This window comes from Bufo gargarizans, chromosome 11 (genome assembly GCF_014858855.1).
Source record: "Bufo gargarizans isolate SCDJY-AF-19 chromosome 11, ASM1485885v1, whole genome shotgun sequence".
Classification (NCBI taxonomy): domain Eukaryota; kingdom Metazoa; phylum Chordata; class Amphibia; order Anura; family Bufonidae; genus Bufo; species Bufo gargarizans.
In genome coordinates this window covers 87,693,058-87,835,433 of record NC_058090.1, presented here as the reverse complement: position 1 = coordinate 87,835,433, position 142,376 = coordinate 87,693,058, and the positions used below count along the sequence as shown (strand labels likewise).

At 46.1% G+C, this 142,376-nt stretch overlaps 3 protein-coding genes across 3 annotated transcripts; 2 read left to right on the top strand and 1 right to left on the bottom strand.

Moving 5' to 3' along the window:
* Positions 1-28,690: 28,690 nt before the first annotated feature.
* ARG2 (arginase 2) lies at positions 28,691-39,273 on the top strand. The gene is made up of 8 exons (XM_044272264.1): positions 28,691-28,901; positions 31,859-31,931; positions 32,183-32,360; positions 32,575-32,734; positions 34,161-34,255; positions 35,278-35,382; positions 36,989-37,125; positions 38,602-39,273. The coding sequence occupies exons 1-8, from the start codon at positions 28,785-28,787 to the stop codon at positions 38,805-38,807; spliced, it is 1,071 nt and encodes a 356-aa protein (XP_044128199.1). The 5' UTR covers positions 28,691-28,784; the 3' UTR covers positions 38,808-39,273.
* A 4,271-nt stretch (positions 39,274-43,544) lies between these two features.
* Positions 43,545-53,063, bottom strand: VTI1B (vesicle transport through interaction with t-SNAREs 1B). Its single transcript, XM_044272401.1, has 6 exons — positions 52,904-53,063; positions 52,376-52,434; positions 50,344-50,526; positions 48,045-48,218; positions 46,603-46,664; positions 43,545-44,059 (listed from the first exon to the last, which is right to left on the bottom strand). The coding sequence occupies exons 1-6, from the start codon at positions 52,998-53,000 to the stop codon at positions 43,963-43,965; spliced, it is 672 nt and encodes a 223-aa protein (XP_044128336.1). The 5' UTR covers positions 53,001-53,063; the 3' UTR covers positions 43,545-43,962.
* A 22,977-nt stretch (positions 53,064-76,040) lies between these two features.
* CRIP2 (cysteine rich protein 2) lies at positions 76,041-137,929 on the top strand. The gene is made up of 8 exons (XM_044271769.1): positions 76,041-76,170; positions 111,945-112,039; positions 117,434-117,491; positions 118,122-118,253; positions 123,934-124,002; positions 126,727-126,821; positions 134,887-134,944; positions 137,305-137,929. Exons 1-8 carry the CDS (start codon positions 76,128-76,130, stop codon positions 137,370-137,372), a joined length of 618 nt encoding a protein of 205 aa, XP_044127704.1. The 5' UTR covers positions 76,041-76,127; the 3' UTR covers positions 137,373-137,929.
* The last annotated feature ends 4,447 nt before the right edge of the window (positions 137,930-142,376 follow it).

Here is a 142,376-nt window from a genome sequence, read left to right as displayed (position 1 = left end):
TGATACTGTATTAGGCCCCATGCACACGGCCGTGGCCATATTGCGGCCTGCAAACAGCGGGTCTGCAATATGCGGGCACCGGCCGTGTGCTCCCCGGATCACGGATGTGGACCCATTCACTTTAATGGGTCCGCAATCCGGAGCTTCGGTGCGGAACGGAGGCACAGAACCCTACAGGGATTTCTCAAAGTGTCTCAGTAACACCCCAGAGTTGTGTTACTACACGCCTCTACCCCGCTACTATCTGCTAAGAGCCTGTATATTGTCATCTGATATAATTTATATTATGTCTTCACAACTGTGCATCTAAAATCATGTTAAATTCTATTGTTCCTGTCATTTTCCAGGTTCACCAGCAGGTGGCAGCAACACGTTGGCAAGGTACTAGTCCCAGTTTAGTGAATCTAGGCTGGAATGGATTATTCCAGCTTAGCTCCCCCTCTGTGAGCGAAGTGGACTGTTCCAACATCCTGCAGCATGGGTGGAGAAGGAAGTTAGAGTCAGTGTAGCCCAACCCCTGCTAGAGGTAGGGTCTGTGTGTAGGAGATCCCCTGCATAGGGAAGACAGCAAGGATCTTGTCTCGGCTGAGACTTGATCATATTCCCAGTCTGAGCACCTGCAGCTCAGCTGGATAAAAAGAAGCAGAAACTGCAGACAACCTCCAGAATTCCAGGAAGAGAGCATCCCCTGAGAATCTATCTGTGAGTGAAGTCCAGAAACCTAGAAGAAGCCATTCCTCTTCAGCTAGTCTGTCCCCATACAGCAGATGTTATAGAAAAGTGCAGAAGATTAATTCCTGTCACAATTACAGAGCTACTAAGCAGACGACTTATCCTGCAAGCTCCAAATTTAAAGCAGAAGCATTCATTTCCTGCCAATCATTGCTAAACTCTGCTGGGACCAGAGACCAAACCTGTATACTGCTTGGATACAAGGTATCTTCAGTAAAGAAACGTTTGAACTTCATCTAAAGGTCTGGACATCATTTCTGCTGCAAAATTCCTCTATTACTCCTCCTATCACTACACTCAAATTTATTGCAAGTGAGCCAGGAGTCCGGCCGTACCCAGGTACAGTGATGGCCAGTTCGCAGTGTTCGCCGACGAACACATGCGATCTGCCATCTTCACTCACAAGTCCGGCGATGCAGAGGTAAGTCCTTAGCTGTGCCTGCGCCACGAGCCGCTCTGAAACACATGCGGTCACCGGGAGCAGGCAGTTCCGAGAAAAGCCCGTTGACACTATTATCACAATTCTACAGAGACATTATAGGCCATTACACCACTCTGGCACTCCTAATCTGGGACCTGCGTTATAACACCTTGGAATGGCCCTGGGGTAGTACCCTGCGCACGCTGCAATTGGCGTCACGACAAATACAGAACTTTAAACAACCCGTATCCTGGCCCACTGCTCCTCCGCACCGCAAAAAAATAGAATATCTTCTATTTTTTTACTGTGCGGACGGATCACGGAACCATTCAAGTTGAATGGGTCTCGATCCATCAAAGCCGCTGCACAGACGTTGCCCGTGGATTGGGGAATGCAAATTTCGGTCCAGAATGCACGGAACGGCTTTTTTTTCCATTACATTTTTTGCGTTTTGTATACGGTCCATATACGGAACCATTCATTTCAATGGGTCCGCCAAAAAAACGGAATGTACTCCGTATGCATTCAGTTTCCGTATTTCCATTCAAAGATAGAACATGTCCTATTATTGTCCGCATAACGGACAAGGATAGTACTGTTCTATTAGGGGCCAGATGTTCCGTTCTGCAAAAAACAATGCACACGGATGTCATCCGTATTTTTTGCTGATACGTTTTTTGTGGACCACAAAATACTGAAAAAGCCATACGGTCGTGTGCAATAGGCCTTATCCTGAGTTTTTTCTGCAGAAAATCAGCAGAAAAAATGTGTGTAACATTAGGGCACCTGCACATGTGCGGAATACATGCAGTTTTCCTGCGCGGATTCCTGTGCAGAAAAAAACGCTGAATAATACAGTATCAGCAAAGTGTATGACGCGGGGGCCGGGGACCGGGTGAGCATCATCTATAGGAGGGGCCCCAGATTTGTGGGGGTTATTTGTACTATTCGATAACTCCTTTAAACTTCCTTTTACCGATGATCAGGACAATTATAAGGAAGGTTCCTTTAAACCGCTGGTTTGGCAGAGTTTTTGCATTTTTTTTGCATTTTTGATGGCAAAAATACCGAAAACCAAGACATAAACTTGACAACTCTCTTTAGGAATCACTGTTATTATTTGCAAATGGATCTTGTATAGCGATCATGGCCCTTGAACAGAATCCATGACACTGGTGCGAACAGAGTATTAGAATTTACTTGGAATATTTTTTATACTGTTCCAGCCACGGACTGACACTGTGCTGCATCCCCGCTGTTATACTGCACTCTATGGACAAAAATAGGAAACTGAACGGGTGGGAAGTTTTTCATGTCTGACTGCATAGATCATTATAATCCTGTACACCCGCAGCTCTAGTTTTTTTTTTTATTATTATTCTCGCATTGCATGTATTATGGGGCAAAAAGCATTTTCCTAGTAGGCTTTCATTAGAGGAGTACTTAGATACTGATGACATATCCTCAGGATAGGACATCGAGATCAGATTGCAGGGGGGGTGGCTTTGACACTTAGTAACCCTACCAATCTGCTATGCGGAGCAGCCGCCGGTGCCAATAACTATGTAGTGGATGAGGCTGGAGGCAGCAGGTCCAGGCCTCTGTACAGACATGCTGCAGCTCAGCTGCCATTCAAGTGGGGGCCACAGAACGCCAGCGCCAGCTACTTCCCCAAACTATTGTTCGTGCCCCTATTGCGGACCACAGACGGCGGGTCTGCAATATACGGGCACTGGCCGAGTGCACTCCGTGCTGCAGAGGCATTGACTTGAATGGTTCCACGATCTGCAACAGCAAAAGAAAGGGCATGTGTTATCTTTTGCAGAGCGGAGGCACGGATCAGAAGGCCACGGAAAGACTCAGAAGTGCTTCCGTGGACTTTCAAGTCTGCAAAACCTGTTTTTGCCATATCTTGCGGATCACGGACCCATTCATGTCAATGGGTCCACATCCACACGGCCGAGGGCAGTTACAATTCAATACGGGCACGGAGCCCTTAGGTTCGTCTGAATGAGCCGTTACAGAGTCATTCACTAAAGAAACCGGCAGGGTAACAGGCTGAACTGGATGGACAGATGGCTGTTTTCCGTATGTTACTGCACCCAAGGAACGTATTAATAAAATCTACAATTAAAGGGTTATAAAACCCGGTGTTAGGGTATAAAATACAGAGTCCTGTCAATTCCGGAACATCTGCTAAACATAAGATTATGGATCTCCGGGAGCTTCTCCTGGGCACATGTTCGAAGCCCTCTCACCAGCCCCACCACCGGATTCACCTCCGGTGTATTTTATTTTATTTAAATCAGACAACCTCTTTAACCTATTCCCGACCGCCTTACGTATATATATACTGGCGGTCAGGACTTTAAATATGGCGCCTGTTCGCACATGCAGCAGGCATCATAGCCACCAGGTGCCTGCTCTTTTAAACATCATGTGTATTGCCGCATGTGAAAAGACGCGTACTATTAAAATATAAAAATATTTATCCCATGTGGCAAAAGGTGAAACGGAAAAAAAAACGACAAAGTGGCTGATTCACCATTTTTCTTGGTCGCTTCACCTCCCACAATTCTTTTTTTATAAAAATGTATCAAAAAGTCATACACACACCAAAATGGTATCAATGAAAAGTACAGATCATCCCACAAAAAATTAGCCCTCACTAAGGCCTCGTTCCATTTTTTGCGTTCCGTATACAGAGCCAGTCATTTTCAAAAGATCCGCAAAAAAATAAACTCGAAGGTACTCGGTATGCCTTCCGTTTCCGTTTTTCCGTTCAAAGATAGAACATGTCCTATTATTGTCCGCATAACGGACTAGGATAGTCCTGGTCTATCAGGGGCCAGCTGTTCCGTTCCGCAAAATAACGGAATGCACACGGACATCATCCGTCTTTTATGCGGATCCGTTTTTTGCGGCCCGCAAAATACTGAAAAAGCCATACGGTCGTGTGCAAGAGGCCTAAGGGGTAAGAATATGGTGGAAACTATACATATATGATACTGTTGTACTCGTAGTGACCCGGAGAATGAAAGTAACAGGTCAGTTTTACCGCATAGGAAACACTGTGAAAACAAAAGCTATAAAATTGTGGCGAAATTGTGTTTTTTTTGTATAATTGCACCCCATTTGGATTTTTTTTCCAGCTTCCCGCTACATTGTATGCAACCATAAAAGTACAACTTGTCCTGCGAAAAACAAGCCCTCACACGGAAAAAAAAAGTATGGCTTTGGGACGGCTGGGAGTAAAGAACGAAAGAATAAAAAAATTGAAAATTGCCTGGTTATTAAAGGGTTAAGTGGGTCTTCTGGGAACGTAATATTTTGTCTTTTTTCAGTTCTGTAAAGTAAACCTTAAGGGTCCATTCACACGTCCGTTGTTTCTTTCCTGATCTGTTCCGTTTTTTGCTGAACAGATCTGGACCAGATCTGGACCCATTCATTTTCAATGGGTCCTGAAAAAAAACAGACAGCACAATGTCAGATTTTTTTTCAGGACCCATTGAGAATGAATGGGTCCAGATCTGGTCCAGATCTGTTCAGCAAAAAACGGAACAGATCAGGAAAGAAACAACGGACGTGTGAATGGACCCTAAAGGTTCTGTCCTATCCTGATCTTTCATGGTCGAGATGGCAATAAGCCACAGTAAGTGCCCCCCAGGGATGGCTGACCATCCGGCATAGCTTGCAGTGTTTGCGTAGCTCCCATTCAATGCTATCAGCGGCGTGCCGGTTGTTCAGATGTTTCCACCGCTTGCTGTGGGTGATTTCACTTTGGGCCATGAAAGGCTAAAGGGTAACCTCTTCTATAACAAAGGATTACATAGCAGATTTTATGTTGAATTCGATTTTGTAAAAGATTTGTAGAATACTGATAAATGTGACAGAGCTGTGTATGCAAAGTGCATCCTACAGGAAAAAGGCAACGGTAAATAAATGCATAATCTACTACATAAGACGACTCCTACCCCAAGGACAAAGACATAAGCAAGAATATAACACAAGACACACTGGCTCATCCTTATCAGCCCAAGAAACGGCTGGGAACAATCTGTACGTTCAGCCTTCCAGCACATACAGGAACTGTTCACATCCCTCTCTACTTGTGAACTTTCATCATTCGGTGGGTCAACGTGTAACTCTGGCATTCCCGAAGTGGAAATTTACAAAAAAAAAAAACTATGGTTAAATGACGCACAAAAGTCCTGCATGGTGGGTCTCCTATTTGCATCCTAAAGTGAAGAGAGTCGGGGGTCGTCTCTCAAATATTTTACTAATTAATCATGTTAAGCTCAGCTCTGCACTGGTCATCAACCCCCTACTGTTATCTATTCCCAGTCCTTTTATGTTTGCAGTCTCCATATAGGGAAGACTAAAAAATGCACATGCATTCCACAGTAAATGCTAATCAGAAATTGGTGTCTATCTAGACGGGTCAGCCGAATCACCAGTTAAGGAGGTCCTTGAAAACCTCTATAGGTAATCCAGGGGAGCCGTAGCTTCCAAAATGTTCCTATCTTGCTGTGCTCCCAATGTGCCAGTTCCTCCATCCTTGGGTCTGCTCTGTGGGTCCATTCAGTAAGAGAGATGATGTGGTTTGGACGCCAATATTTGGAGATGAGGAGCCTAGCCGCTGACAACAAAAGCCTAGCGAGTGACACGGGGGGCAGAGAGGGAGGAGGACGAGCTGTGACAGCTCACATATGGTATTAACTGTATCCAACACCCCTATCCAAAAAGGCTGTACAATTGAGCATACCCACCACATGTGGAAGTAATCTCCACCTGGGGCTCCACATCTCCAACATGTCCTTGAGTATGAAGGATCATAGTGTCCAATTTTGCGATGCGTGAGGTGCCATCTAGAAAGGGTTTTATATCTGGATACTTGTCACCGCCAGTCATCTGAGAAGCTCTGACAGATGTTCTTCAGAACCTCCTGCTTGAGGTTCTTTTGTTTTGCTCTTGTTTTGTCATCTCGTTTCCCTCTCTCAGCTGTCATCTAGTTGCACTGATTGCATCCCTTTAAATCCCCTCCCATACTGCATCACTTTGCGGTTTATACAACTTCCTGGAGTGTATACATGCTGGATGCTACAAACTGATGCTTCTACAGATAAGTCAGTTCATTTATTTGTGTTTTCCTGTTTGCTTGATCTTAGGTGACCCTGACTCCCTCCGTTTTAAGTGTAGGGAGCAGGTGGTCGTGTCCCCTCACTATTATAGGGTGTTCAGGTGTCATACAGTCGAGGCACGAGGGCATGCAATTTTCTCTCATAGAGATCTTTGCATGGGCTGAGAAGACAGGGAGAGTTTCAGGGCTTAAATAAAATAGGGGTCACCCTTTTGTTCCTTAGTTTCGGATCAAGCCAGTCGGATCCTTATCTGTAACTTCTTGTTTTCTGTTACACCATCCGTGACAATACTATCTTGGGAGATTCGAGTATAGCAGCTATTTGGGTTGGCGTGAAGAAGACCTTTAAGTCCGTCTCCCACCCTTAAAGAAAGGCCACACTGTCAGCTGAATTAGTGGGAGAGGTAATCGTACATATACAAGAGATAAACCCTTCCTAGGTTGTCATTGCTGAGATTATTAGTGTTTCGAACCACGTGAGAGGTCTGTCGTAATTAGGGGAAATTATAATTCCTCGTAAAAACTTCAAAATTCTCTGGGACATTAGGATAGATAGAGAGGGCACCTCGAAGAAGGTACATAGTTCAGCAACCGGTGGCATTTAGAAGAGCAGAGATAGGGCGGTCTTTGGTTAGCAGGCAGTGATTGACCGTAGCATTCCAGGAACCGTCAAGAGAGGTTATAAGAGGTGAAGATGTTACTAAGCCAGCTCTTATCCATATTGAATATGTAGCTTTAGTTAAGGCGTTCATCAACTCCGGGGGTTTATAACTAGGAGAATTTGGGATAATCAGTAATCAAAGGGGGAAGGAGGTCAAATGTTCCTCTATTTCAACCCAAAGTTTGTGCAGGGGATGTCGGATCCAGTCTGTGATTCTATGGACTTGCACAGCACAGTAATAGTTTTCAAAATTCGGAATTCCTATGTCTCCCTGATCTATTTCCAATCCTGACCCCATGTCTCAGCTCATGGTTAGACAGGGGCACCCAGCGATGGTCACTAATTTCAGCCTATATTTGTGGTACAGGCAGCAGTTGCTATAACTGCTGGACTGACACAGACTCGCTAAGGAAATCGCCAGCAGGGTTGTAGTAGCAGTCAGCCTGCTGGGGCTGCTTGGAAGAGGGTCTGCCAACCATGTGGGAGATAGCCCAGGAGTGCCATACTGGTGGTCGGGTCACCCATACTGCTTCCTTTTTTTTTAGACCTGGAGTGAACAGGGAAGAAGTTGCAGATTCTGCCGCAACATGGCGTACAACAGAATCTGCGCCACAAGAGTGGCATATATCTGTTCATAAATGACCCCCTATATCTCGGAACCTATCGCGGGGCCCTCTACTGTTCATAATCCTGCCCGGAGAAACACAAGGTCCCCTACCAAGCACCTCCGCCCCCACCGAATCAGTCAGACAATTTATTCAAGAGAATGTGGCTGTAGTTGGTAGAAGACTAAGATGGTAGGAGACATCGTATGGAGGTACATGATCTAGCAAACATTATGAGAGAATGTCTGCTTAGATTGTATGGAGACATAATTAGGAATAAGGAAGGGCTTCTTGCTGCGATCCGGCGGCTGGAGGGGGCAGGGTGGCCGTATCTACTTACTCCTAATCAGAGTTTCCTCCTAATGCTATCTCCAGGAATGGACCACATGACCCCAAGCAGGGTAATGAGTTCAAGTTGGCACAGATCAGTACATTCTGTAGACACCTGGCCCACTCCCATTCCCAAACCCATAAATAATCCCCTCCCCCTTCATCAACCATTCCCCCATCCCACTCCTATCTCCCATCCAGATCCTGTCCTCCATGAACAGCTTATCCACCTTCCCACTCCTATCTGCCATGAACATCCTATCCCCTATCCCACTCCTATCCAGGGGGCGTAACGATCGCGGTCGCAGAGGGAGTGACCACAACCGGGCCCGGCGGAGGGAGGGGGCCCGCTGCACTCACATGTAACGGGACCGCTCTGACGGGGCCCAGCATGAAGTACAGTGACATCGCCAGGCCCCATCAGAGTGCTCTTCAAAGATGTATAATATGCACCCCGGGGGCGCGGAGGCAAGGAGGGGTGCAGAGGCAGGGGGGCGCAGAGGCAGGGGGGGGTCACACGCACTCACACAGCAGTTCTTGTCACTGCCGAGCTGTTTGTTTCCAGAGTGAAGCAGGGAGTCCTCTCCGCTCCCTGCTTCACTGTTCTTCTGAGCTCCGGCGCCCTCCCTGCTGGCCGCACATCGCGCTGCTGGCTCTGGGGGGAGCGCTGAAAGCTCGGGAATCGGCCTCCAGCACAGCCAGCAGCGCGATCGGAGTGTGGGAGCGCGTCATCAGGGAAGCAGGTGATTTTAGAAAATCAAATACAGTATTTTCATCCTCCAAAGTACAGGTGGAAGACTCGGTTCCGTTGCGTTGACCTGGTGATGGTCTTGGCTGAGAAAAGTCAAAATATACTTCTACATATACTTTGCATCCCTTGAGAATCCTTACTTTTACCATAGGCCCCGATGTCCACACACACAAAGTGATAATGAGCATCTGCAATTGTCATTAATATAACAGAAAAATATTTCTTATAATTAAAAAAACACAAACCAGAACGTGGAGGCTTCAGTATACGGATATGAGTGCCGTCTAGCGCACACCTAGACAGTTAGGGAACGTAGTTATATCTATGAAATCTTCGGAAATATGTACCCACTGATTAGTGGCGTCGCTACTCGGGGGCAATTACCCCCCTATGTTGCTCTCCCCACCGCTGATTCCCTAAAGCCTAAAGGAGCTGCTCTGCCCAATGGCCAGTGAATACTAATGAGCGCTTCCATTATTTTGTTTTTGCCCCCACATTTTTGACTGTGGTATCTTTGTGCCCCCCCCTATATAATGTTCCTAGAGTTGCCACTGATGGATGATGGCTTGTTTTTTTGCAGGGCAAGTTATACTAACAGCATCATTTAATAATCTGTACCATGTAGTGGGAATCTGGGGAAGAAGATGGATCATCTTCAAAACACGTCACATTTTAGGACCCCCCTGTTTTATTGTTTTGTAACCTATGTTGCTTTAATAAATAATTTTTAGTCCCAAATAGCAGCGCCTCATGATTTATTTTTCAGTCAGTTTTACCACTTGGATTCATCTGGCCTTCAGAGCTCTGGGCAGATAAGGACTGCTTGTTTTGGCTATACATGTGAGCGATTCCCTGTCCTCTGGTAAGCAGCTTTTATCATTAGGCCTAATGGGGATTGTGATGATAGATTTACACATTGTTGCGCCTTCCACATCTTCCTTTTGTTCTTAAAGTGTAACTGTCATATTTTTTTTATGTGCTAGTTTATTACAGCTAGGCATGTATACCTGAGATAGTCAATGATTGTCAAACATCTGTAATTACCTTATAATAACAGATTTCATTAATGTCCTCTGTCCCTTTCCACTGCTCCCTTAAAAGACCGTTGCTATGGCTTGTCTGTCTTCCCTTTAGTATAAACAGAAGACGGAGGGGCGGTGCTTCACACTGCATGGCTGCATTAGGCTTCAGAGTGAGGAGGCGTGTCTCTCAGTAATCCAATCTGATTGGCTGCCAGGAAGCTGCTGGCTACAGCAAGTGTGTATGCAAAGTGAGGGAAAGCAGTTTTGGCCTCAGAGAACTGTCAGAGGAGCCATCTTCAGAAGATCCTGACATTGTAGAGGTTAAAACAGCCGTATCTAAGGGAAAAACTCAAGGAAAACAGTCATATGTGAAGAAACTAAAAGATTGCTTTATGTATAATGCTGCAGCAGTAACATATGCTAAAATAGATTTTTTTTTTTTTTTATGAGAACATGACAGTTACACTTTAAGTATTGTAAGAAGGTACCTGGAATCATCGTGGATGGAAGGTATGTGTCACCGAGGTTCCTGGCCTCGGTATTTTATGTGTCAGCAGCAGCTATTGCTAATTGACACCTTGAGATTTAGCATGGCTGTCATAGCTTACTGGGAGTAGTCAAAGTGCTGGGTGGGTGACTACTCCCCATGTTCCAGGCTGGGTTTTGTGAGGCATAAAAACCAGCCAGCACTGCCAGGTGTGGTGGATTTACCTCCCTCTGACAGTGGAGCTCAGGAGTCTGTGTGCTGTGAACTGAGGGTTGTGCTGGGATTTGAGGTTTGAGCCGGGCTGGAGGACTCAGGCCCCTCTAAAGGCGAACAGGCCGCCTATGGACTTGATGAGGCTGAACTGCTAACAGGATGTGAATTAACACCCAGGAGAAAAGGTGACTTTTATTGTTTATGGACTTTCCTAGTGTGTGAACAAACACCAAGCAACCTGCGTTTTGTTATACACCAATGTGTGAATAAACACCGCTGTTTGGTTCAAGAACTGTGTACTTTGCCTCTATACTGCATCCGCTAGTCCTGTCTACCTGAGCGAACCCCCACAGTATCTGTACATAGCGTTGTCAGGTCCCAGGCTGCAATGGCAAGCCCCTGGCACCCTTAGATCATATCCCTCTCTTTAAGCACATTAGGCTACTTTCACACTAGCGTTGTTACTGAATCCGGCAGGGTTACTGATAATACAACTATCTGCATCCGTTATGAACGAATCTGGTTGTATTATCTTTAACATACCCAAGACAGATCCGTCATAAACTCCATTAAAAGTCAATGGGGGACGGATCCGTTTTCTTTTGTGCCAGAGAAAACGGATCCGTCCCCATCAACTTGGATTTGGAGGAATACCGGATCCATCTTGCTCCGCACCCCAGGACGGAAAGAAAAAAACCACAACATGCTGCGCTTTGCTCTCCAGTATGGGAACGGAATGCATTTTGGAGCGATCCGTTCTGTTCAGCTCAGTTTTGTCCCCCATAACAATGAATGGAGACAAAACTAAAGTGTTTTTTTTTCCGGTATTGAGCCCCTATGACGGATCTGAATACCGGAAAACTAAAAACGCTAGTGTGAAAAAGTAGCCTTAGATGAGCACAAGGGGTTATGCTGTGAGAAGATCAGTAATTCCTGTACAGACACTAGTATTACACATCTCTTACATTATCTTCCTCTTGGGGCAGGAGTACAGGACCTTTTCCCCCTGGTGTCCTGGACTCTCACCAAGGAGTGAGGACTTGGAGCTCAGTCCTAATAATTCTATGGAAATATAAAGCTCTTCATCGGGAGCTGAATGCAGCAGAATGGCAGACATTGTAGCGTCAAACAATACAGATTAAGCACAAGAATAAAGTAGAGGAAGGGATCTGTTAAAACCTATATTTACTACTGTACCTGTGCTGGCTCCTTCATCTTCTGGGAACCGGATTTACCACCTCCGGAGGACTCGGTAATCTTGGAAAGATCTTTCTGCTGTTTTGGAAGGTCCTTTTTCTAGGACTGAAGGAATTAGGGGAGAATTTGAAGAACAGTCACAAATCATGAAACCATTTTGTGCTATTATTTGCATGCCTCCCAACCATCAGGAGTTTCGATGGCTGTCCCGCAGTTTCGGCAAGGCTGCAACATGTCCTGATTTCAACTGTATCTGCATCTTGAGGACACAGATACAGTGAATATAATGCTGAAGCTCCCTGGCCCACTACTCACAGGCCGGTGTGACTGATGATGAGTTTAGCCCGAGAGTACAAACTGTAGGCCAAGGGAAGATGCGCTCCATTCATTGGGGGAACGGGGCTAGGTATTACTTTATTATTACTCATTATATTATTTTATTAAAACTATAGCTGATTGGGGGCACTTAGGGGGCAACACTTTTTGTGATTAGCACTGTGGAGGAAACACTATTGAAAGGAGGGCACTGAGGAAATATTCTACATTTCAACAGTGCAGGAAACGTGGAGCTTTCACACCATGAACCACAAGTCACAACTACTGTGTGAGGACATTAAAAGGGGCTTTCTATTTTGAGGTGGGTACTAAGGGGTTATAATTATTGCTAGAGGTGTGGCTTAGTGTAAAATACATTGCTGCAGTGTGCTACACGCATGACTGACTGTCCCTCCTTGGGCTTTTCAGTAGTTGAGAGATATACATTTGTACTGAGAAATGTGTGTGGGTTGATCAGGAGGGGGGCATGGTCCCGTGGTGGTATCTGTAGTCTGTTTCTGACCAATTTACTATTCCTAAAGACAGAAAGTGGCACAAGTTATAGGAGACTTGGCTGTTATAATGCAGTCCAGTACATCTGTGTAATGCTGACAGTCATCCTATTAGCTTCTGCCTCTGGCAGGGCCTAACAGGAGTACAAAGGTGGCAGACCTGGCAGAGTACTGATGGGGTGACAGGTCACTCTCCACCTTTGATGGTGGCACATACAGAGGACCCCCCACTATCCTGTGCCTGCAGCATACCTCTTGGCAGCCTGGTGTTGTGAATATATGTGTCACCACCAGACATCTGAGAAGCTCTGACAGATGTTCTTCAGAACCTCCTGCTTGAGGTTCCTTTTGTTTTCTTTTTCTCATCTCGTTAGCCTCTCTCAGCTGTCATGTAGTTGCACTGATTGCATCCCTTTAAATCCCTTCCCAGACTGCATCACTTTGTGGTTTATACAACTTCCTGGAGTGTGCTGATGCTAGAAGCTGTTTCTGCTGCATCCACAAGATAAGTCTGTTTTCTTTATTTCTGTTTTCCTGTGGGCTTGATCCTAGGTGACCCTGACTCCCTCCGTATCAAGTGTAGGGAGCCGGTGGTCGTGTCCCCTCACTATTATAGGGTGTTCAGGTGCATACAGTCGAGGAACGAGGATATGCAATTTTCTACCATAGAGATTTTTGCATAGGCTGAGCAGTAAGGGAGAGAGCTAGGGCTCTTACAGGGCTTACCCTCCTGTTCCTTAGTTTTGGATCAAGTCAGTCGGATCTTCATTTGTGTCTTCTAGTTTTCTGTAACACCATCCGTGACAATATGATGGATTGTGCCAATGAGTTAAATAATGCAAGAACCTTTACTATTTTACCAAGTAGGACTATTAACCAGTAACTCACTTAACTGCCCTGTGAAAGCTGGTGGATCAGAGGTCAATCCAACCTGCCAAATAAAATTAAATAAAATGAAGACCCCCCCCGGGGAGAAGTAACACATCCTTATTTACCACTTCAGAATGCGCAGTCATGCTTCTACACGTAGGCTTTAAATAGGATTGCTAATTATGGCTGCTGATCTGTAGGCTTGAATCATGTTGTTGATCTGCACCGTCGTCTCTTCTGGGAGGCTGGAGTCAAAAAAACAGCTGCGGGCCTGGAACAATCTGTCCGCGTTCACCCTCCGCTAAGACAGAAATAATATATGATATCTGCACACCGTCATTTATTGCAAAACATGTTTTTTTGCAGAAGCGCGGCCTTACCTACAGTCTACCCCTCCCCCCAATACAGAAAATATATGGTGCAATACACAGGCCAGCGGCTAGAAGGGCTACATGGGCAGAGTCACAGAGGGCAGGGTGACAGAGGGCAGGGTGATGTCGATCATGAACCCTGTAAACTGCTCTCCGCTCCCCACTAATAGGATTAGGCAGGGATTTTTGGAGATGATTAAAGATGCATTTGTAGTGTGTTTTGTATGACCCATTTTGTAAAACAAATTTTTGTAATGAAAAATTGCCCAAAATGTAACCAATATGCCCCCAATCTCAACCATTGAAAATACCACGTTTTTCTGATATGCAACGGTGTCAACAAATCATATTCCCATCTCATACAATGGCAGCATATCGCTAGGATATGCCCCCATAGTCTGATAGGTGCGGGACCCGCACCTATAATGAGAACGGAGCAGGGAAATGAACGGAGGGCACACTGCGCATGCACAGCCGCCCTCCATTCATTTCTATGGGGCCGCCGAAAATAGCCAAGCTCGGCTATTTCTGTCTGCCCCATAGAAATGAATGGGAGCAGGGGGTGCGCTCCCATTCACTTCTTTGAGAGCAGCGCTTGGTGGTGTACGGACTCCGGGAAATCCCGCTCCGTTCTCCTTGTAGGTACGGTTCCCAGAGGTGGAACCCGCACCTATCAGACAATGGGGGCACATATCCTAGCGATATGCCCCCATTGTATGTGATGGGAATACCCCTTTAAGGCCCTATTCACAGAACTGTATTTTTGGTCCACATCAGATATGCATTTTTTTGCAGATCAGATGTGGACCCAATCATTTTATTTGGTCCGCAAAAAATATGGAGAGCACAACGTGTATTAGTGTGTCCGGTCTGCGGCATGTCCTATTCTTGTCCGTTTTGTGGACAAGGATAGGCAAAAAATATGGATGCACCATGGAAGTCACACAGACGTCCTCCGTATTATTTGCGAATACCTGTTTTTGGGCCACAAAATACATACCGTTGTGTGAAAGCACCCTTAAGTAGTTTTCCAGGATTTTGATATTGATGGACTGCCCTCCTACCAGCTGTTTGAAGGGACCATGGCGCTCTGATGAGTACAGTGGCGGTGCTTGGTATTGCAGCCCAGGCCCATTCACTTGAATAGGACTATGCTGCTCTTAGGCCATAACCAGAGCACTGCGGCCTCTTCAAACAGCTGATTGGTGGGGGTGTCAGGAGTTGGACCCCCACCAATCAGATACTGATGACCTCTCCTGAGGACAGGGCATTAATATTAAAATCCTGGACAATCCTTTTAAGAAGAGCTGAGCATGGCTCCGCTCAGCTGACAACAAGTCTCTCACTATATATATTGTGGGGTTTCGCTCTGGTAGATAGGGTAAGCGGGCGCAGTACAGAGGCAAAATACAAGTTCTTAACTCAAAACATCAGTGTTTATTCACACTTGAGGCAATTGCACAAAACAGCAGTAACTTTGTAGTCTTGGTGTTAATTCACACACATATAATTAGTTAGATTATAAATCAAATATCCACATGACAGGTTCCATTTAAAGGGGTATTGCCATCTCATACAATGGCGGCATATCGCTAGGATATGCCCCCATAGTCTGATAGGTGCGGGACCCGCACCTATAATGAGAACGGAGCAGGGAAATGAACAGAGGGCACACTGCGCATGCACAGCCGCCCTCCATTAGTAGTCCACAGCAGGCTTTAGGGGGCCTGTTTCCCCAGCGTGCGGCTCTCATTTTTACACCAGTTTTTGGCGTGAAAATGCTGCACAACACCCTTTTTGCAAGTGTCGACGGTGTGGCGGGGGTGCACTGGGGTTGAAAAAAGACACTTATGCCTGGAAATAAACGCAAATGTTGGTGACAAACTACTCCAGCCAGGGACTGATCAGGTTTTTCCGCCAGGGCTACATCAGCCTGACCAAGACCAAAGAGCGCCCCTTTGGAGTCCACCTGCCCGGCAATAGCGCAGTAGACGACACTACTCCATACAGCGGCATCCACTACAAAGACATACAGCTGCAAGAAAAAGTATGTGAACCCTTTGGAATGATACGGATTTCTGCACAAATTGGTCATAAAATGTGATCTGATCTTCATCTAAGTCACAACAATAGACAATCACAGTCTGCTTAAACTAAGAACACACAAAGAATTACATGTTACCATGTTTTTATTGAACACACCATGTAAACATTCACAGTGCAGGTGGAAAAAGTATGTGAACCCTTGGATTTAATAACTGGTTGAACCTCCTTTGGCAGCAATAACTTCAACCAAACGTTTCCTGTAGTTGCAGATCAGACGTGCACAACGGTCAGGAGTAATTCTTGACCATTCCTCTTTACAGAACTGTTTCAGTTCAGCAATATTCTTGGGATGTCTGGTGTGAATCGCTTTCTTGAGGTCATGCCACAGCATCTCAATCGGGTTGAGGTCAGGACTCTGACTGGGCCACTCCAGAAGGCGTATTTTCTTCTGTTTAAGCCATTCTGTTGTTAATTTACTTCTATGCTTTGGGTCGTTGTCCTGTTGCAACACCCATCTTGTTGAGCTTCAGCTGGTGGACAGATGGCCGTAAGTTCTGCAAAATGTCTTGATAAAACTTGGGAATTCATTTTTCCTTCGATGATAGCAATCCGTCCAGGCCCTGACGCAGCAAAGCAGCCCCAAACCATGATGCCCCCACCACCATACTTCACAGTTGGGATGAGGTTTTGATGTTGGTGTGCTGTGCCTCTTTTCTCCACACATAGTGTTGTGTGTTTCTTCCAAACAACTCAACTTTGGTTTCATCTGTCCACAGAATATTTTGCCAGTACTGCTGTGGAACATCCAGGTGCTCTTGTGCAAACTGTAAACATGCAGCAATGTTTATTTTGGACAGCAGTGGCTTCCTCTGTGGTATCTTCTCATGAAATCCATTCTTGTTTAGTGTTTTACGTATTGTAGATTCGCTAACAGGGATGTTAGCATATGCCAGAGACTTTTGTAAGTCTTTAGCTGACACTCTAGGATTCTTCCTCACCTCATTGAGCAGTCTGCGCTGTGCTCTTGCAGTCATCTTTACAGGACAGCCACTCCTAGGGAGAGTAGCAGCAGTGCGGAACTTTCTCCATTTATAGACAACTTGTCTTACCGTGGACTGATGAACAGCAAGGCTTTTGGAGCTACTTTTATAACCCTTTCCAGCTTCATGCAGTCAACAATTCTTAATCGTAGGTCTTCTGAGAGCTCTTTTGTGCGAGGCATCATTCACATCAGGCAATGCTTCTTGTGAAAAGCAAACCCAGAACTGGTGTGTGTTTTTATAGGGCAGCTGTAACCAACACCTCCAATCTCATCTCATTGACTGGACTCCAGTTGGCTGACACCTCACTCCAATTAGCTCTTGGAGATGTCATTAGTCTAGGGGTTCACATACTTTTTCCACCTGCACTGTGAATGTTTACATGGTGTGTTCAATAAAAACATGGTAACATTTAATTCTTTGTGTGTTATTAGTTTAAGCAGACTGGGATCACATTTTATGACCAATTTGTGCAGAAATCCATATCATTCCAAAGGGGTCACATACTTTTTCTTGCAACTGTATATATGGATTTTTACTAAATGCATGTCCATACTGTCAGGGCCGTCTTTAATATTGATTGAAACCTGGGCAAGAATATACTTGGGCCCCCTGGATCCCGCACCCTAGCATGTAATCATGCCCTCCAGCACAACACACACACACAAAAAAAAATAAAAAATCCACACACTCCCAGTGCCATCAGATATCATCAGACCCTCCGTGCCACTGCCAATTTGCCATCCATGTCCAGCGCCATCACTTCAAATCACAGGTGCCCCCTATTTTTTTTTTTTGTTTTCTTTCCTCCACCTAAAAGATTTCAGTTTGTTTTTCAATTGAATGGTACAGTTTATGGTTCTGTCCACCAGCTGAAGCTCAACAGAAGATGGGTGTTGCAACAGGACAACGGCCCAAAGCATAGAAGTAAATCAACAACAGAATGGCTTAAACAGAAGAAAATACGCCTCTGGAGTGGCCCAGTCAGAGTCCTGACCTCAACCCGATTGAGATGCTGTGGCATGACCTCAAGGAAGCGATTCGCACCAGACATCCCAAGAATATTGCTGAACTGAGACAGTTCTGTAAAGAGGAATGGTCAAGAATTACTCCTGACCGTTGTGCACGTCTGATCTGCAACTACAGGAAAAGTTTGGTTGAAGTTATTGCTGCCAAAGGAGGTTCAACCAGTTATTAAATCCAAGGGTTCACATACTTTTTCCACCTACACTGTGAATGTTTACATGGTGTGTTCAATAAAAACATGGTAACAGTTAATTCTTTGTGTGTTATTAGTTTAGGCAGACTGTGCTTGTCTATTGTTGTGACTTAGATGAAGATCAGATCACATTTTATGACCAATTTGTGCAGAAATCCATATCATTCCAAAGGGTTCACATACTTTTTCTTGCAACTGTATGTATCCTCCGCCTCACATATAGCAGTATACACACACACACACACACATATGTATACTCTGCCTCGCATATAGCAGTATACACACACACATATGTATACTCTGCCTCGCATATAGCAGTATGCACACAGACATACAGTACAGACCAAAAGTTTGGACACAGCTTCTCATTCAAAGAGTTTTCTTTATTTTCATGACTATGAAAATTGTAGATTCACACTGAAGGCATCAAAACTATGAATTAACACATGTGGAATTATATACATAACAAAAAAGTGTGAAACAACTGAAAATATGTCATATTCTAGGTTCTTCAAAGTAGCCACCTTTTGCTTTGATTACTGCTTTGCACACTCTTGGCATTCTCTTGATGAGCTTCAAGAGGTAGTCACCTGAAATGGTTTTCACTTCACAGGTGTGCCCTGTCAGGTTTAATAAGTGGGATTTCTTGCCTTATAAATGGGGTTGGGACCATCAGTTGCGTTGTGGAGAAGTCAGGTGGATACACAGCTGATAGTCCTACTGAATAGACTGTTAGAATTTGTATTATGGCAAGAAAAAAGCAGCTAAGTAAAGAAAAACGAGTGGCCATCATTACTTTAAGAAATGAAGGTCAGTCAGTCCGAAAAATTGGGAAAACTTTGAAAGTGTCCCCAAGTGCAGTCACAAAAACCATCAAAGCGCTACAAAGAAACTGGCTCACATGCGGACCGCCCCAGGAAAGGAAGACCAAGAGTCACCTCTGCTGCGGAGGATAAGTTCATCCGAGTCACCAGCCTCAGAAATCGCAGGTTAACAGCAGCTCAGATTAGAGACCAGGTCAATGCCACACAGAGTTCTAGCAGCAGACACATCTCTAGAACAACTGTTAAGAGGAGACTGTGTGAATCAGGCCTTCATGGTAGAATATCTGCTAGGAAACCACTGCTAAGGACAGGCAACAAGCAGAAGAGACTTGTTTGGGCTAAAGAACACAAGGAATGGACATTAGACCAGTGGAAATCTGTGCTTTGGTCTGATGAGTCCAAATTTGAGATCTTTGTTTCCAACCACCGTGTCTTTGTGCGACGCAGAAAAGGTGAACGGATGGACTCTACATGCCTGGTTCCCACCGTGAAGCATGGAGGAGGAGGTGTGATGGTGTGGGGGTGCTTTGCTGGTGACACTGTTGGGGATTTATTCTAAAATTGAAGGCATACTGAACCAGCATGGCTACCACAGCATCTTGCAGCGGCATGCTATTCCATCCGGTTTGCGTTTAGTTGGACCATCATTTATTTTTCAACAGGACAATGACCCCAAACACACCTCCAGGCTGTGTAAGGGCTATTTGACCATGAAGGAGAGTGATGGGGTGCTGCGCCAGATGACCTGACCTCCACAGTCACCGGACCTGAACCCAATCAAGATGGTTTGGGGTGAGCTGGACCACAGAGTGAAGGCAAAAGGGCCAACAAGTGCTAAGCATCTCTGGGAACTCCTTCAAGACTGTTGGAAGACCATTTCAGGTGACTACCTCTTGAAGCTCATCAAGAGAATGCCAAGAGGGTGCAAAGCAGTAATCAAAGCAAAAGGTGGCTACTTTGAAGAACCTAGAATATGACATATTTTCAGTTGTTTCACACTTTTTTGTTATGTATATAATTCCACATATGTTCATTCGAAGTTTTGATGCCTTCAGTGTGAATCTACAATTTTCCTAGTCATGAAAATAAAGAAAACTCTTTGAATGAGAAGGTGTGTCCAAACTCTTGGTCTGTACTGTATGTGTATCCTCCACCTCACATATAGCAGTATGCACACATAGGTATCCCCCTCCTCACATATAGCAGTATGCACACACATATAGGCATCCCCCTCCTCACATATAGCAGTATGCACACACATATATGTATCTGTCACGGACGGTGTACAGGAAACAAGGCAAAGCAACATGTATAAATGACTCGCTGGATCCAAAAGCTAAGGAACCAAGGGAGACCCCTGCAGAAGACCTGGCACTTTCCCTGGCTGCTCAGCCTATGCAAAGATCCTAATGGTGGAGGTTTGCATATCCAGGAACCTTGACTATAAAGCCCTGAGCACCCTACAATAGTGAGGGGACACGACCACCGGCTCCCTACACAAGATACGGAGGGAGTCAGGGTCACCTGGGATCCAGCAAACAGAAAATAACAGATAAAGGTACAACACTTAGCTTTGTAGCAAACAGGAGAACAAAGTCAGCATGCACACACACTCCAGGAAGTAGTATAAGCCGCCCAGAAAAGCATTTTGGGGAGGAATTTAAAGGGAAGCAATTAGTCCAACACATGACAGCTGAGAGAGGCTAACGAGAGGAGGAACTGAATACCACAACACAGAAACTCAAGGAGGAGGTTCTGAAAAGCCTCTGTCAGAGCTTCTCAGCTGTCTGGTTGTGACAGTACCCCTCCCTCTACGAGTGGACTCCGGACACTCAGAACCCACCTTCTCAGGATGGGACCTATGGAAAGCCCTGATGAGACGAGAGGCCTTAATGTCCGTCACTGGGACCCACATCCTCTCCTCAGGACCATACCCCTCCCAATGAACAAGGTACTGAAGAGAACCGCGGACAAGACGAGAATCCACAATCCTAGAGACCTGAAATTCAAGATTCCCATCAACCATAATCGGAGGAGGAGGCAAAGGCGAGGGTACAATGGGTTGAACATAAGGTTTCAATAAGGACTTATGAAAAACATTATGGATCTTCCAAGTCTGAGGAAGATCAAGACGGTATGCAACAGGATTGATGACAGACAGGATTTTGTAAGGCCCAATAAACCTAGGACCCAACTTCCAGGAGGGAACCTTCAATTTGATATTCTTGGTAGACAACCACACCAGATCACCAACATTCAGGTCCGGACCAAGCACACGTCTCTTATCTGCCACACGCTTATATCTCTCACTCATGCTCTTTAGATTATCCTGAATCTTTTGCCAAATAGATGACAAAGAGGAGGAGAATCTGTCCTCATCAGGTAAACCAGAAGACCCCTCTCCCGAGAAAGTCCCAAACTGCGGATGAAACCCATATGCACCAAAAAATGGTGACTTATCAGAGGACTCCTGACGACGGTTATTTAAAGCAAACTCAGCAAGGGACAAAAAAGAACACCAATCCTCTTGATTCTCCGCCACAAAACAGCGCAGATATGTCTCCAGATTCTGATTGATGCGCTCTGTCTGGCCATTCGACTGCGGGTGGAAAGCAGAAGAGAATGACAACCGAACCCCCATGCGAGAACAGAAAGCCTTCCAGAATCTGGAAACAAACTGCGTGCCCCTATCAGAGACTATGTCTGAAGGAATACCGTGCAATTTGACAATGTGATCAATAAATGCCTGCGCCAGCGTCTTAGCATTGGGCAAACCAGGAAAAGGGATGAAATGCACCATTTTGCTAAAACGGTCCACCACCACCAGAATCACGGTCTTCCCCGAGGAACGAGGCAGGTCCGTTATGAAGTCCATGGACAGATGTGTCCAAGGACGGGAAGGAATGGGTAAGGGAAGGAGAGGACCTGATGGCCGTGAATGAGGGACTTTGGCACGAGCGCAAGTCTCGCAGGCTGCCACAAAACCCTCAACCGACTTACGAAGCGCAGGCCACCAGAATCTCCGAGCGATGAGATCCAGTGTGGCTCTTACCCCCGGGTGCCCAGCAAGGACCGTATCGTGGTGTTCTTTAAAAATCTTGTGTCTTAAAGCGAGAGGCACAAACAACCTCCCAGGAGGACAAAGATGAGGAGCCTCTGACTGGGCTGCCTGCACCTCTGCCTCCAATTCAGGAAAAAGAGCAGAGACCACCACACCTTCAGCCAAAATGGGACCCGGGTCTTCAAAATTCCCGCCTCCCGGAAAACAACGTGACAGGGCATCTGCCTTCACATTCTTAACTCCAGGGCGGAACGTGACAACAAAATTAAACCTAGAAAAGAACAAAGACCAAAAGGCATAACCAAATTTTCAAAATGGCCCTCAGGGGTATTGAAGGCCGTCTTCCATTCGTCCCCTTCTCTGACCCTGACCAGGTTGTATGCCCCTCTTAAATCTAATTTGGAAAAGACTTTAGCCCCAACAACCTGGTTAAATAGGTCCGGGATCAGAGGAAGCGGATAAGGGTCACGAATTGTGATATTGTTCAGCTCCCTGAAATCCAGACAAGGTCTTAAAGAACCATCTTTTTTCTTAACAAAGAAAAAAACAGCGGCAACAGGTGACTTCGAGGGTCGTATGTGACCCTTTCTCAGACTCTCAGAGATATAAGCACGCATAGCGATCCTCTCAGGTTGGGAAAGATTGTATAAACGAGATTTAGGCAGCTTGGCGTCTGGGATGAGATTAATAGGGCAATCGTACTCCCTGTGCGGGGGCAAATCCTGAACTCCACTCTCAGAGAAGACATCCGAAAATTCAGAGAGAAAAGATGGTACAGTCTTAGTAGCAACCTCAGAAACAGATGTCATGAGGCAATTCTCTCTGCAAAAGTCACTCCAACCATCTATTTGCCTCGCTTGCCAATCAATGGTGGGGTTATGCTTAGTGAGCCAGGGCAGCCCCAACACCAGAGGGGTGGGTAAACCGCTAAGGACGAAACATGAGCATCACTCACAATTAAACGGATATTGTGAACTATGCCCTTTAATGATTTTTGAGAAAGTGGAGCGGAATCGATAGCAAAAACAGGAATATCCTTTCCCAAAGTGCACACCTGGAAACCATGAGTTATCGCAAATTGATTATCAATGAGATTAACCGCTGCTCCACTATCCACAAAAATCTCACAAAAAATGTTCTTGCTCTCTAGCGCCACCCTAGCCGGCAGGACAAAACGGGAACTACAAGCAAATGGAAAACCTTCAATTTCCGCCTCAACCCTGCCAATAGTAACAGACGGAACATTTTTAAAAGATTTTTTCCTGTTTGTTTCTTTATTACTCCCAGAAAACTGCCTGAATCTCCTAGAGGGACAAATATTTGCCAAATGATTTATACCTCCACAACAAAAACAAACCCTCCCATGCGAGCTGAATCTTCTATTGTCAGAAGCAATCAACCCCAGCTGCATGGGCTCCTGCACAGAAGGGGCTGACGGCGACTGAGACCCCTGCGCACAGAACGGGACCGCTGCACAGTCCTGGGACCGAGTATGACAGGAAGGAGAGATCTCTCCTCTCTCTCTAAGACGCCTGTCAATACGAACGGCCTGAGACATAGCAGAGTCCAAAGAAATAGGCCTCTCATGAAAGGCAAATGCATCTTTCAATCCCTCTGAAAGACCATGGCAAAATTGACTTCGGAGCGCAGCATCATTCCAACCAGTATCAGCTGCCCATCTCCGAATTTCTGAGCAGTATATTTCTGCGGATTGTTTACCCTGGCATAATAGACGTAGTCTAGACTCCGCCAGAGCAATACGATCCGGATCATCATATATCTGACCCAGGGCTAAAAAGAATTCATCCACTGAACGGAGAGGCCGTGCCCCCTCCGGCAGCGAAAAGGCCCAGGACTGAGCGTTACCCCTGAGCAGCGATATAATGATCCCCACCCTCCGTTCCTCATCACCAGAGGAGTGGGGAAGAAGGTGAAAATGGAGTTTGCAAGCCTCTCTAAAACGCACAAAATTCTCACTACCCCCGGAGAACGTATCCGGGAGCGAGATCTTAGGCTCAGAACAAACTCCATGAACGCAAGCTGAACCGGTCACTTGAAGCTGAGAAAAAGTCTTACGGAGATCAGCTACCTCCAATGAAAGACCCTGGAAGCGTTCAGCCAAAAGTGAAACCGGATCCATGCTTGAGACGGTTATGGCGGCTTATAATGTCACGGAATGTGTACAGGTAACAAGGCAAAACAACATGCATAAATGACTCGCTGGATCCAAAAGCTAAGGAACCAAGGGAGACCCCTGCAGAAGACCTGGCACTTTCCCTGGCTGCTCAGCCTATGCAAAGATCCTAATGGTGGAGGTATGCATATCCACGTACCTTGACTATATAACCCCTGAGCACCCTACGATAGTGAGGGGACACGACCACCGGCTCCCTACACAAGATACGGAGGGAGTCAGCGTCACCTGGGATCCAGCAAACAGATATTAACGGATAAAGGTACACTTAGCTTTGTAGCAAACAGGAGAACAAAGTCAACATGCACACACACTCCAGGAAGTAGTATAAGCCGCCCAGAAAAGCATTCTGGGGAAGAATTTAAAAGGAAGCAATTAGTCCAACACATGACAGCTGAGAGAGGCTAACGAGAGGAGGAGCTGAATACCACAACACAGAAACTCAGGTTCTGAAAGGCCTCTGTCAGAGCTTCTCAGCTGTCTGGTTGTGACAGTATCCCCCTCCTCACATATAGCAGTATGCACACATATATGTATCCCCCTCCTCACATATAGCAGTATGCACACATATATGTATCCCCCTCCTCACATATAGCAGTATGCACACATATAGGTATCCCCCTCCTCACATATAGTAGTATGCACACATATATGTATCCCCCTCCTCACATATAGCAGTATGCACACACATATATGTATCGCCCTCCTCACATATAGCAGTATGCACACACATATATGTATCCCCCACCTCACATATAGCAGTATGCACACATATAGGTATCCCCCTCCTCACATATAGCAGTATGCACACATATATGTATCCCCCTCCTCACATATAGCAGTACACACACATATATGTATCCCCCACCTCACATATAGCAGTATGCACACATATAGGTATCCCCCTCCTCACATATCGCAGTATGCATACATATAGGTATCCCCCTCCCCACATATAGCAGTATGCACACATATATGTATCCTCCACCTCACATATAGCAGTATGCACACATATACGGTAGGTATCTCCCTCCTCACATATAGCAGTATACACTCACATATATGTATCCTCCTCCTCACATATAGCAGTATGCACACATATATGTATCCCCCTCCTCACATATAGCAGTATGCACACACATATATGTATCCTCCTCCTCACATATAGCAGTATGCACACACATATATGTATCCTCCACCTCACATATAGCAGTATGCACACATATAGGTATCCCCCTCCTCACATATAGCAGTATGCACACATATATGTATCCTCCACCTCACATATAGCAGTATGCACACATATAGGTATCCCCCTCCTCACATATAGCAGTATGCACACACATATATGTATCCTCCACCTCACATATAGCAGTATGCACACACATATATGTATCCTCACATATAGCAGTATGCACACATATATGTATCCTCCTCCTCACATATAGCAGTATGCACACATATAGGTATCCCCATCCTCACATATAGCAGTATGCACACACATATATGTATCCTCCACGTCACATATGGCAGTATGCACACACATATATGTATCCTCCACCTCACATATAGCAGTATGCACACATAGAGGTATCCCCCTCCTCACATATAGCAGTATGCACACATATATGTATCCTCCACCTCACATATAGCAGTATGCACACATACAGACGTGGACAAAATTGTTGGTACCCTTTGGTCAATGAAAGAAAAAGTCACAATGGTCACAGAAATAACTTTAATCTGACAAAAGTAATAATAAATTAAAATTCTATAAATGTTAACCAATGAAAGTCAGACATTGTTTTTCAACCATGCTTCAACAGAATTATGTAAAAAAATAAACTCATGAAACAGGCATGGACAAAAATGATGGTACCCCTAGAAAACACAGAACATAATGTGACCAAAGGGACATGTTAATTCAAGGTGTGTCCACTAATTAGCATCACAGGTGTCTACAACCTTGTAATCAGCCATTGGGCCTATATATATGGCTCCAGGTAATCACTGTGTTGTTTGGTGATATGGTGTGTACCACACTCGACATGGACCAGAGGAAGCAAAGGAAAGAGCTGTCTCAAGAGATCAGAAAGAAAATTATAGACAAGCATGTTAAAGGTAAAGGCTATAAGACCATCTCCAAGCAACTAGATGTTCCTGTGAGTACAGTTGCACATATTATTCATAAGTTTAAGATCCATGGGACTGTAGCCAACCTCCCTGGACGTGGCCGCAGGAGGAAAATTGATGACAAATCTAAGAGACGGATAATCCGAATGGTAACAAAAGAGCCTAGAAAGACTTCTAAAGAGATTCAAGGTGAACTTCATGCTCAAGGAACATCAGTGTCAGATCGCACCATCCGTCGTTGTTTGAGCCAAAGTGGACTACATGGGAGACGACCAAGGAGGACACCATTGTTGAAAACGAATCATAAAAAAGCAAGACTGGAATATGCCAAACTACATGTTGACAAGCCACAAAGCTTCTGGGAGAATGTCCTGTGGACAGATGAGACAAAAATCGAAGTTTTTGCCAAGGCACATCAGCTGTATGTTCACAGACGAAAAAATGAAGCATATCAAGAAAAGAACACTGTCCCTACTGTGAAACATGGAGGAGGCTCTGTTATGTTCTGGGGCTGCTTTGCTGCGTCTGGCACAGGGTGTCTTGAATCTGTGCAGGGTACAATGAAATCTCAAGACTATCAAGGAATTCTAGAGAGAAATGTACTAGCCAGTGTCAGAAAGCTTGGTCTCAGTCGCAGGTCATGGGTCTTGCAACAGGACAATGACCCAAAACACACCGCTAAAAACACCCAAGAATGGCTAAGAGGAAAAAATTGGACTATTCTAAAGTGGCCTTCTATGAGCCCTGACCTCAATCCTATTGAGCATCTTTGGAAGGAGCTGAAACATGCAGTCTGGAAAAGGCACCCTTCAAACCGGACACAACTGGAGCAGTTTGCTCATGAGGAGTGGGCCAAAATACCTGCTGAGAGGTGCAGATGTCTCATTGACAGTTACAGGAAGCGTTTGATTGCAGTGATTGCCTCAAAAGGTTGCGCAACAAAATATTAAGTTAGGGGTACCATCATTTTTGTCCATGCCTGTTTCATGAGTTTATTTTTTTACATAATTCTGTTGAAGCATGGTTGAAAAACAATGTCTGACTTTCATTGGTTAACATTTATAGAATTTTAATTTATTATTACTTTTGTCAGATTAAAGTTATTTCTGTGACCATTGTGACTTTTTCTTTCATTGACCAAAGGGTACCAACAATTTTGTCCACGTCTGTATATGTATCCTCCACCTCACATATAGCAGTATGCACACATATATGTATCCTCCACCTCACATATAGCAGTATGCACACATATATGTATCCTCCACCTCACATATAGCAGTATGCACACATATATGTATCCTCCACCTCACATATAGCAGTATGCACACATATATGTATCCTCCACCTCACATATAGCAGTATGCACACATATATGTATCCCCCACCTCACATATAGCAGTATGCACACATATATGTATCCTCCACCTCACATATAGCAGTATGCACACATATATGTATCCCCCACCTCACATATAGCAGTATGCACACATATATGTATCCTCCACCTCACATATAGCAGAATGCACACATATAGGTATCCCCCGCCTCACATATAGCAGTATGCACACATATATGTATCCCCCTCCTCACATATAGCAGAATGCACACATATAGGTATCCCCCGCCTCACATATAGCAGTATGCACACACATATATGTATCCTCCACCTCACATATAGCAGTATGCACACATATATGTATCCTCCACCTCACATATAGCAGTATGCACACATATATGTATCCTCCACCTCACATATAGCAGTATGCACACATATATGTATCCTCCACCTCACATATAGCAGTATGCACACATATATGTATCCTCCACCTCACATATAGCAGTATGCACACATATATGTATCCTCCACCTCACATATAGCAGTATGCACACATATATGTATCCTCCACCTCACATATAGCAGTATGCACACATATATGTATCCTCCACCTCACATATAGCAGTATGCACACATATATGTATCCTCCACCTCACATATAGCAGAATGCACACATATAGGTATCCCCCTCCTCACATATAGCAGTATGCACACAGATATATGTTTCCTCCACCTCACATATAGCAGTATGCACACATATATATGTATCCCCCACCTCACATATAGCAGTATGAACACACATATATGTATCCTCCACCTTACATATAGCAGTATGCACACATATATGTATCCCCCTCCTCACATATAGCAGTATGCACAGTGCACACACATATATGTATCCCCCTCCTCACATATAGCAGTATGCACACACATATATGTATCCCCCTCCTCACATATAGCAGTATGCACACACATATATGTATCCCCCTCCTCCTGACATTCCTCTCACTCAGCACAGGAGGTTAGAAATGTTCCGCTCATCACCCGCCGTCACCGGCTCAGTCTGGCGGAGCACACCACTACGCACTGGGGGGTGTGAGCCGGGCAGTGTCCCACACACCTCCGCATTGCGGCCCCTCGATTGGTGGCTTGGGAACACCCGCGCTGACGTCACGGAGTGGGAGGGGCCCGAGGTGTCATGTAGTGCCCTATGCGATGCTTGTGTAGCACATTTCCCCGGGTCCAGCCTGTGACAAAGAGAAGCTGCTGGAAGCGCCGCATCCTCCTCCATCACCGCCCGCACCATGCCGCTCCGCTCCGGCCTCCTCCGGCTCCTCAGGAAGACGAGCAGCACCCAGAGCCTGCACAGGAGGCGGGCGCACTCCGTGGCCGTTATAGGGGCCCCGTTCTCCAAGGGCCAGGTAGGACGTTATCACCAGTTATCATGCGTCAGTGACGTCATCGGTGTGATAATAGGGGTAGTAGTCCTCCGTGTAGCGATCAGGTATTGACATCACATACAGTGGGTTATGTAAGGGGAGCAGGTTACATAAGAACTGCATGAGATGTGTGAGCGGGAGGGGAGGGGAGGCCTGCTGTCTGTCTGTCTACAGTCTGTCTAATATATATCTACTGTCTGTCTACAGTCTGTCTAATATATATCTACTGTCTGTCTACAGTATGTCACATCTACTGTCTGTCTGTCTAATATATATCTACTGTCTGTCTGTCTAATATATATCTACTATCTATCTATCTCATATCTATCGATCTAATATCTATCTATCTAATATCTATCTATCTATCTATCTAATATCTATCTATCTATCTCATATCTATTATCTATCTATCTATCTATCTATCTCTCATCTATCTATCTATCTCCTATCTATCTATCTCGCATCTATCTATCTATCTATCATCTATCTATCTATCTATCTATCTAATATCTATCGATCTAATATCTATCTATCTATCTCATATCTATTATCTATCTCATATCTATTATCTATCTATCTATCTCATATCTATTATCTATCTATCTATCTATCTATCTATCTCTCATCTATCTATCTATCTCCTATCTATCTATCTCATATCTATCTATCTATCTATCTATCTATCTATCTATCTATCATCTATCTATCTATCTATCTCATATCTATTATCTATCTATCTATCTATCTATCATCTATCTCATATCTATCTATCTATCTATCTATCTATCTATCTCATATCTATCTATCTATCTATCTATCTCCTATCTATCTATCTATCTCCTATCTATCTATCTATCTCGCATCTATCTATCTATCTATCTATCTATCTCTCATCTATCTATCTATCTATCTCCTATCTATCTATCTATCTCGCATCTATCTATCTATCTATCTATCTATCTATCTGTCTTTCTATCTCATATCTATCTATCTCGTATCTATCTATCTATCTATCTATCTCGTATCTATCTATCTATCTATCTCGTATCTATCTATCTATCTATCTATCTATCTCGTATCTATCTATCTGTCTGTCTGTCTATCTATCTCTCTATCTCTCTATCCCTCCCGCCTTTAGGAGGACTGTGTGCCCAGAAGCCACATGTGCTGGGAGTTACTCCATCCCGAGTATTAGTCAGACATGACGCGGTCTCTGCGCCCACCTACTACATGACTTCTCTCCAAAGTATTTGAGGACGTGACGTTTTTGGACACGTTCCATGACCGTACTGTATATTACAGTGTATACACTGATCAGCCATAACATTAAAACCTGGCTGGTTTCCCTTGTGCCCGCTGTGACCCCTCAGGGCAGGACGTCCCCAAGACCTCTGCCGTGTCCTGTGGTGTCTGCTATTACGACATTGGCAGCAGCTCCTTAAAGGGACGTCCCACAAAAAATTGTCTCCATTCTTTAACCCAGCACCTGGATACTGCAGGTGATGAATGTGCATTATACTGAGGTATACGACCTGCTGGTTGCTCTCTTCCTTATTTTTCTGTCCATCTCAGTAACATTGCTGAGGTGGTCGCACATGCTCAATTCCATCCTTTAACTGCAAGCAGCCATATCTACTATTAGAGGGTGTGACAAAGGGAGAGAGCACAAAGACTTTCCCCTGAGCAGTCAGAGGGAGAGAACTGCAACACAAAGGACACGCCTCCTGCACTGTGATAGGGAGAGAGCAGCACATAGGACACTCCCCATGAACCGTGGTAGGGATAGAGCTGCAGCAGAAAGGACACTCTCCCTAAGCTGTAATAGAGAGCTGCAGCTAAAAAAAGACAAGGACCCTGAGCTGTGATTGGGAGAGAGCTGCAGCGAAAGGACACACCCCCTTAGTTATGACAGGGAGAGCGGCAGCAGAAAGGACGCACCTCCGAGCTGTGATAGGGAGAGAGCTGTAGCAGAAAGGACACATCCCCTGAAGGGGAGAGCTGCAGCAGAAAGGACGCACCTCCGAGCTGTGATAGGGGGAGACCTGCAGCAGAAAGGACACATCCTCTGAGGGGGAGAGCTGCAGCAGAAAGAGCGCACCTCCGAGCTGTGATAGGGAGAGAGCTGTAGCAGAAAGGACACACCCCCTGAGGGGGAGACCTGCAGCAGAAAGGACGCACCTCCGAGCTGTGATAGGGGGAGAGCTGTAGCAGAAAGGACACCCCCCCTGAGGGGGAGAGCTGCAGCAGAAAGGACGCACCTCCGAGCTGTGATGGGGGAGAGCTGCAGCAGAAAGAACGCACCTCCGAGCTGTGATAGGGGGAGAGCTGCAGCAGAAAGGACTCACCTCCGAGCTCTCATCCTAAAAAAAAAAATGTAGCAGAGCTAATTGAGCAATGAATGTGGAGATCTCTGGATCCATGTGAGGTGCAGGGCTGGTTCTAGCTTTGATAGAAAGAGATCATCATGGACTATATGATGTCATTAACCCTTTAAGTCCTGTAAGCTGTGAGGTGACATCTTTATGGACAGGACTTGCTGTTTAGACATGTTGCCACCTTTTACTGTGCTGTAGGATTCTTCTAAGTAGGTCAGACTGACGTCTAGGAGACTGACTGACATGACTGGGTGCATTAGCTGGTAGGATATTCAGGTTTAGTGGCTTGTACGCAGGAACGCCTGCGCAGCGCTCACCCACCCCATTACTGATTCACCCCCTGGCTCCTCTGACGCTCCTCTACTCATCTGGCATTCAGATTTGATTATACGTCTGGCTATTCATGTAATGAGCCTCAGGTATTGACGCAGGTCTGGGATCCGTCAGCAGCCTATAGCCTGCCTGCTGACGGTTTCCACGTCCCAACTTTTGAACTGAAAGATGAATGAGTGAATCCTGTTGTGGTTCGGTGTCAGTGATGAAAAATCCTGCCCTTTATTTCAGAAATGGCAAGGCACAGAACACGGACCGGCTGCCATCAGAAGCGCCGGACTCATCGACAGATTATCCAGCATTGGTGAGGAATGTTATTGGTTTGATTGAAGTTTTGGCAATTTCTTAGGTTAGTGCGGCAAGTAAAAGTACGTCTGTGTGTGCCGCCATATGGTGCTCCGTATAGCACCGTCCTATATGGCGTCAGATGGAGCATGGCAGTCTCTTAGTATAGTACGCTGGTGTACATGTGTCTGAGGGGCAGAAGTGACCTATCATGGTGAACCTGGCCACTGAGGAACCCAGCTGAGATGAGGCCTACATTTTATTTTCCAGGATGCAGCGTTTATGATGTTGGAGATCTCAACTTTGTCCAGGTTCCTGATGATCAGCTCTACAATAACACCGTTAAATACCCCCGGACGGTCGGGCTGGCCTGTCAGCGGCTGGCTAAAGAAGTGAACAGAGTCATCGGAGCTGGTCACACGTGTGTCACTCTGGGAGGAGACCACAGGTAGGTGTGAGGACCATCTCGCAACCTTCAGTACAACTACAGTCAGGGGTGCACCCAGCCCTACGGGGATACAGTTGACTATAGAGAAATGAGCACTTCCACAGTGGCCCTGCCACCTCCGCGACTAGTATCTAGGGCGCCTCACTTGGCCTCATTGAAAGTGCGCCCATTGACTACAGTGGTAACACCCCCCCTTCCCCATTCTGTCTTTCAGTTTGGCTCTTGGCTCCGTCAGCGGCCATGCCCAACAGTATCCAGACCTGTGTGTAATTTGGGTGGACGCACACGCAGATATCAACACCCCCCTGACAACCATGTCAGGAAATCTCCATGGCCAGCCAGTGTCCTTTCTCGTGAAGGAGCTCCAGGACAAGGTATGACTACACACTGCTGAATTTAAGGGTCTTTCTGGTGTAGACAACTATTGGTAATAGCCCCCATTAGGGCATTTGGGGGTGGTATGGAGGTCCGTTGGACAGAGTCAAGCTGCTGCGCTTAGTCCGCTCCATACACGGGATCCTGGTCATTTAACCCTTCATATGCTGTGGAACGCTACATCTGCGGGGGTTAGACGGGGGGGCTTTCTTTGCCTCCCAATCGTAGCCCCCACCGCAGACATCGAGGTGCTTCGATCAGTTACCATGACCACCTGGGACCTCCTGAAGGTTCTCAGTGCTGTCATGGTTAACTGCCTGTAAGTCAGAAGCCCATAGACTGCAATAGTATTCTACTGCAGTGTATGGGACAAGCAATCAGAAGATTCCAGGTTTCAGTCTCTTAAGTAGTAACGTTAAAAAAAAAAAGTTAAAAAAAACAAAAAAATATAAAAAATTCAATTCACTTTCCTTTCCCAATTTTACATATAAAAATAAACACTAAAAAAGTAAACATAACCGGTATCGTAGCTTCCGAAAATGCCCTTTTTTTTCATCATTTTTAGTCACCTTATCCCCTCGCCAGAATGGAATAAAAGTGATCAAAAAGCCGTATATTGCCACAAAAACTGTACCAATAAAAACTACAATAAAAACAACCCCCCTCATACAGCTCTGCAAACAGAATTATGAAAAACGTATGGGCGTCAGAAATGGCGATGCAAACAAAATTTAGATTTTACATTTTTTTTTCAACGGTTTTAATTAATTTATTTTTTTTAAAGTAGTAGAACAAAATAAAAACTATACGAACCTGGTATCGCCGTGATCGCGCTGAGCCGCAGAATAAGGGCGTCCTGTCATTTTTAACGCACAGCGATATCCGAACCCAAATAACCTTTTCAGTTTCACCCCACAAAGAATTTTTTCCCATTTTATGCCATTAACAAAAATGATAACTTGTCTCGGGGAAAAAAAAAAAAGGGAATAGAAAATTTTTAAAGGAAACTGGGTCCATTCCTTAAGGGGTTAAATACATACATTTTAGTGGTTGCCTGAACGCGCATCAGTTTCTCTGCAGGAGAGTGCAGGACACAGGAATTTAAAGGGGTTGTCCAGATTGTCAGGATAGGCTACCAGTATCTGACCAGTGGTGGCCACGCCCACTGATCAGCTGATTCGGGGTAGCTGCACAGCTCCATTGACTGTGTAGTGGACGGAGCTGCTTTCACTTCAGCGCTGTAGTAACCAGCTCCGTCCACCACCCAGACAATGGCGCTGTGTATTTCCAGCACTGACACTACTGCCATATTGATGGCATATCCTGACCATAGGCCCAAATCCTGGACAGGATTCTACACGCAGATGTACCATGGACTAGCTACGGATTTAACCCTTTGTCATGCTTCACGTCTTTATTTTGCAGGTGCCTTTAATTCCTGGTTTCTCCTGGGCTAAACCGTGTATTTCGTCATCAGATATTGTGTACATCGGCCTCCGAGATCTGGATGCGGCTGAACAGTAAGTTTGGTCCGCAGACCCCACTAACTCCCAGACCAGTATGGAAGGGGCTGTCCATGGGGGACTACCGGAGATAGCCAAGTACAAGCGCTCATTGCGCATGCTCAGCCACTGCGCCGCTCAAGCTTGAAACTTACCTTCTAGTGACGATGGGTGTTCCAGTGGTGGGATCACACAATTGCGCAAAACACAGGTTATTATGGCTTGGAAAGGGTCATTCACCTTTAAGAAAGTGAACCTCCTAGTACCTCAAACAGCCTTAAAGGGAGTGTATCAAGCCAGGCACAATAGGGCACATTTATTAAGACTGGCGTTTTAGATGCCCGTCTTAATACGCCCCTGCGCTGGCGGTGGATCCACTGGAGTTATAAAGGACCTTCTGAGCCAGAAATACATTTCTGGTTAATAAATGACCCCCATTGTCTTGTAGGGCTCGCTCAGCTGAATGTAAAGACACCCTACCCTTAGCGATCCGTTGCTTCATTCTGGAGAAGAAGCACTTTTAATCCATAGGCAAATGAGCAGTTAAGTGCACTGAGGGCGGGCCCAAGCCACTCTGTGCACCCTTGCTCCTCCTGCTTCCTCCACCAGCCCCTCCCTCTCCTTCTTGATTGACAGGGCCAGGTGAGATGACTAAGCAGGAACCTGATCTTGGCAGTCATGCCGGAGAGGAAGCAGGAGGAGCAATGGTGCACAGGGTGACTTTGACCCGCCCTCATTGCACTTAACTGCTCATTTGCCATTGAAATGAATGGGATTACACCTGCTCACTGCTGCAGATGCAACGGCGAGAAGGTAAACAGTGAAGAGGAGGCGGCGCTGGCACGGCTCCAACAGCTGATCGGCGGGGGTGCCAGGTGTCGGACCCCCGCCGATCTGATATGAGGATAGGTCATCAATAAATACAACTCAGACAACCCCTTTAAGTGAAAGGTATCGTTAGATTCAGCTGATACGACCAGTGTCCGTCCTGGGGACGCGCTCCATCCTCCAGAATAACAGAATATACTTTGCCTTTTTAGGTTCATCCTGAAGAAGTACAACATCACGTTCTTCTCAATGAGACAGATCGATCGCATCGGAATCCAGAAGGTCATGGAACGTACATTTGATCAGCTACTGGGAAGGTAAGTGATCATACTAGGTTCACACCCGTAATCTGTTCTGGCAGAGAGACCACCAGAGTGACCGTAGGCGGCCGAGCTGGACCCCCATTGGTATCCGGCGGGGAACCTACGGGTTTTCAGCTTAAATACCAGAAAAAAATCACTCCATGCTAGCCTTACGCAACTTTCAGCGGAATATGGCGCAATTTCTTTTTTCCTGTCTTTTCCCTTAAACCTGCATGGGAACTGAGCTGTGATATGACTGTGTGCATGAGCACCTAAGGAGGTCGCTGACCATAAAGAAGCCATAGGAATTTGGGCCCATTCACATGACCATATTTTACTTTCCACATCCGATCCGCAATTTTGCGGATCGGATGTGGACTAGAGATGAGCGAAGTATTGGAAAATACGATATGGCTGCTTCACCGAATTTTACAAAAATATTCGCTTTGTGACAAATTACTTTGTCGCGACGCACGTGTCGTGTAAGTAGCGGGTGCAATGACAGGGAACGGTGATTAATATTAAAGGGGTTATCCGAGGGTATAAAAAATCCCCCAAATATACCAGGCCCCCCACATTGAATATACTTACCTGGATCCACGCTCCGCTTCTGATCCCCGCACCGCCGCTGCTGCTTCTCCCCGTGCGCGAATGAAAACATCCGGTAATCGAGGAAGGGGGGAGCAGCCAATGGCAGGTGGGGACGGGGATGAGCCTCCCTAGCATCGAGGGTGACACTAATAATGCTGATCGCGGTAATTAAAGCCTTTACATGCCCGCTTCCGGGCTTCTTACCGGCATCCTCTGTGGCTAGTGAGCATGCCGGTAATTGATTTTAATACACTGAGCATCAGGGTATTAAAGCTGCAATTCTTATTTTGTCCACCAGGTGGCAGGCCAACATAAGAAATGAGCAATTCTGAGCAATAACTAGATTTTAAAAATCCGTGATTGTTCAGAATGAAAAAAAAAACTAAAAAAATATATAAAATGTAAAAAAATATAAAATTTTAAATCACCCCCTTTTCCGTATAATAAAAAAATACATAAATAAAAAAAAAATCATACTTACCTCATCCATTTGATAGCAAAGAGCTGGCCGATACCATCTCGATTGAAGATCCAGCGCAAAATCTTGCGCAGCCCGTAGTGATGTCACATGTCATCGCGTACAGGATTTTGCGCAGGATCTTCAATCAAGAAGGCGGTGGACGGCTCTTCGTGCTGAAATGGATGAGGTAAGTATGATTTATTTTTTACTGCCATTTCAGGGAAGTCGATTCGTTACCACGAAGCACGAGGAAATTCGGCTTTGCGGTGAATCGAATTAATGGGGCTGCAAAAGATCCGCACTTCCGTTCCAGGGCCCCACAAAAAAAGATACAACATGTCCTATCCTTGTCTGTTTTGCGGACAAGAATAGGCATTTCTATCATGGAAAAGGACGTTCTGATCCGTAAAATGCAGAACGCGCGGCGGGTATCCGTGTTTTGTGGAGCTGCAAAAACAGATCTGGTCGTGTGAATGAGCCCTTATTCAGATTTTTCGGTATGTAATGAAAATGAAATTAAAAAAAAACTATTATTCTGATTTTAAATTTTTATTATTTGTTCCATAATAGGAGGCAGCGAGCAATTCACCTAAGCTTCGATATCGACGCCTTTGATCCCACCCTGGCGCCAGCTACAGGGACCCCGGTAATTGGGGGCTTAACCTACAGGGAAGGAATATACATAGCAGAAGAAATACATAGCACTGGTGAGTGGAAGTTATGCCGATTTGCGGATTCTGTACGGAAAATTCACAGCGACTACACAGTATGGGTTTTCTGTTCCGCTGCAGAAAGGTGGTGGATATCACTCTTGGCGTGAAAAAGTCGCAAGACCTCTTTTTGCGACTTTTTAAATGCCTTGGGAGTGGCTGGGGCCGCGCCAAATTTAGTAACAGTCAGGGGCTGGAGTAGTTTTTACACCAGGTACACAAAGTGTTTGGCAGGGCAGGGAGGAAACAAAGACCAGTGTAAAATGCCGGTCTTTGTAAATGACCCCCATGCGCTTCGCCTGCACTCGTGGTTTGGTCGCAAGGCAAATTACTGCCCCGAAACCGAACCTTAGGCTATGTTCACACAGCTCAAATCACCGTGAGCCAAACAGCTGCACATCAGTAGGCTGAGAACAGCGCGTTCTTGGCGGCGGAAACGGCAAAAACACGCCAAATGCCACTGGCTATTTTAGCCCTTCCCCATTGACTTCAATGGGGAATGTAACTAAAATACACTTCTCACCGATTTCATTGGGGAAACTTAGGTACTTACCTACTAACAGTCCGAGGGCAGTGACTGGAGCGGAGCTTCTGTGCAATGGGAGCAACGGTGCCGCCCTCGTTGCACTAAAGGTACCATGTCCATATTTTTTTTGAAAAAGGGAGCCAAGGACCTCTATAAGAATGGCACCGTTGGATCTGGCACTATGCTTAGTCGGATGACAGACTCCCTTTAAGGCCCCAGTCAGATGAACGTATGGCCTCCGCGCCCGTGTTGCGGAACATGTCGTATCTTTTGCGGCGCGGAGGCATGGATTGGAAGTTCACGGAAACATTCGGAAGCCTTTCCATGGGCTTCCAGGTCCGTGACTCCGCACCGCAAAAGATAGGACAAGTCGTATGTTGCAGATTGAAGTCAATGGGTCCGCACTGCGGCACGGAGTTCACATGGCCTGTCTTGCAGACTATAGGAAAAAGTGCCGACCTCTCTGGGGGCCAGGACCGTGGGAGCTCACATAGGCTGGTGCTTTTTCCTGTAGTGTGCAAGCACGACCACCACAGCTGGATTGCAGGGTGGTCGTAACCATGGAAACCAGCAGTGTATAATGTGATGGAAAAATGAATCCAACCAGCATAGGAAGCAATATGGAGAATCGCAATACATTAGTAGGTGCCTTATATTAACTTTCTCTACATAATAGGTGCTATTTGCTGAAGTGACACAACCATCTGTATTTTGCGGTTCGCAGAATACGGATGCGTGCCGTGGCCGTGTGCGTCCTGCACGTTTTGCAGGTACCATTGTCAAAATGCCTATTCTTGTCCACAGACTGGATAAGAATAGGACACCTTCTCGAGGACATGTCCGCATTTTTGGCGGTCCCCATTGAAATGAATACGTCCACATCGTGTGCACGCTGCCTTACCGTGTATACATTCACCTCTTATTATGGCGGTATTATTTCTCGACAGGAATGCTTTCAGCTATTGATCTGGTAGAAGTCAACCCTATTCTTGGAGCTACCTCCGATGAAGTCAAGGCCACCGCCAGTCTAGCCGTGGACGTGGTGGCGTCCAGTCTTGGCCAGACAAGAGAATGTGCTCACCGGATTATCAATGAGCTTCCGACGCCAGGCGCTGCCTTCGAAACAGATGGTGAAGAGCAGATACGGATTTAAGAGCGAAGGACGTGACTTTCACCACTCTCAATGACAAGGGCTGTTATGACTTTGGCCAGTGACCATCCTCGAGACCTTGGACAATGTGGTAACCAGGCATGGTATATAGATCGCTCGCGGCCCAGCTAGCGTGCCTATTCTTATCCACTACTGACACCAGCTTCTCGCAGATAATATTGCATTTTATGTGCTCATTTAATTTAAAGGGGAAGCGTCGTTACGTGATAGTTTTGCAGCATTTATAACCTGGTTGCATGGTTTTTTTCCGTTACCGATGCAATGTACAAATTTTCTTGCAATTTCGTGGACTGAACTCTACTGTTTGATCGGTAGCGTTTCGTGGACTGAAGATATCCACATTGGATACTGACCGTAATCCATTCGGGCATTTAACTGGTGCTATATGAATGCACGCCATATTTAAAGGGGTTGTCTAGAATTTTGTTTTATATTTACCCCCAGGCAGCATTAGCTGTGAAAAAAATCTATACTTACTGCTCCCACCCCTGCGTTTTTGGGTGCTCTTCACTGGACTTCCGGGTCCCATCTGTCAACTTCCACACAGACGAAGTTACAAGCGCCGCTGCAGCCAATGACTGGCCTCAGCAGTGACATGACTCCTATTCGGCACGTCACTGCTGGGTCATGTCAACCGCCGAGGCGCACATGACTCCATCCGTGCGGAAATTGACAGATGAGACCTAGAAAAAAAAAAATATATGTAAAACCCCTTTAATGGTCAGTACTGTTTCATAAGGAGAAATATATTCCTGGACTATAAAAACAACAATGTTCTAGTCAAGCATGCTGGGAGTTGTAGTATTATAACCACTGGAGAACCTCACAGGTGGAAAATGGCCCCATTTTCGGATATATTTTTTATCCAAAGAGGAACCTCAGCAGAGGGCGGAAGGAACATTCTTCTCAAGCACGGTGAGAGACTATGGGGGTCATCTATTAAGACTGCCGTTTTAGTCGCCGGTCTTAATTAACCCCTATAGCTGGCGGTGGAGTTATGAAGAGGCGCCGTCTAAATGTAAGACAGCTTCCTTTCTGGCTTACATTTACACCATTTTCTACGCCCCTTCCCCGTCCACTTTTTTAGATCTGGCGAAAATTCACCGATTGTGGCGCAAAAAAACCTCAATCTGCGCCGGAAATACGCTTATTATAGGCGTATTTCTGAATAGCAAATGACCCCTTGTGTTCCTTGTTCCTTCTGCTGGAATAACTTCCATTTTGGTTAAGAATATGGGATGAAAAAAGGGCTCATATATTATGGCTTCATATATATATATGCAGGGCCATAATAGGGGGCCCATACTTCCTGATAAAGCCCAGCTGTACCTCCTCAGGCCACGTGCACATGACTGTATTTTCGGTCCGTGTCCAATCCGCCTTCTTTGCAGATCGCACGCGGACCCATTAGTTTCCATAGGGCTGCAAACAAAATGCAGACATCCATGTGCCGGATGTCCGTCCCGCAAAATAAAAAAGATACATGACCTATTCTTGCTATTTTGCAGACAACAGAATGGGACGTGCAGATTGAGAAAGCGCGGGATGCACTTGGCCAATATCCGTGGTTTTCGGACCACTAAACACATATATGGTCGTGTGCATGAGGCCTTCTTCTGATTTCTTATGAAGGAGAGATCCATTAGATTATTTTTTTTTTATTACACAGATTTATGTCCCTAGAGGTATTTGCTTCTTGGGGAGAATCAACCTGTAAAAGAAGGCATCTCATAAAGCACGGTATGGCGGCACAAGGTGTGCTAGGGCTCTGTAGGACACAGGGACTGTACTGCAGCCACCACCAAAGCAATGCGATACGTGTGTAGTCAAGACTTTAGGAATCAGCTTATACTGTCAGGTGTAAGCAGGATACATATCCGCTATTTAAAGGGAACCTGTCATCAACGTTATGCTAACCTCACTGAGGGCAGCATGAAATAGTGACAGAAATGCTCTGATGTCAGCGGTGTGTCACTCATGAGCTAAAAGTAAGTGGTTGCCGAGAACCATCATCATAATCATTACAGCCCAGACCTTGAAAAGAGTCAAATCTACCTGAGAAGAGTCCTGGTTATTCCTAATCTACTGCTCTCCTGACCATCTGCTGATGGTTGTCAGTTCTTTCCTAGAGAGAAAGGGAGAAAACTAGGTAGGTGGGCAGGAGAGCAGGAATCCATGAATAACCAGGACTCTTCTCCGGTGGCCGTGACTCTTTTCCAGGCCCAGTCTGCAAGGATTGTGATGTTGGTTCTCGGCAACCACTTACTTTTAACTTATAAATGACCGATCGCTGAAATCAACTCGCCTGTCTCTACTTTATTCTGCCGTTAGTATGGGTAACATAACGTTGATGACGGGTTCCCTTTAATACTGCGATTCATATCCCTGATATAGATGACGGACATGGTGTTTGAAGAAGAAGCAGAGCTAGTATTCAGACCAAATAGCTATTCTAGATTAAGATGTATAGACAGATCCCACAGGGCTGTCTCTTATTTACTATGTGACAGACGTAGAATATATAGACTATATTCTCTCTTTGTTTGAATTTACTTATTTTTAATAAAATGTCTGGAAACGTCTTGGATGGTTCATCACTTATTTTATTGTGCAGGTGACAATTCTCCCCATCACGTATATTGAATTCTATATGTGTGTTCAGACGTCTGGAAAGTCCGTAGGAGCGGGCACTACTGGGAAGCGTTTCGCCGACAGAACGCACCCAGTTCGCTTCAGCGGGTGGGAGAGAGATCACATTAGGAAGAGATGCTGTTAAAATTATTTTTCAGCTCTGCAGTGTCAAAAAAAAACGGACACACGGCCAAACGCGGACTTCTTCACGGAGGCATCAATGACCACCTTTTCACGGATTTGAGCACAGACACGGACGTGTGAGTTAGGCTTAAACTTTTGTAGATGCAAAACTGATGAAAATGTCTGCAAAACAGATGTGGACGTGTGAATAGGGCCTGATTTTATTTATTTATTTTTGGCGCATTTATGCTTCAAAACAGCCTCACACTCATTTCAATGGGAAGCAGCATGCCCTATCTTGGGGCAGAATCCGTGCTGTGTCCGTCGTTGAAAGAGTCAATATACCACTCCATATCTGTCCTCGCAGTTTTTGCGGATCCGTGCGAAAACTAATGAAAATGCAGTTCTGCACTGAATTAAACAGCAATTGGTTAAATCAAAACTGCGACAAAAAAAAAAAAAACATGAAAAACTTGCTGAATTTTGCAGTCGGATTTTCAAAATCCGTAGTGTGAACATACCCTTAGGGCTCATGCACACGAACGTGGTTTGGTTCCGCATCGGAGACGCATTGATGCAGACCCATTCACTTCAGTGGGGCAGCAAAGAGGCGCACAGCGCTCCGAAAAAAACAAAAAACAGAACGTCTTATTCTTGTCCGTTTTGTGGACAAGAATAGGCATTTCTATTATGGCCGGCCCGTTCCGTAAATTGCAGAACGCACACAGGCGGCATCTGTGTTTTGCGGATCCGCAATTTTCACGTTCGTGTGCATGAGCCCTTATATTGTAAACCATTTATACAGTTTGCGGTATGGGGGGTGGGGGGGGGGGGGGCAGAGGACATAACTGATACATAGGAGACTGCCTCGGGCTGTTGTCCGTGGTCACCCATTCAGGCTGGAGCTACGTGGAAACTTGTGGCTAACGGCGGCATTGACGTACCTGCTGTATAATCCACCGCAACCAAACATGGCGCTATTCCCAGGTAGAGTACGGCGCTCTGCGGACTCCCGGTCATGTGAGCAGGGTGAAGTCTATGCAGTTACCGAGAGGTTTCATCTCTTTAATAGATTATTAGAAGTATAAATAGCAATGACAAGAGAAGATGCCTTAAGGGGTGTTCACGAATTTTAGAAGTGAGGATTGGCCATTTCTATTTGATTGCTGGGGGTCCGACACCGCGCTGATCAGCTGTTCTGCAATAGCTCCAGCGCCGGAACACCACCGCTTCACCCCTGCGTTGATTTCGATTCACTTCCGTGACCAGCGCCGTCTACGACACAATGGACGAAGCTGTGCAGTTCTGGGGCTGGAGCTACTGCAGAACTAGTGCATTGTAGGGGAGCCGTAACCCCTGACAACCCGATAGTGGTGGCGGGACTGTTTCGCTGGTCCGTGTGCAGTCCACATTTTTGTTGGTGGACCCATTGACGACATATTCTGTTTGCACAACGGGAATACGGATGTGGTCAATGGTTCGGACAGGATCAGCAATTTGCGGACTGCAAAATACATCCGGTCATGTGCATGAGGGGTAATCCGGAGATGGCCATCGCTTGTAAAATCCTGGACAACCCCTTTAATTGTATTTGATTACAGTAAAGGGCATCTGTCAGCAGTTTTGCACCTATGACACTGGCTGACCTGTGACATGTGCGCTTGGCAGCTGAAGGCGTCCGTGTTGGTCCCACGTTCATATGTGAGAAAAATGTAGTTTTAATATATGCAAATGAGCCTCTAGGAGCAACGGGGGCGTTCCTGTTACACCTAAAGGCTTTGCTCTCTCTGCAACTGCCGCTCACGCTGCACTTTGATTGACAGGGGCAGTGGTGATGACGTTTTGGCTGCCTGGCCCTGTCCAAGTGCAGAGCAGTTGCAGAGAGAGCAGAGCCTCTAGGTGTAACGGTAACGCCCCCGTTGCTCCTCGAGGCTCATTTGCATATATTAAAACATCATGATTCTCAGCAATGCGGGCACATATGAACATGGGACCAACACAGATGCCTTCAGCTGCCAAGTGCACATGTAACAGGTCAAAACAGGTACAGAACTGCTGACAGATGCCCTTTAAAATATATTAATTCTGGAAAAGGATGATAAAGAATGAAGACCACTGTAATACATAATTATGATGTAAGAAACAACAGTTGCCACCTGCGACACATCATGGTCTCCTCTGTGTCTCCATTACTTTACAGTTCTCCTCCACCTCTAGGGAGGTGTAATAAGTATCAGGGAATTGCTTAAGTAACAATTGCCTTATTAACAAACAGGTCCTGTTAGCTGCAGCAGCAGAGGCGATGCAAACATGCTGCAGGGCCGCGCCGCGCTTCTTACGTCCCGCACCCCGAGATAGGCGTACTCATACTTCACTGGACCAATCACGCTTTACGGAAAAACTTGAAGTAGACCACACCGCCAAGAATGGCGACTTCGAGAATGATGATGATGGATAGGAAGAGTTTGTTCGTCACAATTCTAGAAAAGAAAAAAGAAGAAGCATTTCTATAATATCAAAGGATAAGCGAATGCAATAAAATCGCTAAAGGATTACACAGTCATTAGCCCAGGTACACCACGGCTGGTGGGTTTGACCACGTCATCCACACCATAGAAGCTTCTAGTGCCGTAGAACTGCTCACTTTTCCAGCAGCCCGTACACAATTCGGGTGGGACTGCAGACCGCCCCATGGCTGGAGCACAGGCACAGGGTCTGCTAGTGCTCTCTTGTTTTCTCACAGGGGTATTCCCATCTCATAAAGTGATGAATTATTGATCAGTGTGGGGGTCCTCGCGGTTTGCGGACAGCAAAACAGAAATGGCGGTGTGCATGAGGCTTTACGGACATTTTTAGTTCCTGGTTCTGATGTCTAGTAATTAAAGTGTAACTGCCATTCATTTTATATTTTTGTAATGTGTAGGGGCAGCGATGCGGACCATTTCTGTCGTATACTTTCAAGGGAGTCTGTCACCACCGTATTCCATTATACACTGCTTACATAGGGCTTGCAAGTGACCAGGGGGGGCGGCCGGTCGGGCTTGCAAGTGCCAGGGGGGGCGGCGGTCGGGCTTGCAAGTGCCAGGGGGGGGGCAGCGGTCGGGCTTGCAAGTGCCAGGGGGGGCAGCGGTCGGGCTTGCAAGTGCCAGGGGGGGCAGCGGTCGGGCTTGCAAGTGCCAGGGGGGGGCGGCGGTCGGGCTTGCAAGTGCCAGGGGGGGGCGGCGGTCGGGCTTGCAAGTGCCAGGGGGGGCGGCGGTCGGGCTTGCAAGTGCCAGGGGGGGCGGCGGTCGGGCTTGCAAGTGCCAGGGGGGGCGGCGGTCGGGCTTGCAAGTGCCAGGGGGGGCGGCGGTCGGGCTTGCAAGTGCCAGGGGGGGCGGCGGTCGGGCTTGCAAGTGCCAGGGGGGGCGGCGGTCGGGCTTGCAAGTGCCAGGGGGGGCGGCGGTCGGGCTTGCAAGTGCCAGGGGGGGCGGCGGTCGGGCTTGCAAGTGCCAGGGGGGGCGGCGGTCGGGCTTGCAAGTGCCAGGGGGGGCGGCGGTCGGGCTTGCAAGTGCCAGGGGGGGCGGCGGTCGGGCTTGCAAGTGCCAGGGGGGGGCGGCGGTCGGGCTTGCAAGTGCCCGGGGGGCGGCGGTCGGGCTTCTTCTCACATAACCCCTCCCCAGCCTGTTGCTTGGCCCGCCCTGTAAGCCTCTTGCATCATCCAGTGTACTGGTTGCGATCTCACTTGCGCACTGTGATGACCATTGTGGGCAGCAGTATCGCTCCATGCAGTGCGCATGCGCAGGCTCCCTTTGATAACTAAAATCGTACATTTCTATTCGAAAAAGCGCTATAAAGTGGCCAATTTTGAGCCTTAGTGACGCTCTTCTGTCTTCCGTTTACAGAACTGTGGAGACTTTGCTCAATACTGACTGTTATGTAAACAGAAGACAGAGGAGCGTCGCTAAGGCCCAAAATGGGCCACTTTACAGCTATTTTTCTAATAGAAATGTACAATTTCATTTATTAAAGTATATTACAAAAATGGTCAGTATCACTGCCCCGATACATTCCAAAAATAAAAAAAAGAATGACAGTTACACTTTAAAATTATAAAAAGATTTTCTCGTGTCATCCACATTATAGTAACTGGTGAGGGTCTCAGCACATGATCGCCAAACAACCTAAACCAGTCTCTATGAAATGTCAACTGTTTCATGAAGAGGAAGGTTAGTCCAACCCCAAAACGCATTGTTTTCCCCGCACCTGAATAAAGAATTAAACATTTATCTCTGGCAATATCACATTCTTCTATACGGACGATGGGATTCTGGAAAGGGGAGGCCTACCTGCAGCCCACCTGCTCGAGAATTATAATAGGGAGTTTACAAGACTTGTGTCCAAAAACACAATGCTCATAGGTGAAGGCATCCACCTACATATCTATCTCTAGTCTTGATCCAGCCATAATGTCATATACATGACATAACCATCAGCTGAACGTTTGCCGCCCAGCCCAAACCAGTGGCAGACACCTCTGGTGGCCATCTTATATCCCAAAGAACAAAAGGATTGAGCATGTTGAAGACCAACGTGCCTGAACCTTCTCTCCTGCCATTGCTCCAATACACCATTGATGGTTGGCAGATACCACAGAAATCGGTTCGGGCCGACATACATCCAACATGTATGGTCAGCTTAAGGCTCCATTCACACGTCCACAATTTCATTCCGCATTTTGCGGAACGGAATTGTGGACCCATTCACTTCTATGGGGCCTCACGATGTGCGGGCCAGCTCCAGAAATGCGGACCTCCACTTCCGGCTCCGTATTTCCGTTCCCGAAAAAAATAGAACATGTCCTATTCTTGTCCGCAATTGCGGAACGCACATTGCCGGTGTCCGTGTTTTGCGGATCCGCTGATCCACAAAACACAATACGGACGTGTGAATGGAGCCTAAGGGTGAGTGTGGCTTCTCCGATCTCTTCCTTGGGTAATCAGTTCTCTTTCTACACAGTTTGTAGATTACCAAAGTCTGAACCTACTTCCGAGACATGGAGCGCAGAATCTTCCGACTTTTGCTCAGGTTTTCATCTGTGTTTATCAGCTGCAAGAAAAGAGATCTGTTAACAAAGGCATCAAGACAGAGCAAGGCAGGTAGATGGAGATTCAGCAGAACAGGTGCAAGGAAAAACCACACACACGGCTTCAAAACCTAAGGGACTACACTCAAATACTAAAGACCAAAACATAAAGACCAAAATACTAAATACCAGTAGTCACGTCGCAACAGTCCCTCCCTCCATCCACTACCCCAGTAGTCACGTCGCAACAGTCCCTCCCTCCATCCACTACCCCAGTAGTCACGTCGAAACCGTCCCTCCCTCCATCCACTACCCCAGTAGTCACGTCGCAACAGTCCCTCCCTCCATCCACTACCCCAGTAGTCACGTCGCAACAGTCCCTCCATCCATCCACTACCCCAGTAGTCACGTCGCAACTGTCCCTCCATCCACTACCCCAGTAGTCACGTCACAACAGTCCCTCCATCCACTACCCCAGTAGTCACGTCACAACAGTCCCTCCATCCACTACCCCAGTAGTCACGTCGCAACAGTCCCTCCATCCACTACCCCAGTAGTCACGTCGCAACAGTCCCTCCCTCCATCCACTACCCCAGTAGTCACGTCGCAACAGTCCCTCCATCCACTACCCCAGTAGTCACGTCGCAACAGTCCCTCCATCCACTACCCCAGTAGTCACGTCGCAACAGTCCCTCCCTCCATCCACTACCCCAGTAGTCACGTCGCAACAGTGCCTCCCTCCATCCACTACCCCAGTAGTCACGTCGCAACAGTCCCTCCCTCCATCCACTACCCCAGTAGTCACGTCGCAACAGTCCCTCCCTCCATCCACTACCCCAGTAGTCACGTCGCAACAGTCCCTCCCTCCATCCACTACCCCAGTAGTCACGTCGCAACAGTCCCTCCCTCCCTCCATCCACTACTCCAGTAGTCACGTCACAACAGTCTCTCCCTCCAACCACTACCCCAGTAGTCACGTCGCAACAGTCCCCCCATCCACTACCCCAGTAGTCACGTCGCAACAGTCCCTCCATCCACTACCCCAGTAGTCACAACAGTCCCTCCATCCACTACCCCAGTAGTCACAACAGTCCCTCCATCCACTACCCCAGTAGTCACAACAGTCCCTCCATCCACTACCCCAGTAGTCACAACAGTCCCTCCATCCACTACCCCAGTAGTCACAACAGTCCCTCCATCCACTACCCCAGTAGTCACAACAGTCCCTCCATCCACTACCCCAGTAGTCACAACAGTCCCTCCATCCACTACCCCAGTAGTCACAACAGTCCCTCCATCCACTACCCCAGTAGTCACAACAGTCCCTCCAGCCACTACCCCAGAAGTCACAACAGTCCCTCCATCCACTACCCCAGAAGTCACAACAGTCCCTTTATACTTACACGATCCTTAGTTCGCTCTAGCTGCTCCCTCTGTCCTCCGAGCTCTTCCACAATATCCTGGCCGATGGCATCAGTTTCGGCAGCTATGCAGTGGCTTCTGGCGATACTATCTGTAGTCCTGTTTAAGCTCTCATGGCCTTGGAGGAGCAGCGCTCTTTGTGGATCTACTTTCGCCTGTAGAAGATGCTCAATAATTACGCTCTGATCTTGTTCTTCTGATATATACATCAAAAGAGGTAACGAGTGTACAAAACACAGGACAAGATAAACGGGCAAGGGGATTAATCATCATAAATGCTAAAAACTCCATTATCTACAGTACTTGTATGAAAACTGTACTAGTTTTAAAAGGGAAATAATCTACAAGTAGATAGTTTAAGGTCGAGGACTAAATAAAGGTTATTTTATGAGACTAAATCTTAAAGTGTGCCTCTACATATACAGTGGAGATGCAGTCTGGTCACAAAAACCTGCTAGCTCGTATTACATTTTCCTCTCCTCCCCTCACAATGCAGCAAGAGAGACTAGGTGTTTAAATCAGTGCAGATGCTGCTGTGATCACAGGACTTAAACACTTGTAATTCTCTATTTATGTAAAATGCTGCAGTAATTCTCCTCCCTATGTTTAATCTGAGACCATACTGCAATGCATACCCTAACAGGTTTCTAAGTGTGTGACTAGAGGCTAGCTTTAATCATTGTACATGTAGCAGCCAAGCCGCGGTAACCGCATGCACATTACCACTATTTGGTGCGCGGCAACTGTACGTGCAACTAGAAACCACGGCAGGTACAAACGCAGCATGGCAGCTAGTGGTAATCTCACTGTGTTCGGGTACAAATGGAAATTCTCGATTTCCCCCTACGCATTCCAAAGACGGCGGAGTCAGGAACAAGAAATCGAAGAAGTGATTTATACAGGTCAGGAACCTTACGGAGGAGCTGCTGCCAGCTTGTTAAGGATCCGCAGCCAAGTCTCCTCTAAGTCTAAGGAGCTTACCTTCCAGAAGTGAAAGTGAAATGCACCCTAAGGGTCCAAGCACACGTCCGCAAAACACAGACAGCGGCAATGTGCGTTCCGCATTTTGCGGACAAGAATAGGACATGATCAATTTTTTTCAGGGAACGGAATTGTGGAATTGGGAAGTGCAGGTCCGCAATTCTGTGTCCGGCCAGTACATCGTGCTGCCCCATAGAAATGAATAGGTCCGCAATTCCGTTCCGCAAATTACGGACGTGTGAATGGACCCTAAAGTGGTCGCATGTGACTAGAACAGGGATCAGCAACCTCCGGCACTCCAGCTCTTCTGAAACTCCCAGAATCCTTCTTTCACTTTTATGGGAGTGAGTAAGGGTGCATGCTGGGAGTTGTAGTTTCACAGCAGCTGAAGTGCCGAAGGTTGGAAAGTAAGAGCCACTCTTGTACACTGGCAGTGCCCGATATTGCAGCTCAGCTACATGCAAGCTTCACGGGGCTGATTTTGGCGAGGTCTAATGGCCTCATGGCTCTCCCCCGTACATGCTCGGCTGAGCCAGGGATGCACGTATAGGGAGAGATAGCCGCCCAACGGGTATTCTGCTGACAGATATCTCATGGGTGTGACCAGCTCAAGTAAATGAGCGAAAGCTTTTACATATGTGGCGTTCTAGATGTAACCCAGACATTCTCTAAGGGCTCATGCCCACGGCCGTTGGCACGGGCACTATCCACGCAGCTGCCGCAGATGGATCCAGACCCGTTCAAACTTTAGTGCTTCCGTTCCACACTGCATTTTCCGGATTGCGGAGCCATTCAAGTGAATGGGTCCACATCCGTGATGCGGTGCACAAACGACCAGACCCGCAATACAGGCACGGCCGGGGAACGCCCGTCTGCGCAAGCCCTAATACTCCACCGCATGATTAAAAACCTGCAAGAGAGAGCGGTAGCTCACATCAACCAATCATATCACTTCTGCCCACCCGCAACGGAAAAACGAAAGCTGGAAGTGGCCCTTTTTCTTTCATGTATGGGGCCCAGCATGTTCCCTGGTACACGCTTGTAGCCAGGTGTGCCATGCCAACACAACCGGGATGAGAACTCCCAACAAAGATCCCTCCCAATAGTTAAAGCAGACCCTCTACCTGCCCAGTAGTCACAGCGGCTCCGCTAATAACCAGTAGGCTTCCCCCCCCCCCCCCATGGTCAATGCAGGACTACCTCCCTTCCCGTAGTCACAGCATCCATCTCCATTACACATGGAACCCCCGAGGGTTTGGGCGCCTGGTCTCGATGCCATCCTCGTATCACAGAACGTACCCTCTGCTCATCCTCCGCGCTGTAAAACCCTTTCCTTCTGTCGTCCGTAGAAAATCCGCTATTAGTACTTCTGGCTTCTCGCTGCAGCTCTGCAAGGCCTTTCCTGTACGTGCGCATCTTACTCAACATTTGGTTCTGAAACGCCCGGGGTGCCCCTCTGAGCTCTTTTTCCATTTGTAAAAGCTAGAAAAAAATTAATAAAAAAAGATATTAATTTAAATGAAGCGCTAAAATATTACTTCCATAGCCATCCAACGCAAGACCTAGCATCTCTATAGCAGAAGGTCTTTGGAAACCGTCCACAAGCAGGCGAGCTGCTGCCAACTGATCTTTAGGCTGGGGCTCATTTACATTGGAGGTCGCATGTTTAGAATTCCGTTCTTCTGATCGGTCAGAAGAAAAGCAAAAAAAAAACAAAAAAAAACCTGGATCATCAGTATCTGATCGGTGGGGTCCGACAGCTGTTTGAGAAGGCACCGGTGGTGGCCTCCTCCCTGCTTACCAAGCACAGCGCCGTACATTGTATAGTGGCTGGGATCGGTATTGCGCTCAGCCCCATTCACTTCTATGGGGCTGAGCTGCTCTTAGGCCACGTGACGGATGAACGGGTCGTCACTAGGAAAAGCAGAGAGAAGGTCGGGACACTCAGATGGGGGGGGTGCCGGGTGTCTGACCCCAACCGATCAGAAAGAAGACAGGTCATCGGAAAACCTCTCTGAAGACTAGAATAAGATCCATTAGTTTGTTGACATAAGCGTAATAGACAAATCTCCTGTACACTTTGCCAATTTGTCCTGCGCCAAAAATTTCCTGCTGTGCGGATTTTCAAATCTACAGCATATCCATTATTTCTGCGGTTATGGCCTCGTGCACACGACCGTTGTTTTGGTCCGCATCCAAGCCGCTGTTTTTGCGTCCCAGATGCGGACCCATTCACTTCAATGGGGTCTCAAAAGATGCGGACATCACTCTGTTGCTCCGTTCCGTGGTCCGCAAAAAAAAATCTAACCTGTCCTATTCTTGTCCGTTTTGCGGACAAGAACAGGCAGTTATATAGATGGCTGTCTGTGCCGTTCCGCAAATTGCAGAACACACATGGGTGCCTTCCATGTTTTTCGGATCCGCAATTTGCATTGTGTGCATGAGGCCTTTAGCTGCAATTTTCACCCTTCTGAAACAAAGGCTGAGATCTGCGGCAAAAGCGCGTGAAGTTTCTTATTGCGGTTTGGGTGCAGAAATCCGCACGGATCTTTTGCGCGTTCACCCGCATCCATGACCGGGTTAGTTCTCTATATAAAGGCGCCTGGGGGTGCGAGGACATGGCTGCACCAGGGCTCATGCTCGGTCATAGGTTTGGCTTAAGTACAAATGCGAAAAAACTGCCCTGAGCTAAATGTATGGGGCTATTAACCCCTTAGCAGCACGAGCTGTTTATGGATCCTCGTGGTCACTCCGCGCCTATATACTGCAATGCTGGCCTTGACAAATGCCATTATGTTATATGTCGTAGACACATAAGAACGGGCGGGGGTCTCTCTCCTCACTGCAGCGGCAGAACTGAGGGGGGTCTACACACTGAGGACGTAGGTCTAGGGATCAGCGCCCCCCACTAACCAAAGCTTTATGAGAAGCCAGTGACCCTTTAAAAACCCTCACCCCATTTAGACCAGGCATGCTGTCTGGTAGGGTTGAGCCTGCTGATTGTGAAAAATGGTCGTGGCGTCCCCCCAAAAAAAAAAACTAAAAACTTTGGTGCACCTCAGCTTTCCATTTCCTTTTTTTTCTGGAACTACTCAGATTTTTACAAGCCGGGTATCATTTTAATCAGCAGGGTCGACCCTACTAGTTTAATAGGGTTGACCCTTCTGACTGCCTCAATCCGCGCAGGGCGCTTTTGCGGGACATTAGCACAAGTCGTGCCCCTATAGAGTCCATTTCATAGGGGAAGGGGGGGAGGGGTACCTAGTGTGCAAGCGAGCTTTAACCCCTTGGTGTATATTACAAATGGAGGAAGCGGCTCCCGTATATTTACCATCTCGTTTGCTTCTAGATGCCTCTTGTCAAATTCTCGAAGGACGCTTTTATGTTGCTCTGTGAACAAAAAAAAAAAGACCCTTAGTTGGAAAAAAGGCTTTCGGCAAATCCGTGAAAGGGAACTCGCCTTCTGACTGAGGTCAGTGCACGCCGTACCGCTGCCGATCAGCTCTGGAACTACAGCGCCCCTCAGTGGGGAGTGGACAGGGCTGGTTACTGCCTCTCCTGGACACCCCCTTTAAGAGAACAGGAGAATCCCTTCTACCGCTGTTCTCACAAATGATTCATTGATCTCTGCTCATCCCGGACTGACATTTCTGCCACCTACTCCTGGCAATGCCCACTAAGCCCAGAGACCCCATGCCCTGTAAGTACCAATGTCCGAAACCTGACATGTACTATGGCACTAGAGGGCGCTCTATGTCAGATAACACATGCAGCTACTATGGGAAACCCACTCTGATGTCACTATTACACACTCAGCTCTGCTACAACAGTACAGTGCAGCCCCGAGCCAGACAGTCACCTCCGCGGCAGCCCTCCAGCCTCTGCGGCATCCTCTGCAGCTGCTCATAGCGCTCGGTGAAGAGGTCGTGAAGCGTCTCGAAGTGTTCGGACGACATCGGGGCGATTACAGGAACAGACGGACCACCGACCGGTCATGTGACAGGGCGCCGCGGAATCACGTGACCGGGCGCCTTTCACTTCCTGCTCGCGTTAGTGCGCGTCCGCGCATGCGCCGAGAACGAGCATCTCTGTGGCTGGCGCCTGGCGGTAGTCATGGAGCGCTGAATACACCTTGTAGCCGTCCGAGCATCCTCATGAGAAAGAGTGAGGCTGGGGGGAGTTTATGGCTGGCTTAGTGTTATGGATAGGGTTGCCACCTTTTCTTCAAGCCAAACCCGAACACGGGTGGAACGCATCGGGACCGGAAGTTGCGTTCCACAGGCCGGAAGTGGGTCCAGCTGTGGAGCGCAAGCTGTCACTGAGGAACGGGCCAAGCAGACAGGATATTATCAGAGAGGACAGTAGGGTAAAAGGAAACACAAGGAGGAACAATAGTAAAAGAAAACATTTCAAGGAGGGAGGGAGTGTCTGAAGACAGCGCCGCCTTGCTCTAGCATCACAGCAGTGACAGCTGATCGTCCCCGCTGCTGACACCTCATCGGCTGCCGCCACTGACTGACACCCGCCGCTCACCGCCACCTGTCAGGTGTGCAAGTGGTCTAAGAAAGGCTTGTACCCGGGCACAGGATTACAAACCCAGACTGTCCGGGTGGCAACCCTAGTTATGGACCCCTGAATCATATTTGGATTGCCATAGTTTCTTAGGTCAAGCAGTTGTGAAACTACAACTCCCAGGATGCTTCAATGCTGGTGCCAAGAACAGCTGAGAAAGTGTGCATCTTGGGAGTTGTAGTTTCACGAGTGGCGGTGGTCGCAGATCGCTGCTTTAGGGCATTCTGTGGCATATCTGCCTCCAAGGGTGGACTGACCATTCGGGTACTCGGGCATGGGCCGAGGGCCCGCGTCCACTAAGGGGCCCCGTGAGTTGTCAGTCCGCCCCTGTCTGCCTCCCATATGGGCACAGATTATTATTATTTTTCTCCCGACCTTTGGATTTGCAAATGCACTTCAAGAAGGGACACTTTTTTCTCGATGCAAAATTTACACGGAAACCAAGGCCAGGTAGCTGCACACGGATAGGGTTAATCTGCGGCCCGAGAAACTGCAAATGTTCTTCTGAAATCCAAGGGTGTTGGGTTTGCCAATGAGTAATTTATAGAGGAGCTGTCACCTCTCCTGACATGTCTGTTTAGTGGCAAGTTCTGAAGCATCTATTAGGGCTCAGTGTTGTCCACTATTATTCCTCAGGCAATTGCTATCAGTTTTCGATGAAGGTCCAGATGGGTGTTATCAGTTGGGGGGGGGCACTGACACTGGCAGCACTGATAGGAAAATGACTGCACAGGGACATACTCCCAACTGGTAACACCCATCTGGACCTTCATGGCAGTTCTAGAAGGAATCATAGAGGGATGGCACAGATGCTCCAGGATTGTTATGACATGGGGAACGCAAGTAGTTACTAAACCAGACGCGTCAGAAGCCGTGTGCACGTGTCCTTGATCTGGGGGCGCAGTACAGTAGAGGCTGTGGGGTGCTGCAGCTATGTGAAGCCTGGCTATGGCTAGGATTTCATGGTGATGGTTGTTCTGCTTGCAGCTTTACTCTTTTTAACCCCTTAATGTCCTACCGATTCAGGTCTCTACAATGGTCATTAATGGGCTTTATCCTTAGGGTGCCAAGGGATAAGTGAGGCACGGATTGCCAGTGCGGTGAAGAGCGGAAATTTGGCTCAAACATGAGGGCCATGCTCCTGACCTAACAGCCTGGAGCGTCAGAAGCACAATCCAAGCCGATTAAACCCTTAGATGCCGCGTACAATAGCACCCGAGGCATCTAAGTGGTTTAGAGGAAGGGGGCACCCTGTGAATGAGACAGTGGGGTGCTGATGTCCATGCACGGTAGTCTGGGGCATAATGAAGGCTCCGACTGCTGCCGGCAGTGTTTTCCACATAGGAGCAGCCTGCTGGTGACTGTCAGTATAGCACTGACAGTATAATGCATTGTACTGTGCAACCAGTACAATGCTTTATAGAAATGATCAAAAGATTGCATACAAAAGACTAATAAGTGGTTAAAAAAAAGCTTGTTAAAAAAAATTGCACCTTTTTCCATTCAAAAAATTGCAAAAAATAAAACCCCTTATACTTAGTAATGCTGCGTCCGAAAAGAGCCGCACTACACAATTATAAGGTCATTTATCCCGTACGGTGAAGAGCGTAAAAGAAAGCAATGGCAGAATTGCTGTTTATCCTCCACCAAAAAAACCTGAATAAAAAGCGACCAAAAAGTTTTATGTACCCAAAAATGGTATCAACGAAAAGTAAAAGTCATCCCACAAAAATCAAGCCTTCACACAGCTCTGCGGAAAGAAAAAGAAAAAAGTTATGGGTCTTGGGACGCTGAAATACCAAAAAAAACCCCAAAACATCGAAATTAGGGCTCATGCACACGACCGTATGTATTTTCTGCAACAAATACGGATGACGTCTGTGTGCATTCTGTATTTTGCAAAACGGAACAGCTGGCCCCTAATAGTACTATCCTTGTCCGTAAAGCGGACAATATTAGGACATGGATTAAAGAGAAGTGAATGGGCACTCTTAGGCCTCTTTCACGCGGGCGTTGCAGGAAAATGTGCGGGGCGTTGCGGGAACACACGCGATTTTTCCGCACGAGTGCAAAACATTGTAATGCGTTTTGCACTCGCGTGAGAAAAATCGCGCATGTTCGGTACCCAAACCCAAACTTCCTCACAGAAGTTCGGGCTTGGGATCGGTGTTCTGTAGATTGCTATTATTTTCCCTTATAACATGGTTATAAGGGAAAATAATAGCATTCTTAATACAGAATGCATAGTACAATAGCGCTGGAAGGGTTAAAAAAAATAAAAAATAATTTAACTCACCTTAATCCAGTTGATCGCGCAGCCGGCATCTCTTCTGTCTGTCTTCTGTGCTGTGTGCAGGAACAGGACCTGTGGTGACGTCACTCCGGTCATCACATGGTCCATCAAATGATCTTTTACCATGGTGATGGATCATGTGATGGACCATGTGATGACCGGAGTGACGTCACCACAGGTTATTTTCCTGCACACAGCAAAGAAGAAGACAGAAGGAGATGCCGGCTGCGCGATCAACTGGATTAAGGTGAGTTACATTTTTTTTATTTTTTTTTAACCCCTCCAGCGCTATTGTACTATGCATTCTGTATTCAGAATGCTATTATTTTCCCTTATAACCATGTTTTAAGGGACAATAATAATGATCGGGTCCCCATCCCGATTGTCTCCTAGCAACCGTGCGTGAAAATCGCACCGCATCCGCACTTGATTGCGGATGCTTGCGATTTTCACGCAACCCCATTCATTTCTATGGGGCCTGCGTTACGTGAAAAAAGCACAAAATAGAACATGCTGCGATTTTCACGCAACGCACAAGTGATACGTGAAAATCACCGCTCATGTGCACAGCCCCATAGAAATGAATGGGTCCGGATTCAGTGCGGGTGCAATGTGTTCAACTCACGCATCGCATCCGCGCGGAATACTCGCCCGTGTGAAAGGGGCCTTATAGATGGAATCACAGACTGGATGTAGGGTAGTAAAATCAATGTCGTTTTTAATAAATAAAATAAAATCAACATGCAACAATATACAGTATACTCAATGAGGGAGTAATCTAAAATAATAAATATAAAAAAAATGATCTATATATACTCAATAAAAATTTATCTAAAATGATGAAGTTGGAGTACTTGATCAATGTAGTAATGTACAAATGTCAGGTCGACTGATTGTAGAAAAGCCTGGGATGGGGTTAGTCCGAATATTGTGTAGCACCTGTAGTGGTGTATTGGAAGGCGTGACTGGGCTCGCCTATATCGGGTGTTTTTAGTGATGGTACCTTGCTGGAATTGTCTGCAGAGCAGGTGCTTGTGATCCGCGCTGTTTCTGTGTGGCGATCCCACTCTCTCAGCTCTGTGTCTTTGGCGTCCCTCGTGTCCTCAGGTAGCGCCAACACAGGTGGTAGAGGTGGGCTGACCTAATGCTACTTCCTGTAGCGGGCCGACTGCTGCGATTCTTACTGGGTGTCTTTCTTGGAAGCGCTTCACCTAATAACAACTTGAACGATGTTTAATATCGTGTTGCCGGTTATTATGACATAAGATCAAATGTATCGTCCACGCCAGACGCGTTTCGAAGACTCTGCTGTCTCCTTCCTCAGTGGCTGTATTTGATCTGTCTGGTTAGGGCTCTTTCACACTTGCGTTCTTCTGTGTCGGCATAGAGTTCCGTCGTCGGGGCTCTATGCCGGAAGAATCCTGATCAGTTTTATCCTAATGCATTCTGAATGAAGAGAAATCCGTTCAGGATGCATCAGGATGTCTTCAGTTCCGGAACGGAACGTTTTTTGGCCGCAGCAAATAGCGCAGCATGCTGCGCTTTTTGCTCCGGCCAAAAATCCTGAACACTTGCCGCAAGGCCGGATCCGGAATGAAGGCCCCTTGAAAGGCATTGATCCGGATCCGGCCTTAAGCTAAACGTCGTTTCGGCGCATTGCCGGATCCGACGTTTAGCTTTTTCTCAATGGTTACGATGGCTGCCGGGACGCTAAAGTCCTGGCAGCCATGGTAAAGTGTAGCGGGGAGCGGGGGAGCAGCATACTTACCGTCTGTGCGGCTCCCGGGGCGCTCCAGAGTGACGCCAGGGCGCCCCAGGCGCATGGATGACGTGATCGCATGGCACGTCATCCATGCGCATGGGGCGCTCTGCCGTCACTCTGGAGCGCCCCGGGAGCCGCACGGACTGTAAGTATACCGCTCCCCCGCTCCCCACTACTACTATGGCAACCAGGACTTTAATAGCGTCCTGGCTGCCATAGTAACACTGAACGCATTTTGAAGACGGATCCGTCTTCAAATGCTTTCAGTTCACTTGCGTTTTTCCGGATCCGGCGTGTAATTCCGGCAAGTGGAGTACACGCCGGATCCGGACAACGCAAGTGTGAAAGAGGCCTAAGCCAATTGCATTGCTGTTAGAATAACTTAATTGGATGCCCTCGGCTGACGAGGGGGTCGCAGTCAGGCTGTTTACCATCCCCAACACACCTACCTTAGCCAACAATTCCGAACTTGCCTATCTCATACGAAGATAACGCAGAGAGACATTAACTCCTTCCTGACATGGCGATTTTCCGTTTCTGCATTACATTTTTTTATTCCCTGCCTTCCCTGAGCCATAACTTTTTTATTTTTCCATTCACATAGCCATATGGGGCTTGTTTTCTGTGGGACAAGTTGTACTTTCTAATGCCACCATTGAAAAAAATGCATTTCCCCCACAGTTTTATAGGTTTTGTTTTTACAGCGTTCACTATTCGGTAAAACTGACTTGTGGCCTCCATTCTCTGCGTCAGTACAATTACAACAATACCACATTTATATAGTTTTTCTTGTGTTTTGATACTGAAAAAAAAAAAAACTTGGAATAAATTTAATGTAATCTTTTCATATATATGCCATATATATATATTTCATAGCCATATTCTGACCTCCATAACTTTTTTTATAGTTATGTCTACAGACTTTTTTTTTGCAGAAAGATCTGTAGTTTTTATTGATACACACTGGGGTGTGTATGATTTTTTGATAACTTTTTATTACATTTTTTGTGGGAGGATAAGTGATGAAAAAAACTACGAATTGGCCATATTGATCATTACCCTAATTCACCGCGTGGGATACATTTTAAAAATATTTTAATAGTACAGGCATTTCCGATAAACAATGTTTATCTTTTGGATTGTTTATTTTAATTTTGGGAAAAGGGGGTGATTTGAATGTTTATTTTTTTTAAAACATTTTTAGGCCCCCCAAGTGGAACCCAACATGCTATCATTAGATTGCAATTGGAAGAAACAAGGGAAAAGGGGGCTAATGGGTTGAGAAATTGAAGGAACTGTCAAGTTTGGTGGAGAAAGCCTGAAGATATGGGGCTGTGTCACAGCTAAAGGGGTTGGATACTTGACCAGGATCAATGGTGGTCTCAATGCTGAGCTATATGTGAGTATCCTACAAGAAGAGTTACTTTGTACACTCGAGTACTATGGGTATGAAAAGGACGACATAGTGTTCCAGCAGGACAACAACCCAAAGCATACATCGAGATTGCTGAAGAAATGGTTCAATGACAATGAAGTAAAGGTCCACTAAACTGAACACTCGTTGGTGGAGTTGAAGAAAAAGCCGTATTCGTACCCAAGTGGGTCGACCAGTATGCACCAACATTGGGAACGTGTAAAAGAGACCTGGGATCAGATTTCGGTCAGGACATGCTTGAACTTAATTGAGAACCTGCCCAGAAGGATTCAGGCAGTGCTGAAAGCCAAAGGTGGATTTACAAAATACTAACAAAATAATAAAATCTAAAATTTCAGGAGGAAAACAGTAACAGTGCATTTACATGACAAGAATCTGCATAACTAATCATATGCTAAATAAAGTCCAATTTATGTATGAGATAGCCAAGATGACTGTCTATAGAATGATGGTTCGAAGCTGTAGAGGATGGCGAGATGTAGAGCCTGAAAGTCAAAAGGTCTAAACATTGTTACCCTTTTGCTCATCAGTGTATTTTAAGTCCTCGATTGTTAGCTCGCTTCTTCCATAGACTGCAATGAATAACCATTGCAGCCTATGGGAGTTATGCTATGTTCCTATGGCGCTCTGTTACCTGCGAGCCTTCATAGGAACTCCTTTCACTATATTTTGGAGTGCAGCCTCATTTTTATGGCTTTTGGGTATCTAGAGGACCTTTCGCCTGTGGTTCCAGGGAGATTTCATCATCTATCTATCTTATATCTACCTATCCATCTAATCAATCTAAAGATAGGTAGATGTAAAGCAAATATCCCTTTATTTCTACTCCCAGGTACAGGGGTTTGTCAAGCTGGACAAAATCCTTATCTTTCAGGGCTGAAATGTGATGAGAAGACAAGTCCACTCTGTCATCTGGAGCATTTCTGCAGTGAGAAATGTTAAACCCCTAAATACCCTTCCTTCAGCCCCCTTCGAAATATAAACCCATAGCCACATAGTTGGCGGGAGGGAGGGGTTGCAGCTTACAAAATGAATGAGACCAGTCTCTGTTTTTCAAGATGATGGGCGGTTTGGCGGAGCCATGTGCCCCTCTGAGGATTGGGACCCAGGTGGCTGCCCAACCACCCATATAATATTCCGCCACTGCCAGACAGAACACAGACGGGTATTACACTGTTTGTCTGAATGAGCCCCAATTGTGGGCTGACCATTTGCAATAGTTAATCTGCCTGTAATCTGCTATATGATAAATAGGGCAGCAATCTATGATGAGCCACTTTAAAGGGGTTCTGCAGTTTTTTTAAACTGAAGATCTATCCTCAGGATTGATCATCAGCATCTGATCGGCGGGGGGGTCCGACACTCAGGACCCCCCGCCGATCAGCTGTTTGAGAAGGCAGCAACGCTGGCAGTAGTGCCCCGGCCTTCTCGCTGTTTACCGCAGGCCCAGTGATGACGACTAGTATCAATGGCCTGGGCGGGGCTAAGCTCCATTCAAGTACAGAGCTTAGCCCCGCCTTGGCCTGCGGTAAACAGCGAGAAGGCCGCGGCGCTACTGCCAGTGCCACTGCCTTCTAAAACAGCTGATCGGCAGGGGGCCCGGGTGCCGGACCCCCACCGATCAGATGCTGAAGATCTATCCAGAGGATAGATCATCAGTTTAAAAAAACTGCAGAGCCCCTTTAACATAAATGAAAAAGTAGTGCATTACCAAATATATGCACTAGATGGCGCTACAGCATTGGAAATTAGTGAACTTAAAAAATGTACATTGCCCTTCCTGGCCACTAGAGGGCGCAGGCTAAAAAAAACTGCTGCAGACATCCAGAAACTAATTTAAAGGAAACTTTAGGAATCTTGGGGTCTCATATAGGATTGTGTTACTTTTATTATTAACATATAGAGGCACGTTGGCAAAACATCCCAATTTTTATTGTACGGGTTCCGCAAAACTTTTGCGCAGACGTATTAGAATTTTTTCTACGTGTGCTCTAACGTACAATCGTCATTTGTTAAACTATAGGCTATACACTATATATGCCCAAAAGTAAGTGGACACCCCTCCTGGTTAATGAGTTTGGGTGTTTCAGCCACACCAACTGCAAACTAGTGCATCCAATCAAGCACACAGCCATGTCAACGTGGACAATCATTGGTGGTCTTACTGAAGAGCTCATTGACTTTAAATGTAGCACTGTCATAGGATGCCACCCTTGCCACGTGAAATTTCAAGATATTTCTGGTCTGCTAGATGTGTCCTGTGAACGTGGAAGCAGGGGCGGAGTGGGACCTTAAAGTGGCCCTGGAAAAAAAAAAACATGTTGTAGACGGGTCCAAACTGACAGAAGACTGGGCAACACAAGTCGGCAGGGACAATAGAAGTAGGCGGGGCCAGCAATACTATAGTGCAGAACACATTACCGCCCCAGCGGAACCAAAAACCATAGTGTGGCACAAGGTACTGCCGCCCGCGCCACAGTACAGCAATACAGATGAATTCAGGAGGGCACCTGCGGCCAATGGCCAGGTACATAAGTGCCTGATGTTCCTACATTATTACTGCTGACAGCCATGAGGGGGCTATGGCGGTTCCCTGGGTATCGGCCCACCGGGAAATTTCCTTGTAGGGTCTATTTCCAGTCCATCCCTGCATGGAAGGACGCTACCTACAGGAATGCTTAGGGATAATGGTATGGGTTACAAAGACATTTCGGACACTTGCTTGCTTCCAACTTTTTGAGAAGTTCCCTGTTCCTTTAGGACTGTTCTCACACAGTCCTGACCTCAACCCCGTCAGACACCTTTAGAAAGAACTGGAGCACCGACTGATAGATTTTCTAATCCAAAATCAGTGCCCGACCTCACAAATAAACTTGTAAATGGATTCCCAAAGACAAACTCTTGTTGAAAGCCTTCCCAGATGAGCGGACGGATGTCTAGCAAGCTCATATAGGTGTGGTGGTCAGGGGTCCACATACTTTTTTGGCCATATAGTGTAGGGCAGCAATGTGTTTGATATGTGTTATCCTGTCTCTGGTTACTCATGGCCAGGCAGGTTTCATGCCAGAACAGGCCATCTCCTCAATCAGGGTTCTGCACCTGTAATCGGGAAGCTGAGGATGCTCCTTCCGTCACTTCGGCTGCTCCGAGAAATGGCGCAAACGCAGAGCCTCTGATCCTTCTATTGGAGCAGCCACTGTGCCACTACGCTTTATGGTGGCGGTACACCACCTCCAGTGGAACCAGAGCCTCTACACTTGTGACGCTACCGCTGGTGTGAGATTGTCAGGGCTGGCTGAGATGTCAGGTCAATCAAGCGGCTGGGTGAGTATCCTCAGCTTCAGGGACACCCCGTCGCAGCGGCAGAACGCTGTTTGATGAGATGAATCGATTCTTACAAATTGATTTATTCATCTCTATTTAGAGGTCAGGTTGTTCATGATGAAAATGCTGGGTCACTTATTTGTGTCAAATGTCCCAAAATAAGGCCGCATGGACACGACCGTGTGCGGTCCCGGAAACACGTATAAGCCATGTATAAGCCGCATCATTCAGACCGACAGCATCCTTATCTGACCCGAACGGTCTGCATTGTAGTGATTTATGATGCACTGATCGCAGGTCTATTGTACTATACTCACATGACGGGAGTGAGAGCTACAGGTTTATGCAGCTCCCACTGGGACACATTTCTAACAGCTATATCACCGTTTATAGTAGCTACCTAGTAGCAATCATTAGATCAGGCTCACATCTCTAGCTGCTACAGAGCCTGAGATATTAAGGGTTAAAGCAGCCCTTCACCCTTCTGCCCCAGTTTTGCTTGGGCAAAACTGTTAGGCCTCTTTCACACGGGCGTTGCGGGAAAATGTGCGGGTGCGTTGCGGGAACACCCGCAATTTTTCCGCGCGAGAGGCAAAACATTGTAATGCGTTTTGCACTCGCGTGAGAAAAATCGTGCATGTTTGGTACCCAAACCCGAACTTCTTCACAGAAGTTCGGGCTTGGGATCGGTGTTCTGTAGATTGTATTGTTTTCCCTTATAACATGGTTATAAGGGGAAATAATAGTATTCGGAATACAGAATGCATAGTAAAATAGCGCTGGAGGGGTTAAAAAAAATAAAAAAATAATTTAATTCACCTTCTCCTCTTGATCGCGTAGCCCGGCATCTCTTCTGTCTCCTTTGCTGAACAGGACCTGTGGTGAGCATTCATTGCAGGAACAGGACCTGTGGTGATGTCACTCCGGTCATCACATGATCCATCACCATGGTAAAAGATCATGTGATGGATCATGTGATGACCGGAGTGACGTCACCACAGGTCACCACCTGTTCAGCAAAGGAGACAGACGAGATGCTGGGAAGCGCGATCAAGTGGATTAAGGTGAGTTAAAAAATTATTTTATTTTTAACCCCTCCAGCGCTATTGTACTACTGTATTCAGAATGCTATTATTTTCCCTTATAACCATGCTATAAGGGAAGATAATAATGATTGGGTCTCCATCCCGATCGTCTCCTAGCAACCGCGCGGAATACTCGCCCGTGTGAAAGGGGCCTTAGGTTCCCTTCTTAGAGCTCGAGCAGAGCCGGGGGGTTAAGATCGAGAAACGAGTTGGTTATGGTATAATCAGTATAGGCATTGTTACAATGCATCTGCAAAATGTGGACATCACACGGATATCATCCGTATTTTTTGTGGATCCACGTTATAAAATCATGTAAACGCTCCGTAATACTCATTACGCAAAATTTAACAAAATGAGTACAAATGAGAAAAAAAGAAAAGTAAGGCTATCTTTGTAGGACTCAGAAAGGCATTTTAGGCGCTTCCTTGTGGGCTTGACTTCTTCACCTCGGCAAACGCATATGATAATTTTAGAAGCATTTTAATCTAGAAAGACAACATTTAGCGGGCGCAGCATTTTAATCTAGAAAGACAACATTTAGCGGGCGCAGATTGTTCTTACCCTCGGGCGGTTCATTCGAGAGCTAGAGAAAAGCGTTGTAGTGTTCCTATTGTGGGACACCCTGAAGCAGCATAATCGCCAACGTGCAGGGTCATTGAAACAGAAGAGGATAATATTGCAGAGGGATTTAGAGAATTTCGAAAGCCGGGCGCATGAAATTTCATGTGGATATATATCAGCTTATGCACTTAGGGCGTGAGAACAAATGGCATCATTACGAGTTAACAGGGATACAGTTAGGTCTATATATATATATATTTGGACAATATTTTTGTTACCACAATGGATTTTCAAAAAAAAAATTCAGATGCAGTTGAAGTTCAGACTTTCAGTGGGTTGAACAAAATGATTGCATAAAAATGTGAGGAACTAAAGCATTAAAAATAATTTAACTCGCCTTAGTCCACTTGCTCGCGTAGCCCGGCATCTCTTCTGTCTCCTTTGCTGAACAGGACCTGTGGTGAGCATTCATTGCAGGAACAGGACCTGTGGTGCGCATTCATTGCAGGAACAGGACCTGTGGTGAGCATTCATTGCAGGAACAGGACCTGTTGTGAGCATTCATTGCAGGAACAGGACCTGTGGTGAGCATTCATTGCAGGAACAGGACCTGTGGTGAGCATTCATTGCAGGAACAGGACCTGTGGTGAGCATTCTTTGCAGGAACAGGACCTGTGGTGACGTCAATCCCTTCATTTCAGGGGCTCAAAAGTAATTGGACAAATTAAATAATTGTAAATAAAATGTTAATTTCTAATACTTGGTTGAAAACCCTTTGTTGGCAATGACTGCCTGAAGTCCTGAACTCATGGACATCACCAGACGTTGCGTTTCCTCCTTCTTAATGCTCGGCCAGGTCTTTACTGCAGCGGTTTTCAGTTGGTGTTTGTTTGTGGGCCTTTCTGTCTGAAGTGAAATGCTCTATTGGGTTCAGATCCGGCGACTGACTCGGCCATTCAAGAATATTCCACTTCTTTGCTTTAATAAACTCCTGGGTGGCTTTGGCTTTATGTTTTGGGTCATTGTCCATCTGCATTATGAAACGCCGACTAATCAGTTTGGCTGGATCTGAGCGCACAGTATGTCTCTGAATACCCCAGAATTCATCCGGCTGCTTCTGTCCTGTGTCACCTCATCAATAAACACTAGGGCCCCGGGGCCACTGGCAGCCATGCATGCCCAAGCCATCACACTTCCTCCGCCGTGCTCTACAGATGATGCGGTATGCTTTGGATCATGAGCTGTACCATGCCTTCACCATACTTTATTCTTTCCATCATTCTGGTAAAGGTTGATCTTGGTTTCATCTGTCCACAGATGGTTTTTTAAGATGTTTTTTTTTTAGCAAAGTCCAATCTAGCCTTCTTATTCTTGAGGCTTATGAGTGGCTTGCACCGTGCAGTGAACCCTCTGTAGTTACTTTCATGCAGTCCTCTCTTTATGGTAGATTTGGATATTGATGCGCCTATATCCTGGAGAGTGTGGTTCACTTGATCGGCTGTTGTGAAGGGGTTTCTCTTCACCATGGTAATTATTCTGCCATCATCCACCACTGTTGTCTGCCGTGGGCGTCCAGGTCTTTTTGCATTGTTGAGGTCACCGGTGCTTTCTTTCTCAGGATGTACCAAACTGTAGATTTTGCCACTCCTAATAGTGTAGCAATTTCTCAAATGTTTTTTTCCCTGTTTTTGCAGATGAAGGGTGGCTTGTTTCACCTGCATGGAGAGCTGTTTTGACCACATGTTTACTTTAGGGCTGCAACGATTAATCGATGTAATCGATTATATTCGATAACTGGATTCGTTGTCGACGAATCCAGTTATCGAATAATCGCCGATTCGTTGCTATTCGGGCGGGCGGTCGCTGCATCTTTATTTTACCTTTTTACAATGACGCTCCCGCTCCTGTAACAGCCAGGCAGAGCGGACGGCGGCGTAACATCACTCACTCACGTGACACGCCTGCTCCGCCTCCTTCATTCATGAAGTGGGCGGAGCGGGCGCGTCACGTGATTGAGTGACGTTACGCCGCCGTCCGCTCTGCCTGGCTGTTACAGGAGCGGGAGCGTCATTGTAAAAAGGTAAAATAAAGATGCAAGCATCGGGGCCGGGGCTGTTAGGGGGGAGGGTGGAGGGGGGATCTGTCTATGGCACTGCTATGGGAAGGGGGGTCTGTGTATAGCACTGCTATGGGGAGGGGGGAGGATCTGTCTATGGCACTGCTATGGGGAGGGGGGTCTGTGTATAGCACTGCTATGGGGAGGAGGGGGGGTCTGTGTATGGCACTGCTATGGGAAGGGGGATCTGTGCACTGTTATGCCCATAACAGTGCACATATCCCCCTCTCCATAACTACGCCGTCCACAGATCCCCCTCTCCATAACTACGCCGTCCACAGATCCCCCATAATAGTGTCGTCCACAGATCCCCCATAAGTGTCGTCCACAGATCCCCCATAAGTGTCGTCCACAGATCCCCCATAAGTGTCGTCCACAGATCCCCCATAATAGTGTCGTCCACAGATCCCCCATAATAGTGTCGTCCACAGATCCCCCATAATAGTGTCGTCCACAGATCCCCCATAATAGTGTCGTCCACAGATCCCCCATAATAGTGTCGTCCACAGATCCCCCATAATAGTGTCGTCCACAGATCCCCCATAATAGTGTCGTCCACAGATCCCCCATAATAGTGTCGTCCACAGATCCCCCATAATAGTGTCGTCCACAGATCCCTTATAATAGTGTCGTCCACAGATCCCCCATAATAGTGTCGTCCACAGATCCCCCATAATAGTGTCGTCCACAGATCCCCCATAATAGTGTCGTCCACAGATCCCCCATAATAGTGTCGTCCACAGATCCCCCATAATAGTGTCGTCCACAGATCCCCCATAATAGTGTCGTCCACAGATCCCCCATAATAGTGTCGTCCACAGATCCCCCATAATAGTGTCGTCCACAGATCCCCCATAATAGTGTCGTCCACAGATCCCCCATAATAGTGTCGTCCACAGATCCCCCATAATAGTGTCGTCCACAGATCCCCCATAATAGTGTCGTCCACAGATCCCCCATAATAGTGTCGTCCACAGATCCCCCATAATAGTGTCGTCCACAGATCCCCCATAATAGTGTCGTCCACAGATCCCCCATAATAGTGTCGCCCACAGATCCCCCATAATAGTGTCGTCCACAGATCCCCCATAATAGTGTCGTCCACAATTTGTTTTAATATGGCCTTTGAACATAATTTTTCAAGTAAGATCATATAAACCTCTCTGTTTTGTAATTTTGTCGTTTTTCCCGATTAATCGATTAATCGTAGAAATTAATCGGCAACTAATCGATTATTCAAATAATCGTTAGCTGCAGCCCTAGTTTACTTCTCAGCAAAATCTTCAAAATGAAAAGCACCACAGCTCAAATCAACTCCAGACCTTTTATGAGCTTAATTGAGAATGACATAATGAAGGAATTGCCCGCACCTGCCCATGAAATAGCCTTTGAGTCAATTGTCCAATTACTTTTGGTCCCTTTAGAAACAGGGTGCCACATGTAAAGGAGCTGAAACTCCTAAACCCTTCATCCAATTTTAATGTGGATACCCTCAAATGAAAGCTAAAAGTCTGGACTTTATGTCCATGTCCATTATATAACTATAACTTGAATATGTTTTAGTAAACAGGTAATAAAAACTAAATTTGTGTCAATGTCCAAATATATATGGACCTAACGGTACATGGTTAGAGATATTAGTGAAAGAGGGAGAGAGTAAGGCTAGGGCTACAAGGAAATCTTGGTCGCGACAGGTGTCACTTGTCCAAGGAGCACCGTGTACCAGGACATCCATAACTAATATGTCTGCCACGACCCCAGAATCTCAAAAAATCTAGCGGAAAAAATGCAAGTCACACGGAGACCTCACTCATTTATATGGATGTCCTGCTACACTGGTCACAAGACACCCGTCATGCCCAAGATTGCCTTGTAGCCCTAGCCTTAGTGAGCACAATCTCCTGTTTGCTTTCAACTGTGCTGCGCGGCAGAAACCTGAATCGGGCTGCCCGTACAATGTCGGTCTTTGTAAATGACCCCCACAGGTTTTTAGTGACATTTTGTGTATTTTTAGTTTTACCTGTGTTTTTTTTGTAGCTACTTTTAGAATTAAAAACAACAGCTCCTATTGTTAGCTATAGGTTAATGGGACATATGAAACGCAGGAACACGCTGTTGGTGTTTTTGTTATTTAGGTGGTGTTTTTTGGACCTTTTTTTTTTTGAAACACAGCATGTCAAAGCTTCTGGTGTGTTTTTCTGAAATTTTGATCTCTTTTCCTATTGCATATTAAGCGCAGTTTTTTTTTGTCTGGAAAATACAAAGCGCAATAAAGTACCAGGTCCATTTTTGGTTTTGCATTTTCGTTTTTTGCCTCCTCACGTTCCAATAGCCATAACTTTTTAATTTCCCATTCATATAGCCATATGAGGGCTTATTTTATGCGAGATAAGTTGTATTTTTTAAGGGCACCATTTAATTTACCATTTCTGTTATTAGAAAATGGTAAAATAAAATCTTTTGGGGGTTAAATTGAAAAAAAAAACCCACAATTCCGCCAAGGTTTTTGGTGTTTTGACATCACTGTGCGCTAAAAATGACCTGACTGATGTCCTTATTTTGCGGATCAATACGAATATAGCGATACCAAACTTGTATAGTTTTTTTTTTGTTTTGCTACTTTTAAGAAAATAAAAACATTTTCTTTGCATCGCCATTTTCTGACAGCCATAACTTTCTATATTTCCATCCACAGAGGGCTTGTTTTTGTAGTTTTTATTGGTACCATTTTTGTGGTACATACAACTTTTTGATCACTGTTATTCAATTTTTTGGGGGGAAAGATGACAAAAAAAATAGCGAATCATGTGTTTTTCCATTACAGCGTTCACCGCACAGGAATTAAAAAAATATATTTTAATAGTTCAGACATTTTCGGATGCGGTGATTCCTGATATGTTTTTATATTTTTATTGTTAATATATTTTTATATGTAAAATAGGGAAATGGGGTGATATAAACTTTTTTATTTTTTATTCAATAACTATTATCCCCCTGAGGGCTCGTTTACACGAACGTGTGCTGCCCGCTGCCGTATTGTGGACCGCATTTGCGGATCCGCAATACATGGGCACCGTTCCGTGTGCATTCCGCATCACGGATGCGGACCCATTCACTTCAATGGGTCCGCAAATCCAGAGATGCAGAATGGAAGCACAGAACGGAACACTACGGAGTGCTTCCTGGGGTTCCGTTCCTCTGCTCCGCAAAACGATAGAACATGCGCTATCTTTTTGCGGAATGGAGGGATCGCGGACCCATTCAAGTGAATGGGTCCACGATCCCCATGCGGCTGCCCCACGGACGGTGCCCATGCATTGCGGACCGCAATTTGTGGTCCACAGCACGGGCACGGGCTTCACACGTTCGTGTGAACGAGACCTAAGGGGGCTAGAACCTTGGATCTTTTGAATTCCTTACCATGGCAGGCCTGGAAGGCATCACAAGTGTCCAGGCTGCCATGGTATCTGATCGGAGCCCCGCAATCTCACTGTGGGGTCTCCGATCAGAAGGCAGAGGGAGCCGCATATCTCTGCCTTACCATACAGTTGCCGCGATCAGTGTTGATCGCAGCACCTGAGGGGTTAACCCCTTATGGACCGGGCTCATTTTGACCTTAAGAACCAGGCCATTTTTTGCAAATCTGACCAGTGTCACTTTATGTGGTGATGACTTTAAAACGCTTTGACTTATCCAGGCCATTCTGAGATCGTTTTTTCGTCACATATTGTACTAGATGACACTGGTAAAATGGAGTAAAAAATTATTATTTTTTTATTTATAAAAAAATACCAAATTTACCAAAAATGTGGATTTTTTTTTCAAATTTCCAAGTTTTAATTTCTCTACTTCTATAATACATAGTAATACCTCCAAAAATAGTTATTACTTTACATTCCCCATATGTCTACATCATGTTTGGATCATTTTGGGAATGCAATTTAATTTTTTGGGGATGTTACAAGGCTTAGAAGTTTAGAAGCAAATCTTGAAATTTTTCCGACTTTTTCAAAAACCCACTTTTTAAGGACCAGTTCAGGTCTGAAGTCACTTTGTGAGGCTTACATAATATAAACCACAGAAAAATGACCCCATTCTAGAAACTACACCCCTCAAGGTATTCAAAACTGATTTTACAAATGTCGTTAACCCTTTAGGTGTTCCAGAAGAGTTAATGGCAAATGGAGATAACATTTCAGAATTTCAATTTTTGGGCAAATTTTACATTTTAATCCATTTTTTCCAGTAACAAAGCAAGGGTTAACGGCCAAACAAAACTTAATATTTATTGCCCTGATTCTGTAGTTTGCAGAAACACCCCATATGTGGTCGTAAACTACTGTACGGGCACACGGCAGGGCGTAGAGGGAAAGGTGCGCCGTGTGGTTTTTGGAAGGCAGATTTTGCTGGACTGGTTTATTTACACCATGTCCCATTTGAAGCCCCCCTGATGCACCCCTAGAGTAGAAACTCCAAAAAAGTGACCCCATTTTGGAAACTACGGGATAAGGTGGCAGTTTTGTTGGGACTATTTTTAGGGTACATATGATTTTTGGTTTATCTATATTACATTTTTGTGAGGCAAGGTTACCAAAAATAGAAATTCTGAAATTCCATCTCCATTTGCCATAAACTGTTGAGGAACATCTAAAGGGTTAATAAAGTTTGTAAAATCAGTTTTGAATACCTTGAGGGGTGTAGTTTCTTAGATGGGGTCACTTTTATGGAGTTTCTACTCTAGGGGTGCATCAGGGGGGCTTCAAATGGGACACTGTGCCAAAAAAAAGGCCATCAATATCTGCCTTCCTGAAACCATACGGCGTTCCTTTCCTTCTGCGCCCTGCCGTTTGGTCACACAGCAGTTTACGACCACATATGGGGTGTTTCTGTAAACTGCAGAATCAGGGTAATAAATATTAAGTTTTGTTTGGCTGTTGCCCTTGCTTTGTTACTGGAAAAAACAGATTAAAATGGAAAATTGGACAAAAAATAGCTGTTTTTGTATTGTTTTTATTTTATTTTTTTGACCGTGTTCATCTGAGGGGTTAGGTCATGGGGTATTTTTATAGAGCAGATTCTTACAGATGCAGCGATACCTAATATGTCTACTTATTTTAGTTTTACAAAATAATATTTTTCAAATTTTTGTTTTGTTTTAGTGTCTCAGGTTTAAGAACCATAGTTTTTTTTCGATTGTCAGTGGCTAAATGGAATTAAAATTGGGGAAGGGGATTATAAATTTAGTACTCCATGAAAGTGTGGTACTCCCTGAAGAAATCGTCAATGCAGAGGCCCGGATGATCGGGGCACGTGTCACATTGAGTGGTGGTGTCCTTCCGTATCCCCCTCCTGTGACACACTCTGCACTTTTTGGGGGTTCGTCCCTTCTTTCCAGTATGGGGGACCACACCTGGAAAGTGTTGGCCAGGGACGATCCGGGCGCCTCCAGTTCCCGAGGTACTCCGGCCTGAACTTTTTTGTACCATGCCCGGGTTTTGCACATGGCATTATATGGCTTGAGGACTTTATAAGAGAGATCAACTCCTCCCATATACCGATTGTAGTCGACGATACAATCGGGCTTGAGGACCGTTGCCGCGGTACCTCGCACAGGGACAGGGGTGATGCCGTTACCATGAATTGTGGACAGCATAAGGACATCCCTCTTGTCCTTATATCTGACCAGCAACAGGTTTCCACTGGTAAGGGCACGGGTCGCACCCCTGGGTATAGGTACCTGGAGGGTGTGGGCAGGGAGGCCGCGTTGATTTTTCCGCATGGTCCCACAAGCGGACGTGGATCTGGCGGCAAAGGGACTGGAACAAGGGGATACTGGTATAAAAGTTATCCACGTACAGGTGGTAACCCTTATCTAGCAGTGGGTGCATAAGGTCCCACACAAGTTTCCCGCTATCACCCAGAGTGGGGGGACATTCTGGGGGTTGAATATGGGAATCTCGCCCCTCGTACACACAAAACTTGTAAGTGTACCCTGAGGTACTCTCACAAAGTTTGTACAGCTTCACGCCATACCTCGCCCGCTTAGAGGGAACATACTGGGCACATACTGGCGGAAAATTAGTCTCCCCTTGAAAGCAATGAGAGACTCATCAACCGCGACCTCCCTTCCAGGTACATAGGCCTCCAAAAATTTGGCCCCGAAGTTATCATTGACCGGCCTGATTTTGTACAGGCGGTCATAGGCGGGATCACCTAGAAGGAAGGGGGGGGGGACATGCTGCATTATCTGTATAATGCAGGCATTTCCGGATGGCCTCAAAACGGGAGCGTGTCATGGCCATACAGTAGAGTGGGGTCTGGTAGAGGACGTCCCCACTCCAGTAATGCCTGACACTGTTTTTTTTTTACTAGGCCCATGTGCAGCACGGGGCCCCAAAACGTCCTCATCTCGGCTGCACTGACCGGAGTCTAGCCAAAAAGAAGCCCGAACTGTTGGGCATACAGGTTTGTTTGCTCCACCATTAGATTTACAAATTGGTCTCTGAAAAAAAGAGTAAAATATTCGTATTCAGTGAAGCTGACTGTGGGAATCTGGATTCCTGCTTGGCCAACAAAATCAGGAATCATGGGCTCAAAATGCTCTGGGGTATACCAGACAAATTCACCAGCAGGGGGCTCCGGTGGACTTAACTGGTGGGCCGGAAAACTAGTACGAGCCCCAGAGCTGTTCGTACTCGTGTGGGCCACAGGGTCACTGGCATGGCGGGCCCCTTGCTCCGCCGCCTTGGGGGCTCATCATTATCGCTAGATGAGGAGGAGGACGCGGATGACAAGAGGAAAGTGGGGTCATCCTCACTGGGACTCTCGGATTCGGAGGCAAGCAGGGCTTATGCCTCCTCGGCCGAGAACGTCCGGCGGGCCATAGGGGAGTGTGTGTGTGTGTGTGTGTGTGCGTGGAAAACTTTATTCAGTGTGTGTGGGGGACGGGTATTTGCGTACTATGCCCTACACCTAACAGAAAAATAAAAACTAATAAAAAAAATTAGAAAATCCCAAAAAGTGTAAAAAAAATTAAAAAGATTCAAACGCGCTGATCAGCGGTACGAAGCTGATCAGCAGTGGAGTGGGCGATGCGGACACTAAGAGTGTCGGCCACAGTCAGTGCATGCAAAAAAAAAAAAAACACTTGCGCCCCCAAAAATGTGTGTGTGGGGGCAAGCTGCAGCACCCCTAGGGGGTTCAAGGGTCACACAGCTGAGTGCTGTGGACCCCAGACACCCGATTCGGTGCTACAACACAATAAAATTTCTTTTTTGTCCCCCCTAACTCTCCCTCACTATCCCTACCTCACCCAAATACGCATGATTTGTGCCTGATGGCCTAAAACAACTCACACAGTAGCCGAGCTCCTCTCTCTCCCGGCTTCACGGACGTGTATGAGCGGGGAGAGGAGCTCCGGCAATTCAAATTTGCCGCTGCGCCCGCCCACCTGCCCAGCCAGCCAATCAGAAGCGATCCTGAGAGGTGGCGTGAAATATAAATGAAGAAGGGAACCCAGCTTCCAAACAACGTATAGATGCTTTATTGAAAGGGTGCTAAAATCCAGACATGTACATCAGCTCCACCTCCGAGACATAAAAAGACACATGTGCTAAAAAAAGGGGGACTTCAAGAAACAATGTGTCAGGGTTTTTTTTCCTAATCTCACGTACGCAGTTTATTTTCCTGCGGTGTGGATTTTGAATTCCGCAGCATTTCAGTTGCTTGTGCGGATTCTTAGGGAATGTTGGCATGACTGGATTTTGAAAATGCGCTGAAAACCCAGCGCATTTTTTCATGCAGTTTATGATGATTTTTTTTAATTTTTATGTCATTTTTTTTAACCAACAGAGCTGCATCCTCAGCTCTAGATTTTTGGCGTGTGCTGAAAAAACGTGCATGGACTTAAGTGGAGTTGCTTTTTTATGCTTTCCGTTCATTTCAATGGGATATTCAGGACGGACTCTGCCCCAAAATCGCCATGCCACGTGGAAAATAAGCAAATCCTGCTTCCTTTTAAAATGAATGAATTTATTTTTTATTTTTTGGGGAGTTTATTTTTTAGGCAGAAATCAGCACCAAAAAAAACTCTGTGTGAACTGCCCCAAAGATTTCATCCTTTGAAGCACGCAGGTTGAGGTTTGGAGCAAATCCGCATCAAAATCCCTAACGCATGTGGAAAGTGATTGCAGATTTGTTGCAGAAACGCAGCAAAAACCGCACAGAAAATCCGCATATACTATACCGCCATATGCAGGTCCCTTACAGTAGATTCACATGAGAGATTTTGTCGACACCGCCGCCGCGGTTTCTGCTGTGGGTTTTCATTTTGTATTGTGCTGACCCCTCTCGGTTTAGCTCCAGGCTGCGGTTTTGAGGGGGGTCAGTGCCGCCCATTCTTGGCGGTCTGGAAAACCGCGCAACAGAAATCCTCGGCCGCAGGAGCTACAGTGCAGAAAACAATGGGAGGAGGTTTCAGCGCAGATTTGTCCCGGTTCTCAGCACTGAATCTGCGCCTTTAGGGTACCTGCACACGGGTGCTGGTTTAGAGAGGGTTCACATGACGTTTTATGCCTCCATTTGGAAGAAAAAGGATACAAAAAACGTAGCACACTACGTTCTTCTATCCTGCAGAGTCTAGTAAAATAAAAAACGTATACTTTTTTTAAAATAATGGGACTCTATGGTGATGGAGGCCACTGTATGGCATCAGTCTGAGGCATCTGTTTAACGGATACGTTTTTTGTATATGTTAAACGGATGGGAAAACCGTGATGTGAACCCAGCCTTACAAGCAGAAATTCCACACAGATCTCCGCGCAGATTTCCGCACGTTTCCGCATCAATATCTGCAGGCGTAACTTACGGATTCTGTTGCGGATCTGCCCCATTGTATTGCAACGGGTGAAATCCGCAAAAAGAATTGACACGGCAGGTCAATATCTGCACGGAAAAAAAAAACCAAAGTGTCCACTGTAATACGCTGTGGTTTTTCCACACGAGAATCCGCACGGAAAAACTATGCGTAATCCACAAGGTAAAAAAAATGCCAGAAAACAGCAGTGTTCACACAGCTGTTTAGAAAAATCCACTAAGGCCTCATGCACACGACCGTTTTTCGGGTCCGCATCCGAGCCGCAGTTTTTGCGGCTCGGGTGCGACCCTTTCGCTTCATTGGGGCCGCAAAAGATGCGGACAGCACTCCGTGTGTTGTCCGCATCCGTTGCGAGTCCCTGCAAAAAAAATATAGCATGTCCTATTCTTGTCCGTTTTGCGGACAAGAATAGGCATGTCTACAATGGGCCGCCCGTTCCGTGGTCCGCAAAAAACAGCACAGTTGTGTGCACGAGGCCTTAAAGCCATAAAAACCCCATGCCATATGGAATGAAAAATACAAGCGTTTTTATTTTTTGTGGTGGTAAAATGCCAGAGACCCAAAAAATTATATTAAAACTAAATTAATGAAAACGTCAGTAGCAAAAAAGCGAGCTTTTCCCATAGATATTTTAAAAGAAAATCTGCCAAAAATGCCACAAAATCAACAAACCTTCAAGAAAACGCCAGTAAAAACCTACATGTCTGAACTCCTGACAGCCCAGCAATATGAGCTCACATTCTCATGGTTTTCCACACCAAGAACGCAGATATAATTCTTATATATTTTTTATTATTTTATGCCCTATTATTACATATTTTGTATGATTTGGTGCCCCAGCGTCTGGACTGAGCCCGGAGATGGCACGGTGACAGACAGTAGCCGGGAGCTGAGGAGAGATAATGGCGGGCGGGGCGCCTCCTGCTAATAGGAGAGGCCGGGGCTGCGGGGAGTGACTGAGGGGCTGACGTCTGTGCCCAGAACGTGGGAGACTGGCAGCAGCAGCAGCAATACAGCTCAGCAGCCGGAGCCTGTGCCACAAAGGACGCTCTCCAGCATGGCATCCAAGTGCCCGAAGTGTGACAAGACCGTGTACTTCGGTAAGGCGCCATTTCTGTCTTCTTGCGCTGTGTGCACCTGGCATGCCACCTGCTAGTGGCACATAGGAGGGGGGATTTCTCAGGGTAGCTGGGTGTGACACTGCCATAGTGCCAGGCTGGCACAGCTGATGCCACTGTCAGTCTCTTTTACCTCAGACCATGAGGTAAATAAGCCTCATGCCTCCCTCACAGGTTGGTACCTCAGGCAGGATGCAGCGCCTGGCATCCGTCTCCATGGCAGTCCTGATAACTTGGCAGTGTACACGATGTGCATTTATAAGGGGCGACTGTGAAAGAATAAAATGACCCAACGTCACGTCGGAGGGTGTGGACGCCGGGGCGCCATTATTCTATTTCATGAGGTTTACAAAGGGTTAATTTTATAAATTCATTTTTTTTGTTTTTCGTTCTGCTCGTAAAACATCCCCGCGCTGTGGTAATGACGGTCTGGCGGCAGTCTGCAGGTAGCGGGCGCTTTTATGGGAGTCGTGAAGTTGTGGCGGGCATGTCCTGGCAGCTGGGTGTGACTGGGAGATTATGTGCGGCACCCAAGCCACGCCGGCATCATGGGGGTTATCCAGAAACAGGCGCGACCAGTACCGTATATATGTGGACCACGGGAGCCAATGGAATGCTATGGATGTGAGCGAGTAGGCACTCACACTGCTGAGTAGCCACTCATCACGGAGTAGGCGCTCAGACCACGGAGTAGACGCTCACATAGGAGATTGCACCGTGGAGTAGGCACTCACACTGCAGAATAGGAGATTGCACCCCGGGGTAGGCGCTCACACCACAGAGTAGCCACTCATCACAGAGTAGACGCTCAGACCGCGGAGTAGACGCTCACATAGGAGATTGCACCATGGAGTAGGGACTCACACCACGGAATAGGCTGTCACAGCATGGGGTAGGCGCTCACACTGCAGCAGAGTAGGCACTCACTTCATGGAATAGGCTCTCACAGCATGGAGTAGGCGCTCACACTGCAGAATAGGAGATTGCACCCCGGAGTAGGCGTTCACACCACAGAGTAGGCGCTCACACCACAGAGTAGGGACTCACACCACGGAATAGGCTGTCACAGCATGGAGTAGGCGCTCACACTGCAGCAGAGTAGGCACTCACTTCATGGAATAGGCTCTCACAGCATGGAGTAGGCGCTCACACTGCAGAATAGGAGATTGCACCCCGGAGTAGGCGTTCACACCACAGAGTAGGCGCTCACACCACAGAGTAGGGACTCACACCACGGAATAGGCTGTCACAGCATGGAGTAGGCGCTCACACTGCAGCAGAGTAGGCACTCACTTCATGGAATAGGCTCTCACAGCATGGAGTAGGCGCTCACACTGCAGAATAGGAGATTGCACCCCGGAGTAGGCGTTCACACCACAGAGTAGGGACTCACACCACGGAATAGGCTGTCACAGCATGGAGTAGGCGCTCACACTGCAGAATAGGAGATTGCACCCCGGAGTAGGCGTTCACACCACAGAGTAGGCGCTCACACCACAGAGTAGGGACTCACACCACGGAATAGGCTGTCACAGCATGGAGTAGGCGCTCACACTGCAGCAGAGTAGGCACTCACTTCATGGAATAGGTGCTCACACCGCGAAGTAGGCGTTCACACTGCGGAGTGGGGGCTCACACTGCGGAGAAGACGCTCACGCTGTGAAATAGAATAGGTGCTCACACTTTGAAGTAGGAGCTCACACCATGGAGTAGGCACTTACGCCGCAGAGTAGACACTTACACTGCAGAATATGTCCGCACGGAGTAGGTGCTAACACTGCGGATTTGGCGCTCACACCGTGGAGTAGGCACTTACACCGCAGAGTAGACACTCACACTGCAGAATATGTCCGCACGGAGTAGGTCCTCACACTGCGGATTTGGCGCTCACACCATGGAGTAGGCACTTACGCCGCAGAGTAGACACTTACACTGCAGAATATGTCCGCACGGAGTAGGTGCTAACACTGCGGATTTGGCGCTCACACCGTGGAGTAGGCACTTACACCGCAGAGTAGACACTCACACTGCAGAATATGCGCTCACGTTATGGAGTAGACACTGACGCTACGAAATAAAATGGGTACACCGCAGAGCAGGCGCTCACTCCCGGCATTATTTCTCTATGTAACAGACCAGTCCTTGTTGGCAGCTCGTAGGGACTGCAGCTGGCGCAGCTCATGTGCCAGTTTAGTGCCAGACGTGTGTTTTGGCGCCGTACGTTCCCTTGGATGCTTGCTCCCAATGCATACTACCAATCCATAGGGCGATGTGTGACATAAAGCCCAAGCACAGTAGGCTCACCCTGCGCAGTTGTGCCACTTGTCGCCGTCCCCTAAAGGGCGCCATAGGCTACACAGCAGTGACGTTTATGTAAGGGGGCTGCACTTCCGCACCGAAATCCACAGGTTTGTCCCGGATATCAGCCCTTGCATTGGAAAGAATGAAATCTGAAAATCCTCACGGCAGGTCAATGTCTGCACCGTGTACAGGAGATCTCTTCTACGTGGATCATTCTGCCGAATTGCTGCACACATATCACCTTACAGGCACTCGTCTCTTAATGAGGTGTCTGATTATTTATCCTTGTCCCCTTTTTAAAATCTCGTCCACTTTGCCGCTACTGTAAATGCTGCAGGTCTTCCACAGTCCACAGTGCACAGTTTGTATGCTACATGCGGCCGCACCCTAAAACTATGCTGTGGAGAGGAATACATTGGGGGGATCTGACAAGAGTGAAGCCCCGCCCACTATCGCCCCCTGCTGGTTATCCTCCTGGTCCACCTTCTCCTGCATTCAGTGGTGGACTCAGGGTTGTCCTCACATGAGGCAGATTTGGTTGCAGAAAATTTACGAGACTGAAAATCATTTCCATTTATCTGAACGAAGCTGAGAGAAGTCCATGTGCTTCCCGCCAAACAACCCCCGATGAATGGGACTGACTTCAGGTGCGGAAATTATCAGCAACTACATCTGCTGTGTGTGAGAGTGCGCCAACCTCTACTCCCAGTGCTGATGTAGTGAATCACTGCGGATCTCCTTCCTTCCTTTCCTCCCTCCTTTCCTTCTCTTCTGTCCTCCCTCCCTCCCTTCCTCTGTCCCTCGCTCCCTTCCTCCTCCCTCCCTCCTGTCCTTCCTTCCCTCCCTTCTTTCCTTCCTCCCTGCCTTCCTTACCCTCGGTCCTTCCTTCCTCCCTCCCTTCTTTCCTTCATTCCTTCCTTACTTTCTTCCTTCCCCTTCTGTCCTTCCTTCCCTCATTTCCTCCCTCCTTTCCTTCCTTCAGCCCTTCCTCCCTCCTTTCTGTCCTTCTTCCCTCCCTCCCTTCCTTCCTTCCCTCACTTCTTTCCTTCCTTCCTTCCCATTCTGTCCGTTCTTCCCTCATTTTCTCCCTCCCTCCGTCATCCCTACCTCCCCTCCTTTCTTCCTTCCTCCCTTCCTTCTGCCCTTCTTTCCTACCTCCTCCCTTCCTTCCCTCCCTTCTTTCCTTCCTTCCTCCATTTCCTCCCTTCTGTCCTTTCTTTCTCCCTCCCTTCCCTCCCTTTTTTCCTTCATCCTTCCTTCCTTCTTTCCTTTCTTCCTTCCCCTTCTGTCGTTCCGTTCCTTCCTTTATCCCTCCCTTCCTCCCTTCTGTCCTTTCCTTCCTTCATCCTTCCCTTCTGTCCTCCTTCCCTTCCTTCTTTCCTTTTTTCCTTCCCCGTCTGTCCTTCCTTTCCTTTCTTCCTTCCCTCATTCCTCCCTTCTTCTTTCCTTCCTTCATCCTTTCCTTCCTCCCTTCTGTCCTTCCTTCCTCCCTCTCTTCCTTCTTTCCTTTCTTCCTTCCTCTTCTGTCCTTCCTTTCCCTCATTTCCTCCCTCCCTTCCTTCCCTTCTTCTAAATTCCTACATGTATATAGCTATATCTCTCTGTAGACAGTGTAGAAGGGGGCATTACATACCATATGTATATCTATGGCTATATGTAAGGATCTATTTTCTATGCAGAGGAGGAAGGGGTTAACAGGAGCTAATGGCAGTGCATCCTGGGAGATGCGGGTACTTGATGAGCTGCCGCCCACCTACAGAAAGGGAAGAAAGTCCTCCAGATAAGTGAGTAGATAACCCCTTAAAGCCCTCACATTAGGATGGGGGCGCCTTGATGTCACTGGTTTACATGATTCCTGCGTGATGTCACTGTAGCATTAATATTACCATCATTATTACTATCTTCTTGTTAAAGGGATAGTCTCCTGTCCACTCCCAGTCTGCAAATCCCTGTCCCTTGGTTGTGTACCAGTTATGTGCAGTGTAATTCTCCACCGCCCCCTGAGACATAATTACAATACTCCTTGAGGTCAGTCCTCTGCTCCTTGGGAGGAGGATGTATAGGACGTAGTCATTTCCTAATGGGTTTTGCTCCGTTCTGCCAGATAACCGGAGAGGAGTGATCTGCTGTAATGGGAATCGCAAGGTTTTCTTCCACCAGAGCCCTTCATCGGAGGAACCAGAGATCTCCTTATACACGTCTGTGATGAGGGTAGGAGTCCGGGCAGTAAAGCCTCATCCACTCATCAGTGTTCTGGCACGGTCCGTGTTTTCAGCACAGATGCACGCTCTATTTTGTCTGTGTTCACGGATCCATCACGTCCATTATAGTCTATGGGTCCGTGAAAAACCACGGATGCAACACGCGTTGCATCCGTGTGTCACGGATCATTAGGAAGAGATTGAAAATTATTTTTTAGCTGTTCAGTGTCAATGAAACACGGACAACAGAAAAACGGACACACAACACGGATCCTTCACGGATGCATTACTGACCACCTGCTCACAGATTTGCGCATGGACACGGACGTGTGCATGAGCCTTAACGGGCCAGTCTGCTCCAGGGGCCCCTGAGAAATCCTGCTGTAAACAAGAATTTGATTTATGTCTGTATTTAGTCCAAGTAATCTGACGGGTGTAAAGGGTGTTTGTGTGATAAAGACTAAGGCTACTTTCACACCAGCGTTTTTACTGGATCCGGCGGGGTTCAGAAAAAACGCTTCCATTACTGATAATAAAACCGTCTGCGTCCATCATGAACGGATCCGGTTGTATTATCTGAAATATAGGAAAGACGGATCCGTCATGAACTCCATGGAAAGTCAATGGGGGATGGATCCGTTTTCTATTGTGTCACAGAAAATCCGTTTTCTCTGACACTATTTTAGAAGTTTTTCTCCGCATCCCAGGATGGAAAGCAAACCGCAGCATGCTGCAGTCTGCTCTCCGGTATGAGAACGGAATGCATTTTGGTGCACTCCGTTCTATTCAGTGTTGTCCCCATTGACAATGAATGGGGAGAAAACTGAAGCGTTTTTTTTTCCGGTATTGAGCCCCTATGACGGATCTCAATACCGGAAAACTAAAACGCTAGTGTGAAAGTAACCATAAGACAGGACCGGAGGGGACGGCTGCTGGCCACTCCGTTTCCAGCACTCTGATCCCTGCTAGGCCTGCCGTTCATCTCTACATGACCGCTGCAGCCAGTCACTGTCCTCGGTGGTTGCAAAAGCGTGAATGACCAGTGATTGGCTGCAGCGGTCACGTGTTGCTGACATGAGCATGCTACCCAGAACCCAGCCGCTATGCTAGGTAAGTGATCATATATTCCTTATTGCATGGGCACCCCAAGCGTTGTCCAGTGTCCTCCTGCAGCCGGACAACCCCTTTCATCCTCAGCTGTTTCACGGATGGAGACGTCTACTGAACAGAGCACGGCTTATGATGGAAAACATAGAACCTGCGCCCGTACAAGTACAAACTAACCCCGGAGGGGCCAGTAAAAGAGGGTACAATCAGTCCTTTCTTTTTTTTGTAATACCTACTTTTGTTTTTGTGGTTTGGCCATAAATTTATGTGGCTGCCAAATATTACATTATAGTGAATGGAATTTAGAGATTTTGTGTTCACACCAACATCATGCCCTGTGCCTGCTCCTCCTCCTACATGTGCAGGGATATAACCTATTAGGACCGCGGAGACCATCTGTAAACCTGCAGGTTCCGTATATTGCACTGGTGCAGGGCCTGAGGAGGGAGGTGGGGAATAGACAACCCCTCAATCTTGCCCCTCACACCCTGCACAAGGCATAATCCAGTTTTGGCACAAATTCCTTTAGTGTTCCCCAGAGACTCCCAGTCAATGCAAAGTACAACTCCCCAGAGAAATGTCAATTTCTTTTTTATGACATCCATTCTGAACATCATATTCATCAATGTATTTACACCAATACAGTGCTTGCCTGCAGCCACCACTAGGGGGAGCTCAGTCCACAGGAATGTATACTGTTACTATTGATATCAGTGGAAGCTGTAAATATATATATTTTTTGCACTGAGCTCCCCCTAGTGGTGGCTGCTGGAACAGGATAAGCAGTTCAGCTCTGGGCCCCACAGTAGTCATGTGATCTGCCTCCATGATAGGTACACCACAGCACCTTCAGCTCTCATCGCCCCTGAGTGTAAGGTGTATATATAGATCCCATATACCTTCTATGGATCTCCACCCGCTCAGATGAAAGCTGAAGGGGCAGAGCGCTCAGAGCAGCCTTCTTGTCTTAGAGGTTTAGGGGCCCTTCTTTATTATAGGGCCTTATAAATACAAGATTGACAGGGGAGCTCTTAAAGCACTGTCATAAAACTTTCCACAGGTCATAAAGACATTTAAGAGGTCCTGTACCGTAAGACCCCCACCGGTGACTGGAGGGGAGGCATTGTCATGTACACTTTCACTGCCCTCCGTAAGCATTGCTAACATTTTGCTTGGGCAGCCATAAATCTCTAAAAGTCATGAGGTAGAATTTATTAAGACTGGCATTTCACACGGTAATTAAAAATGCGCTGGAATTTATTGCACCCAGAGGCACTGGTCGCTTTATGAATTTGGCCCATCTTCTGACAGTCCATGCGCCAGAAAATCAAATCTATGCCATCTATAAGCTGGTATGTATTTACTCTATGGTTTACGCCAGTTTATAGCGTAATTTGTAGTTAGTCTGTTGGGTTGTGAGAGGCCATGCCCCTCCTGTTAAGTATCACCCCCTGCAGTTTTTATGTGCTGCCTTCAATAAAACCCATCCATGGTGCTTGGAAGACCCCTACGTTTATTTTATTTTTCACGGATATAATTTAACAAGTTGTGTTACCCGGAAACAGCGGTCTGTCTGCGGCTCTGGCAGGGCCACAATCCTAGGTAATGCCTCAAGGCCTGTTTAGAGGGTCACACATCATCTTATAGGCTAGCTGCATTCCATCTGAGGGAACAACAGGCTCATCTGTCTACAGCAGTCCCATAGAAATGAATGAAGTGGTGGACTGACATGGGCACTGCCACATTCAGAGAGGGGACTCTGTACACCTGTAAAAACAGTAGCGATCTTTGAGGACCACAAGATGGTGACCTCAAGCCAGTCCCGTTTTCTGTGGAGAGCAGCGTGTCGGAAGCTTCAGCAGTGAGAAAAAACGATTATCCCGCCATGACCACCCCGATCATTTTACAGTGCTCCAGATCAGGCGGATGTGCCATCACTGATCCTTATCTACGTAGCGGTGCCTCTATGGCTTCTGACAATCCTATGGCTTAGCTGCAGGGTGTCACTAGTGTCCTTTTTTGGGGGGGGTACCCCCCCCCCCCCCAAAATCCTCCTGACTTTGGCCTCTCACCCAGTTAAGCCAGTACACCCTGATCCGCAGTAATGAGGGGCAATCACCCCAAAACCACTGTCTGCAGATGAGATGCTGGCTTATTTAATATCCGAGTCATGTCTCATTAGTTAAAGACACTGACTTATAGGATAGCTGCCTTACATCTGGTGGCATCACAGGCAGAGCTTTCTTACTAGTGTCCTTTGTCGGGGCTTGGTCGGTGATAATACCACAGCTTAATCCAGAATAACCAACATGGAATAATGAAGGATTTGTAATTCCCCCACTAAGGAGGAATTCTCCTGTCTTCATCTGCGGGTTAGTGACACATACGTGGGATGAGATAGAAATACGGGCATCTCGGAGTTGTCTCTTATCTCAGGAATTCCAACTATGAACTTCAACATTAGAAGAGCTCATTCCATAGGAGAGTGCGGACATCCAGGCTGATGGAGGACACACCACCAGAATACACTTCGCACAATGGCCACCTTCCAGGGGTTTCTCATATGGTCTTTGCCTCTGATATCTGAGTTACAATCAATGCTAATTTGTAGTGGATTCTCCTTATTAAATGACTTCTCCCTCTATAGAGCTGGAATTCCTATTCCCATTATACACTCACCTAAAGAATTATTAGGAACACCTGTTCTATTTCTCATTAATGCGATTATCTAGTCAACCAATCACATGGCAGTTGCTTCAATGCATGTAGGGTTGTGGTCCTGGTCAAGACAATCTCCTGAACTCCAAACTGAATGTCAGAATGGGAAAGAAATATGATTTAAGCAATTTTGAGCGTGGCATGGTTGTTGGTGCCAGACGGGCCGGTCTGAGTATTTCACAATCTGCTCAGTTACTGGGATTTTCACGCACAACCATTTCTAGGGTTTACAAAGAATGGTGTGAAAAGGGAAAAACATCCAGTATGCGGCAGTCCTGTGGGCGAAAATGCCTTGTGGATGCTAGAGGTCAGAGGAGAATGGGCCGACTGATTCAAGCTGATAGAAGAGCAACGTTGACTGAAATAACCACTCGTTACAACCGAGGTCTGCAGCAAAGCATTTGTGAAGCCACAACACGCACAACCTTGAGGCGGATGGGCTACAACAGCAGAAGACCCCACCGGGTACCACTCATCTCCACTACAAATAGGAAAAAGAGGATACAATTTGCACGAGCTCACCAAAATTGGACTGTTGAAGACTGGAAAAATGTTGCCTGGTCTGATGAGTCTCGATTTCTGTTGAGACATTCAAATGGTAGAGTCCGAATTTGGCGTAAATAGAATGAGAACATGTATCCATCATGCCTTGTTACCACTGTGCAGGCTGGTGGTGGTGGTGTAATGGTGTGGGAGATGTTTTCTGGGCACACTTTAGGCCCCTTAGTGCCAATTGGCCATCGTTTAAATGCCACGGGCTACCTGAGCATTGTTTCTGACCATGTCCATCCCTTCATGACCACCATGTACCCATCCTCTGATGGCTACTTCCAGCAGGATAATGCACCATGTCACAAAGATCGAATGATTTCAAATTGGTTTCTTGAACATGACAATGAGTTCACTGTACTAAAATGGCCCCCACAGTCACCAGATCTCAACCCAATAGAGCATCTTTGGGATGTGGTGGAACGGGAGCTTCGTGCCCTGGATGTGCATCCCTCAAATCTCCATCAACTGCAAGATGCTATCCTATCAATATGGGCCAACATCTCTAAAGAATGCTATCAGCACCTTGTTGAATCAATGCCACGTAGAATTAAGGCAGTTCTGAAGGCAAAAGGGCGTCCAACACCGTATTAGTATGGTGTTCCTAATAATTCTTTAGGTGAGTGTATGTTCTAGTATATCGCTGTGGTTGGTAAAGAACCAGTCCCAAGGCTGAAGGTATCGAGTTTCATTCGGCTTTTTCCTTGCACACTGCTTCTCCCATCGATCCGCTATGTAAGGAACTGCAGCCCTGCTGTATTCAGGTGCATGGAGGGGTATTGCAGTTCCCTTCATAGCTCCGTTATGCAGGGAAAACTGTAGCGAAGCCCAGACCCTGTTCATTGTGAGCTTCAAGGAAGGTCCTGCTAGGTAGACCTCCACCGATCAGGAAGTGGTGGCCTATTATAGCTGTATGCCATCTCTATATGTCTTCTAAAACCACGTTAATGAAGGTGTTGGACTGACAGTGATCACTCTTTATGGCGGGGGATTGTAGGATCTTCATGTTTAACCTTGACTTCAATGCTAATATTTGTCACCATCTGACCGACAGACTATTTGGCTTTTGGTGCAGTGATTGCAAACTACACAAGAGCCTTGCGTTCACATGCTAAGTACACATGCGGGCTGCAGTGTAACGACCTATGTTACAGGGAATGCAGTCTGTTTGCTGGAATGTTTACATTGCTGTAGTGCTTACTTTACCTACACGCTATACACCGTTAGCTTGTCCGGATTAAAAATACGGCTCTGTCCTCCGGCTCCAGCTGGGCGCACACGTGGAGATTAGGGAGCTGCATGGACAGATGTTTAGGGGGTGGAGGACCATGTTCTGCTTTTCCTTGTGAGCATATGACTCCCTGTTTCTGCTGTGAGAACCAGTCGCCACAGAATGCAGTGCAGCAGGAGAAGTTGAACAGATGTTGATATAGTAGGGAGAGATTTAGTAAAAAGTGTTTTTTATTCATATATGGCCTCATGCACACGTATTTTTTAGCGGTCCGCAAAAAGGGGTTCCGTTGTTCCGTGATCCGTGTCCGTTTTTGTTTCCGTGTGTTTTCCTTTATTTTTGGAGGATCTCCAGACATGAAGGAAAGTTCAAAAAAAGTCAAGTTTGCCATGCAAATGATAGGGAAAAAAACGGACACGGATGACAATCTGGTGTGCCTCCGTGTTTTTTCATGGACCCATTGACCTGAATGGATCCGCGAACCGTTGTCTGTGAAAAAAATAGGACAGGTCATATTTTTTTCACGGACTGGAAACACGGATCACGGACGCGGATGACAAACGGTGCATTAGCCGGGTTTTCCACAGACCCATTGAAAGTCAATGGGTCCGCAGAAAATCACGGAAAACGGAACAACGGACACGGGACATAACAACGGTAGTGTGCATGAGGCCTAAACCTTAGCTTTTTTTATATTTTTAGGATTCATGTTGTTGGTACCTCTCAGTATGCTCCCTGATTGATGGGGTAGGGAGGGATAACATGTATAGAAGTCCATGTTACCCCTTCCCCTGGAGTCATCCACAGTTACACAGGAGGATCTATACCTCCCATCTACCTGCAGTCTGTCAGCACCCCCCCTACTGTCTCCCCTCTTCCCCTCCATGCTGGCTGAGACCATGGCTGGCTGAAGGAGGAGGGTGCAACCACCCGTTGTATCTCAGTCTGTACAGCAGCTAGAGATATTACTGAAAAGATTCATTACCTGGTTATTAAAGGCTCAATCTCTGGCTATATTGCAGTTTGCACCACAATCCTAGTCTTGTTTCAAAGATTAGCCTTAAAGGTGCATTCCGGTAAAGTACCGTTACTCAATTTTAGAAAAACTGCATTAACCACTTCACATCCGGGCCATTTATCCCCTTCCTGACCGGGCCTAATTTAGCAAATCTGACATGTGTCACTTTATGTCGTAATAACTTTGGAACGCCTTTACTTATCCAAGCCTGTTTTCTCATGACACATTGTACGTCATGTTAATGGTAAATTTGAGTCAATATGTTTTACCTTTATTTATTTAAAAAAATCCAAAAGTTAATGAAAATATGAAAAAATTCGCTGTTTTCTAGATTTAAATCTCTCTGCTTTTAAGACAGATAGTGATGCCTCATAAAATATTAATTAATTAACATTCCCCATATGTCTACTTTATGTTGGCATCTTTTAATGTAATTTTATTATTTTTGCACGTTAGTTAAATTTTTAGGAAAATTTCCAGTCAACTTTTTTAAGGACCTGTTCAGTTCAGTCACTTTGTGGGGCTTACATTATAGAACCAACCAATAAATGACCCCATTTTAGAAACTATACTCCTCCAACTATTTAAAACTGGTTTTAGAAATGTTGTTAACCCTTTAGGTATTCCATAGGAATTAAATCAAAATAGAGGTGACATTTCAAAATTTCACATTTTTTGCAAATTTTCCATTTTAATGAAAAAAATTCTGGAACGCAAGGGTTAACAGCAAAACAAACCTCAATATTTATTACTCTGATTCTGCAGTTTGCAGAAACACCCCATCTGTGGTCGTATACCGCTGTTTAGGCACACAACAGGGAATAGAAGGCAAGGAGCGCCATATGGTTTTTGGAGGGCAGATTTTGCTGAAATGGTCTTTGGGCACCATGTTACATTAGAAGAGACCCTGAAGTGAACCCCCAAAAAGTGACCACATTTTGTAAACTACACCACCCAAGGAATTTTTAAGGGGTGTAGCAAGCACTTCACCCAACAGGTGTTTCATAGAATCTTTAAAGGGGTTCTGCACTTTCATTTAACTGATGATCTATCCTCTGGATAGATCATCAGCTTCTGATCGGCGGGGGTCCGACACCCAGGACCCCCGCCGATCAGCTGTTTGAGAAGGCAGCGGCGCTCCAGCAGCGCCGCGGCCTTCTCACTGCTTACCGCTGGGCCGCCCGCCCACTGACGTGGAGCGGCATCTGGATTTTCTAACATGGAATTTTCTGTCAGAGCGATAACTTTTTTTTATTTTTGAATGAGCTACTTGAGGGCTTATTTTGTGCAGGACAAAATGGGGTACATTTGGCTTTCTGGATGTTTTTTATCACATTTTTTGGGAGGTGAAATCACAAAAAAAACTGTTTGGTGTCATTTTTCTATTTTCTTAAACCGTTTACTTGATGGGGTAGATCATGTGATATCTTTATAGATCTGGTCATTACGGACGCAGCGATACCAAATATGTCTAGTTTTTTTATTTTTATGTTTTACACAATAAAAACATTTTTAGTAAAAAAAATCATGTTTTTGTGTTTACATTTTCTTAGAGCCATATTATTATTATTATTTTCTGGCTATGGTCATGTGTGAGGGCTTGTTTTTTGCGGGACGAGGTGAAGTTATTATTGCTATGATTTTGGGATACATACGACTTTTTGATTGATTAACATTATAATAATGTTTTTTGGGAGGTGAGTAATGTGTCGCATATCAGGGTAGCGGGCTCCTTTGGCCCCTGACCAGCTGTAAAAACCAGCATCGGTCTATTATGTATCTGAACTGGAAATTGCATCTTAGCTTTACATCTGCAGCTGCCTTAAAATAGCCGTGCTGACAGTTGCTGCAAGATGATGTCTGTGGTTTTTGGCACTGGTTTGTGAAGCTGCTATGAAACTACTGTACGACTGAGATAAATATAAAACCCCACAAAAAAATGTTAAATTCTATTCTCAAAGCACATACAGCCCGGCTACATTTTTTTCTTTTTGTGACCATGACAAATATTTTCTCAGGAAAAAAGAGCATTTTTTTCTTTGTGACCCTCAGGACTCCATCAAATATGATAGTAATGATTGTTTATGGCAACAGTCAGTGAGGGAGAATGTCCATGTGACCTCTCCCCCTGGGGTCATCTACAGATATACAGGGGCAGGAGGATCTATATCTTCTCCTCCTTTCCCTGCAGCCTGTCTGCATGTCCTCCTCCATGCTGACTGAGATTACGGCTGGCTGAAGTCGGATGTGGGCTGTTTGAACCTGATATATCTCAGGCTGTATAGCAGCTAGAGATTTTACCTGCACAACTGTGATCCTGGTCTTGTTTCAAATAGTAGCTTTAAAACAAGACTAGGATGGCGACTGTAGCTTAATTCTAGTCTAAGAAAGATCTCAAACAGGGTTTGTTCAAAACAGTGATGTCCTCCTCTGCTGGACGAAGCCTGTTTGGGCTGATGAGTTTTACGTAAGAGTCCGCTTCAGTATAGCTCCGGTACTCCTTCTATACTGTGCTCATTACAGATGGAGATCTCCAAAAATGTGCAGCCCTCATCCCATGGGATTCATGACATTTACTGAACACGTTGAATCGGATCCTATTTTTACATTTCTGGATGAGAACATATTTCCTGTTTTCTTTTTATAGCGGCCTTGACTCTGTCTTGAAGACACAAATTGTGAAGATCAAGGTTTAGCATTGCAATAACTGGAAACAAATCACTTTATAGGGGATGTCTAGTGGGGACAGTCCCTTCCCACATGATGGACACCCTGAAGAGGAAATGATCACAATCCACCATTTCTTGAAGGGAAAGCCAATGCTCATGGCGCTCATTGTAATGTAAGGACAACCCTAAGGGTACGGCCACATGTTCAGCTTTCCTGATGCAGTTTTTGAAACCAAAATCAGGAATGGATCACAAAATGGATTTTGTTTTTTAAATGAATTCCTGGTTTTGGCTTCAAAAACTCATCAGAATCAGAAAACCTGGATGTGTGACCGTTCCCTTAACCCCCAAGAGGGAGAACTGCTCTTCCCTGTGGCTCTGAACCCAGACATAACCGCTTCTTCCGTCATTCATCAGGAATGAGTGGAGCATCAGGGTTTTTCTTTACCTACAGTGATGTACCGGGTCTCTGGATGGGAATGCTAGGTGGAGACTTCAGCCTAGCAGTGAGCCCGTGATGTCATGGGCACTAATGGGCAGTCTTAAGCTCTGCTCTAGTCTGTAAAACAAGCTAGGGCAGTGCTATAGACTACAATTTTAGTCACAAGTCGCAAGTCCGTTTTCTAACTGGCTGAATGTCTAGCTGCACAGCTGGTTGTACGCCATGTTCAGCAGTTGGGTGGGACAGGAATGTACCGGGACCATCCCAGGGTTGTGAATCAGGCATGTAAACAGGCGTAAATGTAATTGTATCTGGGCAGCAGATCCCTGTTCACACGGCACGATTTGCTGCCCAGAAATGATGATTGAGGAGGGGTCCACACCAAAGATCATTTCACCTGATGAACAAGAGTTTTTCATGTTCATTGGGCCATCTGTGGTTCTTAGGATCATTCATTGCCAATAATCTGCCCGACAGTTGTGCAGAGTAAATGCGCCTTACGTTTCCTCCATCTGTAGGATTAGTAAATTTGTGGCCTCTGTATGCAGTGATCTCCGAACTCTGGAGGAAGAGGATCTGAGAGCAGAAATTGTCCATCACACTACACACAACATTGCGGGCAGCAGATGAGATGGGGCAGCACAGCTTTACGCACTGCTGTCCATATTGTGGTATGCTACTTAAACGGTCAGTATGTCTGGATAAATAACGTAGGGTTATGTTTGAGGCACAGTTTGCAAGGTTTTACACACAAGAGACTATAAACCTGCGGAGAGGGAAATGTATTACTTTTCCAATGCAGTAACAGCCGCCACCGTTTAATCACATGGGGGGGGGGGGCTATTGATCCTCATAAAGACTAATGCAAGTAGGCAATTAGGCCGGCATCTACATGAATGATTTACATGGCATCCAAGGGGTTCCAATAGGGAATGGAAGGGGGGGTGCAAGAGCAGTCAATTAAATTTCTAATATCATTTGACCTATAAAGGTTAGAAAACGTACCTGTGGCTTCCCGTGATGTCAGACACACAGGATGAGGGAGTCTGCTGTGAAGGTTATGGAGACCTCTGCTGAATGTTTACTCAGGAGGAAGACGATAGATGGGCAGAGAGGATCCGCACCACTGAGGAGGAAGACGATAGATAGATGGGCAGAGAGGATCCGCACCACTGAGGAGGAAGACAATAGATGGATGGGCAGAGAGGATCCGCACCACTGAGGAGGAAGACGATAGATAGATGGATGGGCAGAGAGGATCCGCACCACTGAGGAGGAAGACGATAGATAGATGGATGGGCAGAGAGGATCCGCACCACTGAGGAGGAAGACGATAGATAGATAGATAGATGGGCAGAGAGGATCCGCACCACTGAGGAGGAAGACAATAGATAGATAGATGGGCAGAGAGGATCCGCACCACTGAGGAGGAAGACAATAGATGGATGGGCAGAGAGGATCCGCACCACTGAGGAGGAAGACGATAGATAGATAGATGGGCAGAGAGGATCCGCACCACTGAGGAGGAAGACAATAGATGGATGGGCAGAGAGGATCCGCACCACTGAGGAGGAAGACGATAGATAGATGGGCAGAGAGGATCCGCACCACTGAGGAGGAAGACGATAGATGGATGGGCAGAGAGGATCCGCACCACTGAGGTGGAAGACGATAGATAGATGGGCAGAGAGGATCCGCACCACTGAGGAGGAAGACGATAGATGGATGGGCAGAGAGGATCCGCACCACTAAGGAGGAAGAAGATAGATAGATGGGCAGAGAGGATCCGCACCACTGAGGAGGAAGACGATAGATAGATAGATGGGCAGAGAGGATCCGCACCACTGAGGAGGAAGACAATAGATGGGTGGGCAGAGAGGATCCGCACCACTGAGGAGGAAGACGATAGATAGATGGGTGGGCAGAGAGGATCCGCACCACTGAGGAGGAAGACGATAGATAGATAGATGGGCAGAGAGGATGTTGTCCGACTTTTTTTTCTTGGACTGGTACTACTGGGACTGCTCTGCATATGCTGCTGTCAGGGCTTGGATCTCTAATCCCACATACTCCCTAGTGGTGCTCTGTGTCTTTAAAGAATCCATATACAATGTGTAGTAGAGCATTACACGGCACTCAGCTGGGGGTAAAAATCTTCTTGCTTTATTGCTTTCTGTGGGTTACCTGAACATGAACATCTAGGCGATGGCCGTTTCATGCATACCTGAACCTCGTCTGGCCAGGTATGCACGAATCGGCCGTCGCCTAGATGTTTATGTCCATTTTCAGGTAACCTGCAGAAAGCAATAAAGCAAGAAAAGTTTTACTCCCAGGTGAGTGCCGTGTTATGCTCTACTACACATCTACCTATGGGACAATACACCTTACCTGCTTTCCACCTCTCCTTTGGCTCCTGGGCTTTATTCATTTGTCCTCCAGTCTACATCTGTATGGACAGGGTCACATGTGTCAATGCAGCCTCATTGGTGACGTGTCCCCAAGGGGAATGTGGCCCAGCAGTGATATGCCACTTGGGGACACGTCACCACTGAGGCCAGTTATTGGCTGCAGCCGCACACATGACACTGTCTGTGTGGAAGTGATGTCCATGTATATACCACACAGCTTTACCTGCTGTCCAGAAGAGACGGGCACAGAATTATGAGAGGGATGGTGGGGTCCACGCAGAAGACGGGCAGGAGTATATGATCTGCTCCGTGTAGCTGTGGCGTGGCTACACAGGATATAAACCTGTAAAGTAATTCCAGAACTACATCCAGTTCCATTAATAACCAGAGACCCTTTATAATGCAAGGAAGCCGGCGTCTGAAAACCTCCAGTACACAGAGCGCGGAGGAAAGTCAGATTGTTTAATCTTCCCCACCGCTATCTATACATCAGTACAATGGGGTATTGTGATTAGCAGCGCCTTTTTCCTGAAATGGAGCCTAATGGTGGCAGAAGAAGTGTTTATTTCCTGGACGCCTCAGCTGGCTCCATTCTTTTTCAGTTAATCTCTCGAATTTCTGTTTCCTCCCTTTTTGCTGCAGAAAAAAATAGAAATAACAAAAACAGAAAAGCCAAATTAACTGGTTGTAATTATTGCTTTTCCGCTGAAGCATTATGGGCTAAATGAGCATATATGTGTATATATACAGTACAGACCAAAAGTTTGGACACACCTTCTCATTCAAAGAGTTTTCTTTATTTTCAAGACTATGAAAATTGTAGATTCACACTGAAGGCATCAAAACTATGAATTAACACATGTAGAATTATATACTTATCAAAAAAGTGTGAAACAACTGAAAATATCTCATATTCTAGGTTCTTCAAAGTAGCCATCTTTTGCTTTGATTACTGCTTTGCACACTCTTGGCATTCTCTTGATGAGCTTCAAGAGGTAGTCACCTGAAATGGTTTTCACTTCACAGGTGTGCCCTGTCAGGTTTAATAAGTGGGATTTCTTGCCTTATAAATGGGGTTGGGACCATCAGTTGCGTTGTGGAGAAGTCAGGTGGATACACAGCTGATAGTCCTACTGAATAGACTGTTAGAATTTGTATTATGGCAAGAAAAAAGCAGCTAAGTAAAGAAAAACGAGTGGCCATCATTACTTTAAGAAATGAAGGTCAGTCAGTCTGAAAAATTGGGAAAACTTTGAAAGTGTCCCCAAGTGCAGTCACAAAAACCATCAAGCGCTACAAAGAAACTGGCTCACATGCGGACCGCCCCAGGAAAGGAAGACCAAGAGTCACCTCTGCTGCGGAGGATAAGTTCATCCGAGTCACCAGCCTCAGAAATCGCAGGTTAACAGCAGCTCAGATTAGAGACCAGGTCAATGCCACACAGAGTTCTAGCAGCAGACACATCTCTAGAACAACTGTTAAGAGGAGACTGTGTGAATCAGGCCTTCATGGTAGAATTACTGCTAGGAAACCACTGCTAAGGACAGGCAACAAGCAGAAGAGACTTGTTTGGGCTAAAGAACACAAGGAATGGACATTAGACCAGTGGAAATCTGTGCTTTGGTCTGATGAGTCCAAATTTGAGATCTTTGGTTCCAACCACCTTGTCTTTGTGCGACGCAGAAAAGGTGAACGGATGGACTCTACATGCCTGGTTCCCACCGTGAAGCATGGAGGAGGAGGAGGTGTGATGGTGTGGGGGTGCTTTGCTGGTGACACTATTGGGGATTTATTCAAAATTGAAGGCATACTGAACCAGCATGGCTACCACAGCATCTTGCAGCGGCATGCTATTCCATCCGGTTTGCGTTTAGTTGGACCATCATTTATTTTTCAACAGGACAATGACCCCAAACACACCTCCAGGCTGTGTAAGGGCTATTTGACCATGAAGGAGAGTGATGGGGTGCTGCGCCAGATGACCTGGCCTCCACAGTCACCGGACCTGAACCCAATCGAGATGGTTTGGGGTGAGCTGGACCGCAGAGTGAAGGCAAAAGGGCCAACAAGTGCTAAGCATCTCTGGGAACTCCTTCAAGACTGTTGGAAGACCATTTCAGGTGACGACCTCTTGAAGCTCATCAAGAGAATGCCAAGAGTGTGCAAAGCAGTAATCAAAGCAAAAGCTGGCTACTTTGAAGAACCTAGAATATGACATATTTTCAGTTGTTTCACACTTTTTTGTTATGTATATAATTCCACATGTGTTAATTCATAGTTTTGATGCCTTCAGTGGGAATCTACAATTTTCCTAGTCATGAAAATAAAGAAAACTCTTTGAATGAGAAGGTGTGTCCAAACTTTTGGTCTGTACTGTATATATATCTCTTCAGAAAATAATCGCGTAAAATGATGTTAATTAATACATGTCATTTTTATCATTTTATATTCTTATTTTAGATTTTGTTTTAATTATACAATGGTGTCATATTTTTTCTGTTGCATTCCATTTTTCAAATACACATCTGCAAGGCTTGAAAATCGGACCTTCCCGCTGATCGTGCTGTCCCCGTCAGCCATTGATCCTGGTGCTTCAGGGGTTCATTGTCCAGGATTGGAGCTCTCTCAGATCCTGGCCATTAGTCCAGGAGGGCAGCATTCGACAGCCACCCCCTTCCCCTTTGTGCCTGCACCATCACCCTGACTTACATGTATGTTGGAACTGATGATGTACATGTGCTGAAGTTTGCAAAGATGGCCACGGTGTCTGGCATGTTGTGACATTACTACTATATGTGTTTGTACAGAGAGGAGAGGGGGCCACTTTGTAGAATCAAAATGCAGTCTTTCCTCTCATTGTGAAGCTTTCGGCTTTTCTTTTCGATACTGGATTTTCTTTGAAGCCATTGTACAGTTTGTGCGAGGAAATGACAAAGTGTGGACACAGATCACTGATTGAAGATCAGTGTCATTCGTTTGAATGGGGCGTGCAGAAATGCTTGTGCTTCCCGCAAAACAAAGCCGTTCAGATGAATGGAAATGTCTGCGTCTCATCCAGTTAACCACTACCTTTCTGTGTACTGATGGGTGTAAGAACCCCAAACAGCGTCTGCAGATGGTAGTATGGTTATGAGCTATTTTGCGTACATTTGCCTCAAAGATAAGTTGCTGTAAATCTCTGTCTCTTCAATGAGCAGCAGTACCCCCATGAAAGCTTAAAAAGATAAGATGGAACCAAAGTAGGTGGTCACTATCCTCCAGGCCCTCTACAGCATGCTCCTGTGACAGGTACACCACTGGGATTTGGTGTTGGATTAAAGAAGTGTTTATATCAATCCAATATGTTAACTCATTGGTGACATCCAATACGCCTTTTTATGGTGGCCCAGTCTAAGGTCTCCTGTGCAGCAGAGCGTGGGCTCGGCTTTCACATGAGAGCCAGGAACCTGCTTCAATGACCTGGAACAGCAGAAGTGCCGATAAACCCCTTAGATGCTGCGGTCAATTGCCGAGGCATCTCACTGGTTTAGAGGGAGAGTACTCCCTCTGTCTCTCATCGGCATCCTGTGAATTAGATTGCTGGGTGCCGATGTCTTCCCATGGCAGCCTGAGGCCTAATGAAGTCCCCAGGCCTGCCTGCAGTGTATTCCCATCAGGCTGCGCTTCTCTCTCAGTATAGCACTGACAGTATAATACATTGTACTGCATTAGCAGTACAATGTATTATAGAAGCAATCAAAAGATCCCAAAACGGTGCCATTAAAAAGTACAGTACAACAAAAGCCCTCAAACGGATCCATTGATGGAAAAATAAAAAAGTTCCAGCTCTTGGAAGGCGACGATGAAAAAATGAAAAAAATAGCTTCGTCACTAATTCCCAAAACAGGCTGGTCACTAAGGGTTTAAAGGGTACCTAAACCTTTGTTGGAAAAAAGGAAGGTTCATTAGTTGTTCTCAGAGCGCTCTGCCCCCTCATCGGCTCTGGTCAGCTTTTGGAGCATTTGGAGTACAGATCCCATATGTTTTCCATAGATCAATTCTCCACATGTCCAAAAAGCCGAGCTTAGCTGATGAAAGATGAAGAGGCGACTTCTGCTCCTTAGTTTTTTCTACAAAGGTTTTCTTACCCTTTAAATGCCTCACATGTTATTTCTTTGGGTTTATATGTCAGGACTGTCCGGTCTACTGAGATGTTGCTGTGGTGAAGCTGAAATGATCTTTTCTACATTTAGTTGTCCACACATCAGCTTGTCTTATGTAAGACCTTCTTGCCCCATTACTGGAGCCTTCTACATCCCCCAGTAATAGACTTGACAGTGTCTTCCCCTCTGAAATATTATGAGCGCCTGTTTTGCTGAGGCGTTAGGAGGCTGAAGAATAGATTTCTGAAGGTCATACCTCAGGTAGAACCCATGAATCATATCTAATGTAATAGCTGGTTATCAGTTTAGCTGAAGCTTCTTCCAAATAGGGACCTCACGGCAGACTGCTGGGTGTGGGTGTGGGATTTGGAGAACCGCTCTTAATTACATTCCAGAAAATTAATGCAGCGTGAATTTCTTTCATTCAAAAACAGTTGCACATTAACCAGAATAACAATGTGTTACTACATCTGCTCGCATTGTAACATTTTCTTTATTTTTTTCTTCATTGATTGCATAAATGATAATGTGATATAAGTCCCATAACCATTTTTATACTAAATTGTGCAGATTTCATAAGTTGAGGTTATGGCCATGTCAGAAGTCACTGTTTCCGAGGACAAATATAGATGACTGGGATAGTGTCATATCAAGAAGCTGGAAGGACTGGAAGCAGTAAGTGGCGAGTAGTAGTAATGGAGGTTCCTGTTAAGCTATGACACGTGAACTGTCACGTCTAGCTGAGCTGTGTGTGCGCTGAAGTTTGTATTCCTAAATGGTTGCTAACATTTCAACTAACGTTGCATAAATTAATAATACAGGTGAAGGTAAGAAACTTAGTAATGCATCTTATGAAAGAAAAATGCTTCTTTCTCCCTCACCCCCCGGAACTGGAATTCTTTGCTAAATCTGTTTTGAGGGACTAGACAGACTCACTGAAAGATCAGATTACATGCTGCCATAAAAGTCTATGGAGAGAGGAGGCTAAATCTATAGTATAAGTGAATATGAGAAACTTTGTAATGTATCTTATCAGTGAAAAATGCTTCATTCGCCTCCCCACTCCATCCTGAAGTAACATTCTGTGCTAAATCTGTCTTAAGAGACTAGACAGACTGTCAGCTCACTGAAGGATCAGATTACATGCTACCCTTAGAAGTCTATAGAGATGGGATTGGGGAGGAGGAATGAGCTGCTAGAGGGAAAAAGAAGCATTTTTCTCATAAAAGTTATATTACAAAGTTTCTTATAGTCACCTGTACAGTTGATTTCTGTAAAGTTTGTTGAAAGGTTAGTAACCATTTAACCATCATAATTATTTTAGATGCTGTCAGTCGATTCCTTCAGAGCAGATGCCGAGTTGTATAGTTTGACTCTGATAAGAAATATACTTTTATATTCCTACTAATGGTGGAAGCTGAAGTGGCCCGTGGTCACAGTTTTTACCTTATTTTCATCATCACCAATAGGAGACATATAAAGGAAAGTCATGTTAAGCAGTGAAAACTGCACCAAAAGTGCACTGTGTGAACAAGATCTAAAATGTCGATATAATGAGAACCTAAATCTTACTGAGAATTGTTAGATCCACCCAAAAAATATAAATTTCAGTTGAGATTGGAGATTTTAGATACCTCCTTCCCCAGTAAGGTCTGTACACACTGTTCAGTTGTGGTTGGAAATTTTACATATCTCTTTCACCAATAAGGCTCCATTCAGACGTCCGTAGTGTTTTACGGTCTGCAAATTGCGAACTGCCAAACACTGACGCCGCACATCGCCGGCACCCCAATAGAGAATGCCTATTCTTGTCTGCAGCTGCGGACAAGAATAGGACATGTTCTATTTTTTCCCCGAGCTGCGGACCGGAAATGCGGATGCACTGTGTGCTGTCCGCATCTTTTCCGTCCCTATTGGAAATGAATGGGTCCGCACCCGTTCTGCAAAATTGCAGATCGGATGCGGACCCATTCTACGGACGTGTGAATAGACCATAAGGGTTGCGCTCACTCGAGGTGATGGTCTACAAAAGTGAAAGGCGTTTTCTTTGGTGGCCTTATTGTATAACTAAAAGCTGCAATGAAGAGTGGTGTTAGGATTGAGAACCTGCACCCCAATTCTGGCTGGTCAAAGGAATGACAGGTGATAAGTGTCTGATTGGCGGGGGTCTGGTTGCTGGGACCCCCTACAACCATGGGAATGGGGCTCCCATGTTCCTCCATGTTCCTCCACCCAAAGTCTGCAGGACTCTCTGGCAGTCCCTTAGTGTCTGAGTGGAGCGGCAGTGCACATCCTCGACCAATGCTCCAACCAAACGGAGGACATAGAAGCCCCTGATGATCTGTGTGGATCCAAGTGGTTGATCCCCATCTTATCAGATACTTAGCACCTCCAGCAATCATTATAATGCTTTAGTCCACTTTTTGATCTGAAAAGTGGGCTTAGTAGAGCATAAAGGATGCACGGTCATAAGTAGTGCAGCAGGTATCAGAGCTGGGAACGTTCAGTCTGGAGGCTCCATTGTGTGAAGTCATCCCTTGCAGACTGTTTCCTTCATGGGAGAAAATAACAAGGTCATTCACTGTTCGGCTGGATGCAGAGCAATGTGCTTATCTATCAGTAACCAGGTCCTATCAGATGAAGTAAAGCCCCAAAGAAACTGCCCTTTCACAACTGTCTACTGCTTTCTACTTATATTAGCTAGAATCGTCTCATTGCCTGTACGCCATCAAACTAGAAAAATCACCCGACCTATAAAGTAATGAGGATGTGTCACCCACGCTCCAGGGCAGTGGAGCACAGTCTTTTCTGGTCTGAGGGCCACATTGCCAGACCTGAACCAATAAACAAGGTCTACAATAAAACCTAGAGCTGTGTTACCACCTGTGATATTAGGGCCACATCAAAAGGGCTGGTGTCGTTTACCACAATGAAGATTAGGGTTGTCATGATACCAGAATTTGGACCTCGATTCCAATACCAAGTTCCGTATCTCCATTCTGGATACCAAAACTATACTTTACTAAACTGACTTACTAATAATGTGTGTCTCTTGGTGTTATTAATTTTGAACCTCGATCAAACCTCATGTACCCAAACATTAACCTCATGCCGCCCATTATGTGAGGAGGTACTTGATGGGGTCACCTATTACTTTACTACCTGCATGTGCCTCACATTAATGAGTGACCTCCATCATTTCTCTCACATAATGGCAACACTGGGGTTAATGAGAGTCATATAAATCTCAATCTCGCAGAGGGGGAGTCTTCTTTCATCATGCTGTGGTACGGACCACGGCACAATCAAATGGGTTAACAGCCGGGATCGGAGCTTCCTCTGACTCTAGATGTGAAGCAGGAGCCTGTGCTAAGAACCAAGGCCGGGCAGAAGAGCGCTCCAGCAGCCCTTAACCCCCATCAACTGCAGCAATGCCAAAAGACCTAGCTGCAAACTGAGCACCTGCACAGAAGACAGTAGGCGGATGATATCGGGTTAATGGTAATACAGTATGGCATGAGCTTTATACACTAGTTAATGGGTGGCTGCAATTTTGTGGCTGGCACTGTCAAGTAGCTCCTGTTCTACAAAACCATGACAATACTAGTGCCATGGTTTTGTACAACAGTAGCCACCTATTAACTAGTGCCAGCCATTTATCATTGTAGTTCCAGGCCCTGTTTTCCTCACCTTCTCTTAGGTCCCCCCCAGGTCTCTGCTTTATCCTGACTTCCTTCTCTCTCTCTCTATATAACTGCTGCCTCTCTGCTCTTCACTGCCCCATGGGCTTTCCGTGCGTCTCTCATGCTTCGTCTATTGGTATAGCTTGTATAGCAATGCGTTATAGCCTATCGCTGTAACAGTGACAGGAAGTCTATTAGATACCGCCTGTGGCACAGCCTAATAGGCATACACTAACGCCTAGCACACTTCTGACAAAAAGTTTAATTTTGTCATTTTCCTTACAAACTAACTTGTGTGGGACAATTCAATAAATCACCCAGGCCTAGTTGCGAGCCACACAGGACAGCATTGCATGCCAAAGGTTGTGCCCCCATGCCCTAAGGGCTTTTCATGGGAAGAAACGGGTATTGTTGTACTAAAATCAAGGGTATGTCGAGGGCAACCCAACCCATATGTCTTCTACTTGGACGATGTTCGGTACTAGACTATCTGTCACAGTGTTGGAGGAGGGGAGGAACACCAGAATGACAACAGAAGGAAAATGACCAGGAACTAGGCCTCAAGACTAGGGAAATGGAATTGGTGACCACCTACGGAAACTCTGAACCTAGCCCTGATTCCTGTCAGTATGAATAGATCCTGAAGGTGGGAATATTCATACTCCAGAAACCTAGGCCCTAGTAACCCTGAAAGTGACAGGGTCTGAGACTACTGCTTCCTTCCCAGATGAACGAACCAGTGTCTTCCTGAGGCCTAGTAAACAACGAGCAAATAAGAGCAACAAAATACCAAGAGAAGTACACTTATCTTCCATAGAAAATGGATGAGCAGGAACTCAGATGAGGACCACACTCCAGCTCTTCCAACTCCAGGCAGAGAATATCAACCGCATGATATGAAGTATGAGTGCAGACTTAATAGAGGAGCAGTAATGACCACAAGCTGCACCTGAGACAAGAAGTGTGGTCATTACCAACAACAACAACAACACTCCAACAAGTGAAAACAGGCTGTCAGATGACCTAACGTGCAGCCAGTCTTTCAGATCTTCTAACCTCTGTCACTGGAAGGTCTGTGATACTATCAGCGGAGAGACATTTTACACTGGTAACTTTTTGAGGTGCTTCCTCTTGATGTCTATGGACGTTCTTGTTACTGGAGCCCTAAACATAGTCCAGCTGGGTCCACCTAGAGTGGTCTGACTGGCCTCTAAAGCCTGCGTTACTGTGTCCACACCTACTGTACTACTAATATGTTGAGTGGTCTTCACTTTTTCCACTGCATGAAACCAGCTCACCTTTACCCGACTTTTTTTTTCATTTTTCTACTAGGCCAGTGTTGAAAACAGTACCTGGTACTTTTTTGATACTTGATCTCAGGGGGTTCAGAGCGAGCATTGAGGTGGCACCATATCCATGTGGATAACAAACCACCTGGTGCCCAAAGCGGGTAGGGTAGAGGTGGTAAAGCAGCAGTGAGCGGCTTCAGTAGTGGGATAAGTATGAGAGCGTGATGTACCTCACTCGTCTGACATATGCTACAGTAGGTGCAGTATATACAGTAACCAGCGCTGGATCCAGTGGGTGACCAGTCACAGATGTATTAGACTGTGGGATTTAACCACAGTCTAATCCTTATGTAAGTAAGAAGAAGAAGGATTCTGTTTTTGAAACGGTTAATGGTTTCCACTTCACATGAAGAGCGGTCTTTGTGGAGCTTCTACATGGAGACTGGTGGTATCAGTCTCAGTAGTTTCCACAGCTGTTCATGGAAAAGCCTCCTGTCCCATCACACGTGTTATCTAGAGGCAACACAGGCGCGGTTCGTACCAGACTATATCATCAGGTTTATCACTGGGAACGCAACAAATGCTCCTTTTATTTTTCCAGTCTGTAAAATAATAGAGCTCGTAAAGCTGGCCAGTAGACATGTTGACAAATCCCACCGGATTCTGGAAGAGCTTATCAACCGCAGTGACCGTTCACACTCCACCGGTCCCAGAATACACTGGAGACCGAAGGCTCGATGACAATTATGTTAAGTAAATGGCCGTCAATATATGGGAGGCCATGTTAGACGTAAATCACTGACAACTGCATTAAAGGAAATTAGTTTTTGTAGGCTAGTTGAAGATCAGAAGTACAGTCGCTGTCCTAAGGGCATCTACGAGGTATCGTGAGAGAGATAAGCCAGTATGTGCGGTATCATCCACAATGTGGACATTTATATAGTTGGCGTAAATGCCCACTGTTGCTGTTCTCTAGGTCATCTTGTAGTTGCCCATCATGCCAACAAGAAGCAATTATCTTCTGGTATATTAACGACCACAGATACCGGAAAGCAGGAATGACCTGTACTGGTGACGTTATCCAGGAGGCTTCACCGTGTTCTTCACCCATTTCAGGACCAGGGTCAGACATAATGGAGGAAATTCATTATTCCCATACACCTGTTTTTGGCGTAGAAAAGTCACACGTCCACAGGATTTGCAACTTTTTATAACCATCGCGACTTTTCGAATCACAATTTGCATTTTATGCCACCCTTACCAATTTTATGAAAAGGGGTGTGGCGAGGGTGGAGTGTAGGCGGAGCATACAGAGCTGCCATAAATGTAAATTTCGGCACACAGAGAGCCAGAGGAGGCAGGTAATTTATGAAGAGGGCTGCGCCTCATCATGAGACTATATTCACACGAACGTAGGGCGTCTGTACCTTTGCAGCGATCAGCAACTTACGGCGAAAGATAGGACATGCCCTTTCTTTTGCGGTGCGGATGCACGACCTCGAAGCCCACAGAAGGACTTCTGAGTGTTTCTGCGAGCTTCCGATCTGTGCCTCTGCTCCACAACAGTAGGACATTTTCTATCTTTCGCCGTGTGGTGCGGATCATGGACCCATTTAAGTCAATGGGTCCGCACTGCAGCATGGAGTTCTCACGGCTGGTGCCTGTGTATGTTTGCGGTCACGGGTACGGAGGCCATACGTTCATGTGAATGTAGCCTAAATGACATGCCTCCTCCTGGTGCAGCAGAAGGCGGTCGTGATGAACTGGGACCAATAACGCCATTTTTCACACACCTTAGTTTACTGATTATACGCCAATAATTTTCATATACAGTAATTTTTATACACATTAATTTAAGGTTCTAGGGTTTGTTTGTTTTTTTAGAATTTTTAGGCTTAGAAATTGAAAAACCAGTAAATAAAATATGTTTTTTTTCTACATTGTAGCAATTTTTTTTGTAATATAGACTTTTTTTTTTATGTGCACTCATCATTGTGCATTGCAAAGTTTTTTTTTGTAATTTTAGGTAATTGGGTCTAGCGGTACAAGAACAATTGTGTGGAGAATGGTTTGAGCGAGTTATTTCTTGAGCATTTTTTTTTTCTTTTCCTTTTTTTCTATTCTGCCCCTCAAAGGTCAGAAATGAATGGAGACAAGTGAAACGATTTGTCCATCAAGCAGCAGAGGCTCCTCAGCAAACAAACTATTAAAATGTCATTTATTCTTAAAGCAAAAAATACAAGGGCCGCCCAGCGGGTCAGATGAGCTCTTTGTATTATACAGTCACTTATGGGCTGTGTTACTTTAGTGCCTGTTGTTGTGTTATACCGTTTCCATGAAGAAGTCACCTCTCACCAGTCAGTTGATGTAAATCAGCTGTAGACACACTGGACAGTGGATGATAATGGCTCCCATTGTACCCGCCGTGCCAGAGATGACAGCGCTTATCCCAGAGTTTCCACAAGTGGCAGATAACAGCCGTGACGTCAGGAGGCCCACCGGGCCTGATACACGATAACAGCAGAATTCACACTGTGGAATTAACTAGCCTCTTGTGCTGACATTTCCATCTACAGTCTTTCTTGGGTGGGCACTTTGTAGAGATTCCACTTATGCAGTCAGTGGCATTTTCATTGTCGCACACGTTGCCCATAGGAAGCGAAATATCGCGTTGCCCTCCTGTATATTTGAGTAGAAAAAAATTGCGTAAAACACTATTGTTAAAGTTAAATATACCATCGATGTCAGATAGGTGCAGGTCCCACCCATGGGGGGCCCAGCCTTAAACTCTCTTCTGTTCCCGACATAGATTCACCACATTGTCTGGCAGCCACCACTAGGGGGAGCACAGTGCAGAGAGATTTCTCTATCTGCCATTGGTATCAATTTCAATTGTATAATTTCCCATGCACTCAGCTCCCCCTAGTGGTGGCTGCAGACAGACTGTTTTATGATGTACTGTGTGGAAGCAGAGGACTGACCCCTAACACTTCCACCATTCAGCTGTTTGAAGAGACCTCTTCTGCGGCATTGGTCACATGGCCTTGGTGCAGCTCAGTCCCATTAGTGAAAGGCATGGGACTGCAATACCTAGCACAGCCACTATACTATATATGGCGCTGTGCTTGGTTTAGTATGCAGAGCCACAGCGATCAGCCAAGTGCTATAGCTGCTTCAAACAGCCGGTTGTCAAAAGCTTCAGGCGTCGGGCCCCCACCCATCAGATATGGATGACCTATCCTGAGAATCGATTGTCAGTATGTAACTCCTGGAAAACCCCTTAATGTTAGACTTCAGGCCCCAAAATTAATTTAGACCCCCAAAGTAATATAGACTACTGTACATTAGACCTCGAAATTAATTATGACCCCAGAAAACGTTTTTAAGTTATCAGTTACAGGAATCACATACACCTGTCAATTTATTTATGCATTTCCAGGAGCAATAACAGAGGAACCGCATCAGTCAGAGTCCTAAGATTAGATGCCCCAATACTGACTAAACAGACCCGTCAGGAGAGCTTGCGGCCCTCTCTTCTTTTTAGCCTAGTGCCACGTCTTGCAGTTTTCCGTGTAGCCCGGAGGTCTGGTGAGCGGGCAGAAGATTCCGGAATGGTTAGTGACAAGTCATTTCATCTTGCGCTCTCACTAGAGAAATAGGACGTGCCATGTCCCGGTAATTACTTTTACAAGGAGGAAATTGAATTATGTAACTACTGGTTTCCATTTAGAATGGGGATCCGATTAGATTAGCATGTTAATAATTCAGAGCGCTCTGACCTTTTCAACTATTACATGATAACATAATGTGTGAGGCCACTGTGAATACAATGCAAATCAAAATGTAACAGTTTAAACTGACTGTAAAGGGCTTGTCCTTGCCGGAACTCCACAGCTCCACCCCGTGTGAAATGGACGGAGCTGGTTACTGCAGCATTGAAGTGAATGGGGGCAGCTCTGCAGTAACCAGGTCCATCCACTGCGTAGTTCAGTGCCGGAGCAGCTGCAGAAGAGCTGATCGGCTGGCATGAGGGTTGTCGGACCCCCGCTAATCAGATGGCCAGACACGAGGGGGAAGGGGGGTCTCCTTGGCTGTGAAGTTCCTGCTAGCCCTTATGTCAGCCGTCCTGCAGTGAATCTGTCAGCAGCTTCCTGCAATTGTTCAGGGTGATGTCACCACACTTGGGATTCATCAGTGGTAGGGTATCCGTTACTATTCATCCATCAGATGAGCGCCCCTCGGGTCTGAGGCTGGATCTGCGGCCACAATACTGTATATATTGCCGTTTTTCTTTAATTGTCTATAATTCCTGTTTCTTATGTAGCGCCAACATATTCTGCAGTGTTGTGCTGTGGTTATCACTCCCATCTAAAAGTGAGTCTAAAACAGTGAGACTCAGTCACTGGACCCCAGACGTCACTACTGTTTTCTCTATGACAGAAGCTAAAGATCATTTAGATTTTGGGGAAATGTATGAATACTAATGAAATTCCATTTTTTTTTTCTTCATATTTAATAGGACCTATAATAAATGAGAGCTGGAATTTGATTGGTAATCTATGATGAATGTGACATGTGCATCAAGGATACTGCTGCCTTCACTAGCTCTCAAGTCTCAGTACAGCTTCATTCTTGAACTGATTCCCGCTTCTCTGAAGGCCTGTATGCCAGCAGATACTGATGCAGAGTAGTGTGTGATTTCCTCCCCCCCCCCCCCTGCAGAGATTGCCTGCTGTCTGTGTGTGCTTTCCTCCTATCCACAGCCTATGTGATCTGCTCGTCCCAAACCCTTGGATGCTTGTTCTATCTCCGCTCTGTGATCTGTACAACATGCCCTTTCTTGCTGCTGTCTGCACCCCTGAGAGCAGGGAGATCCAGCAGTCTGCTTTCAGATCTCCAGTGTGCAGCAGGACAGCTAGCTATGTAAAGGAGCTACGCAGCCTGTACGGCAAGAAAAGGGTAGGACATTTTTAGTAAAGACTATTTAGAAAGTGGTGTCCTTTTACACTCAGGGAGCCTGAGGATATGTCATCAATCACCACAACCAATCAGCTGCTTGAAGAGGCTGCAGTGCACCGGTGAGGTCACGTTCATCAGTCGCATGGCCGAGGCACAGCTCAGTCACATTCAAGTGAATCGGGCTGACCTGCAATACCAGGCACAACCACTATTCAGTGGGCGGTGCTGTGTTTGGTAAAGTGCAGGAAGGCTGCGGCATTCACCGGACTGCTGCAGCCTACTCAAACATTTGATTGCCAGGGGTGTCGGAGCCCCAGCGATCACATACTGATGACTTATCTTGAGGATAGGTCATCAGTACTAAACACCCAGAAAACCCCTTTAATATCATAAATTGAATTAATATTTTCTATTCCTATCCCTTTGAACAGTGGTTTCTACAGCTATAACTGGCTCATAATTCACCAGAAATTAAACTCCGGCGGAGGCATCTCCTGATCTGTCAGGACTTTCTCCTGTGTTGTCAGGTCATCAGTGAGGCCACGTCTCCCGCTGTAGTCAGCCTCCCTCTCCGCAGACTCTCCTAATTTCCTCTGCAATCCTGAAAATGTCTCCCCCAGCCGCCTGTTATGTAATCATTTTGCCCGTCCCTCTCCCTGCATATGTCCATGGCTGTTATTTTTATCTTCTGCATGACCTGAATCAGTCCCTCCAGGGGGAGTCTACCAAGCTTCAGCTTTTCTGCACAGACAGAAACTGTGAATGAATGGGGGGGGGCGGGTGACGTCTGCTGCCAGCGACTGCATTGGCATGCAGCAGGAGTCCTTAAAGGGGTTTTATCATCTCAGACATTGGTGGCATGTCGCTAGGATTGGGACCCACACCTATCTCCAAAATGCACACCTGGAAGTGAAAGAGAGAAATTAATGGAGGGTGGCCGCGCATGCTTTTCCGTTCACTTCGGGGGTGCCGTTCTGGATATAGGAGTGGGTGCCAGAGGTGGGACCCGCACCTATCTGACATTGGTGGCATATCCTAGTGATGATAAAAACCCCTTTAACTGTTCCCAGTTGGAATACCAGTGGTGCCTGTGCATTAGCCTTTCCATGCAAGAAACATTGGATGCTATTTAATAACTTGTATTTTTTTTTAACATAAAATACTGATCTTAAAGTCTGTTACCTCCAAAATCTGTGAGCACCTGTACTGCCGTGTAGGGTAGCTGCCCTGAACCATAACTTTCGTGTGAGAGAAATACTTTATTCCAGTTTTACGCAAATAAGGTTTTGGGTGCACTAAAGAAAGTGCAAAAAACTATAATGGGGGGGATTGAAGTAAATCGGTAAACCATGCCACAGCTGGGACATGGCATCTTGCAGTAAAAACACAATCTGGATGCACCTCCTGGAAACTGCGGCACTTTGTGGTTTTATAGGAGAGTGGTGAGATGTAGTACTGATAAATCTGCACCCGTCAGTGCTTCACCTGTCGCTGTGGACGCTCGCTTTGTTATTCTGGTGTTTATATGTTTTTATAGCGCTTTGTATGGGTGCGTTTACCCACCAGCAGGTTTTAATCCTGACATATTTTCATCAGCAGCTGCTATTAAAGGGGTTCTGCAGTTTGTTTAAACTGATGATCTATCCTCTGGATAGATCATCAGTATCTGAGTGTGGGGTCTGACACCCGGGACCCCCACCGATCAGTTGTTTGAGAAGGCAGCGGCGCTCCACTACGTCAGTGGTGACGTCACGACTATTGTCAACTGGCCTGGGCGCGGCTAAGCTCCATTCAAGTGAACAGAGCTTAGCCGCGCCTAGGCCAGTTGAGACTAGCCGTGACGTCACTGGGCCGGCGGTAAACAGTGAGAAGGCTGCGGCGCCGCTGCCTTCTCAAACAGCTGATCGGCGGGGGTCCCGGGTGTCGGACCCCCGCGCCGATCAGATGCTGATGATCTATCCAGAGGATAGATTAAACAGACTGCAGAACCCCTTTAGGCAGAGCAGTGATCTGTGACTCCAGTTCAGCTCCGCTGCCTGCAGGGAGTCTGAGGTAGTCTGAGACACGCCCCCTGCCTCCTCATTGGCTCAGACTGCAGCTCTGTCAGTGTACAGACACCAGTCCATCACATGGCCCACAGTAAATCAGTGCACGGACAGTCCACACATAGACTGAAGCCCATGAGCTTTGGAGGGTCGTGATACAATAGAGATCTGTAATATAGGCTCTCACTACCATTTACAATAAGCTTGGAAGGGAACACGGGGTGTAATTGCTCTCTTTTAGTCCTATGAATCCTTCGGCAGACTACAGATGGCTGTTTCCAGCAGCCTGTGCTCTGTGGTCTGCATCTGTTAATGGACGGACAGGAGACCTGCAGGTTTGATATATTCTGCAATTGCAGCCTATGTCAGGGCAGTCACGTATCTACCTGGTGGAGAACTTACCTGTCCTTTATGCATCAGCTTCTGCTCGGTGAACGGTACCTTATTACTATACTGTGGTTGGCAGAAGGTTTGTGTCTTCTTGGTGCTTTCACGACAATCTGACATAATAACACGTGGAAAGAACGAGGAGTGCGGCGCTCACACCTATTTATAGCTTTTACAGGAAATACGCTCATTTCTTCCATGAAAAGCCCTTTTCATAGGAGCAGACCGGGAAAAAAGCCTGGCATGTGTAGTGAGGGTCACACCCTTTGGGCGTGGATCGGGCCAAACGATGCATCACAGAAACCTGGAAATCCTTATATTTAGAAAGATCTCGTGTGATCAGTCCTAGATAATACGGATGTGCGCACTTACAGTTAGAAAATATATAATGGGGCAAGAATAGGACATGTTCAATTTTTTTTGCAGCGCCGAAGCCCGGAATTTCGAGGCCGTGCTACGGAAATGCGGATGCGGAGTGCACATAGTGTGCTCTCCGCATCTCTTCCCGGCCCCGTAGAGAATGAATGGGTCCGCACCCGTTCCCGATATTGCGGATGTGTGAATGGACCCATACGCTTATAACGGAACCTATAACAGAATTCCATTACGCCAAAGTGAACCCGCTCTTACTGGTGCAAAATCAGAGCGGCTCCCTGTACGAAGTTATAACACAGCACAGAATTTTTGATAAAAGTTGGTATTCCCGGGGGGCTTCTAACAGTGTGCACAGCGCGCTACAGTGTTTTCGAACCCTCTTCTCCGAATCTCAGTCTCTTGGACATGATCAGGGAAGGTTTTCAGCCTCTAGATCTGCACAATGAATGTAACCATTCACTGACTGCTAGCAGAGATTTTAAAAAGGATGAGGAATTAAAAGGGGTTTCCAAGACTTTTGAACTATCCTCGGGTAACCAGGGTGGTGGACCTTCACTGTTCAAAAACTGATGACCTATCCTGAGGATAGGTCATCAGTTATAAAGTTTTGGAAAACCCCTTTAAGTAAAAAAGTAACCCCCATCCTCCCTGTACCCCAAGATGATGTGAATGGAAACTGCTGTGCACTCTGTACACTTCATAGGAGACCGGTGTACCTCCTGTATTGCGGCCACGTTACAGCCGTGCAGAACAGCTGCCATCTTCTCCATGGAGCGTAATGGAGACATCCGAATCTGCAGGGAGAACCCCCTAGAGTTTTCACAAGACCACAGAATAAAACATTTTTAACCGGCTTACACTGCCATATTTAGACATTAATGTCGATAAGTATAAAACGGGCAAATTGCCTTTCATCCATTTCTAATGTTTTAAGTGATTCCAGTTGATTTACAGCCGCTGCTTGAAATGGAAAATTGTAACTTTCCCATTAGTTCATGTTAAGCCAAGTATGAAGGTCACGTTATTTGTGGCCAAACGATTTCTTCCTGATGCATTAGATATACAGAAGACACAACAGATGTCTATCAGCTCACCGGGCCCTCTTTACCGCCACCCTTATTACATTCACTGGGGGGGACGTTATAACGTAATGATTGCCTATCCCTAAGACAGGACATCAGTCTCTTATCGGCGCCCCCTACCACTGTCAATCTGCTGGTCTGCAGCAGCTCTGAAGCCACACAGCGCCGTCCATTTTGTAGTGGACAGAGCCGGTAACTGCAGCGCTGCTGCTCCCTCTGAAATGAGTGGGATTATGTCACCGCCAGACATCTGAGAAGCTCTGACAGACGTTCTTCAGAACCTCCTCCTTGAGGTTCTTTTGTTTTGCTTTCGTTTTGTCATCTTGTTTCCCTCTCTCAGCTGTCATCTAGTTGCACTCATTGCATCCCTTTAAATCCCCTCCCATACTGCATCACTTTGCGGTTTATACAACTTCCTTTAGTGTGTACATGCTGGATGCTACAACTGATGCTTCTACAGATAAGTCTGTTCATTGATTTGTGTTTTCCTGTTTGCTTGATCCTAGGTGACCCTGACTCCCTCTGTATTAATTGTAGGGAGCCGGTGGTCGTGTCCCCTCACTATTATAGGGTGTTCAGGTGTCATACAGTCGAGGCACGAGGGCATGCAATTTTCTATCAAAGAGATCTTTGCATGGGCTGAGAAGACAGGGAGAGTTTCAGGGCTTAAATAGGGGTCACCCTTTTGTTCCTTACTTTCGGATCAAGCCAGACGGATCCTTATTTGTAACTTCTTGTTTTCTGTTACACCATCCGTGACAGATTACTTCTGGTAAATGAGACTGAGCCGCAGTACTCCTAGATTGTCCTGATCAGTGGGGGTCTTAGAGTCCGGACCTCCCGCCACTGATCAAACATTGATAGCCTGCTTTAAGGGAGTTGCCTCCACCATACCAGTGCTATTGTTGTTCCGGTGACCCCCAACTGTGTCTACTTGTCCTGCAGCAATGACATCCCGTGCATCCACATGACCCATGCCAGGTGGTCACAGGCCGTACGCGCCAAAATCACCACTGAAGCCAGTAACTGGCTGCAGTGGTCACGTGGATGTATGGCTGCTGGTAATGTTTATATCTCAGAGTCTCATTTTTGTAACTTTTCCATTTCAGTTGTGACCATTTTGTAAATCGCCTCTCTTTTCTTTCTGCAGCGGAGAAGGTAACCTCGCTGGGAAAGGATTGGCACAAGTTCTGCTTGAAGTGCGAGCACTGCAATAAGACTCTTAATCCCGGAGGACACGCTGAGGTAAGGTCCTAATAAAACAGCCTACTTGTCAGCCCATGTCAGGTCCATAGAAGATAATGCAGCTCGGAAAGGGGCTCTCCCATAACTAATGTAAAAAATAAAACTCAGACATCGTATGTACCTCACATGGATCCAGAGATCTCCTCATTCATTGCTCCAATTGTTCTGCTACATTTATTTTCAGCTAGCAGCTCAGGGACGGATCATTTCTTCTGAAGCTTTCTCACTATCACAGATCAGGGGGGTCCTTTGTGCTGCAGCTCTCTCCCTATCACAGCTCAGGGGCTGTGTCCTTTCTGCTGCAGCTCTCTCCCTATCACAGCTCAGGGGCCGTGTCCTTTCTGCTGCTGCTCTCTCCCTATCACAGCTCAGGGGCCGTGTCCTTTCTGCTGCTGCTTTCTCCCTATCACAGCTCAGGGGCCGTGTCCTTTCTGCTGCTGCTTTCTCCCTATCACAGCTCAGGAGGCAGCCTGAGGATAGAACTGAGCATGTGTGTTCACCTTAGCAAGGTGGACAGAGAAATAAGAAAAAGAAGCAACAGCAGGTGGCATATTACATGCAGTTACAAAAGTATTCGGATCCAGGTGCTGGTTTGAAAACTGCAAAATATTTTTAGGTCAGTTCATGCTGTGTATCTTTTTCACAGCGTGTGGAGGGGGTTGCTCTCCTTTTGGAGATCTTTTGGCAGACTGGCCCCCGTCCTTTGAGGCTGAGCCTGCAGGGGGAAGCATACTTACCTGCTCCCTGCCACTGAGTTCTGGCTCCTTTGCAGCGCTTCGGTCTCCTGCTATCAACATCCGGTTTCACGCTGCTGCAGCCAATGAATGGCCACAGAGGTGACCTGCCCCTCCCATGCGTCGTTTCAATTGGTCATGTGACGCAGGTCCCCATTGGGGCCAGTCACTGTCTGCAGTGGCATCAAACCGGAGGGGAACAAAGGAGCCAGGACCCAGCTGGGCGGAGCAGGTAAGATCCCCTGAGGATGAACAACCCCTTTAAAATCTCATCCACATTGCTGGTACTGTAAACCACTGTGGATTTGTCGAATACAGATCTGCAGTTTGTCCGTCCCACGTGGACGTACCAAAACGTTTGTTCACATGTGGACCCCATATGGTGCCCATTCCATCCAGTAGACATTTATTGCTCATGTGAAAGACGTGTGGCATCTAATGGACCTATCATATGAGATGATTTATAAAGCCTCTACATGTCTTGTACAAATCTCATCTAAGACACGTTAAATAAATGGGTTGGATGTGGAGTCTGTCCCCTGGATTTCTCAACTACCACCAATGTACTATAGTGCACTCATACATTGCTAAAGCCATGCCCTGGTGCTTTGTTTCAGCCTGCCCCAGCACATTACAATGCATGCCGTGGTCTCCAGTCCAGCCCTTTCTGATGGCCCTGCTCCTCTTCTGTTCTTTCTGCATTGCGCAGGTCAGCAGCGCATGCGCAGTGCTCATAATAAGCATTGCAATGTGCAGGAGCAGGCTGAGAGGTGAATTTAGATGCAGGAGATGGGGAAGAACATGACCGCACAAGGGGATGGAGTTGGGATGCGTTGCAGACGTGGATTCGGGCTCTTGGGCACTTGGTGTCTCGTATGCATATACATCGAACTGCTTTTCCTGGGGCTTGGCAATGGCAGTAAGGCACTAAAAGGCTTGATTGTCCATTTTAGTGCATTTTCTCATTGATAGCTCCCCCCCCCCCCTTATTTTCTCATTGATAGCTTCTACACATTCATTCTTGCTATAAGGGTGTATAGAGCAGAGAACATGGGGTTAAATGAGCCCTGGTAGTATTATCCCTGTGTATCGCTATGCTGGTATTTTCCTGTGAAATAAAGTATAAAAGAAAATTTTTGAATCAAATAAGACATTTAGGAAGAAATAACTTTGCCTTTTTCGTTGTGTCTGATTTTATGGACTTTGTGCCACTTAATAGACTTAACGCAGGAAGTAAAGCTGTTGATGTCAAGGTGATCATTTTCTAGTCAGCGGGACGCTCAATCTTACGTTATGTGGGATCTGGCCTGAGATTTTCGGCGCCTCCACACGTCCAGCTGTGACTTTTCTGATCTTGAAACATTAGCATCTTTGAGCCTTTTCAAGGCTTAGAAGACGTCTTCTCAATTTCGTGTTTGGTTGCCATGGAGACCTCCATTTCCATCTTGCGGACAATGGAAATATTGTCTGGGGTCGGGAACAGGTGGTTCCCCCGAGTGCAGTCTCTGTGCTGTAATCCTAAAAGGAGTGTGGAATCTGAGCAGCCTCCCATCGCTCTCTGCCCGGCATGGCACACTCGTCACTCCTTTCCTTCCCTTATTCAGGTAAGATTTACTCCCTTCTTGAGAAAGAGTAATTGTGTACCAGTCTCCTTGTATGAAAACTGAAGTCATTCATTTGGCTGAGGCCTTGGAAATGCCGGAGCATACTGTATGTTACAATAGAACATGGAGTAAAAATGAGCTACTGTTAAAGCTGCAATAGTTACTTCAAGAGGCAAATACACAGTCGAGTCCATCAGCTCATATCCAGCATGACCGCCGTGTGCAGCACGGACAGCAGCTAGACGGGCTCCATAAGGTCCTGGTAGGTGGTCACAGGTATGTGGAGCCATGCTGACTGCAGTGCATCCCACAGCGGGTAGAGGGGGCGTGGGGGGATCCATAGAGCGAACATGACCATCGAGGTGGTCCCACAGATGCTTTATTGGGGGAATGAAGGGGTTAGAGTAGTACTTGGAAGTCTTGGTCATGTTCTTCCTACCAATGTCAGACATTTCTAGCTGTGTGACATGTCACATTGTCCAACCACCGAGTTAAGGTGCCTGACAAAGAGGACTTTAGATCTTCGAAACGCGTTGCTAATAAAGTAATATATACTTTATTTCCAAATGGATAAGTGGACCCAGACAATGCCATGAAAAAAATCCCCTAGACCATAACGCTGCCACCACCAGCTTGTGTTCTTCCAGCGGCGGTTGCAGGGGGTTTATTCTCTGATGTTTCTGACCAATGTCCGTCCGTTCGATGAAGCAGAAAACGTGACTTATCAGAGAAGGCAACCACTCTGCAAATCAGCGGAGGTCCATTTCCGATTCCGATACTTCTGCAAAAATTTAATCCTTTTTCTGCCGATACAACTTTGTTAGCAGAGGTTCAGTGAAGCTCTGTCTGCTTCGGAGAGCCATACACAGTAGGGTTCACAGAACTGTTGTTTTAGACACATGTCTGGTGGCCCTTGGAGGTGAGCTGCTCCCATGTAGACCGTCTGTCTGCCCTCCTGCACCTTAGTAGCCGACGTTCCCCTCTCACATCAATGGTGCTTTGTGCTCAGCAGTTTCTACATTGCTTATTCACAATGGTGCCATTTGTGCACACACAATGCACGTTCACCACCGCAGCAGAGAACAGTTCACACACTGCGCAGTTTATACCACTGCCCTTGGCCCAAAAGCCAGTAATCATCACTTTTTGCAACTCTGATAAATCCCCCCTTTTTACCCAAGACAATAAGGAGGGATATGTGAGCAGACTGTCTATCACCCACCTAGACTGTATATGAGAAACTCCTGTCTTCATACATTTTCCCTTATGTATTAAAAAAACAAACACTTTCTGCTGCAACCAAAGATAACCTCGGGAATCCAAGCCTCCATGTGCTTCTTTCTGCATCCCGGCATCTGTCGCCATAAAATCAGAGAAGGACATGTGCCCCATGACTTGTACTGTTGGGTGGAGCGGTCTCTTGCATGAGGCAAGCGTCTTCCATCTGTGCCTATCATGACATCTGCAGACCCGCCGTATGGAATGTGAAATATCCCAGCACTCCGCAGGACGCTATCTGGTTATTTCCGTTCCTGAAGGGACCAAGTCTGATGGTGACATTAGATTTACTCGGCTCGGTATAACTAGGTTTATGCGTCTCTGTAATGCAGAGCTGGACACATAGATTGATTTGCGGCAGTGGATACATTGGTTATCACCCTTTATAAAGTAGGTCCCATACCAGGGATTGAGCTTCCAGGTCCTGTTCACTAAAGCTTTTTCTCCTTCATAAGACATTTTGCCAACATAATGTAACAGAAAACATGTAGATGTAGAATATTCAAGAAGACAATACAGAGTTAAATTTTTAGAGGGGTTGCCCACAATTTACGTTAATTTTTTATATATTTTTTATATTCATCCCAACCCCCTGGGACCTGTGAAAGAAACTATGCTGACCTCAGCAGTGACATGTCTTTAGGTGGCATATTGCTCATGGCATATAGACTCGTGCTGGGTGGGGGCCTCTGCTTTTAATATAGCTTTCTGCCCTGGCCCTATCTGTGACATGCATACCCCCTTAAAGGGGTTGTCTCATCACAGACAATGGGGGCATAGCGCTAGGATATGCCCCCATTGTCTTATCGGTGCGGTGGGAACGGAGCCCCGCAAAGTGGTGGTTGGAGGACTCTGGTCCGGCCACCACCAAGTGCGCTCCCTGTAGAAGTGAATGGGAGCACACCGAGCATAACCGGCCACCGCTCCTATTCACTTCTATGGGCTCGAGGCTCGGCTATTTTTGGCGGCCCCATAGAAAATGAATAGAGGGCGACTGCGCATGTGCCCTCCACCACTTTCAGGGCTCCGTTCTCGATATAGATGCGGGTCCCAGCGGTTATACAATGGGGGCATATCCTAGCAATATGCCCCCATTGTCTGTGATGATACAACCCCTTTAATAGGTCGCTGGATTCTCAAAAGCAATGGTTTAGTGTCCGACATTCCAGCAGTAAAACTACCACTCCCAGCATGCAAACATGTTCAGCTGTTCTCAGAACTCCAATAGAAGTCACTAGAGCATGCTGGAAGTTATGGTTGCTGACCGCTGGTTTCGACAATACAGTGGATTGTAGCCCCAGGACAACCTGTACTTGCAAGGGTATAATACTTATACACAGCTGAAACCACCACTCCTATCATGTACATCTACCGGAGTCAGACATGTGTAGAGCGGTGACCACAAACCTGATGACCTAATTCTGGTATTGTAATTTAAAGAGAAATTTTTCCATAGACATGAATCATCATTTCCGTCAGGGTCAGTTGTCTGTAAGGACATCTACTTTATGTCTAGTTCCCCCCCCCCCCCACCTTAGCCATGGCACACCGATATCCAGAAGTGTAGTTCTGCTCTTGGTAAAGAAAGAGAACATGTCCTGAATTTGGTGCAAAATTGAGCTGCAGCACGATGTAGGGTGTGTTCGCTCTTCCTGGCCAAATTACAAAGCTGCAGTCTCCCGTTCTCTTGTAGACTTCACTGTACTGTGCTTGGAGATTACTGGATCCTCAGTCCTTGAAATTTCCCCGATAGTAATATGTTTTCCTCTTCTTTTCAGCATGATGGAAAACCATACTGTCACAAGCCTTGTTATGCCTCATTGTATGGACCAAAAGGTGAGTTTTTTTAAATCATTTTGAAGGGTTTGGTCTGTGAACAATGAACGGTGATAAAGAGATCACGAGAAGGTGGGCCCCACAGGTCAGGTGATGGCATGATGCACCCCGGTGGTCAGGAGATTGAATAGATGTAGAGCCCTGTTGATGCCAAGAGTAAGGGTTCATTCACACGTCCGTTGTTTCTTTCCTAATCTGTTCCATTTTTTGCTGAACAGATCTGGACCAGATCTGGACCCATTCATTTTCAATGGGTCCTGAAAAAAAATCTGACATTGTGCTGTCCGTTTTTTTTCAGGACCCATTGAAAATGAATGGGTCCAGATCTGGTCCAGATCTGTTCCGCAAAAAACGGAATAGATCAGGAAAGAAACAACGGACGTGTGAATGGACCCTTAGAGTTGGGTATGGTCAGCAAGTAGGACAAACCAATGAGCACATAAAGCATTGGCGTGTGATCCGGGCCAGCCTACCCTGAGCTGAGCCACCACACTATGTGGGATGCAAAGCACTAAGTTCAAGCAATGAAGGGTCTTGCACATGTAGGAAGTCAATTAATAAGGTTGTGTTCACACCAAGAGGCTTCGACGTCTTCCTCAGTTTCAGCTTTGCCGCTGTTGAATATTTCAGGTGTTAATATTGGAGGTGCTGGATCCTACATCTACAGGAAGCCGAGTGAAGACAAACCAACATCTCCTACCGAAGTCACTCCAAAAGTTGAAGAGAAAAAAGTTAGTGCAGCGCCAAAGACTCTTGTCAAAGGTAAGAGCCTGGCATAAAACTGGCCAAATACACAAGATAGCTGCTGGCCAAGCGCTTCTTCATCTGAAGGCTGTCTTTGTCATCCTCACCACAAACATGCCTACTTGAGTGCTCATGTTTATTTCAATGAGGAGATGGAGACTAGCTTCTGCCTAACATCTCTGCCAGCAGCTTATACATAACAGCAGTATGTGGCGGTATATGTGAAAGAACCCGTATATATGTCTGCCCCATGGCAAGTTTTGGATGAATGCAAGGTGGTTCGACCTAGAGAGACTGCAAATTGCCAGCGTTAGATTATATACAAAATACTTAAAGTCATGAAAAGAGATAGTCCGGCCCCTTCAAGCGTCTGTGTTTTACAATACATAGCACCGCAGAAAGCTGTTCTGTGATAAATCCATCAGAGAGCTCGTCAGACGGCTCTTTTTCCTGCCCTTTTCTAATTGCTCCCAAACAAACTTCTAGGTCGATTTATGACCAAATGAAAGTTGAAGTTTGGACATGAATCAGCTCAGCAGATTGCTCAGGACAAGTCAGAGAGGAGGAAAATGAGCCATCAGACAGTCTTGCTGATGGATTTATCACAGAACAGTTTTCTGAAGCTGCTATTTACTGTGAGACATAGAAGCTGCAGAAGCCAAAACAAACCAAAATACTAAATAAAAACCTACTGCAAACATTGTCCAAAATACAATGCAAATGAATAATAATTTTAAAAAATCGTTGAAGATATCCATGGCCTTTAAGTAAAAATTTCATCCCAAGCGTGTTGATTACAAATCTCAGGTACATTACTCACTCTGAGCCCATTTGTTTTATTTGTGGTTTGAGTCCTATTGAACAAAGCTCCAAGTCTTGGAGGCCGGGATTAAATAACTCCTCTAAAGTTGCTTGCAGCTCTTGCTACATGCATGTAATGATATGGTAGAATTCCTGGCCGCACAGGGTATAGATATACAGAACAACTTGTAGTTATTGAACTCCCAGATCACACTGAACGCCCAAACTACAGATCACCGTGACCCACAAAAGCAGGTATCAGGTTCATTTCCCCTGGTGCCAGAACATGTTTAAGCAATAGACCTTTCCTGGCAGGAAAAACCTCCCTGGCTGTGACGCTCTCCGATGTGATTGCATCGCGGCACAGCCAGGGAGAAAGAGACGCCATTGAGAAATCCTGGCGTCTCCTCCTCCCTGTTCCGATGCTCAGTATCAGCATACTGAGCGCAAAAACTTCAGCCGAGCGCAGCGGGGCATAGGGGCAATGTTAAAAAAAAAAAGGGTGGCAGCATTAGCGGGTGGTACCCCGCAAGTACAGGTATTTCGCTCCTATAAGGGGTATCTTTATATTGTTATGCCTTTTTTTTAAAGTCCCATTTTGTGTAAACCAATTTGTAACATAACTAGACAGATTATGTGTCTCAGGGTACTTTCACACTATAGTTCTTTGATTCCGGCAGGCAGTTCTGGCAAGCCGTGTACAAAGTGAAATACCAGATCCGTTATTCCAGATGATACCGAATGAGACGGATCCAGTATTTCACTTTGTACACGGCTTGCCGGAATCAAAGAACTATAGTGTGAAAGTACCCTGAGACACATAATCTGGTATTTAAATATCAAAAGCGAAAATAGCTCCTCCTATGTCCTGGCGCATGTGCACACCGGAAAACCGGATCCGGCGATGCGGCAATTTCTGGAAGACTAGGTACCGGATCCGGCATTAATACATCCGGCAAGTATTGTTCTGGGATTTTGGCCGTAAAAAATACTGCAGCATGCTGCGGTATTTTGTCTGGTCAAATACCGCACAAGGGACAAAACAGAAGGCATCCTGATGCATACTGAACGGATTGCTTTCCATTCAGAATGCATTAGGACAAAACTGATGTGTTTTTTTTCCGGTATTGAACCCTTTCCCGGATTTCAATACCGGAAAAGAATAACACTAGTGTGAAAGTACCCTCATAGCTAGCCCGACTTATGTTTCAAGGCAGCTTAGATGGTCGGACATTGCCTTACAGGTTAACTACTGTAACGGATCACCTGGCACCCCGACTGAGTACCTCCGTTGACGGATGCTCCTAGCGTTTTCCTGAGGTTTTCAAGCACTCTGGCAGACACCACAATCACCGAACCGAAGCAGCATAGAAATCCTCTCCCAGCAATGAATGCTGTAGGCAGTTGAATAGGAAACCATACAAATAGGTTTTCACTCCTAGCAGTCAAACTGGGACAGCATGCAATAAATCCTCCCCCAAGAATGAGACGACACTTCACCTTGAGGTTTAAAACAGGAACTCCCTTTATTTTAACACAAGCACTGATTTATACATATCTTCCAACAAGGTACCACCCACAGCCAATCATATGTATCTACAGTATTTAAACCTTCCCAGCAATTGTACACAAAATCCCCTTCCCTCTATCTGTAACGCAATAAACCAAACACAATGAGCATTGTCTGAGATGTAATTAACCAACACAATAGCATTGTCTCAGACGCAATCCACAAAATACAATTATCAAACGTAATGGACTAACTTGAACCCTGGCATACACAGATACAATGTAACAGAACACATAATAACATACATAGTATTTAAGACAGCCTGAATGCAATCTGCTACACAGTCTTAAAGGGGCATTGCTCCTAAAAGTCAGACATGTCCCCGGATGGCCATTAAAGGGCCAGTAGCAGCAATATAAAATAGCACATGCCCAAATTGCATTCAAACGTACCAAATCACCAGGGGCCATAGTCAGTAGGTAGGAGGCGGCCAGCCAGTCCTCTCCAATGCCCAGTGGCGAGGCGGGTTCTGCCACATTTCTCCCCTTTCCCATTGAGACTATCCAGACTCCAGACCTCCAGGCGGTCTGGGGCTCTGATAGTCAGCCGGCCTTTCTCCAAGGGTGTAGTTGTCCCTATGGCCCCCTGCCACTTGTGCCCAGTTGTAGATCCATGACTTGGGGGGAAGGTAACCAGGGTGCCCTCTCCCCTGGTTGAACAAAGCTGTTGCTGGGGGGAAGGGGTAACAGGCTCCTCTCTCTGCGACCCCCTCCCTTGTTGTAGGGGAAAACAGACTGCCTCTCCTTCCAATACATTGTCCTGTTGTTGTGGACCAGGACAGACTGTCCTTATCTCCAGTGGTGCAGGTACAGAGACTACGGTCCCATCTGCACTGTTGTGGGGCTTGCTGTCTCCCCTTGGTGTGCTAGGCAAACCGCTGGGGCTACTTGGGGAACAGCAGCCAGCGGTGTTCTGCACTGATGCCAGCACTTCTGCTGGGGCGAGGGGGGTACAAGCCAGCCCTGTAACAAGGGGGTCGGTGGAGCAGAGGCTAGCGGCTCTCTGCCCTGATGCCAGCTCTTCTGCTGGAGGGACTGGAGTACAGTCCTGCTGGGTAGTAAGGGGACAAGTAGGGCAGAGGTCAGCGGCGCTCTGCCCAGATGCCAGCTCTTCTACTGGGAGGGGGCTAACGACTCCTCTACTGACCCCAGTACCTGGTTTGGAGTTGGCTGTGGAGGGGAGGGGTTGCTTACCTCCTCCTCCTGGTACTGCTGCTGGAGTTGGAGATCTGGGCCGGCTGCCCAGTATCCCTGTAGGGCCGGTAGAGAGATCTCGGTCCCATCTCCACCTGCCATCTGTGGGTCTTCCCAGGACCAGTCTGTGAGGTCCCTCAACATTTGCGAGTAAGGACCACCTGCGTCCACACCTGGCAACTTCGGCTGCTGCTGAGGGTCTGGGCCAGCTGCCCAGCATCCCGGTGGAGAGACCTCGGTCCCGTCTCCACCTGCCTGTTGTGGTTCCTCACAGGACCAGTCTATGAGGACCCCTACTTCGGGTTCCTCTGGCCACCTCAAGGGGAAACGGCTTACCTCCTCGGATGCAGCCTCTGCTCGGCTGCTGTAACACTCCTTCTGCTGGGCAATTTCTCTCTCTTTCGCCAGTCGGAATTCTCGTTCCATCCTTGCGTGTCGCTTGGCTGTGACCTGGTTCCAGATGGCCTGGCATATATCCATGGACACATTATCTCCATACTGGTCCACTCGCTGCCTCACCTCGGCCAGCCAGTCATCTTCAGAGCCTTCCATACTTTTCTGCTCCAAGTCGCTGGATACCTCTGCTCCCAGGGGCGCTGCACGAGTGCTAGCGTTTGCCCTCAATTTGTAACTCCACACGTTACCGGTGTCTCTGAGCTGCTTCTCCTCGCACTAGGACGCCATCCCACTGCTTGCCACCAATGTAACGGATCACCTGGCACCCCGACTGAGTACCTCCGTTGACGGATGCTCCTAGCGTTTTCCTGAGGTTTTCAAGCACTCTGGCAGACACCACAATCACCGAACCGAAGCAGCATAGAAATCCTCTCCCAGCAATGAATGCTGTAGGCAGTTGAATAGGAAACCATACAAATAGGTTTTCACTCCTAGCAGTCAAACTGGGACAGCATGCAATAAATCCTCCCCCAAGAATGAGACGACACTTCACCTTGAGGTTTAAAACAGGAACTCCCTTTATTTTAACACAAGCACTGATTTATACATATCTTCCAACAAGGTACCACCCACAGCCAATCATATGTATCTACAGTATTTAAACCTTCCCAGCAATTGTACACAAAATCCCCTTCCCTCTATCTGTAACGCAATAAACCAAACACAATGAGCATTGTCTGAGATGTAATTAACCAACACAATAAGCATTGTCTCAGACGCAATCCACAAAATACAATTATCAAACGTAATGGACTAACTTGAACCCTGGCATACACAGATACAATGTAACAGAACACATAATAACATACATAGTATTTAAGACAGCCTGAATGCAATCTGCTACACAGTCTTAAAGGGGCATTGCTCCTAAAAGTCAGACATGTCCCCGGATGGCCATTAAAGGGCCAGTAGCAGCAATATAAAATAGCACATGCCCAAATTGCATTCAAACGTACCAAATCACCAGGGGCCATAGTCAGTAGGTAGGAGGCGGCCAGCCAGTCCTCTCCAATGCCCAGTGGCGAGGCGGGTTCTGCCACAACTACCTATAGAGAAATTTCTCCCCTTTGAAAGAGCGCTGTTTTGCATACCTTCCCCAGGAAGCATTGCCCTGAGGGCTCCCTAATACCTAAGTCTCTGCAAGTAGAAAGTACATTTCAAGAGGCTCAAGACTAGGAACAGTACATAGTATATATAACAATAAGTAAGTTAAGACAGCTACTTTTGTAATGGGTAGTGGGTATGGTATACTAAGTAACTGGTTTGGCTTTGGGCTATCTCTAAGGGCATTATCCTGGCAGTCCCCTGGTATTCATCCTTTAACCCCTATATAGGCATCTGAGCTTCGCTGTAGGCGAGCTGCCAGGCCGCTGCATCTTAAGATTGTCCCAGTGTAGTTGGCGGCTGAACCTCATGGGTCAGAAACACTGATGGGATTAGACGATATACAAAGTCAGTAAACAGGCAGTGGTCAGGGAAGGCAGAGTTCGTGCCTATCTGTGAAACTAGTCCGAGGTCAGGGCAAGGTAGCAGTGGTTCTTAACGATAGGCAGCCTATAGTCAGGGCAGGCAGCGGGTAATCGGAAATGATGAACAGTGCCTCCTGCTGTCTGTATATGGCATTTTGCAGCCTGATGAAGGATTTTACACTGACTTGTTTAACTCTTGTCTCTTTCAGCTTCAAGTATAACAACTTTTACAGGAGAACCCAACTTGTGTCCTCGCTGTGAAAAGAAAGTATTTTTTGGTAAGAAAAAAAATATTCAGTTCATTAGCTTTATTCTCACTGGACAGAGCGAAGATGAAGTGAAGGAGCGTGACTTACATTTTTGTCTCCTCCTGCTGCATTAACCACTGATTTATTACAGGTCTTTTAAGTGGAGAACCTCGTTAAAGGGAGTCTGTCACCTCCAAAATCGTAAGCACACCACCATGTAGGGTAGATGGAGGGAAACAAACACACCTTTCTTGTAATAATCTGGTCCTGTAGTCTTGAGAAATGCTTATTTTTTTTATTTTTATGCAAATACGTTTTTTAGTGCACCGTTGGCAGAGTCTCTCTGTTTGGTGCACCATCGCTCCACCATCAGAGCCAGTAGTAGGGATGCAGGGAAGCCAGGTGCACTGAAAACCTTACTTGTATAAAAATAGAGAGAAGCATTTCTCAGGATGAGAGGACCAGATTTTCACAAGACATGACACTATGCTCACTTTGAAACTGATTTTGGAAGTGACAGACCTCCTTTAAAGGGGGTTGTGGAAAACGTCTCACATGAGTCATTGCCTCCCCCGCTAATCTTTTGGCTTACAGTAGCTGCAAGTAAAGAATACAAACACCCTTTGCATTCCCGCAGGACACACATACTTTTTTACAGTGTGAATATGAAGTTTTATTCTGCCGGGCCTGGCTCTGCATTAAGCATCTTCACAACCGCTCTGACTGCCAGCTGTGGTGAGACTGCTACAGCTCGTACTATGTCCGTGATACTAAAATGACCCGTTCCAGCAAATGAAAAACAGCTTTGTTGGTACAAACGTCTGGTGAAATCATCTGCATCCAGATAGAATTAAATGATTAGTGGCCCTTTAAATAATTGCATCAGTTCTTACTTATCATAGGCTGGTGTTTTGCATAATAAAACAAGTCAGTGTGTTCTAGATAAAATCAGACTTATCTTCACATCCTCTATAGGCCCTTTGACACCGACGAACTAACGAGGCAATTGTTGGGAATTAACTGTTCCTTCCCATTAATTGCTTATCATTGAGCATAGGTCAGAGCTCCATTTACATGCATCAGTCATCCCCTGCAGAGCGAGCACTTGCTACTCCGATCGTTCGTCCCCATACAGATTTATTGTTTGCCGGTAGCAGATCCTTGTTTCGACGCCTAAGGATGCGTTCACATCAGCACTATATGATCCGCTAATCTGCTCTGACAGAGGAACCAATTACTGGATTTCACTGTATCCAACGTATAACATTCTCTGACAGACCCCATTCACTATAATGGGATCTGGTGGGGATCCAGATGGTTTCTGGCATGGGTGTTGGGTTTCGGATGAACCAACACTATTGCATGCAACAGACTTTTTCAAGCCGAAAACCCAGTACTCATGCTGGAAACCAGCCAGATCCTATTATAGTCAACGGGGTCCGGCAGTGAACGGCAGTACCTGGCTATGCCAGATATTGTGAAATTTAGTAGTCTCTGCCGGAACAGACGACCGGATCAGGTAGCGCAGATGTTAACAGTGATTTTTGGTGCCGCTTTAAAGGTACGGTCACCTAACAGACAATCATCATCAGGTGATGCACAACACATTTACACAGGGCAATTATCAGAAGCAAGCACTCCTAGGAACGTGCCTTCCCAGTAATCGCACCGATTCTTGGCCCGTGTGAAGGGTCCTTTAGTCATTGCTCCTAAATACACTATGATACTCTATTGTGCACCCTTTGGGAAAATAGAATAACTGCTCTTATAAAGGTAACCCCCAACCAGAACCTGTTTATATGAAACTCACTTCGCCCTAAATTATTTCCCCAGCTTCTTTTGGACTTTCTTTAGTTTGAAAGATTACAAACCGTGATCTGAGAGTATGTATGACTGCCAATGTATTGTTCAGTTTTCTGGTGAAAAACATGGTGAAAACCCCTCTGGGAGCTTTAATGGCAGTCATTTCCTGCTGTCACATCTGGAAAAAACCAAGGGAAGGAACAGACAGAACTAGGAGGCTGCTGACCGAAAGAAATACTATCAGCCCGACATGAGAGGATGGATCCGGACTTGTCTTTTATTTTACACTATAGTCTTCTCATCAAGTAGAATATGTGAGCAGATTCCTTAGAGGGGTCCTGCTGCTGAGACCCTCACCCCGATGATTAGCTTTTATCACTTAGAGTCTACAGGGATTGTCCACCCTAAATAGAGGAATGACAGGCAGGTAACAGGTTAAAAACAAATTGCTTCTGCTCTGTAATACCCATTCCTGCCATTTCTGGTCCCCTCCTGACCAGAAGTGATGACGTCCCACAAAGGCTCACTAGTCACCGCTGAGGCCAGTAACTTGCGGCAGCGGTCACATGACCAAGTCTGGGCTCGCCAGCTGTCTGTAAGGACTGTAAGTAGGGACAGACAAGGACAGTGAGCCCTGACCTAGAACCCAGCAAGACTGCAACTGGTTGACAGCCCCTATGCTACTTACATGCAGATACAGAAACACCAAGAGACAAAACAACACAAAAACTGGGTCGTACATAAATGGGTCAGAACCAGACAGGCTATGCAGTACCAAAGGAGAGACAGAGAGTGGTCAGAAGATAAGCTTGGGTCAGAGGAATGAGCAATCCAATAAGCACAGGAACAAGGAACAGAGTTAGTGAACTTAAACTTGCATTTACTACATATCCTTGATGTCATTTGATCATGATCATATTTAAAAAAGCATTTATTCTGGTTGTCTTGTAGCAGAGAAAGTGACCTCCCTCGGGAAGGACTGGCATCGACCTTGCCTGAGATGTGACCGTTGCTCGAAAACTCTAACTCCAGGTGGTCACGCTGAGGTGAGAAATATTCTTTATACTTAGGCTTAACTTCTTAAAATGGTGGAACCCTTAAATGACTTGTCCAGGACTTAGATATTGATGCCCTGTCAGGATAAGCCATTGTTACCTGATCAGCGTGGTCTGACACACGCACTGATCAGAAGTCTCATTGTAGTCCTGGTTACGGACAGACGAAGTTGGTAACGGCGGTGCTGCTCCCAGTTACTTCAGTGAGATCAGCGCTTACCAGCTCTGTTCACTGCTCATGGTTCTGGTTCTGACTTCCACCTCCGGAGCTTCCACTAAACAGCTCATTGGAGGGTGTGCCAGGAGTCGGACACACGCCATTCGGATATCGCTGGCCTTTCCTGTGGATAGGCAAATTCCTATAAGAGGCTTTGATCTAGCACAATATGGCAGTGCTGATGCATGTTGCTGTTAGTGCTCCTCCCAGGTGTCTTTGTTTCTCAGTAATCATTTTTTTTAGAACAGTACTGATTAATTTGTGTAAAGGGGTCTTCCTAGAAGAAGAAGTATTAGGATATGACATCATGTCTTGATAGAGGGAGGGGGGGTGGGGGGACACCTACATTGTTGCTCTGCTGATGTATTTAACTTACATACATACATACATTAATATGACAGACAATGTGCTGCACTATTAACGCAGTGTGTCTAATGGTAAGTGCATTAGCGTGGTGCCTGCCCTGTTAATGATCACTACATCTGGAGGAGTGTCTACACTGTATTCAGTCACAACAAGCTGTCAGTCTCTGCAGGTGAACAGTAAATGGTTCTATTCACTCCCAGCAAACAGAGATTTAGCAAAATGCAGTGGAATTCAAACACATATATACTTGAAAGCTTCAGAACTTTCCATTATATTATCATGTGTTACCCCAGCCGGTTACTTGGCTTCAATACGGTAAGATTTACAGTTTTACTGAACTGAACTTAGACCGCCACAGGGGAAGGGGGGTGCGGCTGCGGCAAAAGCATCTGCTAGTGAGGTCTTGTCGACAAACAATCAAGTGACACAAACTGATTTGTATGAGAGTCATAAACTGCCAAATAATACATTACTGCCATAAAGCACATGAAGGTGCGGTGGGAGCTCTGTCCACTCTTCTCATGTATGTAAGACATCTGAAATTCATACTCGATATGAAAATGAGTGGTTTTCGGCTGATAAAATCGGCTGATAAAATTGGCAGGTAAATCCTAATGTACATATGGTTTAGGATTAGCGAAATATGTAACATTACATCAGCACCCAGGTTCTGATTATAGAAGATGAAATGCTCATTAAACAGGTACTCCACCTACATCTATATTTACAAAAATCTGATTACTATGGCAGAAAGAGACACCTCAGTCTGATGGCTCCCAGGACTCAGCCTTCAGCCAGGGACATGTCACCTGCCAATGGCTGCTAAGATGGACTAAAGGTAAAAAGCAGACACGTCATTTGATTTCTCATCTCAGCCTAAATCATTAATCAGATTTCTGTACGTTATAAGGATGGCGGTGGCTTCATTTACGAAGTGCTGCTCTGCAGGTGATGAAAACTGCACCAGCACCAGTGACTTGTACAGCTCATCTGTGCAATGTGAAAGCCGTGGCTGTGGATGAATGGCCAGGATACCGCCATTTATCAACAGCTATGACTCCTTACAGTCCTCTGGTAGTTGGGGACAGACAGGCCGCCTCCATAGTCACCGCAGTCCCCCAGAAGCAATTGATTCTACCAGAGATGTAACTGCTGGGAAGCCCATAAAGACATTTCCATCTCCTTTCTCTATATCCCTGTGTAGTGACAGGCGGCACACAGATCAGGAGGGGATCTGTTCTGTACAGGCTCGCTCTAGAGTGCTGTGGGGGTTAAAGTAAAGGGTAAACTGCATCCTCCTGCATTCCTGTGTGCAGCAAGTGGCCTGGGGATCCCTATCTACAACTGGTTATATAAGGCAACCAGACACGATTAGTCTTATCATGTACAAACACACCTAATTATAGTGATTACAGAGCAGCACATTTCACGCCCCCTTATCATATCCCTTCCTCATTTTACATACATTTGGTGCCATCAGAAAATGATCTGTTCTTTATTATTTATTTGCTGTACTAAAAGAAATAATAATTGGGCGGATTATCGGGAATGAACGTTCCTGCGAATGCTCCTCTCCGACAATCTGCCCCTGTAAAGGTGCCGCCGATCACCCGATGAACGAGCGTTTCGATCCTGCCGTTCGTGCAGCACGTAAATGATCGGTTCTGGGCAGCAGATTGTGCGGTTTAATCAGCAATCTGCTGCCCAGTGCGGCTGTATGAGGACGAGCGATGGCAATAGCGATCCCTCGTCCTCATACTGACATGCAGCGGTCTTCGCTTCCTTCCCAGCAATCTGCTGGTCTAAATGCACCGTAAAGCACTGCGGCATATGTTGGCGCTATATAAGTGAGTTAAATAATACGCTCTGAAAATCGTGCTGCTTGTAGCTCGGGGTCCCAACCAGCTCTCATAGTAAAGGTGTTTTCCTTAAAGAAATTTACATGATAACAGCAAGGAAAGTAACAAGCCAGACTTTCCTGTCCATGTCCCCTGCAGTAATGACGTCTCCAAGGACCTCGCGTCATCACCTCAGCCAAGCACTTGCCTTAACTTTACCCAGATTGCTTCTTCTACACAAGAGGATGATTCAGGGTATAGGGGACGGCATCTTCAGGGTGCCCGCTGACTGTGCTGCAATATTTCCCCCTTAGAGACTATTCAGACAGAGTATTTTGCACCAAAACCTTAGGAAACCACTTTCCATTATTAGGGGTCTGTGCTGCTGCTCATGTAGCTTCATGTTTTGCGGCGACCATGAGGACATGTTCTTTCCTGGCATGGGCACAGCCATAAGCAGTGGCCTCCCACTGAAAACAAGGAGAGATGGTTTCTACTATATCCGTCTGTGGCTTTTTGGTATGGAATCCACCATAAACCTCTATAGGTCAAATGCCCAGACAAACAATCCTCTAACCAGAGGGCATGCTGCGCTGGACTAGAGATATGCTTTACAGCAGCCACTATGGACCATTTCTAGTCATGTTCTGGGACTTGTGCAAAGCTCATTGTGCAGGGAGGAAGAGTAGATAACCTGTGAAATCAACTATTTTGAATGGTGGATACGATGTTATCTGTCATTGTAATCCTGTCTGTGATGATTAAAATGACTGCTAAAAAGTGATCTCCACAGACCAAGAAGTGGCGCCTGTTATTAGGTTCAGTGGCCTATGTGAAAACTGCAGGATTTTTTTTTATAGACATCACCAAAAATTCGTTTAAATTATGATTCACATAAAAACTTGATACAATAGATGATTAGTCCCTTTAACTCCCAGGCACCCCATTAAAGGGGGGAGGGTTAAAAATGTCCTAGAATGTGAGCAGGACTACAAACCGGATTCCAAAAAAGTTGGGACACTAAACAAATTGTGAATAAAAACTGAATGCAATGATGTGGAGATGGCAAATGTCAATATTTTATTTGTAATAGAACGTAGATGACAGATCAAACGTTTAATCCGAGTAAATGTATCATTTTAAAGGAAAAATACGTTGATTCAAATTTTCATGGTGTCAACAAATCCCCAAAAAGTTGGGACAAGTAGCAATAAAGGGCTGGAAAAAGTAAATTTGAGCATAACGAAGAGCTGGAAGACCAATTACCACTAATTAGGTCAATTGGCAACATGATTGGGTATAAAAAGAGCTTCTCAGAGTGGCAGTGTCTCTCAGAAGCCAAGATGGGTAGAGGATCACCAATTCCCACAATGTTGTGCAGAAAGATAGTGGAGCAATATCAGAAAGGTGTTACCCAGCGAAAAATTGCAAAGACTTTGCATCTATCATCATCAACTGTGCATAACAGCATCCGAAGATTCAGAGAATCTGGAACAATCTCTGTGCGTAAGGGTCAAGGCCGTAAAACCATACTGGATGCCCGTGATCTCCGGGCCCTTAAACGACACTGCACCACAAACAGGAATGCTACTGTAAAGGAAATCACAGAATGGGCTCAGGAATACTTCCAGAAACCATTGTCAGTGAACACAATCCACCGTGCCATCCGCCGTTGCCAGCTGAAACTCTACAGTGCAAAGAAGAAGCCATTTCTAAGCAAGATCCACAAGCTCAGGCGTTTTCACTGGGCCAGGGATCATTTAAAATGGAGTGTGGCAAAATGGAAGACTGTTCTGTGGTCAGACGAGTCACGATTCGAAGTTCTTTTTGGAAATCTGGGACGCCATGTCATCCGGACCAAAGAGGACAAGGACAACCCAAGTTGCTATCAACGCTCAGTTCAGAAGCCTGCATCTCTGATGGTATGGGGTTGCATGAGTGCGTGTGGCATGGGCAGCTTGCATGTCTGGAAAGGCACCATCAATGCAGAAAAATATATTCAGGTTCTAGAACAACATCTGCTCCCATCCAGACGTCATCTCTTTCAGGGAAGACCCTGCATTTTTCAACAAGATAATGCCAGACCACATTCTGCATCAAGCACAACATCATGGCTGCGTAGGAGAAGGATCCGGGGACTGAAATGGCCAGTCTGCAGTCCAGATCTTTCACCTATAGAGAACATTTGGCGCATCATAAAGAGAAAGGTGCAACAAAGAAGGCCCAAGACGATTGAACAGTTAGAGGCCTGTATTAGACAAGAATGGGAGAGCATTCCTATTTCTAAACTTGAGAAACTGGTCCCCTCGGTCCCCAGACGTCTGTTGAGTGTTGTAAGAAGAAGGGGAGATGCCACACAGTGGTGAAAATGGCCTTGTCCCAACCTTTTTGGGATTTGTTGACACCATGAAATTCTGATTCAACATATTTTCCCCTTAAAATGGTAAATTTTCTCAGTTTAAACTTTTGTTCCGTGATTTATGTTCTATTCTGAATAAAATATTAGAAGTTGGCACCTCCACATCATTGCATTCAGTATTTAGTCACGATTTGTATAGTGTCCCAACTTTTTTGGAATCCGGTTTGTAGTTGTGGCCACTTGCAGAGCTGTCTAGGAGGTGAGGGGTGGGGATTCGTTACACTGCTGTACAATATATGCTTATGATGTGATATGTCATCATGGCTGAGCAGCCTGACAGGAACGCTCACCAATATGAAGTGTATGCAAGTGCCACCTAGGCAGCTCTGCAAGTGGAGGCAACCAGTCCTCCTCACCTTCTAAGGTGGCCATTTTCAGTCATTCCCAGAGAAACCCTTTAAGAAGGATCAGTGAATTAATTAGACTCCACCAGCACACCGTGTTGCCAGTTCTCCTACAAGCTCTTGTAGCTGCTCCGCTTCTCTTTGTGAAATGTTCTTGGCATCTATCAAGGCCACTTTGTGCAGCCGCAGGTTATTTGGCATCTTCATGGTGTTGCAATGAGTTTGGACATTTATAATACGTGTAAATGAATAAGTGCTTGTTCAGGCGCTATTGTCAGGAGCGCCTTCAGTTACCCCAAGCTATAGTAGATCTTGTTGTTCCAGAAGTCTGAGGTATTGGATGTCATCTATGATTAATTCATGCATTGTTGTTTCTCCATTCCTTTACAGTCGCTCATTGCCTTCACTATCTCGTTACCTTCAGGGAAGCTGTTAAACGCTCCTTATTATAAGCTTTACATTTTCCTGATCTATGAGGTCATGTACAAACTAAGCCGTGTGTGCTGCCAGATTGTGCCCACCAGGGGGAGCTACAACATTATACTGATTAGCATTTAATATTATTCCTATTATACAGTTTTTACGCTTTTGAACTTTTTATCTCAATTTAAGTAAATTAAAGCATCCAGTCATTTCACAAAGAAAGCGTATACCGTATACATACAGACATTTACCATAGTAATAATAGTAAATGTATACTTGCGCCCAATGTTGGCGTTAAATTCGTTTTGATCTCTTCTATTGTAGATTGGTAAACTCCTGAAGGGGTTGTCAGCCACTGATAGGACCTCCCTTCTGATAGAAGGAAGGCTGTAAATCAATTATAGGCCCTCCTCCTAATAGAGGGAAGTCTGTCAGTCACTGATAGGACCTCCTCCTCATAGAGGGAAAGCTGTCAGTCACTGATAGGACCTCCTCCTCATAGAAGGAGGGCTGTCAGTCACTGATAGGACCTCCTCCTAATAGAGGGAAGTCTGTCAGTCACTGATAGGACCTCCTCCTTATAGAGGGAAGGCTGTCAGCCACTGATTGGACCTCCTCCTCATAGAGGGAAGGCTGTCAGTCACTGATTGGACCTCCTCCTCATAGAGGGAAGGCTGTCAGTCACTGATAGGACCTCCTCCTCATAGAGGGAAGGCTCTCAGTCACTGATAGGACCTCCTCCTCATAGAGGGAAGGCTCTCAGTCACTGATAGGACCTCCTCCTCATAGAGGGAAGGCTGTCAGTCACTGATAGGACCTCCTCCTCATAGAGGGAAGGCTGTCAGTCACTGATAGGACCTCCTCATAGAGGGAAAGCTGTCAGTCACTGATAGGACCTCCTCATAGAGGGAAGGCTGTCAGTCACTGATAGGACCTCCTCCTCATAGAGGGAAGGCTGTCAGTCACTGATAGGACCTCCTCCTCATAGAGGGAAGGCTGTCAGTCACTGATAGGACCTCCTCCTCATAGAGGAAAGGCTGTCAGTCACTGATAGGACCTCCTACTCATAGGGGGAAGGCTGTCAGTCACTGATTGGACCTCCTCCTCATAGAGGGAAGGCTGTCAGTCACTGATAGGACCTCCTCCTCATAGAGGGAAGGCTGTCAGTCACTGATAGGACCTCCTCCTCATAGAGGGAAGGCTGTCAGTCACTGATAGGACCTCCTCCTCATAGAGGAAAGGCTGTCAGTCACTGATAGGACCTCCTCCTCATAGGGGGAAGGCTGTCAGTCACTGATTGGACCTCCTCCTCATAGAGGGAAGGCTGTCAGTCACTGATAGGACCTCCTCCTCATAGAGGGAAGGCTGTCAGTCACTGATAGGACCTCCTCATAGAGGGAAGGCTGTCAGTCACTGATAGGACCTCCTCCTCATAGAGGGAAGGCTGTCAGTCACTGATAGGACCTCCTCCTCCTAGAGGGAAGGCTGTCAGTCACTGATAGGACCTCCTCCTCATAGAGGGAAGGCTGTCAGTCACTGATAGGACCTCCTCCTCATAAAGGGAAGGCTGTCAGACACTGATAGGACCTCCTCCTCATAGAGGGAAGGCTGTCAGTCACTGATAGGACCTCCTCCTCATAGAGGGAAGGCTGTCAGTCACTGATAGGACCTCCTCCTCATAGAGGGAAGGCTGTCAGTCACTGATAGGACCTCCTCCTCACAGCAAATGTATTGTACTAGTATCCAGACTGAAGAGTCCTTTACAGGGCGCCTTTGCACTAAAAGGTGTGCAGTACCATTTCTATTTGGACAGTAGGGTTTGGAGGGCCACCTCAGAATACATTAAAATACTAGTCACTATCGGTCCACAGAGCGGTTACAAATGACAGTGTAGCCTCATTTGCAAAATTCTGAATTCATCCTTAGGTGGGAGAAGAAAACCTCACCTAGTTTAAAAATCTGTAAAATAAGATTTTGGTTAATTTAGGTGTACTGTGACTTCATTCCTGCAGCTAGGGGCATAGCAATAGTGGCAGCAGGGGAAGGGGCTGCTGTGGGCCCCGAACTCAGAAGGGGCCCGCCCGGAAGGAGGACTAAAAGATCTTATTGTCAGAGCCCCATCAACAGTATTATACAATGACATTATATACAGTAACAGTACATACAGTGACATAACATACTGTATATATACGTGTAGGAAACGTACGGAGCAGCTGCCGGGCCTCTTCTGAGAGAGTAATCTTGACTGGCCACAGGATTTTGTGTGTGTGGGATGGGGGTTTGCACAGGAGGAGGGAGTTACTAAGAAGTTGCTGGGGGGTCCCGTTCAAAATTTTGCTGTGGGGCCCAGTCATTTTGGGTTCTATAACTGCCTGCAGCTCCAGTTATACGTAATTTTCCAGAATTAATTAACCCATTGTCACTAATACGTTTTCTCTACTTGTTACAGCATGATGGACAGCCCTATTGTCATAAGCCTTGCTACGGAATCCTTTTTGGACCAAAAGGTAAGCCTGCAAAAATTGGAAACTTTGGGAGGGAGATTGAAATACTGAGCCATTATTTTTAAATTTTAGTAAAGCAGTTTTTTGTTTGGTTGTTTGAATTTTTTTTTCAGTGGAACACAGGGCTTTATTTTTATGTTAACTTTAATTTTGTATTATCTTTTTTTTTTTTTTTACAAAAATGTCTGTTTTTCACTGATCTTAGGGCAGCATGTTAACATTATATTTTCTCCTGTAGCTGGAGCCAGCATATTAACCCCAGTTACAGGCAGCCTCACTACAGAGCGGATCTATAGTTACCTGCCACCTGACGATCACATGATTGCTGAGACATCATGGTCACTTCCTGACCTGTATGAATGTAAATTGTGGTGTATATAGGAAGGCGGGGATGTAGTAAACAGTCTTTGCCTTCTCTGTGGTGAGCCCAGCTATGACTGACAACAGCTGCAGGCTCAGCAAGGACATTAGAAACGTCCTTGCTGAGTTAAAGCCAGACCCACCAAATGTTTAAAGGGGTTGACCCATTAAGGCAATTTATTCCCTATTCACAGGATAGGGCATAGGTGACTGATTGAGAGGGGCCCTCTCCAATCACGAGAACGTGGACACATACTCCCCAGTTTGAATGGAGCGGTGGTCACGTCTATGTGCTGCCGCTCCATTCAGCTTTATGGGGCCGCTGGAGGTAGCCAAGCACTTGGTTATCTCTGGCAATCCCGTGGGTTTGAGTGAAGCAGCAGACATGCATGTATATCTGCCACTTCATTCAAATGGGGAGCACGGACACGCTGACCATCGTTTGGACAGCCGCTGATCAGACCCGTATCCCATGGGTAAGGCATAAGTTGCCTTAATGGGACAACCCAAAGTCTACAAGTAGTTGGAGATGTATTCCTGTGGATGCAGATCCAATCATCGACTCCTTCCTTCCTGTGTACCCTGGGGTTCCTCCAGCTGTGTACCACAGACACTGAGCTGTAGCCTTCAGACATGGAAAGATACATTTTTGTCTTTGTGGATATTTGAGAAAGTGAAAATGACCTCCTCTAAAGCCAGACGGGGCGTAAGGAGACATCTGTGACTTCAGTTACACTTCACGCTCACTTAGACACACACATGAGTACTTGGCTTACGTTGCGCTGTCTTCCTTTCTCGTCTGAATTGTTTCAATCCCTTTCATATGTTGAAAGCATCTCGATTATGTATTTTCCTGGGGTGGAGAAATATCTGTGCATGTGGCAGTGAACAGAAAACCAAGGGGGCAAGAAATGAAAGACAGCTCATATGTACATAGATAATAATGGATTTCTACGAGGAAAGAATGATTTTCCACATAATAAACACACCGCCATATACTCATCAAATTCTCTTGTGCAGATGCAAATACTCATTATGGTATTCTGAGATGATAGGAAAGTATCTGACTTGAGACCTCCTAGAGCAGAGAGTGGCTGTTAGTAAGGAAACCGCAGCACTCACTTGTCTTCAGTTTTTCAAAATTTCATCACCGACACAATGCAACGTTTCGATCAGTATGGTCGCATTGTGTTGGTGATTACATAAAAAAAAACTAAAGACAAGTGAGTGCTGCGGTTTCCTTACAAGTATTACGTGTTGCTGGGGGAGCTTCAGACTGGCACGGCTGGCACCACCACTAGAAAGGATTTTTTATTTTCTTATATATTTTCTTATATCTTTTTGTTGTGCTGCTACAAACTTCCTTTTTTCCGTGTTAGTAGCTTGTGTTGTTGGATCACCCAGTACACCCTTACATGACAGCACACTGATTTCAGCTGGCACCTGGTAATGCATTACTTCACCTGTGGGGGCACTGCTGTGTCAGTGAACACAGGTTACAGCTGAGCGCTGGAGGAAGCCACTAATATGACTTATTTTTGTGGGACATTTATCAGAAAATCTGACCGAGGACTACGGTGTGGTCATTTTATGATGGACCTTCATATTTTGACATTTCCCTGTAGAATTTAATCATACAATTCAGAATTCCTAGATCGATCTGTGGCGGCAAGCCATCCTGGTCACGTGTATCACGGTGGGGCTGAGGTTCTTCTGTTGGAATAAGGAACTTGGCTTCCAAAAATGTAATTTTTTTGGCAATCTATATAGTAAAGGAGTCAAAAAAAAATTGTTTGAATTTCGAGCTGATTGTGCATGTCCACGAGGGGACAGAAGTATTAGCTGTCCGCCAAATGACGACGGTTCAGCCGACCCCTATCTAAAGTGAATGAGCCCCTTTAGCGCATACTGGGCCAGCTATCAGAAAATACTGAAGGGTTCACAGACTTTCTAACTCTGAAACAGCAATGCATTTATGAGTAACTCTCGCTCTTGTATTCCAGGTGTGAACACCGGAGGAGTCGGAAGCTACATCTATGATAAAGATCCTGAGGCAAAGGCTCAACCCTAAGGACTTGAAGCCCTATTTCAGCTGCAGCAGACGCCTCTCACACCACTTGTACCATTTCTAGCTGATAACACTAAGCTGACGGCCGGGAACATGTAGATAATAAGCAAAGTGCACTCCTGACTATTCTGTATTTTGTACTGGACAATGGAAGATATGAAGGGTCTTGTGTTATGTGTATAAGGGTCTATGTGCTACCGAAAGGTCTCTTGTTATTATTTGTCTTTTTAGGTTCAGCTATAAGGATGTTTCTGAAATTCCATATATAAAATGTCAAGGTCCTGCTTTGTGTCACAGACACTGGGGGGGTTACTCCGTGTGAATGACAAAACCTTAAAGGGAATCTCTAACCAGGAATGATCTTTAGACTGGTCAGTGAAGCTAAACAAGTGGGTCAGCACAGTATCCACTAACTACCCCCTAAGTTATGATATGGACTTAGGGCTCATGCACTTGCGCATTTTCTTTCCGTGTTCGTTCTGTTTTGTTTTTTTTGCGGACCGTATGCAGAACCATTTATTTCAATGGGTCCACAAAAAAAACGGAAGTTACTCTGTGTGCATTCCGTTTCCATTCCACAAAAAAATAAAACATGTCCTATTATTATCCGCATTACGGACAAGGACAGGACTTTTCTATTAGGGGCCAGCTGTTCCGTTCTGCAAAATACAGAATGCCCACGGACGTCATAGGTATTTTTTGCGGACCGCAAAATACATACGGTCATGTGCATGAGGCCTTATAATGATGGCCGCTTCCCTCTCCTCATTTCAGCCACTCGGTCAGCAGTGCCAAGATAGGTCATGTGACATGATCTGGGACTCCGAAAAACTTCCTGCTTCTAAGGAGTCCAGAGTCATGGTCTTTTTGTCAGTATTTTTTTACTTCTTAAGACAAAAGGGAAATGTAGCATTTGTAATCCTGTCTCCGGGAATTCTCTGCACAGGTCAGCATCTAAGGGCATGTTCACATCGGTAATAGTCATTTCCATTAGTGGAGCAGAACGGAGAAAATAAACAGATGTAAACCGACCCCATTGACTATTATGGGGTTTGTTCGATTTCAGTTTGGATGTTTGCTTTTTTAGTCCACTCTTTGACGGAATCTGCAAAGGAAGCCCCCAATGGAGATGCTAACTAGCCCTAAGATTTCAGTAGTGATACATCAGAGCAACTGGATTTGTATTTGTTTCTTGAAGACATTTCGCTAGTCATTCCACTGGTTTTCTCATTTAGAATGACCTGTACAAGGAATCTCCAGCAATAAATACTGGTGGCTCATGTTTCAGTCAGCATAATCTAGTTATCATAATCAACATAAGGTCAGGGACCTCATGGAGGATAAGATGTTGATTGCATTTGCATGACTGAATCTTTTAGATGTGATTAAACGGCCTTGGGAGAGGTGTTAGAACAGCATTGTAAGTGGCAGACAATAAATGTCGCACCCCTCCACCTCTATTAAATCTTGGTTACACCAATTTAATATAAATAGCTTCCTACACAGCTCTTGTTGATTATGATAAACAGATCATGCTGGCTGAAGCATGAGTCACCAGTATTTTATGCCGGAGATTCCTTGTTATTCTAATTGAGAAAGTCAGTTGGATGACTAGCAAAATGTCTTCAAGAAAAAATACAATGAGGGTCGTTTACCATGACCGTCTTTTCACATTGGTCTTAGATTCCCCCCTATGCTGCCATAATTTATGACAAGGCGAATCTGTGGTAGTCAATGCACCAGGGCCCGGACAGGAAGTAACACCGGCCATGTGACTAAAAAAGTTGCTAATCCCTATCTAGGTAGAGATAATGATGGCGTATCCTTAGGATAGGTCCTCATTGTCACATCAGTGGGAGTCCGAGTCCCAGCACCCCTGCTGATCAGGTGTTGCAGGGAGCCGCCACACTTACTGGAGCTCCGCCGACTCCCAGCATCTCTCCAAGCACAACTAGGCTGTGTGACCGATGTACAGTGACCTCACATGGCCTAGGAAGAGGCCGCGGTGCTCACAGAGCCCCGGCCTCTTCTAACAACTAATCGGCGGGGGGTCTATCCCTAGGGTAAATTACTGGATAGCCCCTTTAATGAATGACCCCCAATAAGTCCAGTTGCTCTGACATACCATGAGCTGGACAAATGAGAAGCTTTACAGACAAACCCTAAGTTAGTGAAGAAATAGGTGAAAACACCAGGTGAGGCCAGGTTCACACAGTGCTGTCCATTGTGTTCATGATGTATCTAATGATTTAGTTCCATGTACAATAATTTCCTAACATTTTATTCACATATATACTTGGAGCTAAGGAGAACAAGTATTTTTACCCTAGACTAAATAAGCAAGATAAAATGTAAAAAAAAATAATAAAAAAAAATAAAATAAAAGGAGAAATGGAGAAAAAAAATTACTTTTCAGGGTGACTATTGTCCCAGCATGTTGATATCAGAGACACAGTGACAGACCCCTCCAATCACTGGGATGAGTAGTAGGTAATATGACTTCCATGGCTGTTACTAAATGACTGTTGGGTTACTGTAGTCTAGAACAAACATGTACGACCCCCAATCCCTGTATACCTTCTATTCATGCTCTTCTTAGGCCTTTATGATGGATTTTGTGGTCCCTAAACAATAAAGAGAAGCAAAAGTCTGCACCAAACCCATGCTGTGTGAACCAGGCCGTATAGTATTACATTTTTCAGAATGACTTTGGGTTACATTTTGGGTTTTCTGTCTTCGTAGCAGATACAAAGTCACTGCAAAAGTAAGAATGACCATTTCTGATGGATATTATTTAAAGGGGTTCTCCATGATCCTCTAATGTCCTAATATAAGAATAATACTCACTTGTTCCCCACCGCACCGGTCCTGCACCCTCCTGGGCTGCGTTTGGCAATCTTCCGGTCCCACTGCTGACAGGGTGACGTGCGCTGCTGCAGCCAGTGACTGGCCTCAGCGGTGACGTGATTTATGGCACAGCATTGGGGATTAAAGTCAGATTAAAAAAAGTATAAATTGGATTTCTAGTGGTCACCATGAGCATAATGTCCCACAAGTTAGCGAGAGGTGGAACTATAGAGGGTACAGAGGCTGCAGTCACCCCCAGACCCTCAGGGGACACAAAGTATGGCCCTGTCCTATACCAGGAAAGCAGTATTATACATGACTATAACAGGATCCATGATGCTCTGTGCTGTTCACGTTTCTCTAAGGGCTCACAAGCGTGTTTGCCTCGTGCCCGTACAGCGGGTCCTCAATATACGGCACCGGCCGAGTGCACTCTGTATCACGGATGCCGACCCATTGACTTGAATGGGGCGGAGGCACGGATCAGAAGCACTACGAAACGCTTATATGGGATTTCAGTCCGTGCCTCCGCACCGCAAAAACATGAACATGTCCTAATTTTTTGTGTTGCGGACTGTCTATTGCGGATCGTGGACCCATTCAAGTCAATGGGTCCGTATCCGCAAGTGCACAGCATGGGCACTGAGCAAGGACACTTGTGGGCATGAGCCCTAAGAAACATGAGATCCCCATGTGCCATAATGAATGTGATTTTGGCCTCATTCACATATTGCAGATTTGGTCGGTATTTGTAGCCCAAACCAAGACTGGATTCTAAAAACAAGGGAGATTTATACTTCTGCTTCAGAATACCAATCAAATCTGCAAAGTGTGAATGCGGCCGACCCATAGTCACACTGTGTCATGTTACTGAATGGTGTCTGCAGATGATGTCTGCACTTCTGAGGTATAAAACACTTCAAGATGATCGGCATTCTTCCCAGAACGTATTGACTACTGTCCGCCACATTGGTCCTAACCTTTCCGTACGAAAATGTCGTCCTACTTATGAGATCTCTGATAAGATAGAAATGCTGCACATGATTCCGTGATGAAATCTTCAGGAAATTCCTTGTATTGTATTCCAGGTAGTGGAGCTTGTATTAGCCAACATAATATTCTAGATGTATATGACAACTATATCGCAGTATTATTAACCCTGTAAACACGCCTCTTTCTGCATGCCCTTTTATCCTACGGAAATAAATTATGGCATTGAACATGGCGTCCCGCCTCTTTTTCTGGTAAGAGAACGCATTATGGGGGTCATCTACTAAGACCGGCTTTTTACGCCTGTCTTAGATTTCGTCCCTGCACTGCCAAAAGATTTGGCTAATTAGGCGCATCTATGGTAAAAAGAAAAGTTTTTCACAACATCTAGGCCTGTTTCACACCTGCATCCGGCAGAATTAAAGGGGTTCTGCAGTTTTTTCAAACTGATGATTGGCGGGGGTCTGACACCCGGGACCAGTGATGGCCAGTTCGCGGGCGAACACATGCGATCTGCCATCTTAACTCACAAGTCCGGCGAGGCACAGGTAAGTCCTTACCTGTGCCTGTGCGCGAGCCGGTCTGAAATGAAATGCGGTCTCCGGGTGCAGGCAGTTCCGAGAACAGCCCGATGAAGGCCCCCCGGTGGCTGTTCTCGGAACTGCCTGCTCCCGATGACCGCATTTCATTTCAGACCGGCTCGCGCACAGGCACAGGTAAGGACTTACCTGTGCCTCGCCGGACTTGTGAGTTAAGATGACAGCTTGCATATGTTCGCGGGCGAACTGGCCATCACTGCCCGGGACCCCCGCCGATCAGCTGTTTGAGAAGGTAGCGACGCTCCAGTAGCGCCACGGCCTTTTCGCTGTTTACCGCAGGCCCAGTGACGTTGCGACTAGTATCCAATGGCCTGGGCGCGGCTAAGCTCCATTCAAGTGAACAGAGCTTAGCCCCACCCAGGTCATTGATACTAGTCAGTATGCGATAAATAGCGAGAAGGCCGCGGCGCTACTGCCAGCGTCGCTGCCTTCTCAAACAGCTGATCGGCATGGGTCACGGGTATCAGACCCCCGCCGATCAGATGCTGATGATCTATCCAGAGGATAGATCATCAGTTTAAAAAAACTGCAGAACCCCTTTAAACAGATCCCTTTTGATTTTGCACATCAG

Excerpts from the sequence above, each read along its gene's own strand:
- CRIP2 (XM_044271769.1), top strand. The coding sequence starts at position 76,128 with ATGGCATCCAAGTGCCCGAAGTGTGACAAGACCGTGTACTTCG. Across the intron at positions 112,040-117,433 it reads ATCCCGGAGGACACGCTGAG|CATGATGGAAAACCATACTG; the intron begins GTAAGGTCCTAA and ends TCTTCTTTTCAG. Across the intron at positions 124,003-126,726 it reads TGAAAAGAAAGTATTTTTTG|CAGAGAAAGTGACCTCCCTC; the intron begins GTAAGAAAAAAA and ends GTTGTCTTGTAG.
- VTI1B (XM_044272401.1), bottom strand. The coding sequence starts at position 53,000 with ATGTCGTCCGAACACTTCGAGACGCTTCACGACCTCTTCACCGAGCGC. Across the intron at positions 46,665-48,044 it reads TAGAGCGAACTAAGGATCGT|CTGATAAACACAGATGAAAA; the intron begins GTAAGTATAAAG and ends CTTTTCTTGCAG. Across the intron at positions 44,060-46,602 it reads CTGCGCTCCATGTCTCGGAA|AATTGTGACGAACAAACTCT; the intron begins GTAGGTTCAGAC and ends TTTCTTTTCTAG.
- ARG2 (XM_044272264.1), top strand. The coding sequence starts at position 28,785 with ATGCCGCTCCGCTCCGGCCTCCTCCGGCTCCTCAGGAAGACGAGCAGC. Across the intron at positions 28,902-31,858 it reads CCCCGTTCTCCAAGGGCCAG|AAATGGCAAGGCACAGAACA; the intron begins GTAGGACGTTAT and ends CCTTTATTTCAG. Across the intron at positions 31,932-32,182 it reads CGACAGATTATCCAGCATTG|GATGCAGCGTTTATGATGTT; the intron begins GTGAGGAATGTT and ends TTTATTTTCCAG.